The sequence below is a fragment of the Xenopus tropicalis genome, chromosome 9 (assembly GCF_000004195.4).
Source record: "Xenopus tropicalis strain Nigerian chromosome 9, UCB_Xtro_10.0, whole genome shotgun sequence".
Taxonomy (NCBI): Eukaryota; Metazoa; Chordata; class Amphibia; order Anura; family Pipidae; genus Xenopus; species Xenopus tropicalis.
Window position 1 is genome coordinate 49,335,032 of NC_030685.2, and position 144,179 is coordinate 49,479,210.

Genomic DNA, 144,179 nt, shown 5'->3' on the forward strand with positions numbered 1-144,179 from the left:
AATATACACCAGATACCTGATTTTTCCAAGAATGTAACTTCAAATTTATCACATTGTGAACTAGCAATTCTCTAATGCCTTTCATTTTATTTAGATGATGTTTTTATGCCACAGTTTGCCTTTCTTGCAAATTGTTTTTGACTGTTTTCTAAAGGTGAACCTATCTTGCAAGGAATTAGCTGCTTTGAGTTATCCCCACAAATGGGATATACATTATAAGCCCACATGGTTATCTATGTCCCAGCATGGGGCTGTTTTATTAACATGTACAGGTATAGGACCCATTATCCAGAATGCTCGGGACCAAGGGTATTCCGGATAAGGGGTCTTTCCATAATTTGGATCTCCATACCTTAAGTCTACTAAAAAATTAATAAAACATTAATTAAACCCAATAGGATTGTTTTGCATCCAATAAGGATTATTTATATCTTAGTTGGGATCAATTACAAGGTTCTGTTTTATTTCTACATAAAAAAAGGAAATCAGTTTTAAAATTCTGAATTATTTGCTTATAATAGAGTCTATGGGAGATGGGCTTTCCGTAATTCGGAGCTTTCTGGATAATGGATTTCCGGATAAGGGGTCCGATACCTGTACAAGTATTTTCTGAAACCTTGAATAGTTGGATTTTATTAAAGAAAAAATTGCAAAATTTCACCAGGAAAAAACTTAGCAAGTAAAACTGGCGAGTCTCTGTAGGAGTCTATAGAAACTGTTGATTATAACTTACAATTGTCTTTTGCAGTACTGCCTAAAAAACACATGAAAGGATGTATAGTATCTCAGGGGGGCCTGGGCCTCAGGGTCTGCTTCCTCTATAGCCGCTCTTGGAGTTATTTTTATGCTTAATTTTGCAGAGGACACACATAATTTTGGCGTGCCTGTAAGAGCAAGCGGAGAGGGACGGTGGCTAGGTACCCATGTGTGCTGGGCCCCTCCAAAGATATTTTTGCAGGGGGGGGGTACGAGCTTTTCTGTATGTCACTGATGACTCTATATCAAACTACACTGCCCTATGGATCAAACCTTATATAACAAAGTTCTACCCTCATTAAAACTTTGATGGAAAAAAGATTTCTACTGCTGATTGAATCTCGTTTCCTACTGCTGATTGAATCTTGTTTTTTAAACTTTATTTTTTACCAAAGAAAAAAGTTACTTATAAGTCTTTGTGTAAAATGTTTCTTTTGTGTCTTTAGAAAAAATATATTTTAAGTGTAACTACAAATTAATTCAAGCATACTTAGAAAGCTTATGATGGGAAACATTATATTTATAGTTTTTCTAGTTGCCCTCAGGAAATAACCCATAAAGAGTAAGATCACAAAGTGATCAGTGGGCACAGTGACCAACTTACAGTTTTCCCTACAGTCTGTTGAGCGTGAAACCATTTTCATTGAAGCACTTGCATCGAAATGTGCTCCTTGCACTTCCGTATAGTTGCAATCAGCGTCACTCAGTGAGCGCTTACTATTCCTGTTGACACATGGAAACCCTGGAACTACCACCACATCCTGATCAGGCGGTAGCTCCAGGGTTCCCCCAGCTGCATCAATAGGCGTGAAGAGAATATGTCACTCACATGCTGAACACCGGCCATGGTGCAAGTCAGACTTAAAAAATATTCAACACTTCTGATTTGCAAAGTAGTGTGTATGTAGTTATGTATATTTTACTGAATGGCAAAACTGCTGTAGGTGCAGCACAATTGTGTCAAGAGAATCGCCAGATTGCTTCTGCATTGATGCCAGAATTCTGGGACTAAATGCTGCATTGTGGGAAAAATATGGTGATTTTGCACAAAATTGGACTTGAAATTGCACTTTGCACACTACATAAAGGTAAGTCAGTGCACCCTTATGTCTTCCTAGTGGCTGCTACTTCTGCAACCTGGTATTCGGGACTGCAATCAGAAAAGGGGGGGACTGTTGTACTGGACCTGGTGAAATTTTCATCCAAATGGATTTGTAGCACAAAGTTACCTAAACTGCGTATCTTATGTATAAACGTACATTAAAACTTACACAATTAACATAACTTTCATAAAAACTTCTGTGACTTGCTTAGAAACTACAGTAACCTACAAAGGAACTTACATAACTTATATAAATGTATAAAGCAATGACAAGGCAAAGCAGTTTACCAGAGGCAGGTAGCTGGGTTGGTTTGGAGTAAACTCCACTGACCACCAATTAATTAAAGGGGTTGTTCACCTTTAAAATAATTTTTAGTATGGTGTAGACAATGATATGCTGAGACAATTTGTGCTAAAAAGTTCAGTTTGAGGTAAATTTAAAAATACGAATGTTAATAAATCAACCCCTTAGTCTCATTAACAATATAAATAACTAGCGATGAGTGAATTTGTCCCGTTTCGCTTCTCTGAAAAATTTACACAACTGCTGAAAAGTTCAAGAAACAGCAAAAAATTTACAAATATGTGGCCACCACATGATTTTTTTATGTGTACGACTTTGGACGCAACCTCGACTTTTTTTATGCAACCGCATATTTTTCCTCACTCAACAAATTTTGTAAATCCATGCCGGGCAAAAAAATTCACACAATACCTTAAATAATTGCAACCAATTCTTATTTGCATATGTTTGTCTAAATTGCAAAAACTAAAGTACTTCTTTCAATACCTATGCCAAGCCATGAATACACTTAAATAACTGTCCTAAAAAAGACCTGTTGAACTTGTAGTATTTTTTTTCAGGGGGAAGAGGATCCGCTCTCTTCTCCAGCTACGCTGACCTGCACTTAAAAGTATAGCTTCCACTTGCAGGCACACGCAGCAGACTGAAGTGGCGGACAGCCTGAAAACATGAAAGCAGGCATTTTCGGGCCGGCCTCCACTCTGCAACTTTTCTTGTGCCTTCACACAAGCCAAAGCTGTACTTTTAAGTGCAGATCAATGGAGCTGGGGAGAGAAGTGGATCTGCTTCTCTCGGTCTAAATCGCTTTGTTTGTAAAGGGGCAAAATGGAGAATTTGATTTAGAAATGTTAGCTATGTTAGCTAAATGTCAGTTAGCTATGTACAGGGCCAGGCAGCCGGTGGTGCCAAGTCCACCTGCAAAGCCTCTATAAGGCAGTGCATTAGCTGTGCACTTCCTTCTTCAGCTTGATACGATTTTTATGCAAACAGACGCCACTGAATGAACTAGGTGGGCAACCCAACCCTTGCTAGGGTAGATAGAGAGGTAGAAGATGAAACTAACTTATTCTAGCAATGAGTGCTAGACAGGTTAGATAATAAGGACAGCTTGAGTCCCCACAAGGAGTCAGTATTTTGGGTAGGGCCCCAGTGGTGATTATACACAAGATAAGGATTGTGACTGTGTAGGATTAGGGTAATTAGTGTAGTGACCTGGAAAGCTGTAAAGAGACAGCTGTGAGAAGCTTGGGTACTGTAAGGAGACAGGGGCCCTGGAGGCTTCAGGTAAGATACACTGTGACTTACAGAGAAGTTTTCTGATTGGTTTACTCCAGTCTGTTCTGCTCTGCATATTGAGAAGCCTGCAATAAAGTCAACTCTGCTTCAACTCTGTGTGGTCATGACCACTGTTCTCAGCAAAGGCCTAAACTGGTCCCAAAGGGAAAAGGTAACAACTCTGGCAACCAACTTTACACATGTGCCCTGGCCCTTAGGGGTACATAACTGAAATCCACTGTCTGTAGACAATCTGTTTGTCAATTCTATGTCCAAAGTGATTACTGTATCTGATCTTGCAGGAAACCAACAATTAACTGCACAAACACATTCTTTTTGGGCAACCATTGTTAATCCATGTCTTTTTATCATTTATATTCTACATCTGCACTTAGGGATATGTTGTAGAAAATATTGAGAAAAAGAATAGCTGCTTGGGTTTTCATGCTTTTAATTGGTTCACTATACTATAAATATTTTTTACATAAAATTATATTTGTCATATATCCAGATGATTCTGTATTCACTGTATGCAATGAACAGAACAGAATTTTAACAGAACTTTAACATTGCTGACAGAATGGCTAAATGTCCCTATTTCAATGCCATCAAAATCCCTTAATGTACCTATTCAGTGCCATAAAAATCCCTTAAACAATAGTTCTGATCTGTACAAAGAATACATATTACTGTAAAGAATACAAAGGGCTGAATCCCATTTACTGCCATTTAGCACTTTTGTGGATATTTTAAGCTTCTGGTTTTATGGGAGTATATAAGGGACAGCACACAGTAATCGAAATTAGCAAAGTGAATCACCAGCTATGGGAAAGGTATGGTTCTTGACACCTTAATTAAGTCATTTATGAAAGAAAGTGCTTGGAACATATAATTCTAAAAATATAAAGGGAATGCAAATCATTTACTGTGATTTAGTGTAGGGGAATAGTTCTACTTTGATAGTTTTTCATCCAACTTAATTAACAAGTTTTCAAATTCTTTCTTTAGGTTATTTTAAAAGAATTCTAATACCTTACAAATACAATATACTGAGAGGTAAAAATATAAGGACAAAATATTAATATAAAATGTTAAATGAAGATGAAAGGCAAAATCCAGTTGTGGCTGTATCCACAACAAATATCTTAAAGAAACAATGAAATGTAGAAGCTACTGACCCAGTTATATATATTAACAAAAAGATCCATAAATCCTGCTAAAAGTTAATTTAATGCATCATATTACAATAACATTGGGAGAATTGCATGTCAGTTGGTATATAAAAAGTGTGTTGAATTGCAATTGTTATATTAAATTCATTAAATGGATGAGTTGAAATCTTTAATAAGATTTGGAGAACACTTGAGGACTCTAGGTAGTGCAATAGATAAGTGCTCTATTTCAAGTTTTTAACTTCCAGTACTGTGTTTATATTTGGAAAAGTCAATAATTGTATCCAAATGTGACTCGTTATCCAAATTTGACAATTAATAACTCTGCATATTTTTACCATTTAACACTGTATATTAGATCATCTTTTACGAGGACAGGAATTTTGGTGGGCGCTTCTATGAATGCGACACCGATAGCTCCGACTTGATATCCTTCTTTAACCGCTGTGGCTCAATTCGTGTTGAACATGGAAACTGGATCATCTATGAATTCCCCAACTTTGGGGGGTACCAGTATTTTCTGAAAAGAGGGGAGTATCCTGATTTTAACAAGTCAATTTGTTTTGGTGATTCCATCCGTTCTTGCAGGATAATTCCACAGGTATTTGAATAGTTTTTACTGGTCTAGGAATCAAGTATATTTTTGGTATATCCCATTGAAGACTGGTATAAATAGAAATTAGAGTACATAAGAATAATGCTTAAACTAGTGAGCACTGACTGGCCTTTTCTGTCAATTTTAACCAGAATTATCATTCATTGGTCTGTGGAACTAAGGAAGGACCCATGTGCCATTATGTGTATACTTGAGTAACTAAAATTTTATTTTATGACTCTGCAGGGTGAGGGCAGTGAGGTTGTGGAATACCCTGCCAAATGATGTTCTAATGGCAGATTGAAATAATGCCTTTAAAAGTGGCTTAGATGACTTATAATATCCAAAGTTATAGTGATTTAAGATCTACAATATATGTCAAGCTCAAAACAAACAAACAAATAAACAAACATATATATATATGATATAGTTGATTTAAAGAATTATTTTTTTTGTTTTAGCATGGAACATGCAGAATAAGAGTTTATGAGAAAGAAGATTTTAAAGGTCAAATGATGGAGTTCACTGAAGATTGCCCCCAAGTTTATGAAAAATTTAATCACCACAATATCAGTTCCTGCAATGTGGTTGAAGGGCATTGGATCTTTTATGATGAACCCAATTACAAAGGATGTCATTACTACCTGCGACCTGGGGAGTACAAAAGATATAATGACTGGGGAGCTGTAAGCAGCAGGGTTGGTTCCTTTAGAAGAGCATCCGATTTTAATTGATAAAAAAATAAAATATTGTTCATGTATCTAAAGATGTCTTATTGTTCATTTATATTGTTTAGAAGGTATTTTAAATTAAACAAATGCATCTATTTATTAATGGGGACAAACAAATCCCCCAAACCATTTATAATCTATATAACAACGAAGATCAATTTAAACACCACCTAGAATATAGGCTAGTTCCCAAGGCAAAATCAACCAGAATGTTGGGACTCCAGTTGGTAGGGCTCACGGATAGGTGAAATCCCTTGGAGCACACTACAATGATCTTAGTACATTGGAAACAGACTAACGTGGTGTGAGTAATACCCATTGTGAACTTGTACAAAAGAAGAACCTTTTTGATTAATAAGCCTAGTATCTTTAGTGCTACAGAGCTCTCAAATGCAAAAGGAAAAATGCTGCCTTGTATTGATCCACTGAAATGTCATCAGGGATGATTTTTTAGTATTGTGTATCTTACTGTGCATGATAGACACATTTGTAACAAACAGGCATTTATTAGACCCCCAAAAACCCTTCTAAATGTGTGAATTATTTCAGATTACAAGGACACTTAATTTTCTTTAAAAAGAAGACAATCTTGTTAAAACAAATTTTTCAGAATTGGTGTGGTTAATGCAGTAATGCATAATACATGCAAACAGCACAAGAAAGAAGCACATTTAGCCACATAAAAGTCACAGTTTTTGCACTATTCTCAAGGTATTTTTCGTTGGCATACTCCATCATAGATATTACTGCAGTCATTGTCTCTTCACAAGTAGGCTTTATCAGTTCAGCTGGAAGCTGAAAACCATATGTGCCATTGTCTCTCAGTTCAAAGGTGTAAGAGAATTTTATTCCAATATCACCAGCCCAGTCACATGAGGATCCTGAGTTTTCATCTGTTAACAAAAGAAAAGATGTGTTCAAATTTCTGTTGATTAAAGGGCACCTACTATTAAAAAAAAAAAATTGCCCACTGGAGTTGCAGATCCCACACTTCAACAGATGAAAATAATATTTTTTTTCCCCCAAAAATGCTCCTCCCCCTAGCTCACACATTATGTGCATGCACATGGTGTAAGATTGGGGGACTTAGCCGGACGAGTCACTTATTTTGCACATTCAGGTCACATAACATGTCGCCCGCCAGCACTGGGAGCTCCGTACCAGTGCAAAGACTTATTGATTTTACATTTTTGGTCCCCTGTAAAACATAAAACTGTATCATATTTCTATTGTCTGTACCCAAGCTGAGATGTGTTGCTGCAAAAGCCTGCCAGTTAGACTTTACCCATCTTGATATTTGTCTGTTCATGGATTTTAATGCTAGCCACCTCTCCTATGGTTGCGATGCATTCAGACAATTGCTACCTTCCTTGACCTTTGACTTGAATAGGACTATGCCTCTGCAGTGCTGATTAACATCTACAGTGTATACTGGGTCCCACCATGCCAGTACATCCTAACTCTAGGGAACTTTACCTAGGGATTATCTAGGGATGCCACTTCACCAGATCTATGCACAAATCTTATTACTAACTGGTATTAATAATATATTTATATATAAAGCAATGTTTCTGCTTACACAATACGACAGATGATGAGCCCACTGTGTACACGATGTTATGTTTTTCCTTCATTTTAGCAGCAGCGGCTTCTGCAACTTTTGTCTGGAAAAAAAAACTAAGTAAATATTTCACAAGATGATTTTTACAAAAAGCTGATTTAAAATTCTTGCGTAGTTTTCATATATAACATATTTCACTATTATTTTATTTAATATTTATTATTATTTTATAGAAAAGAATTTTGAATTTTGTTATTTCAATGAGATTGGTTCTGCAGCAGGGGCTGAACCATAGAAAGTAAGGGAATTGCAATCTCTGGAAGCACCAACACCTGATTAACACAAACAGGAGTGTGAGAGAAATGCTTTTTCTATTAGTACACATACAGATAAACCCACTTAACTAAACTCATATTAGTCACAGAAAATTGTATTACAGTATCCCATCTAATCAAGATTTTTTTGTGGGGCCTCATGTAAAAAATGGTGGTATTGCACAGTTTCCTTAGTTTATCTCAAGTCATGACACATTCAATACCACAAATCTAACTGGCTTTATTTGTGATAAGCATGCCAGTAATTTGGCAATACATTTCACAATATGTCTATATCATAATATACTCTATTTTAGATGCTGTGGTGGTCATTTATAAACATTGGGCAAAGTTGCACCTAAGCAGTAACCCTGGCCAGCTGCAGGTAAAACAATGAAAAAAACACCTAATTGGTTGCCGTGGGTTACTGCCAGGTGCAAATTTGCCTATTGTTTATAAATGACCACCAGTCAGTATACTGAAAAATGCATATTTATTATTTTATTTAATATTTTATTTTATTATCATATAAATAAGCTTCTGTGTAGCCAAAGTGGTAGCCATTCAGTCTGAAAAAAGGATAAAAGGGCACAGGTTACATAGCACATTACCTCTGTGGAATATAAGGGGATTCAATTTTTTTTGTAAGGGTATTGGCACAACAGTAGATTAGTTGCGGTGATAATTCTTCATTCTCCCAGACTCTGTCCTTACTCTGTTGTTTTGTTGTTCAGTGTAGTGGGCTGTACTATGGTTCTACCTGTCCATTCCTCAGAAGGACTTGTCTCGACACAGATACAGCATTAAACTGTTCTCTTCCAGCTTTAGCATGTGTATTCAAAGGTGGCAATGCTGGGCAACAGTGATAATTTGCCTAGCATCACTTGGACTTTCATTACATGCAATGGAACCACATGCAGTAGCTGTAATGAAATGCTTTGGGGGGCCACATGCTATGTTAGTCATGAAATGCTTTGGCTCCTTTAGCTACTGCTCCCCGTTCCAAACTTATTCCCCTCACCCTCTTGATCCAGTGTTACTGCCCAGTCCTAGCAGCTTCTTACTCTCCCTCTCCTTTAACAATGACTGCCAACTCTGCACCACTTTTGGGACTTCCCATTCTCCTCCTCCCTTAGCACCATGTATATTGTTATATATATTACCCCAGTTATGCATGCATCATTTAGTGTGTGCTTAAAGAATAAGTAAACCTTTTTTTTCTATGAGTAAAATTACTTTAAACAGCCTCCAGAATTACCTACCTTTATCCCAGCATTCTCTCTGACCTGGTTCCTCAGTCAGAAGGTGTTCTTTTTCTTTTCTTCCGTGTGCAGAGTGAAGCCCCACCCCCACTTCCTGTTCAGTTCTGTCTTCAATTTGACAAGGTTGTCGGAGTGGAGAGCCTTCCGCGCATGCCTGGAGGCAGCAGGAGCCAGTCTGTGCATTAGCAGGGTTTTTTTTTTATGAGAGACCTGAACAGGAAGTGGGGGCGGGGCTTCACTCTGCATAAGGAAGCAAAGGAAAGGATTAATGTCTAACTGAGGAACCAGGTCAGACAGAATGCTGGGACAAAGGTAGGTAATTCTGGAGGCTATTTAGAGTAATTTTACTGATAGAAAAAAGGTTTACTTATTCTTTAAAGCTTAGATTACACCAGTGATCCCCAAGCAGTGGCTTGCGAGCAACATGTTGCTTGCCACCCCCTTTGATGTTGCCTTAAACAACATGTAAACCCCCCCACAAAAGATGAATCTGTAAACAGACTCTTTGAAATCTTTAAACACATGGTACTCTGGTTGTTTAAAGGTTAATAGTAAGGCTGCAGCATCCCCATAATCACTTTGGATTCCTTTTCCACCTCTAACCCTCTCGGCCCCCTCTCTCAGAAATGTACTTTGGCTGTTGGCTACTGGGCATGCTCACTTTCAGCTAAGGTAGTGAATCTTCTTATCTTACATTACTAAACACACCAATTCCAGTCTAGCCATCAATGAAGACAAGGCATTGCTGGTTCCCATTGAAACTCTGCTCTAATTGACTACTACTACTACTAGGCTTCTTACCCAGCCTGCCTCTCTGCCCTAAAGGTACATAGCTTAAACATGCAGATACTACACCCACCAAAGTTTAATATATTTAAAACAGATCTATCTGCCTTAGCTACAACTCCCAGAAGCCCCTAAAAGCCCACACACTGAAGGAACAGTTGCACCAGTGGCTGGGATTAGGGACCAAGAGATGCACATGTATGTATGCAACATTATGTTCTGCCACCCTGCTAATAATATCATGCAGAGAGAAGCTGAAGTTTCCACCGACATCCACATCTGTGCCCAACGGTCAGTACATTTGCTAGTATATATATATATATATATATATATATATACACAGTATATATATGGGTTTATGTCTATTAATATCAAATACCTACCATTTCCACATGGTTTACTGAAGGATTTGTTGTGGAACCATAAGGAAGGAGAATATATTGTCCATAGGAGTGAATGGTAAGATAGAAAAGAATTTGAGATTTTGTTCTTTCCATAAGATTGGCAACTGCCTGAGTCTCAGGTTCTGAAGCAGGGGCTGAGCCACAGAAAGTTTGGGAATTGCAATCTCTGGAAGCACCAACACCTGGTTAACACAAACAGAAGAATGAGAAAAATGCATTTTTAAAACTTTATTATCAGTACACATACAGATGAAGCCACTTTGGTTTGTGTGTTTAACACAATAACTTAACTCATTTAAGTCTCACAAAAAATTGCATCACAGCATCCCATCTAATTAAGAAGTTTTTTTCTGGGGCCTCATGTAAATAATGGGGGTATTGCATGCTTTTGGAAAGTCATGACACATTCAATACCACAAATCCAAGTCATTTTATTTGTAATAAGCATGCCAGTAATTTGGCAATACATTTCACAATATGGTGTGGACATAATATTATAATATGCTCTATTTTAGAGACTGTGGTGGTCATTTATAAACACTGGGCAAATTTGCACCTAAGCAGTAACCCATAGCAACCAATCAATCATCAAAAAGCTTGCATTTTACCCCATTTTATGCAACATACCAGCATTCCTAAATATGAATTCCAGGGATTTAATGACCAGTTTGATATCCAATATGATAGATTTACCAAACTGTGTGGCAATCGCATGGATATTTAACATATAAAGTATATATATTTATATATAGATATATAGATATATATACAAGTATGGGACCTGTTATCCAGAATGCTCGGGACCTGGGGTTTTCCGGATAGGGGTCTTTCCGTAATTTAGATCCCCTACCTTAAGTCTGCTAATAAAATTATTTAAACAGTAATTAAACTCAATAGGATTGTTTTGGCTCCAATAAGGATTAATTATATCTTAGTTGGAATCAAGTACAAGGTACTGTTTTAATATTAGAGATAAAAAGCTAACCATTTTTAAAAATATGAATTATTTGATTAAAATGGAGCCTATGACAGATGGCGTTTCCGTAATTTGGAACTTTCTTGATAATGGGTTTTCCGGATAAGGGGTCCGATACTTGTACTTTATATGTTATATATCCATGTGGGTGCCACACAGTTTATTTGAGAAAAATAAAAATGAATAGTGTTAATAATGAACTACAAATTGTATTCTGTTGTCCTGAACTTTATAGTCACATGACTTTAAGGGTTCTGATTCAGTTCAATTCAACACTTAAGGGGTATATTTATCATGCTGTGTAAAAAGTGGAGTGAAGCATTACCGGTGATGTTGCCCAAGACAACCAATCAGCAATTAGATTTTATCAGTTAGAAAATCAAAGCAAAGCATCTGATGTATGATGTAGACATTGATATTCTGAGACAATTTGCAACTGGTCTTTATTTTTTATGGTTTTTAAGTTATTTTTTTATCCAGCAGCTCTTAATTGTACCTTAGGTGTAATCAAGTACAAGGTACTGTTTTATTATTTCAGAGAAAAGGGAAATATAGTTAAAAATGCTGAATTATTTGATTAAAATTGAGTCTATGGGAGATGACCTTCCTGTAACTTGGATAATGGGCAGGCTCGGATTTGTGGAGAGGCCACAAAGGCCCAGGCCTATCATCGCAACAATATTTTTAAATTTTGCTCTCATGCGGAGCAACGGGGACCTCTCCTCACTGCTCCGTATGGGACTTTAAGTGATCAATGGGGGCGGCCTAGGGGCGCCCGGAAGACAAATCTGAATTCTGGATGGGTGCTTCTGCAAACTACATTCAACATCATACAATAGTAACACACTGCTCTGATGAAACCAGGGCCAGATTAGTGCCCTCTCTTTACAATGTCAGTGCCAACCACTACAGGGATAAAATGGATTATGCACTAAAACATTTTTAATTAAAGGACTTTTTTTCTGCCAACACAACTGTGTAAAATAAATGATTATATAACCAACAATCAAGTTATGACTTACTGCACCATGATGAGTTAAAGTTACGATTCAGGTCCACTCCATAGCATGTGGCATTATTATGTGGTGAGCGATTTTTTCTCCACAGGCGCTCCTGTAAATTGGAGGAAGGAATCAAAGAGTATTTTGTGGTGCTGATTTTGAACTAACAAAGTCCTTTTTCAATTATTGGTTTGGTGTGTGAATGAAAATATTAAGAAATTAATAGATAAGTCTATTACTATACTAGGATTTCCTTCTGATTCTATTGAGCTGAGGTGTCTTGTCCTGCTTTCTGATTCTGTTGCAGTTATAGACGCCATTCCTGAATTCTAACAAAATGTCCCTATTAATCTAAAGCTGGCCAAATATGGGTTTTGGAGGAAATGACTTGCCAGCCGACATCTATTTAGGGCTTGGTCAGGTATTATTTGGGAGATATGGAATCTCTTGTCAGTTAAGAACTTTAAAGGTGCTGTCCTCTCCTCATTTGGTTGCAAGGGCTAGTATTATAGATAATTGCCACTGTAATACATGATGCCATCTTCTATATAATATTACATTCACATAGTGAATAGAACGTACTATAGAAAACTACTATAGAACACTTTGTAACAATATATTTAATGCTTGATCAAACACAGTCAGCTACTACAGTTATTTTTGTATCATTACATTTTTTTTTGTAACATTTTTGTAATATTGCAATTAATAAAAACAGTCAGGTACTATAGACACGTTTGCAATATTGTGTGCAATGAACTAGCATGAAAACATACTATAAGACACTATAGACAACAGGACAGGTGTTCATTTATAAATCCAAGTGCAGGTCCAAAATTTTTGGATATCCCTAATTTTTTTTTCAGTATTTAAGTGCCAGCCTTCTCTTATGGCCTTTTCTGATAAATAACATGCAAGTAAATGCACCGACAGAAAGGAATCCTGAAATTACCATCAGCCTGGACAAGGTGGTAATTCCAGGGCTTCTTAAATGACTTGCGCCAAGTGAATGTGATGATGTTACTGAACTGATAATGTAAAAACACAAATACAGGTTTAAAACCTTGTGCATGTGATTTACTATAAACTTTTATGGGACCCAACTTACTAAAAGTTGGCAAGTATGCTGGAACTCTACTTTGCAAGTAAATTCTGCATTTTGCAGATTATACTGTGTTTGTAAAAGACAACGAACAGGTTGTATGTGTTTCCACCACTCACATTTTTCTTCTGACGGAAAATGCATCATGGGCCATTAGCCTTAAGCTTACAATGTCAACTGCAATGTCATAACCCAGGCTCTAAAATATATATCTTTAAAGGGATACTGTCATGATTTTTATGGTATACTTTTTATTTCTAAATACATTGTTTACATAGCAAATAATTCACTCTACCATTTAAAATGTTATTCTTGAACCATTAAATGAATTTTTTTTATTGTAATATCATTGTGTAGGTGCCATTTCAGTTCATTGTGCCTGAGTCTGAGCTTTCAGAAGGAGCCAGCTCTACACATTAGAAGTGCTTTCAGGTAACCTATTGTTACGCCCATATAACTGGAGGAGTCCCAAGTGGGACTTGGATTTCTTACTATTGAGTGTTTTCCCATGACAGTATTCCTTTAACCTGAATTATAACTTATGAATTATAGCAATCATTGACTCTGCAGATTTCAAATATAAAATGGTAATATTGGTGATACTAACCACAGCGCAAAAGTCTTAATTAAAAAGTTTTAAAGAGTCAACCATTTTGATGACTTACTGTTGTCCAGGAGTAAATATATCCATCAATATTAAACACTGGTACTACATAGAAGTCTACTTGTTTGAGAACATTGGTTAGTAATTTGTTGTTACTGTGGCTTGAAAGGATCTGAAAAAAATACATATATTATTTCAGATAGTTAAACTCTTTCAACGAATTCACTATTAAAGTGGTAGTTCACCTTTATATTAACTTTAAGTATGATGCAGGTATTGATATATAAATAGGCAAGAGACTGAATAGAAAGATAAGTGATAAAAAGTAACAATAACAATAAAACTGTAGCCTCACAGAGCAATAGTTTTGGGTGTCGGGGTCAGTGATACAGTAAAGTTTTCGGAGGTTTTGAGCAGACTGCAGACTTAAAAATGCTTTAAGGCCAAATCCAGCCCTTTGGCCTGACGAAGGGGTATGCCCCTGAAACATTGCTGGTTTTGCTTGAAAAAAAGTTCTGTCTACCAAGTGTAAACAGAAAAAAGTGATGGTCCTATGTGTCTGTGTGTATAGAAGAAAACAACTAAAGGAACAGCATTTGCAAACAACTCTCTTTAAGATAGGATAGTATACAAATTACTTTGATTTTGTATGTATCTAGACTTTCATACATATATAAGAGTTAACATAGTTTTGGATGCAAACAATGTACTGTATTAAGAAACAGAGCAATGTAACAGAGTAAACAGACTGTACATTAAATTCCTGGGGTCAAGTTTGTATTGTTACAAACAGGGGTCTAAAAGTAGACATGTTATGCCTCAGGTGTGTCACAGGTGTTTCAAAGACATATAAAGGTCTCTAAGGGGTGCTGATTGAGTATGTTTCCAGATTCATAGCCTTCCCCTTGATTTGGAGGACCAAACAAATCTTATAAGATTTTGCTTTTGGTCCGTCCCTATTTGCATATTTATACCTTTGGTGGCAAGTTTCATTTCTGTTTTATTTACTAATCCACGAATCCGAATCCCAAAAGGGAAAAAAATCGGATTGGAAATGAAAATTTTGCGACTTTTTCGTCGCCACTGCGACTTTATCGTATTTTGCGTGACTTTTTTGTCACCGTTGCGATTTTTTCGTATTGCGCGATTGTAAATGGCGGAAAAACCAATCCGATTTTTTCACGACGGCGATGGAAAAGTAGCGACAAATACGGAAAAATCGCGGCAGCGGCGAAAAAGTCGCAAAAATACAGATCATTACGAAAAAAACGCATTCGGACGCCTTCGGACCGTTCGTGGATTAGTAAATCTCCCCCTAAGTGTTAATATCTGCAATGAATTTTGAACTAGAGTGTGCAAAATGTGTTTGGAATTGGTTCTCCACACAGCTAAACTTTTTGTTTATTAGTCGCTATTCATCTGAATCCAAAAATTAATTTGAGCTTCTCTACAGTTGGAGAAATAGATACCAAAGTCATTATCCCCCAGGAATTAATGGTCAGTGAACTTAGTCAAAGCAGAATTTCCTCTGCTCACATCTCTCAATACTTACAGTTATATGAATAAAACGTTTTATACACAATATAATAATTTTTATTACACATTACATTACAGTTCTTACATATTACTAAAAATTATTTTGTGTATAAAAAACTTTACAAACTGTGTTTTATTTTACTGCTATAAACTCATATGTAACTGTCATTAGAAATCTGTTACCTCTTTCACAAACCATTGACAGTAAGCAACTGCAATCCACTCTCTAGCATGGATTCCACAGTCCATGAAGATTATTTTCTTTGGTTTGTCTGACGGCCATCCAATCTGGAAGGATATGCAACCAATAAGTGCCTTTTTAACTTATATTATTATTCATATTTATTTATAAATGTTATAAATATATAAGTACCTTTTTAACTTATAGTTATAAAGTGTTGGTGCTATAGAGGTTAAACAATATCATTACTGTATTATATATTTTCTTGTAGTGTTTTCACCTGTTAGGGCAATGGAACAAGGGACATTTTCTCACCCAAAGTAAATTCTGCACTATGATGGGAGACAAAATGTCTATAGTTTTCTTCCCACTGGCAGTGATGTGAATCACCAGTAGGAAAATATATGTGACGCATATTTATCCCAAAGTTTCCTTGTGAGGTAACTTCGGACAACTTCAGAAAGCAAAAGCATTGCATATGTTTTCCACTAGCGATTCAAATTACTGCCAATGGGAAAGAAACTAGGGAAGTTTGGTATATATTATACGCAGAAAGTATTTTGGCACCAGTTGTTCTTAAAAGATGGTTTATTAACCCACAGTAACTTGTACTTTCTCAAAAGCTGTGAGGCAGGCCATTGATCGTTTGCTATTTAATTTGTTCAAAATTTGTTCATAAAGGTAAGTACTTTCATTATTTTGCTGATGATTCTAAATTGTGCAGAACTATAAGTTCCATTCAAGATGCTGCCAAAGAGTGATTTGTTGTTAAATGTTTATAAAAGGTTTTGCACTTGGACCAGAATAACATGAATGCTTATTATACACTACATAAAATTATGTTGAGGCTTCCTAAATTAAAAAGTATTTGGGATTTTTATGGACAGTAGATGTGTGTACTGTCTTGCATATAAAAGGGAATTTACTTGATGGGTTAAGACATGATGTTGCTTCATTTGAGATGCCTGGAACGGCTTTACCTCAAGCATGCAGTGTAGGTTTGGGCTTCAGTCCACTGAGGAGCTGGAAAGGATGTAGAGACATGAAACTAAACTTGTTACAGGAATTGAACAATTAAACTTAAGAGGAACGACTATCAAGGTTGAAGTTGTTTTCTTTGGAGAAAGGTGCTTTTTAGAAATACGTTAGAGAACACTATAGACAAATAGCATAACACTGGAATCCTTAACAATGGGACCAATTAGACCTGAGGAACAGAAATTCCACTTAAAGATATATATGTGTGTGTGTATATTATATATATATACATATACAAACTCACTTTAAAGTAATAGATTGGCCGCAGTTCATATGTAGATCCCATAAAATGTTTTGTTACCAGGTCCCTGTGTTTCAGCTGAATTTGTTCCATCCAATCATATATCTGTAAAAAAAAGGTGTAACCAAATTTATACATAGTACTTATGTATCTGTAAATGCAGTCAAAATAATGTCACTTTATTTCCACCATATATTTTTTGATTTGATGCTAAGACCAGTTAGTGTAATATATTTCCTTAATTTGTTTATAGTTTCGAACCACCACTTTGGCAATTCGGTTTTATTGGTGTGTTCTCCACTGTTTATATTATTATGTATAAATATAATATATATGTGTACATCGCAGAGCAAGGAACTTTTGCAAGAATCTTTAGGGTTTGGTGAATCTCTAAAGTTTGGTGAATCTACTGCTTATTTAGCTGACCCAGGATAGACAGAAATGTCAACCTAATACATTTGCGTGTTTCTTTACTTTAAAGTGAGTTACTGTCACTTTATTTCCACCATATACTTTTTGATTTGATGCTAAGACCAGTTAGTGTAATATATTTCCTTAATTTGTTTATAGTTTCTAACCACCACTTTGGCAATTCAGTTTTATTGGTGTGTTCTCCACTGTTTATATTATTATGTATAAATATAATATATATGTGTACATCGTAGAGCAAGGAACTTTTGCAAGAATCTTTAGGGTTACGTGAATCTCTAAAGTTTGGTGAATCTACTGCTTATTTAGCTGACCCAGGATAGACAGAAATGTCAACCTAATACATTTGCGTGTTTCTTTTTCATTAAGACCTATGACTGCTCTTTTTTCTCCTATATCAAACACTTATTTATGGTAACTCCAGCTTTTTTGACACACAACATTTTTGCTGTTTCACAAATCTTTCAGTGAAGGGAAATGGGACATATTTGCTCATCACTACTTTTGAGTGATTTTGGATAAATCACCTCCCCTACTACTCACACTCACTTTCTCAATACCTCCATTTTTGCGTTTTACTTGTGGAATCCTTGAGTGCCTGAATGCCCTTTGCTGATGTCCTTTTTTTCCATCAAATTAAATGATGATGTAATTCCTAAAGCATCCCCTTTTTTAAGAATGTAGCTTGTCCTCATTGGGTGTTAATATGATGTATGAGAGAAAACAGCTTTTAGTATAAATTGCTTTTCTGTATAGTGTACTATTTTTTCCCAACATTTTTTGACAGGGAGGATTTATTTCTTACCTCATCCATTGGATGATATTTAGTATAATCGTAATTGTCCAATGATATTTTTTGCATTTTTGTCTCAATTGGTGTATTCCTGTTGACCAGTTCCTGCACATCACTGATTAGGATTCTTGAAATGTAAGAAGAAAATATTTACATGTATTTTTAACTTTTGTAATTTATAGTTTTATGCTCAAATCAACTTTTTATTCCTCTGTAAAATCAATCCAGATCCTCTACATTAAAACATTAATATCAGAACCATTTTCTCTGATAACACCTGAATGCCATTAAACAAGCTTAAGCATGTACAAGAACATAACTAACTAAAAGTTTCCTATAACATACTAAAAGTTTAAAGGTGAACCACCCCTTTAAGAAACTGATGGGGGTTGTTTTGATGGCAGATTCTATTAATTCCTTTAGGAGTTACTTAGATAATTTCTTGAACAACCATAATGAAAGTATAATGATATTAGGAGCCAAAGTTAGTTTAGTGTTGGTAAGCTCACATCCTCAGGGAAAAGCACAGTTAGTGCTCGAAACGTTGGATTTCTTTGCTTAAATAAACTTACCATTTTTTTGCCAAGTCCTGGTGTGTGCAGCTCACTGTCTTGCTTATATTTTTGCTAGCACCCTGGGCATTTTAACTTTAATAGGGTGTGCTCCGTTTGTTCCTGTATATATATATATATATATATATATATATATATATATATATATACAGGTATGGGATCCCTTATCCGGAAACCCATTATCCAGAAAGCTCCGAATTACGGAAAGCCCGTCTCCCATAGACACCATTTTAATTAAATAATATAGAATTTTAAAACTGATTTCCTTTTTCTCTGTAATAATAAAACAGTACCTTGTAACTGATCCCAACTAAGATATAAATAATTCTTATTGGATGCAAAACAATCCTATGGGGTTTAATTAATGTTTTATTGATTTTTTTAGTAGACTTAAGGTATGGAGATCCAAATTATGGAAAGATCCCTTATCCGGAATACCTTTGGTCCCGAGCATTCTGGATAATGGGTCTTATACCTGTATATATATATATGGGTCATTTGGAGGAGTGATAGACTTTTGCCTTTTTTAAACCCAAATTATGTAACTTAGTAACTTTTTCAAATTGCAGACTTTAATGTAAGTGAAGAAGCACAGGTTTGTACATTTAATTATTGACTTACTGATATGGTAGCATGTTTTGCAAAAGCTTCTCTTTTATTTCTTGCAGATGGGAAAATGGTACCCGGACATGCATCTCTCTTCCTGCTTGGATTTGTTCCACCATAACTGGTTTCCATAAATCAAGCTGATAAATTAAAAATATTTATTCATATTAATATTTCTTGGATAAATTGGTAGCAATTGGTACAAGTTCACAATTGTACTGTATGTATTATATTGTATGAAAAACATGATGCAACTTTGACCCTGAGATATGATCATCTGTTCTAAGAATAATTAACATTGTTACTGAAGGAGATAAGGCTAAAGGGTGTAGTGTGACTTCCCAGGGATCTGAACTGTGACTGCTATGTTGAACTATGAACAGTTATAATAAGAGCGTATTGGTGACACAAGTGACATTAGACCAAGATAGATTATTAGAGGTTGTGCAGCACTTAAATGCATTAATATTTTTTATTCATACCTGATTTGCAGTATATTTAGATTAATATACTTTTGTAATCTACAGTTATTCATAGAGGTAGTAATATAAGCAGAACTATAATGTAAATATCCAATGGATATTGGTCCTAGTAGCTTGCCATTACAGAAAGCTAATAGACATTTTACATTATGATATATTTTTATTTAATCATTGTTTCATTCATTTATCTCAATTATGGAACCATAGAACCATTAAATTCCATGTTTTGTGCTGCTTTGTATAGTTTTTTCCGCATTGTTTAATATACCTGTATTATGGTTACTTTTTGGTAAAAAGTGGCAGAGTTTTTACTATTTACAACATTTTTTCGCCAGGCATGGATTCACAGTAAAATTCTGCATTTCGCCATCGGCTAATTTTTTTGCGAAATAGCCACAATATTTAAGCACAGAAAATTTGAGGTTGCGTCAAAAAAGTCGGGCATGCAAAAAGTCATGTTTCACAAAATATTTACCGTTTCGCAAATTTTTCCAAGTTTCACTAATTTTCCGGCAAAGCAAAATGGGACAGATTCGCTCATAACTAATTCCTTTAAATTCCAGGAATGATCCAGTCAGCAGCAGATCATACAGGATGCCATCATTTGTGTGTGAGAGCACCCCTGCTAAATCTCTGACAGTGCCTGTCAGCATTCCTGTCTCTGTTCACACAGCATGCCCATAGCAGTTCCTATCAGCGTTGCTTAAAGGAATACTGTCATGTTTTTAACACATCAGTTAATAGAGCTTCTCCAGTAAAATCCTGCATTGAAATCCTTTTTTTAAAAACACAAATAGATTTTTTTTATGTTTAATTTTGAAATTTAACATGGGGATAGCCATATTGTTAATTTCACAGGGTGCCACAACCATGTGACCTGTGCTCTGATAAACTTCAGTCACACTTTACTGCTGAGCTGCAAGTAGGAGTGATATCTTCCCCCCCCCCAGAAGCCGATCAGCAGAACAATGGGAAGGTAGCAAGATAGCAGCTTCCAGTAGGTATCAGAATAGCACTCAGTAGTAAGAAATCCAAGTCCCACTTGTGACTCCTCCAGTTACATGGGAGTAGGAGAAACAATAGGTTACCTGAAAGCAGTTCTAGTTTGTTGCACTGGCTTTTTCCGAAAGCTCAAACTCAAGCACAATGCACTGAGATGGCTGCCTACACACTAATATTACTAAAAAAAAATACATTTGTTGGTTCAAGGATACAATTTTAAATGATAGAGTGAATTATTTGCTATGTAAACAGTGTAATTTAGAAATAAAAAGTATACCCCAAAAAAAGACTGTATCCCTTTAAAGATATAAATGGACCTTCCTGACATTGATAAGTTTATAATGCACACTTTGGTGCATGATCAAATGTCAATCTTGTAAATGATATAGTCATGCACTTCCTATTGTAAAATAGGTTATCAGTAGTCACAAGGAATTCCATAACCATAAAAAGGCACAAGACCAAAGGCTTTTTACACAGGTCGTGAAATGTTAAGGTGATTTTTAATATCCTTCTATTTTACAACAAGGGGTACATTATTTATTATAATATACACATTTTTAGCTGTACAGGTATGGGATCCATTATTCATGAACCCATTATCCACAAGGTTCCGAATTACAGGAAGGCAATCTCCCATAGACTCCATTATAATCAAATAATTCTATTTTTTAAAAATGATTTCGTTTTTTTCTGTAATGATAAGGCAGTGCTGTGTACTTGATCCCAACTAAGTCATAATTAATCCTAATGGTTTATTTAATGTTTAAATAATTTACTAGTGCATTTAAGGTATAGAGATCCAAGTTATGGAAAGAACCCCAGGTCCTAAGCATTCTGGATAAAAGGTCCCATACCTGTATGTGTATATGTGTTGATATGTAGTATGTTATATTCACTATGGTGGTTGATTATTGATATTGATTAACTACTGATATTGATTAACTACTGATCAACTAGATTTATTTGAATTTCCAAAATCCTTCCTTTCTAACAATGGTAAGGCATGAATAGAGTGCCTGTTATGTTAAAAATAGTATATTAATTAATTTCTATGAGCAGTCCTATATACTCAACAATACTCATCCTTAGGCACAATTTTGAGAAACTAGCTTTTCAAACCACCGTCCAGTTTAGTTAGGAAAGAGTTTACCTTTTTTAATTATAATGAGGGTTGTTCAGCCTCATTTATTAACGTGAAACTTAAATGTGCTTAGGATGTTCTATTATTCTAACAAGACAGCTTCTAAAAGATACAGAGCATCCTTGTAGACCCTTGCAGGGGCACCCTTGGTTCTCTAGAAACTATAAAAATGTGCCATATAGGTAAATGGCCTGTAAACTGTCAGGGAAGCCACAACCTTTACACGCTGCATACCTTTCTGTCTTCCCATCTGCCAGTCCCCATAAATATATTAAATGCAAGCAGTACTGTATTCATAAGGCTGGTTTCTAGTTTCTGCACTATGAAATGGAGCACAAAGATCTGATGCAATTCATTAAGGCAGTGCTGAATATTGCCTGTGATTGTGCACTGTGGGACTTGTTAGACATTCACAGTGTATAGACAATGCACATAACAATGCAAACAGATGTACAGTACAGATGTACAATGCATGTTTGACCCTTGAAACATATTTATTTTTATATGAGCTCAGATTGTAGTTTATTAGTTATTAACCTGTGTGTATCTTTATTACATTTTACTACAGTTGTTGATAATCTAGAGGCACTATATTTTGATAATCACAATCAGCCTGCATTAGTTTTATTATTTTATTGATTTGTTTATTTTGCTGTGTTGTAAAAGGTTTGTGTGTTGATATGTCTATAGTTTTTGTATGGTCTATGCACATTTGGGGTCAAAATTACACCTCACTTTTGAAAGAATTTGAAAGAACTATGCCAAAATAACAATAAACAAAAGAAACTAGCCATTAAATGGAAGTAGCCAGTGAGTAAAATAATCCAGACTATGACACGTTACTTAAGCCTGAAAACCGTTAAGTAATAGTGAAACTCACCCAATTCTCTGAATGACCCGGGTGTAAAACCCCCCCTAGGCATGTGATCAATTTCAATATGAACTGAAGCAAAAACTTACTTACCAATCCGAACCTGATGTACAGATGTACATACTAAAATATACAGATGTACAGTGCAGATTTACAATGGACTGCATGTTTGACTCTTGATAGAGATTTATTTTTTTTATACCAGCTCAGATTGTGGTTTTACTAATTATTAAGCCACACGTCTTTTTATTGCATCTTATTAGAGTTGCTAATCTATATCAACTATATTTTTGATAATGAAAATCAGCATACATTAGTTTTATTGTTTTATTTTTTTTTTTCTGTAAGTGAAAAAACATTGCAAAGCCTTACAGTGATTACTTTTAATGCTGTGGTTCAACTTATTTCTCAAGTGACACAATTAAGTTGAAGAATCAACTTTAGGATACACATATTGGCAGGGCTGGGCCAAGGTATTTTGGCACCCTAGGCAAGGGCTTTAATCAATGCCCCCCATCTGGCATTACCATTTTCCACCTTACCATTTGCCCCCATCTGTACCTGTGCCAGCAGCTGCCAATCCCTCATATTGCCCCCATCTGTACCTGTGCCACCAGCAGCCAATACCTCAAATTGCCCCCCCATCTGTACCTGTGCCAGCAAAAGCAAAACCCTCATATTGCCCTCCATCTGTACCTGAGCCAGAAAAAGCCAAAGCCTTTTTTGCCCAATTTGCCCCAACCTGTACATATGCCAGCAGGCAGCAGCCAAAAATCTATATTTTATATATTTTTTATATTTTAATATTATATCATATTTTGCCTCCAAACCATATGTACCTGTGCCAGCAGCAGCCAAAAATTGCCCCCTATCTGTACCTTCCTGTGCCAGCAGCCAGCAAGCATCAGACAAGCAGCCAGACTGTTAGGAGTGAGCGACAACTCGGAAGTTCAGAACAGCAAGGTTTTATGGTACGCACTGGCAAAGAGAGGGGTGGGGAGGGCTCCTGGCGGCTACCAAATAGTGAGCACAAGTGACACACCAAGGCTGCCAAGTAAACTACGAAAAAAAATATTCCCCCTTTAAAGTGTGCCTCCCAGTTACTGCACCCTAGGCAGGCACCTGCTCTGCCTACCCCTAGTTCCGGCCCCGCATATTGGTTTGGGATCACTTATGCATTTTGTTTTTATTACTATGTTCTATTGTATGAAGAAATTATTTATGGGGACCACGAAACCAACCCTGAACAGCATAGAATCAATTTTTTGATCCCTAAAGCCTTTAGCATACGCATCAACTACCAGTTGCAGAACATAAAGCTTGGTCATAGAATTTGCCCTTTAATTGTAAATATTCTTTTCAACTTACCATCCATTCCTGAATTAAGCCTTGCATAAACTGGGCATGTTTCAGTGTCTGAGGGATCATTTTTAAAACCTGATCACTGAAAAAAAAAGTAACAAACAGATTTTGGGCATTTTTAGAAAAGTTTCCTGTGGAAAAGCATGAAACATTTGAGAATGTTTCATGATTTTAGGAATGACAGTAGTCACATTTACCTAATAACAAGAAAAATATTTATTTATAGGAATTAAAGAGATGTTGTCAGGAAAAAAACACTGGGCAAATTTACTGATGGACAGTAAACCATAGCAACTAATAAGAAATTTGATTTTATTGCTCTATTTGCATCTGGCTATACAAAGCTAGTCACTAACTGGTTGCTATGGGTAGCTGCCCAGGTGCAGATTTGCTCATTGTTAATAAATTAGTAAAATTTATATTATGTATTTTACTGTAGCTGTGGAAAGATGTTTTAATTAGAAACAGTATAATTTTTTATGCTTGACTGGAAAACATTTTTTCATTCTCTTCAAAATGACTTTAAATTTCATTCTGGCTAACAACTGTAGCAACTGTAACTGTCAACTCAATAAAACATTCCTATTTTTCCGGAAAATGCCCTTTACACTCAAAAGTTTTGATAAATCTTAAAACAGACCAAACTGTTTCTGAATTCCCACGTTCTAAATCAGTAATTGAAATTAATATGATATAAAATAAGTTAAATACAGGTATGGGACCTATTATCCAGAATGCTCAGGACCTAGGGTTTTCCGGATAAGAGATCTTTCTGTAATTTAGATCTCCATAACTTAAGTCTGTTAAAAATAATTTAAATATTGAATAAACCCAATAGGCTTGTTTTGCCTTCAATAAGGATTAATTATATCTTAGTTGGGATTAAGTACAAGGTACTGTTTTATTATTACAGGGGAAAAGGAAATCATTTTATTTGCTTATAATGGAGTCTATGGGAGATGGCCTTTCTGTAATTCGGAACTTTCTGGATAACGGGTTTCCGGATAAGGGATCCCATACCTGTAATAAATTCTAAAAGAGAGCAATTCTGTGATCACTGGATCCTTTAAACGTAACACTGTGATGAACAAAAGTTCTTAGCATCATGCACTATGACCCTTATAATCTACTATCTACTATAAAGGCAATAAAACAACCTCCATTGCAATAATCTCTTTTCCTAAAGTTGTAAAATGCTGCAGTATTGTGTTGTGCTCTTTGACGCTTATGCCCTGTGTAGTACATGAGCCCTGCTGTGTTTATATAATATAATATCCAAAAATACATATAACTCTATTGCAAATATGTTAAAGGGGTAGTTTACCTTTGTTTGCCTAACTTAACTAAATGACTCTATTTGTCCTCTGTGCCCTATTAAAAGTGCTTCAATCCTAAAAAGTAACTCTAAGGGGGAACAAATTTACAAAGGTACAAAATTTTTGAATCACATATTTTATATTACCATAAGTAACTTCTTTCACTGGCTGCCTTCTCCAAAGCAAGCTGAGAGAGGATCTTAATTTACTCCAGGTAAGCGGGAAACATGTTTGGCGATGACATCACTGCCTGTTCATTGCCCTTAAGCTGGCCATACATGCACCAATAATATCATATTATTCAGTGCGTGTATGGCAAGTCAGCCGATATCGCAGGAGGCAGCTGATATCGGTCAACTCGCCGATTGGCCAGGTTAAAAGATTTTGATCGGGTGCCATAGAAGGCGCCTGATCCAAATCTGCCTTCAGGGCTGAATCGGCAGAAGGAGGTAGAAATCCTAAGCCCTGAACAGTTAGTGGCCGATTGTACGATCTTTCGTGCGACCGATGGTCACTAATTTTTTACACTAATGTTTTACAGTTTTAAGCTACTGTTTTAGCTCTAATCCTAAATTAAACTGTAGACAGATCAATGTGTATGATAATGTGTGCCAATAACTCATGTAACACAAGGCCTGCAGAAAGAACAAGTTGCGCTTTTAAATCTGATCACAGGAATGCAAATAAAATGGACATTACGGGCATGCGCAGAACACCCTGACTTTCACTGCTCACACTATACACAATGTAGAATTGCCGCAAACTGTAAAGAGGTCAGAACTCCCTACCGAGTCAGCATGGGTCTGAACTGGAAACCATACAAAACTGCTAGTGCATATATAGTACATTAAAATCTGCTCAGTATTGCATTTTCTTTTATATAAAAACCTTTCAAGGTGAACAACCCCTTGAAACTCCCGATTCTTGAAAGTTTAACTAAAATTAAAAGCACCAAATCATTTTAAGACCTATTCTGACTGGGGGAGGAACAAAACAGCTATCATTTCCCTTTACTATATCTATACATTGCAAAGACTTTCTAAACAAGGTGTTTTACAATTGGGTGTAAACAGGGGCGGCCCAGGCCCAATCCTGTAGCCACTCCCCCGGTCACTGGTGTCCTCCCCTGAGTGCGCATAAGGGAAACGCGTCAGGGGAGGACGTCAAGAGGGGGGCCAGAAGGAGGCGGGGGATGCGGTCAGTGGGGGCACCTTCAAGCACCTGCAGAACTGCCTGCATGTGTAAGGCTAATCCGGAGCCAAAATTTGCACCACTTAACGCTATGATCTCAACTTTGTGCTAGATTTTCTATCACTTTTCTTTGTACAAAGGCTAGGTACTAAGTTTATGGCAATCTAAGTAATGTAATAATATATATTTTCTTATAGTGTATCTGATTTATATTCAGATAATGCTAAGAAAGCTTATTATTAAAAAAATATATATATAAAGAATATAGATGAAGAATAGTTAAAAAAAAAAAAGAATTTTTGCTACTAATTAGCAAAGCAGAATTATTCCTATACTCACCCATCATATTTCACCTTCATACAGAATCCTTCATATACTAGGATTCCCAGCAGACAGAACCACAAGTTGAAAAGCTTCATGGTTTCTTACCAACTGTAAGTTTGCGCAGGTCTCACTGAATCTTTGTGAGAAAAATCACTGATGTTATATATATGTGACCAATGTGAACTTTGGCACACTGATAATATTATCTTTTTCATCTTTATACTAGCAGTATTGCAGTAAGAATTACTTAAATATATACTCGCCGCCCTATAAAATGCACTGCTTCATGTAATATGATCTGAAATATTGCAGTTTACATGTGTAGAGTCTGGAAAAGATTACAAGGAGTAGATGGTTATGTTTAAACCAGGAAGGACTGTTATACAATCAGGTGTCAAGGGACAACTCTAATGCCACCATCCAAGGACATAAGGGCTCTGGCACACGGGGAGATTAGTCGCCCGCGACAAATCTCCCTTGTCACGGGCGACTAATCTTGTCATGCAGACGATTTCGGCAGATCACCGAAAATGCCTCGCGAGGCATTCTTGTCACGCAGGCGATTTCGGCAAATCACCGAAAATGCCTCACGAGGCAACTTCGGCGATTTGCCGAAATCGCCTGCACAGCGAGTGCCATCCCACCGGCGAATTACATTTTCGCTGGTGGGATGGTAGTTCGGGGAGATTAGTCGCCCGTGACAAGGGAGATTTGTCGCGGGCGACTAATCTCCCCGTGTGCCAGAGCCCTAAAAAGAAAAGTTGCGCTTGTGTTTTTTATTACTGCATTTTGAATATGCCACAGTGAGCCCACATTCTGGTAAAAAAATATCTTATCTAGTCTCATGGTAACTGTAAATTACACAGCAATCCATGCAGTAGTCCACATCAAAAAGATGTAAATTGCTGTTTAAACTGGTACAGAAATTCAGAGTTCCCAACCCAGCTGGATCAACCAAAGGATGCCTGGAGCACTTGACTCTATGAGATTTGATATGTGGTACATTTTATCTTGGATTAACTCCCTTGCTTGAGAAAAGATGAATCATCCCAAACTGAGGTGCAGAATTTTTGTTGTTACACAGTTTAGTGTTTCAATAACTAAAATACCCTTTCCAACTGACATAAGGGAATCCATTCAGCTTAGAAGAAAGAATATTACATCTTAATATTCATAAAGGGTGAGAGCCTGCAAGATCTGTGAGATTGTGGAGTGCTCTACCTGAATCAGTTGTACTAGCAGATACATTAGATAGCTTCAAGAATGGGTAGCTCAGAGGTCCCCAACCTTTCTAACTCGTGAGCCACAGTCAAAAGTAAAAAGACTTTGGGGGCACTGAGAGCAACATCCAAGGGTTTGGATGCAAGTAAAAGTAATGGATTATCTTACGCAAGTGTTGTCTAACTTATTACATGTCTCCGGCCGATTATGTTTCATACAGTTTATATAGATTATGTTACATAATGATACATATCAAATCTATGTAGCCCAAAGGCTGACTGGAGTAAAAATCCTTTGGAAATCCACATCTACCCCTCGGGCATCCAGGCGGACAGCACTCATCTACCATACAAATAAAGGCTTCACAAACCCCCTACAAAATAAGAGAACAGAAGGCCTGAATTTATTTCTACTTTGGATAAGCTCACAATTCAAAAAACCAAAAAACACAAATGTTTGCTAATTTATTAAAAAAAATCTGAATATAAAAAAACTTCTTTGAATAAAATTGTGGAAAAAACTTGAATACCTTGAAGTTTAAAGCTAAAAAAAAAAACCCTCAAAAAGCTTGAATTGAATAAACAGTTTAAATTTTGCCTAGGACAGCTCTTGGTGACTTCTACATGACCTTGCATGCTTTTAGAGGCTGAAATTTTACATTTGAGTTCATTGCGTTTTATTAGCTTAATAAATACATGATTTGAAGGAATTCAAGTTTGACCGCAAATAAACTTGTGGTAAAAATTAAAATTCAAACATTGATAAAACAGTCTGTTATAATGTACAACTAAATAATGGTCATTATAAAACTTGTCTAATAAATTTGCTATCTGGGAAAGTCCAAGTGACAAGAGAATATCCAATGAAACTGAAACAAAGTAAAATTCAACATCAGCATAAAATTGATTTCTTTAAAAGCACTCATGATATTGAGATTCCAACATCAATATAAAAAGAGTTTCTTGCAATAAGGGATCTCTTGTAGCCTGGATTGGATACAAGAAATATTTAAATAAGATTTATTAACACATATTAGGGCTCATTTCAATCCGCAAGCACAGTTATACTCCTTTCCTTTCCCCCACAGTGAGTTGCAAGTTTAGCCCCTTTGAGAAAAAATGCAAGCGCACTTTTTTCACACGCATTGCCCTCTGGCAACCTCAATAATGCTGGAATTATGGGAAAAAATGCTGCATTGTAAGATAAAAACTTGACTATTGCACTAAATGTCACTTTGCTCATTGCACTTGCAGGTGTAAATGAGCCTGTATTGTTCCAGGTAGTAGTCTGGTTGCCATTTTTATTTGTCTTCCTGTATGCATAGTATATAGTGTGGTTAGTTTGGAGTGGTAGTCTGATATGGTCTTTTCAATGGAAAAGTTGTTCTGTCTTACACATTCATTTAATAGATGTATTTAGGCTTTCTGTAGAACCTGGAACAGGTGTAGGCTGCAATGGTGTGATTCTCTGATGCCATTATCTTAAGTTAAAGAAGTGGTAGATGGTTTTGGTAATCTGCAAGTTTTCTGGCTCTCATATTCCTGTGCTAGTTTCAGGGCATTCTTCCTAAAATAAGTAGCAATATGTCTATAAAGGTTTTCATTGATCTTGGCAAAACATTTAACAATGCAGGGAGGTGCTGACTGTAAATAGTTATGACCCCCATATGGGGTTTACCTTGACATGGATTGCTTATTTTACATAACTTTGTAACTAAACCACTGTTTTTGAAAATACATGCATTTTATATATATTAAATTCCCTCTCTTTTGTATGCTTGTTACTAATTTGGCCAGATCAGTTGTACTTTCATTGTTCTTGTATATTTTACTTAGCCTTGAAGTACTCCCACAACCCTTTTTGGATTTTTATGTGTTTATGTCTTAATATAAATGGCAGTCTTTGTTTAACGTTAGAAGGAAAAGTGTATGAATATATTATTAATAGAAGTAAGAATATCTGCCCACCATGTCAGTACAATGTGTCAGCCCTGCAAGAACATCTCATATACCAGCAAGCTCTACCAGTTTGTATTTTTACTCTGCTGGGGACATATGACTTGACACATTATTATTATTATTATTTATTTATAAAGCGCCAACATATTCCATGGTGCTGTACAATAAGTGGGCTTCATACATTGGACATACAGAGTAACATATAAGGCAATCAATAACCGATACAAGAGGTGAAGAGGGCCCTGCCCAAAAGAGTTTACAATCTACAAATCAGAAAATGAACAAACCTCCTGCACTCTCATACACATTTTATTATGTAATAGAAAATGAGATTTAGTTTTAAATAATAAATGATGGTACTCATGCAGGTGTATATAATAATATTTTTACAAGATCATTTTAATTGTCATAGAGTTATTTAGCTATGCCATAGTAGATGCAAACTGTAAATGATAGAAAAACATTTAGCCAAAAAGAAGTCGTTGTCACTCCACTATTTTCAAGGTATTCTTCATTTATATATTCAACCATGGACATAACAGCAGTAGTAGTTTCTTCACATGTAGGCTTGATCTGATCAGGAGGGAGCACAAAGCCATAGGTGCCATTATCCCTAAGTTCCAATGTGTATGATAATTGTATTCCAAGTTCAACAGTCCAGTCCCCTGAAGATCCAGAATCATAATCTGTAAGAAATACAAATAGAAATTCTGTGAGATATGTAGAATATAGTGAGCCCCCTTAGGTAAGAGTAAAACCTAATTTTTTTAATCATTTAAAGAAACACAACATATATACTAGGCATTTATACGAAAAAAAAATTGTTATATTTACTGGTTTATCTAATATTACCATGTTTTGATATGCATCTTTTACTGTTTTGCTCTTAAGTGTTAAGAACTCATGGTTTTTTTTCAATATACATTACTTCAACATTTTTACTGTTTTGAAATTATTTGTAATTGTAATTTATAGCAGTGTATCCTGGTTCCCTTTATTTAAATGATGTAGCAGAAGTCACTTCTTCTCCAAGTATTTTAGACAGCTGGCTTCTGCTATATTGTTATAGGTACCTAAACCAGAAGTGCAGAAAATATAAATACACAGATACTGCGTTAATTAAAAATTGCAATTGCAAATAACTTTAAAGCTATTGAAAATGTCTAATCTATAACTGAAAGTTGCATACATATACAATTATACTAGCACCACTTCCTCTGTTTTGGTGGAATTCCAGTTTAAATAAACATCAAAAAATATATATACATATAGTGGCTCGCTGACAATGTCAAAGCAAAGCATCCTTTTCAGCTTGACTTTTTCTAATTTGCTTGCTGTGCTATGGCTCAGAATCAGAATGCACAAGCAGGGGGAAACAAGGTGCTGGCAAACTCCATACTCATTTAGGGTAAGGCCCCAAGAGGTTGATTGTCAGCCTGCTTATAGGCCTTGTATGCTTGAAAAATCTTCTTACTGTGCCTGTATTTAGTGGTGGGCAAATCTTTTTGGCAAACATGGATTTGTGGCAAATTTCCATGTTTTGTCATTGGCAAATTTTTTTGCAAAACGGGCGTCAAATTTCCCAGTGGAAAAATTTGCTACACAACAAAAAATTGCATAGAACTCAAAGGGTTGTCATTTTGCTGCGCTAAATGCTCCTACTGGGGCACTTAACTCATGACTAATGTGTCTACACACTTTTTTGGTGCAAAGGTTAAATCATTGAAAGTGACAAAAAAGTGGAAAAGTAATTTTTTTATTGTTTATATTGTGCAGTAATTGCTTTTGCAGTCACCTCAACTTATTCCAGTAACATGATAATAAAACTGCATATATACAGTAATTTCAAGAATACACAACAGTATAATTATCCACACCAACAGTATTGCTCACGCCGAAGTCTTTCTTGAGAGCACAAGCAATGGCTAGTCAAACTAAAGCTTAATGCTAATAACTGTCCAATAATTGTTCTTTGCTTTAGATATTATATAAAGCCCTATCTGAAATCCATGGAACTAGGTTTGATATGTGAGTGCACTACATTTATGTATTCAGGCACACTTATAGTGAAGCGTCACATTTGTTGAGCTTCAGAACAGTTTTTAAACTAATTGGATGCTCAGAAATAAAAGTAATACTTACACAATATAACAGCTGAAGATTCATATTCATACTCATTGTTATGTTTTTCTTTCATTTTAGCTACTGCATTCTTTGCAACTAACATCTGGAAAGAAATTGTACAGACATTCAATATTTCAAATTTTTTTTTAGATATTTGTTATTTTCCAAATAATTGCATAAATATCCAAAATCCTCATCTGTACATTCAAACCCAAATGCAAGTTCTGAGATATAATCTTGAATTTTGGGAAAAGACCTAACAAAAAACATTTTTTTTATTATACATTATCGATCTATCTATCTCTCTGTCCATCTGTCTATCAAAGGTGTTTGTATATTCGCCTGGGTCTGAGTGGGATGTATAATCTCTGTAAAGCACTGCAGAAATGTGTGAGCTCTATATAAATAACATATATAAATACATTTATTGAGAGGTTTGAGAGAGAGCTGGTCAGCGCTGGTCAACCATTTGTCAGTCACTTCACTAGTTACCACATGCTTACCAGCATAATCCTTTAAACTTCAAAACAGAGACTGTATTAGGGAACCACATGCTGTATTAAGTGTATCTATAAATAATTCTGTGAATATAATAATAATACTGCAGTATCACTCTTCCCTATTGTCCTTAACTTGGCTGACCAGTCCTGAATTTTATCCCTCAATTTAGAGGTCTTAAAGTTCCAGGTAGAAGTTCTTTGGTTGGATTGGGGACAGGGTGTAAATGTGCATGCTCAGCAGCATTCTTGTCTTTAAATTAATTAGATTTTTATTTATAGAAACAACATATCACTTACCATTTCATCATGATTTGGGGAAGGGTCCTTCTTGTAACCGTATGGAAGTAGAATCATCTGCCCGTAGGAATGAATGGTGAGGTAACATAATATGTCAGATTTCGTCTTTTCAATAAGACCAGACAATGCTTTGGTTTCAGGTTCAGATGCTGCCTCCGGACCACAAAATGTATTGCTGTTACAGTCCCTGGAAGCTCCAATAGCTTCAAAACACACATAGAATTTTACAAATGTTTATTTTTATTTACATACATAATGTATATACTTTTTATATTACATACTTTTAACCCTTGGCACTACATTGAAGCAGCAAGGTGTTAAACAAATATATTTATGACCATAATTATATCACTATGTGTGATTGTGATACAAACAAACTTGGTTTTCTTGTCAGAGTTTTGTTTTTGCCTTTTAATAATTGTGGCAGATATACTCAGGCAGTACTAGGTACAAAGAAACGTTTTTGCCTGGTACAATTTTTCAGTAAAGAATCTTGGTGTCAGTTGCTGTTTAACTATAATAATAATCTTTAAAAATATGCTATACACAGTAGAGATTTTATCCTCTATAAAAATTATTTTTGGGCCCCCTTAAACGGAAGGGTTAAGGCATTTTAAATAAAATACATTGAAAATGCTTAACAGTCTGTACCCTTCTGGGCCACCTATAGTTCCTGGACACCCCCTTTCAGCAGTCACAGTTTTTAGTTACACTCCTAACTATAGATATGGAATAAGGAGCAATTATTCAATAAGGTGTAAAAGTCATACAGAGTAATAATACATAGTCAATCACAAGGATATTAAAGAAGCAAACTTAAATGCATATCTTTATGCTTCATAATACAATATTGCTCCTTCCAAATATCATATTGAAATTATATGGAAACTTGTGAAAGAATACATAAAGCGGATGTAGCGGCACTTCCCAACACATGACTTATGGCTTAAGTTTAATAAATAATGTTTTCATAATTACCATTTTTGCTTTAGTCAAGCAACCTAACTTAATCATGTATCTGACTTTACTCAGTCACTTAAAATTAACTATCTGTTATCATATTATGAAATCATGTTGTTATCATGCTTCAGTAAGATAAAGTGATTTTTGTTTGTATAAAAGCAATACAATTAAAAATTCTTCTGCAGTAGTTAAGAAAATAAAGCATGTTAAAAACAGACTGTCTGCCTTTTACGGCCTCCAGTATCCCTACCAAACTAGTGACTACAAATGCTGGTGGAGAAAAGTGGACCCTTCGCAATGTGTGACTTTAGCCTTAGAATGTTCCATTTCATCTTCTTTGGATAAGACAGATATTTATAGTGATACCAATATGCAACTTACAGCACCATTGAGAGTCAAAGTTCCTGTTTAGGTCGACTCCATAGCAAGTCCCATTTTCATGTGGAGACCGATTCTTTCTCCACAAACGGTTCTGTGTTTTGATACATTAAATGAAAAACAATAAGGAATATAGAAAATTCTTGGTGGTCTTTAGAATCAAAAATGTTTTATTTTTTTTAACAGGCTACCGTTATCTATTTGATACATTTTTCACCTGAATTTTAGTTGATTAATAATAAAAGATAGTGAATAAAAGATTATGAATACAGCACATAGTGCAAAGTGCAATTTCAGCTGCAAAACAGTATATTCTTTACCAACAGTGCAACAATTTTCTAAGAATTCCAGTGTAATTGCGAATGCTTAACAAGGCGTGTGCACCAAAACAGATGCAAATTACATTGAGTGCAACCCACCAAAAGTACCTTGGAATTACCACCGTGTCGAGGCTTGCAATAGTTCAATAGTGCAATAGCATCCTTGTGTGCACTTGTAGTAAAGGCTTGATGGGCACATTGCCACTCCACACAAGTAACTGCATGTTATTAGGAGCATATTTAGGCACAAATGCATGGTAAATTTTGAATTCAGACTAGCTATTTGCACTTGTGCTCTAGTTTGTCAATTAATCTTAGTATGTTTTGTCTGATGAATAGTGATGAGCGAATTTTATTCGCCAGGTATGGATTGTTTAGCAAAACCGTGAAAATTTGTGGTCACATAAAAAAAAAGACACGTCAAAACAGGCGTGTCAAAGAAAGAGCAGGATCGTGTAAAAAAGGCACAGTTGCATCAAAATAGGCGTGTCACATAAAAAAGGCGCAGTTGCAAAATACGCGTGGCTGTGTCAAAAAAAGATGCACGCATCAAAGAAGGCGCACATTTTTGACCGTTTTTGCAAATATTCCAGCAAAGCAAAATGGGACAGATTGTCTCATAACTACTGATGAATCATCCATCATGACTTTATTACTATAGGTGTTGCTTTAAGGCATCTTTGCATATATTCAGGTATACTATTATAGAAGAGTCATATTACCAATGGTGTAGCTAACACTGCAGCTTTAGGCACCTCAGGCAAGTACAGTAGGACTAAAGGATAATCATGTGGGCTTTTTTGCAAGGGGACATGATTACTTTTAAAATGTATGTTATAGGACATTATACAGATTATACAGATTTCACGTAGAAAAGAACAAAGAAGAAGAGACCACTTCTTTAGACTTTAGAATGAAGATGTTAACTTTCATTTGAAGCAGGAAAAATGGTTCGAACAATCATAATAAAACCTTGCGTGACTTTGCTAATTCACACTGAGTTTCAGACCAGATTATCTTGGCAAGCTTTTTCTCTGCGTGGGTTTCATTTATTATTAGCCGAGTACAAAGGCTTGAGAAATCATAAAAAGAACCCTGTGACAAAAGATGCATTGAAGGTACACAAATTAGTTTAGCCACTAGGTGGCAGTGTGTTCTAAGGTGAAATTATACAGCTGTGTGAGATAGTAAAGTGAATAAAGGAAAGAGGAACAGGAAACAGAGCGGCCATTTTGGCAGTGAGAAGGTGAAAGAAATAAGTCCTTGTCAGGGAAAGTTTAGGAAGGGGAAGAGTGCCAAAACTGTGTGCTTTATTGAAGTTGCATTTTTTATGCCAGCAGCGAATCCACTAAGTCCCACATTAGCTCTAAGTCAGCCAATGTATGGCCCATATTTAGCCTCCCCAAACAAAAAAGTCACCCCACGCCTGTGCTTGTGTCAGCAGACATACTTGAGCTTGATTTAGAAATGGAGGCAGGAGGAAGCAGCAGCACTAAGTGTGACTATATGGAAGTGCAAGGACCTTTAATAAATGGGATTTTCCACTCAGCTGACTGCAGCCAATTTAGCAGCCTTGCATCTTTTATTTATTTATTTATAAATGATGGTTTGCTGAAATGTCATAGATATAGTTATTTAAAAAATGCGTTGAAGGCATATTATTTTCATTTCAAAAGTCCAAGACCACAGTGATAAATTGATATTCTTGGTCTGTATGTTTTTAGTTGGGAAATATTAGATTGAATGTTTTCCAGGAGCTGCTAAATGATTAGATATTTAATGTAAAGCACTGGGTAATATGTTGGCACTAATCAAAAAGGATATTAAAATGTATACATCAATCAAATGAACCAAATAATTGTCACCTGCTTTGATTTATAATCAATGTAATATTTTATTTATTAATCATGAATTAATAAACACATATTCCTTTACGAATCTTACCGTTGTCCAGGTGTAAACATATCCATCAATATTCATCACTGGTAACACATAAAAGTCTACTTGCTTGAGGACATTGGCCAGTATGGCATCTGTTTTGTAATGTGAAACAATCTATAGTATAAAAAAGACAATAAAAAAAAGTTGTTCAAAATATATTAATACATAATACATTAATACCTGTCTACATAGAATGTTCAATATTTTATCTCTCTAAAGATCTATATTTATCTGTCTAAAGTACAGTTTATGTAACTGTAGGAGCAACAGAGAATTTCCCTTCCTTATGACCTGTTCGTTCTGGCAAAAAAATATTTTAAATAAGAAAAGAAAAAAAATAGATGGGAATTCAAAATGAATATTCTATAAAAAAAACTAAAATAACTTACCTCATTTACAAACCACTGGCAAAATGCCACAGAAATCCATTCTCTTGCATGAAATCCACAGTCTATGAAGAAAATTTTCTTTTGCTTGTCTGATGGCCAACCAATCTATAAAAATGAAATTCAATTAAATGCTCTTATTTTGAAATATATAACTGTACAATGCATATATACTAAAAATACACCATACTTGTGGAGGACAAAATGCATTTGACTGCAGTGACGAAGTAGACAGAAGTAAAGTTCTGATGGACATTTGCAGGTTCTGCAATCTGTGGGGTACAGGGGATTCTGTTGTGAGGGGCCCAGTTAAATTTGGACCCAAGGAGAGGCTACACCAGGGACAGCAAACATAGGTAACTTGTGTAACTTTAGGGGGAACATTGCTAGCAAAGTGTTACATTTTATGTATAAAACTTTATATGCCAAGATAGGATGTTATGTGAACCCACAACTTATGTTTTCATTTTGTTTTTAATGTAAAAGAAAATATATGGCTTATAAGTAATACAAAATGGATTGGTTTGCATTTCAAAAAGCCTATATTAGCATGGGCTTCATACTGACTGTACAAATGTCATGTAAATTATATTCACCAACCAGAAACACTAACTATAATGATTTTATTCTGAACTTACTTTTAAATAGTACATTGGTCGCAGTTCATATGTGCATCCAATATAATGCTGTGATACAATTTCACTGTGTTTTTCTTTCATCAGGTCCATCCAGTTATAAATCTGTGAATAAAGATACATGCCATTACAAGTCTCTTGATGTCACTTTTACAGCCCTGTTAATAAAGCACAACATAGTTTACTGCAAGGGGCATGGCACGCCTTGCCAGTTTCTGCTAATACAGGTAAAGGATCTGTTATTCGGAAATCCATTATCCAGGAAGATTTGAATTACGGAAAGGCCATCTCCCATAGACTCCATTTTAAACAAATTATTCTAATTTTTAGAAATTATTTCCTTTTCCTCTGTAATAATAAAACAGTACCTTGTACTTGATCCCAACTAAGATATAATTAATACTTACTGGAGACAAAACAATCCTATTGGGTTTATTTAATGTTTAAAAGATTTTTAGTAAATTTAAAGCATGGAGATCCAAACTATGGAAAGGTCCCTTATCTGGAAGACCCCAGGTCCTGAGCATTCTGGATAACAAATCCCATACCTGTACAGGTATAGGACCCATTATCCAGAATGCTCGGGACCAAGGGTATTCCGGATAAGGAGTTTTTCCGTAATTTGGATCTCCATACCTTAAGTCTAATAAAAAATCAATAAAACATTAATTAAACCCAATAGGATTGTTTTGCCTCCAATAAGGATTAATTATACCTTAGTTGGGATCAATTACAAGGTACTGTTTTATTATTACAGAGAAAAAGGAAATCAGTTTTAAAATTCGGAAATTATTTGATTAAAATGGAGTCTATGGGAGACAGGCTTTCCGTAATTCGGAGCTTTCTGGATAACGGGTTTCCAGATAAGGGATCCCATACCTGTACTAGAAATATAATGGTAAAGAGGACGGTCTGAGGTGATTATTACAGTATGTTAATGATAATCTTTATGATGTCAGTTTCACTATGGAATATGATGTGCAATACTTTTACTTTTTAAAATTAATGTATGTGGAACAAGATCAAATGTGTTCTAGATTATGCTTAAAAGCAATAGCAGATGGAAACATATTAAAAAAAGACTCTTTCCATTCTGAACATACTGTAAAGTTACTACTGTATGCAAAGTTGGTAAGGATTTATAGAAACTCTAACATTTTGAAGCTATTCCAGGAGCAAGCTACAGAGGAATGTGAAAGATTTATTAAAACAGGATATAAATGTAATGATCTAGCGATAGAATTACAAAAGGTTAAAAGCCTACAAAAAGTATGGCACAAAAAAAAAAAATCTCGGCTAAGATACAGAAATTTGATAATAAAGGAAGAAGGAGAAGGTTAAGTGTATTAGTTAGTCGTACTGTACATTTTAAGCAATTGAGCAGCAGTTTTTCAAGAAATGTAAATATTTTGTTTCCTGATTCAGTTATAACTAGTTATAATAGTTGTAAGTGGAAAAGCAAAACTAAAGTTAAGATAATAGTCCCCAACTGTTTAAAACAAAGAGATAAAACACTTTGGCTAAAAAGAATAATAGTTTTTCCTTGTAAACTGACAAAACATTCAGAAATAGACACAGCGAGAGAAGAGTTTGGCACATTCACATCTGTAGTATAGGCAGTACACTGTGAAAGTACATTAGTCAGGGCATCAGAATGAGCCCTGAGTTAAACAGTGGTAGTATTGATAACCCCCTTAACATTTTCAGAGTGAACATGGGGGGAAAATTGTATCTAGTTGCCAGACAAGATGATACAAAGGGGCCGATTCACTAAAGTACGAAAAAAGAGTGATATTTATATCATGCGTTAAAAATATTATCACTTCTTATATTTTGTGAGTTAATGATCGATTCACTAAAAGGACACTTGTCTGAATTAAGAAGCGATGTTATTGTCGTTATTTATGTTGCAATGACATATTTTTAAGCGATATTTTAAGCCATGCAATATATTTATGCCTTATTTCGTAGCACGCTATATTAATGCATGCTATTATGCATGTAGCAGTTACTTTCTGAAAACTACTGTTCTGAAAATGACCATTTCCCTGAAAACTGCAAACTCCATCTTGTCACCACAAACAGTCACCAGCTGCAATGTTGTTTAGTAACACCTACTCCTGGGAGTTTCACAGTAATTATCGCTACATTTTATGCTTTTAACGCTTCAAATATGTCTGTTAATTATGCGTTAGTATTATTTCTATTCAATAATTACCTCAATGCGATGGAAATAATGCTTTGCGATAATCAGGATTTTTGCGCATGCGATATGAGTAGTAACGCATTCGAAACCGATGAATCGGTACTTAATTATCGAACACTTTTTTACACATAAAACTATGCATGAATCGTTAAAGACCTTTAGTGAATCGGCCCCAAAATGAGGAATAATGTTTATCTATGTTTAAGTCTGTCTGTGACAATAAAAGTAATATAGTGAGACTATATGGAGTTTTGCACTACTATAGACTTTGTACTATGAATGTAGCATGTGCTCACACAAATTATATATGGTAGTGTATTAAGTAGTCATACACATACAAAAATCATCCAGATATCAATTAGACAGGTTTAAAATCCGATCGGGGCAAGGATAGCATTGGCTCATTGAAATGGTCCTTGACTCAATGGCCTGCATTCCCATCGTTTTGATCCAATCGTTTGGCCAAATGATTGATCAGCACAATATCACCCAGCTCAATATGGGCAAATCAGGGAAAGATCCTTACATTAATGGCCAGCTTTACCTAAACATTATACTTTGTGCTGTATTACCATTTGTGCTCCATTATTGTTTAACCCCATGCGCTGTATTGCTGTAATATCCTTTGCCTTGTGAGCCTTGTGCTTTCTTTCTGCCTTGCCTTGATGTGCCTTATATCAGAATGAAACTTTTTGTAACAGCAGAGTCAACATAAACTCTTTCTTACCTCATCCATTGGGTGATATTTAGTATAGTCATAATTTTCTAAGGATGCTTTTTGGATTTTGGGTGCACTCACGGTATTGCTGTCTATAAGTTTCTGAACATCATTTATAAGGACCCTTGAAAGAAAAAAAAACACAATTAGTACAGTTCAAGACTATAGCTCAGATAAATTTTGTAAATGCTTACAAGGTTGTATATATTCACAATTACACTGTCAATGACAAAAAAGAAAGTTAGGTCCATGGCTATTACTCTAGTGGGGGCCTGGGGCAGGCAGGAGGATATTGCACAGAAAATTTAAATCATATGTCTGCACTGCAGCATTGCAGTAGTCAAAATATCCTTGTGCCATAGGCCTAAAATATGCCTCTATAAAAAATAATCAGACCAATGCAGGCGTTTACTTGTTTTATTTCTTCTACGTTTGAAACTCTACTCACAGCAACTTTTTTTCAGTTTGTGAGACATTTTACAGTATTGGCCTGTTTGATTCTGTGATTAATATGTTCTGTAGTAAACAACAGGTAAAAAAATATTCTAGTGCTCACATAGGGGCACATTTCCTAACCCACGAACGGGCCGAATGCGTCCGATTGCGTTTTTTTCGTAATGATCGGTATTTGGCGATTTTTCAGAAAATTATCGCGACTTTTTCGTAGCCATTCTGAAAGTTGCGCAAAACGTTGCGATTTTTTCGTAGCATTCGGATTCATTCAAGCTTCAGTATGGTGAGTTTTCTTGGGCCAGGTTGGAGCTGCAGGGTGCCATTGAGTCCTATGGGAGGCTTCCAAAATCATGCTAAGTCTGAAAGTTTCGCCCGCCGCTTACGAGCGCTCAATACAAAAAAGTCGCGACAAGATACGAGCGAATCGTAATGGCTACGAAAACTCGCGGTTTTTCGCGCAAATCGTATTGGTAACGAAAAACTCGCGACAATTTCCGAAAAGTCGTAAAGGCACCGAAAAAATCACAAAAAATACGAAAAAGTCGCAAAATGTTCGTTTTCCAATCGGAATTTTTCCAATTCGGATTCGAATTCGTGTCTTAGTAAATCAGCCCCATATACTCACAATATATAACTTTTGGCTTAATATCATCTTGAATATACAATACTTACAAAATACAAATACCTCTCTATCTTCCATCTGTATCTCTTTCTTTAGTGTTTCTAAGAATAATGGTACCCCTTTCATTGTGTAGGCCTGATTATTTTCATTTTTTCCCCAACTTAGTAATTAAATGTGTTTTAAATTATATGAGAACCTTACTCATAAGGAATAGAATGCTGAAGAAGTTTTTGCTTCATCTGTTCCATGTAAGCAAATGGGATTTGTACATGAATATCGCTTCCTTCATGGATCTGCTCAACTGTTTGTGGCCTCCAGAGGTCAAGCTTTGCAAAAGATAAAAAGTAAATGGAGATATTTAGATTAAGTTTAATTAATTTAGTGCCCATAAGACACTCAACTACTGAAATGAATATTCCCTAAAACACAATTTATTTACATAATGTACATAACACATACAATATTATTGATGCATAAGTTCAGAAAGTAGTTTATTACATACAGTAATTTAGAGGTGATTCCTTATTTAAAATTTGTGATTTATAAATATATATAAATATATAATATATATAATTTACAATGCTTATCATCCTTTTATGTTCTGTTTATTAAAAGAGGAAATAATTTATGGATAGAAAACAACTCACTAGCTGAGGGCAAGAAACCCAATGTTGGGAAACAACTTGAGACAGTGACAAGCAAAGATAAATGAAAGGGTTAACACAGGATGCTGGCAGACATTGATAGGCACTAGGAAGCACCAACTAATCATATTTATTGCGATGCTGAGCCTTTGTAATGGCGTATTTCTGAGCTAGTGTTTTGACATTTTTACATTTCATTGCACTTCTTCATTTGTGGTCTTCAAGCTTGAGTTGTCCATCTTACCATTATATGGGCAATGCAGGCCAATTAGAAATGTTTAAAGTATTGTGCATGAGACATGTGTCCTCTAGGTGGTATCAAAGGCAACTATAATGCTTATCCCTTGCAAACATTTTTGTGTTTATTCTCACTTACCAGCCATTCATTTGCCAAAGTTTGCAGATATTGTGCATGTTCTGATGTCTCTGGAGTGATTTTAAACACATTATCTCTGTAAGAACACCAAATACTCATCAGATGTAAAACCGTGAAAAATGGAAATATCATTTACTACAGGTATCAACCATTTTATTTATCAGGAAAAGTGATCAATGTTTGACTATTGATGACCAATATTGACATCTCTGCAGACAGAACTGGACTGCCATAGAAACAAAGTCCAGGACACATATATAACGTCTCAGTATGAAAACAGGTCAATTTACCAGTAAAATACAGCACATTCTGAAAACTCTGATGATCTAACAACACTAAAACAATGGAAAATGGTATTGATTAGGGGGCTTATAAAACAGTTTCTTAAATTAGATACAATTAAACTAACATTTAAATGTAAATGTGTTTTTATTTATACTATGCAAGATAAAGAAACATACTAACATTAATACATTTATATTAATAATAATTAATATTAATATACATTAATAAATCCTTACAGTATTTCAGTTTTTTGTTATACTACTACTTTGCTTTAGTTTTTGCTTAAATATGTCTACAAATAATGCAAAGAAACATATGCTGTTGTACAAGTACTTGATTGCATAAATTAATAAAATGTTAGTTACAAAAAAACAAATTACTATGTCATAAGCATGACCATTTTAGAACAGACAGCTAAGCTTAGAAATAGAAACAGAAACATTTTTCTGGAAAATATAGCAAATACACAAATAGTAAAATGATCGAGACAGGAAAAAAAAGTACTTTTTTTCTATCGCCCAGTAAAGATCCACTTAGAATATAAATGAGAAATGACTATTTGTGATATTAGTTCAGGTGAAAGAAGGAAGGGTATACGGTAGTCTGCAAAAAGACAGTTTTATACTGTATCTTTTTGCATCCCAATAAATTGGGTAACAGTCCTACTTAGCACAGTCAGGGGCAGATTTATCAAAATGTGAGTTTGGAGCTTACATAAAAAGTCACCCACGTTTTGTTCATGCCTATGGGATTTTTAGAAACATATTTATCAATGGGTTAAAGTTAGAATTCACCATTTGATAAACCCATAGGAATTAATAGAACATGGGTGACTTTTTATGTATTAAGCTCTAAACTCACATTTTTATAAATCTACCCCTTAAAGTTGTATGCACTACACCAATATAAAACCTCCTGGAAAAAGGTATAGTGGTCAGTTAAATTTCTCTGCTGAGGTCTGAGAACTATAACAATATGCATACAGGGGTGTATGATCATTATCACAACAAATAAAAACACTATAATAATTTTGCAAAAATACCTTTAGGTTTTTTAACCATTATTCCAACACTACAATAAAAGTTCAAAACAGTTTTAGCAGAAAAAAAATATGAACATTAGTAAATGGCCCCCATAGTCAACCCTGATAAAGAATATTGTATTTCCTAGATAAGGTTACTGCATAAACAAAGGAATAGCTGCAAGGTAAAGTGCAGAGTGCAAAGAATTTCTGTAAAAGCATAATCTGTAGATTAGTGTGAAATGCATGGTTCAAGGCTGTTTTATGTTCCCCTGTAACTAAAGAAAAGTTTAAACAATGAAAAAGTGAAAATATCACTAACCATATAACACACCTCTGATGAGTTGCTATGGGTTACTAGATAGCGACAAACAGTTTGTTTGTAGGGATGTGTGAATAGTATTTTTTACAAGTAATAAACATTTTCATTCATCTGTGATAGAATTTATCCATGTATTTTGTGTTTTTTTGCAAGGGTAAAAAATGACCATTGCTGCCAATGCATTTGGTGTAAGCAAAAAGGTAAGAAAAGGTAGAGCGATAGTCAAGTAATTGTTACTTGACGTTCCTAAACCTGACTGTTTTGCCAACCTGACTGTCACTTTTCAACCTGTCAGTTATAGTTTCTAGTGAAGGTGTCCCCAACCTTTCTCACTCGTGAGCCACAGTCAAATGTAAAAAGACTTGGGGAGCAACACAAGCACCATAAAAATTCATGGAGGAGCCAAATAAGGGCTGTGATTGGCTATTAGGCAGCCTCTATGCACCCTATCAGCTTGCAGGGGGCTTTATTTGGTAGGAAATCTTGTTTTTATTCAACCAAAACTTGCCCCCAAGTCAGGGATTCAATAAAAACTACCTGGTTTGGGGGCACTGAGAGCAACATCCAAGGGGTTGGGGAGCAACATGTTGCCCCTGAGCCACTGGTTGGGGATCACTGTTCTAGTGCTAATGGACTCCTGGTGCACAAATATGGCAGCCCCCTCATAGAGGAACCTGTGGGGATCAGATAGGTAATGTAAAAGCATCTGGCAAATACTTTTATGGTCAAATTCCAAGGCTCATGCAAATACAACCTTATGAACATTGTAAAAATATATTAATTTCTGGTGTCAGTATCTCTTCAAAATAGCTTTTAGTATGATGTAGTGAGTGATATTCTGATAGATTTTACTATTGGTCTTCATTTTTTTCCTATGGTTTTTAAATTACTTTGACTCTAACAGCTCTTACCCTACCAAGCAGGCAGTGGTTTTAATAAGAGTGGCTTAAATAGAAGATAAATAAAAATTGACCACAATAAAATTGTCACCCCCAAAGAGCAATCATTTTTTGGTGATGAGGTCAGTGACCCCCATTTGAAAGCTGGAAATAGGCATAAGATGAATGCCTATAATTAAAAAAAACAAGATCTGCTGTTTTTAGCTTTTTAATATGCAATAAATAAAACAGATGGATAATTACTTCTGCTGAATTGATAAAAACCTTCATTGCAGAAGCCTTTATTGGAAAGAGTAAATTAAACCACCATACAAATTAAAAAATTAAGACCAATTGAAACATTTTTAAGAATAGAACATTGTATAACACACTATAAGTTGAACTACTACTTTTATGGAAAATTAATTTACAACTAGTACATAGTATGTATAGGGATTTAAATTTCTTGCATAGTTGCAGGGCGGTACAAATTCATGTTCTACCAGTATATGTTGTATAAAGCTAACAATCCACATGAAAAATCAAGAGCCTTTTCCCCTCACCCTCATTTCTACACTTGTATTTCTACTTTGCCCGGAGATTTGTCTTTTTCAACGCTTACCCATTGTACTGAACTGTTAAACAAGATCCCTCATACACTTGAACTCCAAGAAGGAAGATTGTCCCGAGTAAAAAAATCATCTTTTATGTGAAATATTTTATGTTCTTGTCCTGCTTAGAGCATCAGTTTGAACTCAGAGTATATGAGTTACTTTTATTCACATTATATATATGTCCTTTGTGAACTTTGTAATAAAGATAATGCAATCAGCAACATCTTTTTTTTACATAATAAAAACTCCCAGCTCCTGGGCAGACTTAGTATAGACTTATATAAAACATAACGCCCTAATGGTTTGCAATTTAACTTTATCTCTACATGCTCTGCTTAATGTTTTACAGACAAATTAGGCAAAAGTAGTCTTTAACTGAACTGAACTTTACCCCAGGCAGTTACATCAGTATATATTAAACCAGAAAACATAGTGTTGTAAAATGGTCATTATTATCTATTCTACAATATACTTTAAGATACAAAATTCTACTTTAATTTGTAGTATTTTTCTCATTTATTTTATTTAATGGACCCAAGAGATACAACCGGAATAACAGCATATGGGTTTATTGGACTGATGAGAGTTAAATGTCATAAACTGCTAGTCCATGATTTGTCAATAGCTGCGAAAATAAAATCAACTAGAAAGGGAAGTTTGAGAACAATGAAATCTGATCTGTTGTTGGCTCCACCCATTTTTTCTAACCTTGGATCACAATTATATAGTAAAAACCACTGTGAAAAGTTTTAGGGACCCTGGTTTTAATAGTGTCTGAATGGCAGCAATTTATATTTCCCCATTGAAAGTCAATGAGGGACATCTGATTGGAGGTTGGTGGCTCCGCCCACTTTTACTAACCTGGAACTGCAGTTACCCAGTGACTTACTGCAAAGTTTAGGGACCATAGGATTAATAGTTAAAGAATGGCAGCAGTTTAAATTGAAACCAATAAAAGTCAATAGGTGAATTGTGATTGGTGGTTGTGTCCCCTTTTTCTAGTTGAAGTCACCCAGTGACAAACTGCAAAGTTTGGGCACCCTGGCATAAATAGTGTGTGAATGACAGCATTTTATATTTAAGCCAATGAAATTCAATGGATAAAATCTGATTGGCTGTTAGTGGCCCAACCCACTTTTCCTATTTTTGAACTGCAGTCCCCAGTGACCAACTCTGCAAAGTCTGGGGTGGTTGTGCCCCCTTTTTCTAGTCGAAGTCACCCAGTGACAAACTGCAAAGTTTGGGCACCCTGGCATAAATAGTGTGTGACTGACAGCATTTTACAATTCACCATTGAAAGTAAATAGGTGAAATATGATTGGCTGTTGGTGGTTCAGCCAACTATTTCTAACTTTGAATGGCAAATACCCAGTGCCTAACTTTGCAAAGTTTAACAACATTAGAATTAATACTTAAATAATGGCATCAGTTTAAATATAAACCAGTGAAATTTAATGGATGGAGATGGATTGGCTGTTTGTGGCTCCGCTAACTTTTCCTAACCTTTAACCTTTGTCCCCCAGCGACCAGCTGTGAAAAGTTTGGGGACACTGGCATTAAACGTGTGAGAATGGCAGCAGCTAAAATTTCCCCACTGAAATCAATTAAAGAAATGTGATTGGCTGTTGGTGGCTCCACCAACTTTTTCTAACCCTGAATTCATAGTCAGCCACTGACTGACTGTGCAAAGTTTGGGAACCCTGACATAATATTGTTAGAAAGGCAGCATTTTAAACTTAAACAAAAAAAATTCAATAGGTGAAGTCTGATTGGCTGTTGGTGCCTCCACCCACTTTTTAAAACCTAAAAAATGCAGTCCCCTAGTGACCCTGGTGTTAATACTGTGAAAATGGCAGCAGGTTGAATTTCCCCATTGAAAGTCAATAGTTAAAATCTGATTGGCTGTTGGTGGCTCCATCCACTTTTTCTAACTCTGAACTGTAGTTACCTGGTGACTAGCTCTGCAAAGTTTGGGGACCTTAGTATTAATATTTAAAGAACTTTTAAATTAAATTTTTAATTCAAATTTATGAAGTCTTAGGTGAAATCTGATTGGCTGTTGTTGGTCACACCCACTTTTTAAAACCTAAAAAATGCAGTCCCCTAGTGACCCTGGTGTTAAATACTGTGAAAATGGCAGCAGGTTGAATTTCCTCCATTGAAAGTCAATAGGTAAAATCTGATTTGCTGTTCACAGCCCCACCCATCATCATATTTTCATTCAGGCTGACCCCATGACTATGTGATTCAAGTTTGGGTAGTGAGGCTTCAAAGCTGTAAGATTGGCAGCAGTTTCAATTTCCCTATTAAATTGAAAATTGATTGTCTGTTATTGGCCCCTCCCACTTTGGGGTCATCCAACAAATGTTGCTGTTTCATTCGGCGTGACCCCATGATTATGTTATTCAAGTTTGGGGGTGTATCTTCAAAGCTGTAAGTGCGGCAGCAGTTTGAAAATCTTCCCTGTCAAAGTCAATGGGAAAATTGGGGTGTTCGGAGCAGCGTCACAAAAAGAAGGGGGGGCAGGATCGCTTAGAAAAGCACAAGCAACCTGCTCCGCTATAGGGCGAAGAAGTGTGGGGAGTTTGGGTGTTGTACCTCTAAAACTATAGGATGAGTAGCTTTTAGAAAATGTGGGGTGCTAAGAATAATAATAATAAGAAGAAGAAGCGGAAGAATAAGCTGAAGTTGAAGAACAGTATTTTGGGTTTTTCAACCCAACACAATTAATCAGACTTATCATATTTTGGTTCATAGCTTTTCCACGGAACATCAGCTAAACCTATAATTATTGAAACTTCTTTTTATTCTGTTCTCATTGTTTTCATGTGTTCAGTGTGAATTACATACCTCCCAACTGTCCCGATTTTCATGGGACTGTCCCTCTTTTGACAGCTCAACCCGCAGTCCCGGATTCTTACTGAAAAGTCCCTCATTTCCCTTTGATCTCCTGCACTGAAGCTTAAAAAAAGATACAAATTTAATTAAAGTAGCTTTTGGCAGAGAGCCCAGAAATCTTAACGAGCATCAACTGCATTTAGAAACATTGTTTCTCACATTTAATTAAATAAGTGGGCTTTTTGATAAGCTATTGCTCCTATGTAACTGAAGGAGTTGTGACTTGACTTGGATTTTTACTATTGAGTTCTATTCTCATATCTACCACTAGGTTGGACATGGGAGCATTTTTACACATGACTGGGAGCACCTGTGAAACTAAAAATATGTCTAGCCCCATGTCCAGTTTTAAAATTAAATACAGAAAAATCTGTTTGCTCTTTTTAAAAATGGATTTCAATGGATTTTCTGTTAGATAAGCACTATGATGCATTCTGTTAAAAACATGTTTTCCTGTGATAGTTTAGCTTAAGTATAAATGATTATTGTTTTCATTATTACCTATTCCTATTATGACAAAATGTCTTCCATTGCCACCATACCTATACCACAAAAGATAGACCCCATCAGTCAGCTCCCACTGACTATTTGGGATCATTTGGTGTAACTTTCTCTTAAATGTCCTGGACTGCTGGTAACCAGTAACATACACAAATACTGTGCATGCCTTGTGCCCACAAATAAAGGAGATAGAGGGCAATAACAGTGGTACACATAAGGTAACTTAAGCTCTTCCCAGAAGCTGTTTTTAATTGACATACTGTATGTGTGCCAGACCCGGGAAAAAGCACAGCAGTCCTAGCCCAGATAAAAATAGCACAACATTTTTAACAAATGTAGTTACCTATTTAAAAGTGACTTACTTCGCTCAGTTATATTACACAAGTGTTCCAGGTAAAGTGAAATTTTATTCAGTTTAAGTGAAGTCCTCTTTTATTTATGAGAAACCAATACATTACAGTTATCTGTAAGACTGAGCTATGGATACTGTAGCTTAAAAGAATGTGGAGGTATAATCACTGGAGGGTTCCAAAATGATAGGAACCCTGCAGTGATTTTATTTTTTATTTTTTTTTAAATTGTCTTTTTATTGAGTTTTAATGCAGTTACAGAAAGTCCAACTGGGCATTTGACATATACAAGAGAGTTTTAAATCAAAAACAGATCTCATCAAGCAACAAAAAGACAGGCAGACGTTTTAGTCAGATAGTTATGTTATGAGTCTCTGGAATATATTTCAAGTTAGAATGGTCTGTTGCATAAAACTCTAGTGGTTCACAGCATGGGTCGAACATTTGTCATATGACAGCCGACATCAAACCAAGTTATATAAACAATTTTAGTAAAGATGACAGTAAGGGAGAAAGAGAGCCGGTAGAGAGGGGTGGGGATGAGAGTGGGTATTGGATTCAACACTGGGTAGGGGGTTTGAGAGGACAGGGGGAGAAGAAAAAAAGGTCCTGTCTGAAAGAATTATATAGTTAGCACATGGGACATGTTTAAAACCGTATGCATGGGAAATGGTGTAGTCTTTGGAAAGCTTAGTGAGTTCAAGGAGGTATGGTGAGTATCAATAATAAGTCATTGAGGGTACATACCTGGGGTTGGAAAGTCAGCCGGGTCCCGCACACCGCCTGGTCATCCCAGAGTAGTGTATTTCCATTCTTTGAATGGAGAGGCTTAAGTGGTAAATTCTCTCCAGTAAAACCATTTACTGATAGATAAATATTTAGTGATATTTAGTGATTCTGCTGCAGAATTGGATTTCAACTCCTCAAATCTATGGATCTTCGCCACCTTGTGTAACCAACCTCTTACTGAGAGGCTTTCAGTTGTTCTCCACTTTATCAGAATGAGAGCTTTGGGGGTATCTAACATCAGAACTAGGAGTTTCTATATGCGGGTTGTCCATAACAGCTTTGATGGTATCTCATATCGTGAACCAGAAAGGGGTTAGAACTGGGTAGCTCCAGAATATATGTGTGAGGGTACCTGGGTGCATCCCACACCTCCAGCAGTTCAGGGATACAGTACTATATATTTTATTGAGTTTTGTAGGGTATCTGTACCATTTGGTGAGTAACTTATAGAAACTGGGTTTCATTTATGCTGATATTGAGGTCTTTTTCCTATTTTTCTCTAAAGTGTGGTGAAGGGTGTGGTCTAAGACCCAGGATCTGTTTGTAGAGAAGAGAGATTGCCCTTTAGGGGGCTCTATCACGTGCCCAGATTTGTTCTATGTCTGTTAGCTCTGGTCTTGCCTTATGGGGTGGAAAGGTTGCTTGTATAAAAGGCCTAATTTGGCAATATTTAAATCTGTCTAAGTCGGTAGGGGTAGTGTCACCTAGGAGCACTTCTAAATGTTTTAGTTGGTTACGTTAATGTTTATGTTTAAGATAGAAGCATGACAGGGATGGATTGTCTTTTGCAATAATGCATAATGCTAAATAATCTGTTGGTGTTATCTCTCGCCTCCCTACCCGGAATGAACCAAACTTGCTCTGGGGATACAAGATCTGCTATTACTTAATTAAGCCTGGTGGGAACCCCGCAGTGATTTCAATAACTTACCTGGCCTGGCTGGGCCTTACCTTGGCCTGGGGTACATGTGCGTGAGTGATCCTCTACCTTCTTCTGCATTTGCACCTCTTGTGCATGCTCAGAGGAATGAAAAGACATACTTTAACAAAAAAGCCAGCTTTTCGCTCAACTGCGCATGAGAAAGAAGACAGAAGGAAGAGGATCACTCACATGCAGGTACCCCCGAGCTGGTGCAGTTTTCTGCTGCCAGGGGCACCAACCCAGGGTTTTAGGTAACTGATTACAATCACTGGCACCCCCCAGTGAGTATACCTTTCCTTCTCCTTTAGGACACAAGTGTAGTTTCTTCAGCACAACCTCTGTTAAATACATTGATAACCCTATAAAGTTTATTGTTCTTGGTCATAAATATTGTTCTTTTTCTGAATAGTTAGGGTAAAAGAGTTCTTGTTATCAGACTCTGCTGCTATCACAGATTGCTGTATAAGCAGCTAACAGTAATCTTTGTAATGGCATATAACACTGCAATCTTTCAAAGTACCATTAACCTTTATCTCAGTTTTACATGAAATATTCTTATTCTCAAAGAAGTTTGTTGTCTCTGTCATCTACAGTGTGCATTCCTTTTGTTTTAGCTATAATTTGAGTCAGCAAAGCAAATAATAAGCAAACGTTCTCAATGGTGGCAGGATGACTATCACCCAATGGCCAGGTAAGTGTCCCATCCTAGTAGAGATAGAAATGAAGATTCAGTTTTGTAGGCAACAACACAGATCAATAGGTGTAATGCTGACAGGTACATGTACACATAGATGCATTATGCTTTTATTAAATTGTTAGTGCATAAGATCTTTTTGTAGGCTAAATCCTTTAAAAAAAATATAAGATTGCATTATGCAAAGGGCATATGCCTTAGGGTCATCTAAACTGCAGAGAGATTAGTTTACAGAGTATTCATATTTTTTTTTAATTTACAACTTACAGTTTAAAAATTGTATATTTTAACCTTGCAGGGAAAACTACTGAACATTCGCTTAGCACTAAATGTGTCACTTTCACCCCATAATCTTTTGGCTGCTAATAAAACTGGGCCATAGTGTGTGTGCATGCGAGCAGAGCCATAGACTGTAAGCTAATATATACTAATGTGAATGATCAACAACCTCTATATAGATGCTAGGTCTATATAAATAAAAGATAATAACTGAACACAACATAAAATCAAGTAATAAACCCTAAAGTGCATGACAAACATATGCTTTACTTGGTAATGTGAAGAAAATTGTGACAGAACTGTAATGTTTGCTATCATTAATAAGTTACACTCGGTTTAATGTTTAATAATAAAAGAAAACAACACAATAAAAGGCAACACGGGTAAATAGATGGATGCTTCTCATTTATCCAGTCGAACGAATGCATAACTACATTTATACCATCTAAACCACTCTGGTATTAAAATATTGCATAATAAAGACCAATGATGAGAGACAGACTCACAAGATTGGAAGAGAAAATGCTTATAGCACTGTTAAAGAACTTTGCATCAACATGTTCAACAATGGTCATTACTCCAGCCATGGTTTCTTCACAAGTAGGTCTGATCTGATTCGCAGGAAGTATAAATCCATGTGCACCAGTGTCTCTCAGCTCAAATGTATAGGAAAAATTAATTCCTAGATCTGTGGCCCAGTCTCGAGATGACCCAGAATTGCTATCTGTTAATTAAATAAAAAAGTACTGAATGGTTATGTATTTTCCAATATATGTAGGTTTGTATGCCATTCTGTGAACCTTTCTGCACATATACAGCATCTTCTGAGCTATCTTTTTTTTTCTTGTCATTGTTTTTCTCTATTAACTTTACTTTAACGTTTTGCAAAAATTCCGCAAACTGCATTGGAGCCAATGAACTTTTTTTTATGTATTTTGTCTCAGGCCAGATGCATTGGAGACAATGGGCATTTATTCACCTTGTTTTTTCTCACGCCACATGCATTGGAGTCAATGGATGTATTTTCTCACATCAAATGCATTGAAGGAAATGCTTACATAGCTAGTGTTGTAGTTAATAAAATGCTTACATAGTAAGTGTGATGTAGATCCAACTCTGTACTCGGTGCCATGCTTCTCTTGGAGTTTTGCAGCAGCCTTCTGAGCAACATTTATCTGTAAAATTAGAGTTTGAAGAACATTTTGAAATTTTCTATTTTATGCATTTATGTTCTGCCAATCTATCTATCTATCTTTCTGCCTGACAAAAGACCACCTTTTCACTTTTGCTACATTGTGTTGGTTCATGTATTAGAATTTTTTTTCCTGCCACGTTAGCTAGATGATAAGGATGTAGGTGATTAAAAGCAACAAATGCGTTCCCTAGCTAAAACAGGTACACAGTTAATTGACAGACAATCTTACCATCTCTTCATGATTTATAGAAGGATCCTTTGTATAACCATAGGGCAGAAGAAGAAGTTGACCATAGGAATGAATTGTTAGGAAACACAAAACATCAGATTTAAGACTCCCCAGCAGCTTAGATACAGCATTAACTTCTGGTTCAGATGCAGGTCCAGTTCCGCAGTATGTTTCATCTCTACAATTGTTAGATGCGCCAATACCTAAATGTGAAAGATGCAACTATATATCTAAAAATACATAAAAGAAAGGAATGTACTTAAGGAAATCAAATGAAGATTTAAGAGATGTAACTCAGACATAGCTCAGATGGTTGAGCTACTGCCTAGACAAAGATAAATTCTTTCAACAATGTTTTAATCAAAACATTATGCTCTTGTTTTTATACATTGTAAGCTTGCAAGATCCACAACATTCACTTTCTTGAAATTAAGGCAGTTTATTTAAACACAGGGGTGACCATTTCAGAATGAAAAACAGAAATCATAAAAATAACTCCTGCCCAATTGGTGCTACCTTTAAACATTTAATGAGTTCGCTCACTACGCTGGGTCTCTTGTGGACTACCAGTAAAAACACACAAATATTTGGGGTCACCCTGTTCTCAGGATACTCATTTGGGGGAATTGCTCAGCCTCCAGGCTTTTTCCAGTTCCTCAGAAAATCAGTCCCTCAGATGCTTGGACAAAGGCACCCTCTGGGAGTTACACAGGTAGCCTTCCTGGCCTGTGCTTTGCTCAGAGAGACCTTATACACATTCACACTGCAATTAAATACCTTTCCACAGGACAGTCTTTCTGTGGACAGTGAGCTCCAGAATGTAAACTGGACTACTGTAATGGATTATCTGGCCTGCTGTACCTTTCAGAACCCTATAGCTTCCAGGGCCAGACAGCAAAATCCTTTATACAGAGAAAACATTCTCTGTTTGGCAACATCTTCCTTGAAGCATACATCTCACACTGTGGAGAACTCAAAGGGAAAACTCACCTACAGACACATTTCTTTGGTCATTCTCCTACAATATGTATACTTTTTAAAACTATGTTAAAGGAAGGATTAAACTGAAAGCACTTAATAAAAAAAAAATATAGGTCTTTAAAGCATTCAGTCACAACCAAGTCACAGAACTGGTTGTGTTTATTTACTTCAAACTGAAGACTCCAAGGGGCACATTTACTAACCCACGAACGGGCCGAATGCGTCCGATTGCGTTTTTTTCGTAATGATCGGTAATGACACGAGTTTTTCGGCATCTTTACGAAAGTTGCGCAAAGTCGCAATTTTTTCGTAGCGTTAAAAATTTTGCGCGAAACGTCACGCTTTTAAGTTTTAACGCTACGAAAAAGGCGCGACTTTGCACGCAAGTGTTAACGCTACGAAAAAATCGCGACTTTACGCAACTTTCGTAATGGCTACGAAAAACTCGCGTTTTTACACAAAAATCGTAAAGACGCCGAAAAAAACGCAAAAAATACGAAAAAGTCGCAAAATGTTCGTTTCCAATCGGAATTTTTCCAATTCGGATTCGAAATCGTGTCTTAGTAAATCAGCCCCCAAGTGTGTGTATGGATGTAAGAGAAAGCCACTGAGTGACACCCACACTGATAACAGACATAACTGACTAAACAAAAATTATTTGCACCAATTTTGCTACATTGCTTGCACCAAGTAGTGGAGGGTGTACAATGACTAGAGGTCTATGGGATATGCTATTTTGCAGATAAAAACATATGGTGAACTTTTAAATGTTTGCACATTATGACTCATTTACTAGCAAGTGCCATTGTTAGTTGCAGCCCAACAATTTACATTGGACAGGCTACTAGAAGTTAGAACTACTGTTATAAAGCACTTCTTTTTAGAAATCATCCCCTTTGTCCACACTTAATTGATGCCTTTGTCCATTACAAGGTCACTTACTGCCCCATTTTGAATTAAAATTTCGATTAAGGTCCACCCCGTAGCAGGATCCATTGTTATGAGGAGACCGCGATTTTCGCCAAAGACGATTCTATATTTTTGTAAAAAAATACACAATAGAATTACCTGGTTAAGTAATATAAGTTAAGCCATTTATGTTTGTAGTTAACATAATTATGTACAAACGTTACTGATGGACAATTAAAGGTTTTCGTGTAACATAGCATTGCAATGTTTGCTTACATGGACTTTGTGTTGAGTGCAGTAAATCACTGTGCAACATTCTTCACTAATAAGATATCAACACAGATTTAATAAGTGATCTCTACATGCTCTGGAAAAGATACTTTGTAACTTTGCCTACTTAAAGGAGCAGTAAGTGCATGGGTGGTTTCCATGGAATCCTATGCAAGTAAAGGTGTGCTATCTTACTTTCCCTAACTCACCACATGATACATCCTCTTCATATAGACACATATCAAAACATGTGCATGGATAACTTTAACTCTTGATACTACTCTGCATTATTATTGGCTAATGCATTAGTAACATTACAATTTAGTAACATTCTAAGGTATTTGTTGATGATGTATTTCGCATTTATTTTAATGTTATGCCATTTTTGGTACTTTTCGTTTCATTTTGCCCAAATCTACAGATTGGGGTGATTGTTCCTTTGTAAGTACCTTTGTTTTATCAGTAAGGGGTATATTTATCATGTTGTGTAAAAAGTGGAGTAAAACATTACCGGTGATGTTGCTTATAGCAACCAATCAGATGCTTTGCTTTGGTTTTCTAACTGTTGTAATCTAATTGCTGATTGGTTGCCCTGGACAACACACCGGTAATGCTTCACTCCACTTTTTACACAGCATGATAAATATACCCCTTAGTGTACATATGTGTGCATATAGCAGGTGTGTACTGAATTCACTCTATAACATTGGAAAGTTTGCTTTCCAGACCTGGATTTTAACGTATGCTATAATTAGAGATTAGATCCTGGTCTTTTTTTTCTGCCTTATTACTGCTTTGTCATCTTTCTGGCAAAAACTATTTTCCATTCGCAGCTCTGTAGGTCCTGCCTCAAATTACCATCTATCTGACATGCTCTGATTTCTTTCTGTGCTGATATGCTTGGAACTGTGTACAGTGTGGTCTCCTGCATGCTTATCTGCATACATATACCATGTCATATTTGTTGACACCAGTGCACACAGCTAATTTTCCATTAATATAAACCTCTCAGAGAAAATAATAACATTATTTGTTAGGGTGTTTTTCATTATTTTCCTCCTTACCACATTCCAGGAATAAACAAATCCATCAATATTTAGGACAGGTACAATATAGAAGTCTATGTTATGGAGTACTTTCTGGAGCAAAGGATTTGTCTTGTGAGTTTCAAGAATCTGAATAAAAGACATATAAAAGCTTTAGTACATTGCAGTGTACTAAACAAAATATTCTATATTACTACAGGGCACATAATTGCAACTGCAAAAAAAAATTTCTATACCTCTTTAACAAACCATTGGCAATAGGCAACGGCAATCCATTCACGAGCATGTATCCCACAGTCCATCCAAATGATCTTCTTCTGTTTGTCAGAAGGCCAGCCAATCTGTGAAAAAATTAAAGGACATGCCATCCCCCATAGACTTCATATTAATATAATATTTAAACTTTAAAAAAAAGATTTTCTTTTCTCTTTGTAGAAATAATCCTAACTAAGATATAATTAATTCTTATTGAAGGCAAAACAATCCTGTTAGGTTTATTTAATGTTTAAATACATTTAAATACACTCATGGGGGCGATTTATTAAACTTCAAGTTTGCGTTTTTTTCACAATACAAGAAAAAAAGCAGTGAAAAATGTGAATTTGAATATAATCCAGAATATTCTTAAGAAACAAGAATAGCCTGGCAAGATTCAATAAAATGCAATGAGAAATGTATTTATTTTCCCAGTTATTAAAACATTAGAGTTTTTTTTAGGCTCATTGAAAATGAATGGAACAATGTGATTCTTTCCAGTGTGCACACTTTATAAGCTAGCATTCAAGATGAAAAGTCACACAAGTTTTGTCACAGTTGCATTTGTTGCATTTTTTTTTCACAAATGTAAAAAAAATCTGCCACTTAAGGAATGGTGGTCACAATAAAATTGTCGCAGTGCTGTGACATCACATAAGCCATAAATGTACCAGAGTTCCTGAAACTGGAACTCCCCCTCCCTTAGGAATGTGTGATTTGAGCTTCCGACGGCTATAACTGCAGCAGGAAGCTACCAAGACCAAGCTAAAATGGCAGCTGCTATCAGAGGAAGCTTCTGGGGCTCTTTACTAGTAAAGCTTTCTGCTGAATAAATATAGCATTGTAGGCACTAATGTGGCGAATCTATTGGCAGTAAAATGCCAAAATGACTTTCCTTCTCCTTTAATGGATGTCTTTTCAAATTAAATTACTAAATTAATATCTGTTGGTATAGAATCTCACTATGGGCATATAGCCTCATCTCTTATTGATGCCCCTCCACACTTTATTGGAGGAGTTTTATTAAAATTCTCTCCTGCCTTAGATACACTTGAGGTGGTGACATTAGGGTTGATTCACTAAAGGTCGATAAGTTTTATCGCACGCTTTTTTGTGTTAAAATTGGCGAGAAAAAAACGCACGATTCGCTAAAGTATTAACGCATGCGTTAAGTTGCATATAGCGTGCATTAATTTACGCACTACCACATGCGTTAATTTGTGCGCCAAAATAACACTAATGCATGATTCACAAACACTTAGACGCGCTCAATATCGCATTCTGTGCGAAAATTAACACCTACTTGGGGCAGGCGGTAATTATAGAAAAGTACAGTTAATGAGCTTTTGGCAACACAATATGGACTTTGCAGTGTTATTTATTGAAGTATGTGTTGGCCCTAGAGTGATGCAGCCGCCAGTTTGAAGGGAAATGGTAATTTTCAGTACAGTAATTTTCCGAAAGTAATGGCGTGTATGGCTAATATGGTGTGTGTTTTTTCGCACCTGGAGACTATTTGTATGCGGTGTGTTGATTAGTGCGCGTTCCGTCAAATAGCCCACGAAATTAGTCTTTACGACTAAAATAACGCAAACAGCATCGCACGTAAATTAACGCAAGTATCCTTTTAGTGAATCGTTCGTTAATTCATGAAAAATTAGACACAATATCATTTTTAACACACGCTATAAATAACAAACATTTTATCGACCTTTAGTGAATCAACTCTTTTGTCACCTAAATAATCCCAAACAGCATGTAAAAAACATACTCTAAGCTTGCCTATTATTTTTGAAGAAGCACTCATTCTGCCAGGTAATCTCCTAATCCTTTTACTTCCTTATTAACCAAATGGCTGTGCATTACCAAAATAAGTTTTCATTCTTGTAGCAATATCTTAATTTAGCATATTCCTACTTATATAAGTGCAGTACTATAAAATTTAGCAAATGCCATAACTTGCAAACTTGATTGAAATGAATAATTTAGACAGTCTGTTTATATGTAATAGTTACATACAGGTATGGGATCCCTTATCCGGAAACCCATTAAAACTGATTTCCTTTTTGTCTGTAATAATAAAACAGTACCTTGTACTTGATCCCAGCTAAGATATAAATAATCCTTATTGGATGCAAAGCAATCCTATTGGGTTTAATGAATGTTTTATTCATTTTTTAGTAGACTTAAGGTATGGAGATCCAAATTACGGAAAGACCCCTTATCCGGAATACCCTTGGTCCCGAGCATTCTAGATAATGGGTCCTATACCTGTATTTAAAAAAAAACCTCAATTATAATGTTCCTGTTCAGTTCATACACTTACTTTGAAATAGTAAATAGGCCTTAGCTCATATGTTGATCCTAGGTAATGCATAGAAACCAGGTCACTATATGCCTCTTTAACTTGATCCATCCACTGATAAATCTATAAAACAAATCAAACATGTTATTTTGCCTTTTTGATTTCAAGGCATTCATTAATTAATGCATTTATAATTAGTGCATTGATCAACCCCCTTCTTTTTTGTATGCTTTGGCCTTTAAAAAATGGGTGTTGGTCAATGGACAGTCTTCTCGTTTACAAGCCACAGGAGGGGGAGGATTAAGCCTGTAGAACCAATGATGTGGTCTTGGCAATCTCTCTATAAAGCTAAAGGCAGGCGGGTGGACTTCACCCTGTGACTTAAACCAATGCCCAGCTCATTAGACACTAATACCAAGGGATGCTACCATGCATAGAAGTCCCAGCATTTGAAAAATATGACCAGTAGTGTGAGCAAATCCATGCCTGGCAAAAAGATTCACTCATCACTAATGACTAGAGGTAAATAGTTAGGACCACCATATGGGGTTTACCTTAACGTGGTATGGGGGCTTACAAATTTTATGATCATAATTTTGTAAATAAATACTCTTAGTAGCATAGATACTAAATTACTTACGAAACAGGGGACCAGGAAATGTGCATTGATCAATCCCCATCTCTCTTTTGTATGCTTGTAGCTAATTTGGACAGATCAGTCACACTTCCAGTGTACTTGTATATTTTATTTATTTGGAGTGCTCCCACAACCCCCCTTTTTGTGATTTCGTTAATTAAGATTTATAAATAACAAAGGGGAATAATACTTGCTGTAGTGATAAACATAAAGGTGTCCCTTAGAAAAACACTTGTGTTTAGGTTTAGATTAATTGACAAAATTTGCAAAACACAAAAAATTATGCACATATAAAAAATTGACACGTGCAGCAAAAAAATTTTTTTTCCCGTGGCAGTATTTTGCGGCCATTTCTCACAACAATCCTCTGAAATTCACCGCAAGTCCATGCCTCGCCACTCACCACAATTTAGCTTCACTCTGCACCTAGCACTAGACTGGAAATCAGGCACTAGGTGCAGAGAGCAATGCCAGCGGGTGCAAGTTTTGCCAGCCAGTGCTTTCTAACTTGTACATCTGAATGACAAGACATGCCACCCCACCCATGTCTCATGAATACAGTGCTTGCAGAACTCAAGCAGTGAAACATTCATGGGGCACATCATTTTGGAGGGCAGCGAACTGTAAACTTCAGAAATGTGCAGGAAAGGGCACGTGTGCAAAAAACATGCATGCTTTTTTCACCATGCCCTGCATTTTTTAAATGACACCTAACATGTCTTGTTTTTTGTTGCTGTAAATGTCACTTTATTCCTAATCTGGGTTTTTACAGTGAATTTAACATCATATAAGTATACATTGCAGTTGGACACACGTCTAGCACTTTTTGTAGTTGTTTAGCAAGTGTTTTTTGTTACGACTAGGGTTTTGGACATATTAATAATAAGAAATAACCTGTGTGTGAGATCACAGTGACATCTGTTTTTTCTTTGTGGATTATGAAGTTTTTTAGATCTCATTGACAAAATAATCACTGTTAATATGTAATATCACTAGCACTTAATTAAGTCTTGAGTCAAAACTCATTAAGTGCTCATTATATATAGCACTTAGGGCAATAAAAATGATTCACACTGACATATGCAGAATTAGAATTTATAGATAGATACATTGATAGATATACATACCTCATCCATGGGGTGATATGTGGTATAATCAAATTCAGCCAATATTTTTTTCTGTCTTCTGTAGTCACCCACATTGCTGCTGTCTATAAGTTTTTGTACATCTTTTATCATGACTCTGGAAATAAAACAATATAAGAAAATCCAAGAATGTTGACTTGTTTTTTCACCTATTCTTTTAGGCTTCATGCAAAGTGAAATTTTTACTCTCAAATATTCTGCAACTTTGTCACTGTTGGCATGTTTTGTTGTATAGAATGCAAGTGGTATTCAGTTTCCAAATGATGTAATCTTTTAGCTCACACTTATGAGTAAATGCAATTATGTGCTTTAGCAGAGCCACTATCAGGGGGTACACGGGGTACTGCAGTCAGTAGCCTAGTGGTAAGGGGACCCCAAAATGGAAAGGTGCTGCAGAGAGTGAGTGTTGTGTGGGTAGATGAGGGTTTTAGAGTTTTAGAATACCAGGGAGGATCAGGTGCATGCCAATGTTTGCAAATGGTATTATTTTATTTCATTGATGCAAAATCTTACTTGTTGGCAGGGCACATCACCCATATGGCTCAGCTGGCTACCTGGCCCCTTCTGTCCCTAGAACACTTTAACTAAAAGATGACAGTGCTGGTGCTGGAATATACAGTTTTGCTTCAAACAGGATAGTGATTTGCATTCTAGAATGGAAACTGTGGGGAACATTTACTTATTCCCGAACGCTCCGAGCGTTCGCTCGATCGGTTCAATCGTATTTCCTGTGACTTTTTCGTACCTTGCGTGACTTTTTCGACACTTGCACAACTTTTTTGGTGCTTGCACGACTTTTTCATATGATTAGCGCGAAAAAAATTGGATCGCCAATGCGATATTATCGTGACTAATACAATTTTTTTGGAAGCATTTTCGTGATATTTGCTATTTTCAGAAATTTTCATTTCCAATCCGAATTTTTCCCATTCGAGACTAGAACTCGTGTTTTGATAAATCTACCCCATAGTGTATAGATTTACAAGATTTGACATCTCAAAATAATGTTAATGTATGATTGAAAGGTATTTAACCCAAGATCATGGAGGAACTCTCATACTGCTTGTATCTTAATCGGATGAACCCCAGTAAGCTAAAATATTAAGAATAAGAGTCATGGAGGGATAAGGAATCACCTCTGCTATAGATCCTATAAGAGAAACCTGGAGTGGGTGTCATAATCTAAGCATCTGAACATATGCTGAACCAGAAACTCAACCCTACTGACTGACTATTGAAAATCTTAAAAGGCTAGTATGCATTCATTTTTCCTTTTATTGTGGCACAATTTGAAGGCATAGTAGCCCTCTAACTAAGACCATGCCTCTGTGCCTTTTAGTCAATCTGCCTTCTTTCCAACCTGTTCCTGTGTAGCTTAATTATGTTATTTTGAACATGTTTTTGAAATCAAACTGTAATGTTGATATATCATGTATACATAAATATAATGAGTATTAAATTAACCTTTTTAGCTTAGGAATGCAATCATACTACAAGAGAGCCTTCATAATGTGAAATGTGTATAAACTATATTAGGACATACTCGAATGGAATAGAATATTGATGAAGGTTCTCTTTGAATTTTTGAAGAAGTGGAAAAGGTATTCGAACATGCATTTCTTTCCCAGGTTGAATATCTTCTATTCTGCTTGGCTTCCATAGATCAAGCTATATAAAAAATATTAAAATAATACATTACATTAAATTATGGATTCTGTATATGTAAACTGTGTGTATTTTGTTGCTTTAGATCTTGGGTTCATTGAGTTCACACTTAAATTAGTAAATTGCATATTAATTTGTATAATTGTGTATATTTTAGTTGTTACAATGTTTGTCAGTCTTTGTACTTTGCATACAGTTTATCTTTGCTAAACCCAATTGATATGGGTTAAAGTAATTCATATTCAATTAACATTCATCAATCACACTGCATTATCTTTTGCTAAAGTGGACACCTGTACTACACATGGCTTCCCAAGGCCTTAAAGGAGAAGGAAAGGCTAAGTCACTTGGGGGTGCCAAAATGTTAGTGACTTAGATCGCTTACCTTGTACTCTGGGCTGGTGCCCCTGTTAGGAGAAAAAAGCACCAGCCCAGGGTACTTGTAGTGAGCGCTCCCTTCTTCCTTTTTCTTCTGCCGGCGAAATCCGTGGGCCAGTGCATGCGCAGTAGAGTAAAAAGCCGACTTTCTTGTTTAAGTTCGGCTTTTCACTCTACTGCGCATGCGCGCGCAAGCGAATAGGAAGTAGGAAGCGCTCGCTGCTACCCCGGGCTGGTGCTGTTCTCTCCGTACAGGGGCACCAGCCCGGGGTGCCTAACATTTTGGCACCCCCAAGTGACTTAGCCTTTCCTTCTCCTTTAATACACAGCTTTGGTAACCTACACTTGGGGTAACCAACCTGGTGAACTTTTTATTGTTTGAAAAAACATTCTTGTTTACCATTTTAAATGGCAAACCTTCCTCTTCAGGGGCTGTTAATAATAATGAGTTGGGGCCCAAACCCTAAACCCCGATCTATGTTTCTAGAAAAAAGACATTATAAGACAGAATGCAAAATGGTAAGTATTAAAACGATTATTACTTGCCTGGAGTTGTTTGCAGATATTTTGCATGTGCTCACAGTCATCTGTTGTTTTCAGGGTGAGCTTCAAAACCTGATCTCTGAAAAAATAAAGCTAAAGGTAACCCTAGTTTATCACTAAATGTTTGTAATTATACCTGTGATTTTAACATGTAGGCAATATTATGTTTATTTTTTTCAGTATGATTTGCTATCATTGTTACTTTGTTACTACCTAGATATGTTATACCAAATGTTTTAGCCTTCAGTACCAGTCCATGGCTATGTAGCCCTTTAGCAGTAAAGATCTGGTCTTCCAATAATGATTCTGTACACCGCTGCTGATTTACAGCACATAGTCTGGGCTGCTGTCAGTTATCTCTACTTATTGGCTGACTTACAGTGTATATATACAATGTATAATTAATGGTACAGTGCCGATAAGTAAGTAAATTACTTTACATGGTAGCATAGGAACCAATGTATTCTGCATTACATTAATAATCGGCCCTGTAGTATCAACTACTATGACAGATATAACTGAGCATGTGCAGTGCCACTGGCAGACAAAGGATGGCCTAACAAGATCAAAGAAGGGCAGATGCTTTCAACAACTTTAAAGGCATACATTTTTACTGTTATAGGGCTGTTAAACCTCTGGGCTGATACAATAAGTGCCATATATAAAATACAACATTTCTAGTCATGCAATATTTTAGACTTTTATGTGATGTGTATTGTAGAATTTTTTGAAATCAAAGTTGCCCTTTAGGATATTTTGTGCATCTCAAGTTAAAGGGATTATCTGGTCCACCTATATATCTTATGCCACTTCTGCACTGAATACTGTTTTCACCCTGCTTTCCAACATGTGTCAATAAAACGGCAACTGACAAAAGATGACTCTTAGAATACTGAAATAACCTTTATGATTCCCTGCATATTTAAATGTTGAGGGAGATCTAACCTAGCTTCATTCTTTCATTCATTTAATTTCCACCTCTGGCCGCTAATATCAATACCTCCTGTGCTACATTGATACTATAATAAGTACATTGTAACATTTATTAATTAAAAAGACCCAATTTGTTTTTATCTGCTTACAGTTTAAAGAAGGGTCAGGGGTTTGATTTGTAGTTTGTACACAACTACTTACATACAAGTGAAATAGTCTGCAGTTCTGTTGTTTTTATGGCATTTGAATATATGTACTTTAAGTCAGAAAAATGTAATCTGTATTCATATAACCCTAATTGATTCTAAGAATTGAAATTCTTGAAGCAAATAATGGAACACAGTAACAGGGAGAAGCTGGAAGCAAGGGGCAAAGTGTATAAAGTGTTGAAAGGGTTACTGTGTACTTTGCTTTCATTCCTTTCATTAATAGTAAGAGGTAACAATAGAGGTATTTATTTCTTTTCACCTACATGTTCACTTACAATGTTATTCAATTTTCTATTCAGTCTACCATTAATTATACAGGCCTTTAGAACTGGTTAAACAGACATATTAAAGGTCTTCTCTGCAACTGTTTTGCAAAGACTTAGCAGAATTAGTTCTATTGCTAAATAAAATATTTGATGAGAAAATTCCTAAGCAACTGCTTTTTTCATGACTTTTCACTTGATTTGTGGTTTTTCATAAATATGTGCAAAATAGCAGAACTAAACTTATGAGAAGAGGAAAAGGCTGTGAATAATAAGAAAACTATTTCTGGCAATGGATCCCCAATAAAGAATTTTTTCTTAACTATTATCACTATTTTGCCTGTTGTGTAGATTTCAACATACTGTATGTGAAGTGTGCAAAAGTTTATATTTTTGATTCTTAAAGGAACAGTAACACCAAAAAATGAAAGAGCTTTAAAGTAATAAAAATATAATGCACTGTTGCCCTGCACTGGTAAAACTGGTGTGTTTGCTACAGTAACACTACTATAATTTATATAATAAGCTGCTGTGTAGCCACGGGGGCAGCCATTAAAGCTGGAAAAAAGGAGAAAAGGCACAGGTTACATAGCAGATAACAGATAAGTTCTGTAGAATACAATAGTGTTTTATCTGTTAACTGCTAAGTGCCTGTGCCTTTTCTCCTTTGAATGGCTGCCTCCATGGCTACATAGCAGCTTATTTATATAAATTATAGTAGACTTTCTGAAGTAAACACACAACTTTTACCAATTTTTTGGTGTTACTGTTCCTTTAACTGTAGGCATAAACATATAACACAGATCATTACTCGTGTAACAGTCTGACCAGTTCAGACATACTTTAAAAAAAGCAATGCTAGAGGCAGGATGAGAACATTTAGAGACACTAATTATTTAGCAATCAAAGAACAAACTTGGAGCATTATAGTTTGAAATATTTTTGTCTACCCAGCCAACTCAATGTCTGCATTAAAAATACAATTTCTGATGTAACTTATTTAAATCCCTTAATACCTTTTTTTACTGCCACAAAATACAGTGATAAGTTATTCATAAACTACTGTATAGCATGGGAAAATTCATGTAGTAGTATTGTGCTTACTTACCCATTGTACTGGACCTTTAAGTATGCCCCAACCTGTGTTAGAATGCCTAAAATACAAATGCAGAGAAGTATGCGCTTCATCCTTAAAAAATGAATTAAAAGATGTTTTTTGAAGAACCTGAATGCTAGCTTGCATCAAATTTCTAATGAATTACTGAACTCAGTGGTAAGATCTTAAAGTACTGAGTTATAAAGATAAAACTTAATCTTCATATCCATCTGCCCTTTTGAAATGCCAACCATAACAAGGTAAGTGATGCCATTTTTTTTTAAACACCTTGAATTGCAGGATCAAATTACTTTAAACCCCTTTTTACGACTGCAAACTAAACAATATTGTAACATAGAGACTAAAGTCAATAAATTCCACCTTTTATTATGATGATGATGATGATCCTTTAATTCTATAGTGCTGTCATATTCTGCAGTCCAAAGATTTTACATCATTCACATTAGTCCATGCTTTAAAGGAGCAGTTCAGTGTAAAAATAAAACTGGGTAAAACAGAAAAAATGTTTTCAATATAGTCCACTTCAGCTTTTATAGATTACATTTTTGCCTAACGAACTTATATTGCAAATATTTTTTTATTTCGCGCAGTCTATACATTTTACCCAGTTTCATTTTTACAATGAACTGTTTAATGAAGCTTGAAATCTACAGTATTGGCCCTAAGACATTCACACACAGGTGTCGATTTGTTAGGATTCAGTTAATTCTTCTGTATGTTTTTGGAGTATGGACCCTGAATTCAGTTGAACCTTACCTCAGCCTGAATTCAGTGAACCGGGAACACTAGGCATAAATAATAACTGTTGCATATTTCAGAAAAAGTCGGCACCCTTCCTCAGCATGAGCACCTGTGGGCACAGTGCCTGCATTTGGTAGTGCTGTATTCATGGAAGCAGGCTGAGCAAGGCAACATAGGCACTCCATTTCCATAATCCATAATATCCGTAATATGTGTTTTAAACAGAAATCCACTTACATTCCAACATTGTGTCACTATTTTTTTTTTCAACTTGATGATGTTTGGGGTTATACAATTGAATTTAAAGCCAGTGGGATAATATTTGACAAGGAAAGAGAAACTGGCTCTACAGCAATTAACCAATCTAGAAGGGACAGTAATCATGTCCTTTTGAAGATCAGTACATGAGGGAATACTTGTGACAATCGTTGAATAGCAAACTGTACAGAAAACTGCCATCAGATCCAGTTGAAGTATGTAAGAGACAGCTGGATAGAATTATACAGCATTTGAGAAGGAATCATATATCAGAAAGAGGTCGCATTTCTTTAAAGTATCTAATCCATTAATTCCCACTTTTTATATCTTGCCTAAGATTTACAAGAGGCTGGAGGATCCCCAGACCAGCCCATGGTGAATAAGGAACATGTGTGAGCAGGCGTCAGTTTTCCTTGCCTTTTTCCTCCAGCCTCTTGTGAAGAATCTAAGATCTTTTATTAGGGATTTATCTGGGATTCATTCATTCATTACATAGTAACATAGTAAGTTAGATTGTATTAACCTTATATGCCTATATTTATTTAACCTGGCTAACTGCTTGTTGATCCAAAGGAAGGCAAAAACCCTTCTAAATCCTCTCTAGAAAAAAATCCTTCCTGACTCCAAGATGGCAATTGGACTTGTCCCTGGATCAACTCTCTTGTACTAAGAGCTATCTCCCATAAATAGAGATGTAGCGAACCTCACAAAAAAAGTTCGCGAAACCGTTCGTGAACTTCTGCCAAAAAGTGCGAACTTTTGCGAACTTTGCGAACCCCATAGACTTCAATGAGAAGGCGAACTTTAAAACCTAGAAAAGCCATTTCTGGCCAGAAAACTGATTTTAAAGTTGTTTAAAGGGTGCCACGACCTAGACAGTGACATGCAGGAGGGGGATCAAGAGCAAAAATTTCTCTGAAAAATACGTTGTTGACACAGCGTTGCGTTTTGTGCTGTAAAGGGCACAAATCACACTACATTTCTAAACTTGTGTAATAAACTGCTTTAAAATGTCCGGCGTCTACATGCCAATCAAGTTGTGTAAAGGTTACAGCCGGTTCACATGCAAAGACAAAACGCCACAGTAGAAAATCGTCGCTCAGGTGATTTTATTGCAATGCAATGTCACTACTATGTGTAACGTATTGGGTTACAGCAGATGAGATCAGCAGGACAGCTGTCCCCAGCAGCTACATACAGAGCAGTAGAACGTAGATTACTAGTCAGCAAAGCTACCTAAACTGTCCCTCAAACCCCTGCACAGCTCTCTCCCTATGCTAACTCATCAAGCACACACAGGCAGAATGTAAAATGGCTGCTGGGCTTCGGTTTATACATGGAAGGGAGTGGTCCGGGTGTGGTCCAGGAGGGAGAGCTGCCTGATTGGCTGCCATGTATCTGCTGGCTCTGGGGTGAGAGGTAAAAATTTGGCTCCAGCTAAGGCGAACCCAAAATTGCGAACTTGCGAACTTGCGAACACCCGATTTTCGTGCGAATTAGTTCGCCGGCGAACAGTTCGCTACATCTCTACCCATAAACCTGTATTCCCTCACTTGCTAAAAAGCCATCCAACTCCTTCTTAAAGTTATATAATGTATCAGCCAGTACGACTGATTCAGGGAGAGAATTCCACAAGTTCACAGCTCTCACTGTTAAAAATCCTTTCCGAATTTAAACGGAACCTCCTTTTCTCTAATTAGAATTATCCCCTCTCATACTTATACATAGGTAGCATATCACCCCTTAAGCGCCTCTACTCCAGTGTAAACAGACCCAACTTGGCCAGTCTTTCTTCATAACTGAGATCTTCTTCAATAATGTCCTTTTTGAGCACTGGAGACCAAAACTGCACAGCATATTGGAGATGGGGCCTTACCAGCACTCTGTAAAGCAGAAAAATAACCCCCTCCTCCTGCGAATCTATACCCCTTACCTTGTTTGCCCTTGCAGCTGCTGCCTGGCATTGCTTGCTACAGCCAAGTTTATTATCTACAAGGACTCCCAGGTCCATCTCCATTATGGATTTGCCTAGTGCAGTCCCATTAAGGGTATTGCATAATGTGGTGTATGACCTTACCTTTATCCACATTAAATTGTGGATAATCTGCCACTTAGCTGCTCAGATTAATTCTGATGCAAAGTTTTGTGTCATCTGCAAACACTGATACATTGCTTACAATTCCTTTCCCTAAGTCATTAATGAACAAGTTAAATAAAAGTCGACCCAACACAGAACCCTGTCTTCTACTTACAGTAACAGCAATTAAAACCTGCATGTTATTGGATAATGAATATACTTGCTTCTTAATGGTTCAGTAATTTGACTGACAGTGTTGTTTCACAGAATGGATATTTTATCAATTTTTTATTTTGTTGATAGAATGAATTCTGTGCTATAAAATCTTTCTTTCTGTCACAATCATCTACCGTATTTTTCGCCCTATAAGACGCTCTGGAATAGACCGGAAAGACGCACCCAATTTTAAAGGAGGAAAATCTAGAAAAAAAAGATTCTGAACCAAATACTGTAGTAAAATATTTTATATCAACTGTATAAAGTTAATTGTCTCTGGGCTCGCACATAAGGAGGCTTCCCCCAGGGCCCCCCCCAAGCATCCTTCAGCTTCCCCCAGACGCCCCCCCAAGTATCCTTCAGCTTCCCCCAGGCCCCCCCAAGTATCCTTCAGCTTCCCCCAGAGCCCCCCCAAGTATCCTTCAGCTTCCCCCAGGGCCCCCCAAGTATCCTTCAGCTTCCCCCAGGGCCCCCCCCAAGTATCCTTCAGCTTCCCCCAGGGCCCCCCCAAGTATCCTTCAGCTTCCCCCAGGGCCCCCCCAAGTATCCTTCAGCTTCCCCCAGGGCCCCCCCAAGTATCCTTCAGCTTCCCCCAGGCCCCCCCAAGTATCATTCAGCTTCCCCCAGGGCCCCCCCAAGTATCCTTCAGCTTCCCTCAGGGCCCCCCAAGTATCCTTCAGCGTCCCCCAGGGCCTCCAAGCATCCTCCAGCTCCCTCACGGCACCCCCAGCATTCTTCAGCTTCCCCCAGGGCCCCCAAGCACCTTCCATTTCCCCCCTAACCTACCCCCAGCGGCCTCCGGGTCCCATGATGTCTTCCTCTCTGTGCCGCGGCTCCCAGCTGCTTCTGTGCTTTTATAAGGTTGCGCCCTGTGCGTGTGACGTCAGTACGCACGGGCGCAACCTAATAAAAGCGAGGATGCTGCAGAGAGCCGCAGCACAGAGAGGAAGACAGTTCGCCGTATAAGACGCACCAACTTTTCCCCCCCGGTTTTGGGGAAGAAAAAGTGCGTCTTATACGGCGAAAAATACAGTATTTTGTCATGAAAATCTAGCTTGGAATATGCTAGTCAGTTACACCATAATATATTTTATCAAAGTTTTGTTTTACATAATTCATTCTGTAAATAACTGGTTCTGCCGTATGAATGTTATACATTTGTGAGAAAGAATGCTTGTTAAAGTTTACAGAATGGAGTGAATATAATTATATTCTTCTTTGCACAAAATTGATTTTGTTCTCGGAAATATGTCTTTTGTATATTTTTTACCAGTGTATATGGCCACACATTCATTCTGTGTGCTGGGGAATGTATTTTTAGACAAAATGTACTTGGGACAAACGGCACTCCATAAAAATGCACCCCTCTTTTTGCGAACTTCTTTCTTGGTTGGTGGAAGGTGTTTTCCAGGAAGCCCAGAGAATGTGGTTGTCACATGTGGTGGTGTTACATACATAATTTTTTTTATATAGAATGGTTCGGATGCATTATAACACAAGTTTATAGAACATTTTAATGATGATGAATTGAATAAACGCCTCACCTCCCCCGTGTCACTGATTTCTCTAGACTTCCTGGAAATGACCTCTCTGGAAACCCAAGGTTTGTTACTGTCAGGTTTCTGCCAGCAATGGTGGGGTTAAGTTACAAACTGCTGCTGGCTGATTGGGGAGGTGATAACTAGCTATGTCTGCTCTTAGCGCATTGTCTGAGCTGACAGGTTAATCTGAGGTGTGTGTGTTTCTAGCAAGTCTTGTTACTGAATCAGTATTTAACTCGTATATTTATTTGGATGTTTGGTGTCTGTTAATCTGATTTATTGTGCGTGACCCTGGCCAGCTGACTATCCGATTCAGCTTTCCCCTAAGTAATTCCAAGTGGTTACACCAAAGACACACTCCTTATTGCATTCCAGCTCAGTGGGGCTTATCACAACAGACTGGTGAGCTACATCTCCCAATTTTTCTGCTGCTCTCCTCTGCTAGTCCTGCTTAAAAGGTCTGCATATTAGAAAGCTTTATTACTTTCTCAACTCAGTATCTTGTCTGGGGTCTTAGCGCTCTCCTGCACTGCCATAGTTTCATTACATTCTCTGCATCTAGCTACTTTAATTCATTTCAGCTCTTTCAACTTCTTCTAATTCCCTCTTGAGGTTTGATAGCTGCCACCCTGAGGTCCAGGGGCGGGCCAAGCCGACTGGGCGCCCTAGCCAACTCCGCCCACCTCCACGCCCCCCCTGAACGGCGCATGCGTGCCAAAGCACAGGAGGAGGTGCAGGGGGGCGTGGCAATTAGATCAGTCATTGCCTCCGCCGCTAATGACAAGCGGCGGTGGCAATGACAAAGTAGCACTAGGGGTAGGGAGGAGAGGCTCCTGCCTGGCGCCCCTCAATCGTTGCACCCTAGGCAGCTGCCTCTTCTGCCTACCCCTAGTTCCGGCCCTGCTGAGGCCCTTCGAAAAGGTCATCCCTGTGAGAAGGTCATCCCTGTGAGGACAGCTGTTGTTCATGTGCCTACTATGTGGTAGGTAGACTGTCAGTATGTTATCTGCTAGAGAGATAGACATGTCCCTCTTCTTTATTTGTATATAAATAAAGATCTTTGTTGCTAAAAACTGTGTGTTTATTTTTCCTAGTGGAATTCCCTTGATATGTACTCCTCAGTCCCCACTAGGTGGAGGCACTGAGCTGTAAAACCTAGTTCCCAGTATCTTTCATAGCAAAGAGACTTGGGGGAATATTTATTATGCTGTGTAAAACCAATTCGCCAAAAATACGGCTGTGTAAAATAAACGGAGAAGATCCCTGCCCGAACGCCAGATTTTACTAGAAAAAACGTGTAAAACACAGTGAAGCCTGCCGATGTGTGGCAAATTTACTCACCGTTTTTAACACAGCATAATAAATATGCCCCTTGGTCTACCTCAGGGCTGTCCTACTGGTGGACTCCCCACCAGTCTGGCTGCATTGACTGCTTACTTTTGTGTAAGTTTTAAATGGTATGAGTACTGAGATTAACCGGCCCTCAGTTACAGTAACAGTACTGAAATTAACTGGCTGTACAGTTCCCACCTTTTAATCCCTGCATTGTTCACACCTCAGGCTCAGACTGTAAGCACCCACATTGTTCACCTGTTTATACCTCAGGCAGACTGTAGGAGCAGTTCCAGCATTGTGTCACTGTATGCTGCCTGTGTTACAACAACATAAGAAAATACTATAGCAATATAAGTGACAGGGTTTTCCAGTTTAACAGTCTGCAGGTAACTTTACATTTAACAGTCAAAGCCAAAGGTCACTTCTCTGTGTGAAGAAAGTTCCCATAATGTCTCGCACACCAAGACCAAGACTGGTGTACATGCTCAGTGTGTAAGACTAAGACTCCTGCTGATTGGCTCAGATCCACATTCCTAAGGGGGGGAGAGAGTTCTTAGCATTCTTGAGGGAGGGGGGAGCAGGAGGGGGAGAGAGCTGCATGTCTCTGGCAGAGGAAAACAGACACAACAAATCTTTTGACACAGAAGTCAGTGCAGCATTTCTGTGAGTACTTATGGCTGTATTTACATAGACCTTTCTGATAAAGCTTACTTAGTTTTTACCTTTCCTTCTCCTTTAAAATGGCTTCCATTTTTTTTACATCTGCACCTTACTACATCCCTTCTTTTGTGTCTCCATACATTCCTGTGTCTCCATACATTCATCGATTCCCATGTCATATTCCCACCCACATAATGCACTGTTCCACCCAGTGATGTCACACGCCACCGCTCCTGCCCAACGTTAGTCACCGCAAAAGGTGGCAACCATAGCTTGGTTTCACCCCCCCCACTACTACTGCTGTTTCTTGTCTCAGACCCTTCTGTCTTGCTGCTCCTTATATCTGGAATGCCATCCCTGAGTTCCTCCGGAGAGAATCCTCCCTCTTCAGAACTAAGCTCAAAACTACCTTTTGAAGCACTGTCATAGCACCTGGCCTGGGAACTAGAACTTATAATGCAGTGTAACCCACAGTAACCTGTAGCACTTAATACTTACTTAAACTGTAATGTTACTGCATAATGTTAATACTAATACTAAAATATATCTTGCATTAAAAATGTGTTTTAATGTTCTTATAGACAAAGAAATTCAGTATGCAAGATATTAACTGTATCACACTCAGTATAAAGAAGTTGCATTAATATAAGATTTTTCTATGTTTTGCAGCATTGCCTTCATCATCCTTAATCTAATTTAAAGATAACTGCTAATAAATATAATTTTTATCTCCATGGAACATTCTTTATGAGGACAGGAACTTTAATGGAAAGTTCCTTGAAAGTTTAGGAGATTGTGCTGATCTACAATCCCACTTTGGTCACTGTAACTCCATTTGGGTTGAAAATGGATGCTGGGTGGCTACTAACATGCAGACTACATGGGGCATCAGTACTACAGGTATCGGACCCCTTATCCAGAAACCCGTTATCCAGAAAGCTCTGAATTATGGAAAGCCCGTCTCCCATAGACTCCATTTTAATCAAATAATTCAGAATTTTAAAACTGATTTCCTTTTTCTCTGCAATAATAAAACAGTACCTTGTACTTGATCCCAGCTAATATATAAATAATCCTTATTGATTGCAAAACAATCCTGTTGTGTTTTTTAGTAGACTTAAGGTATGGAGACCCAAATTACGGAAAGACCCCTTATCCGGAATACCCTTGGTCCCGAGCATTCTGAATAACAGGTCCTATACCTGTACCTGAATACTCTAATTATCAAAGCTGGTCCGGTTTTAATGACTCCATTTTATCATGTCACTCAATTCCTCATGTATGTAAGCAATTTGAACCTTGATACAGGTAGACGTTTCCTTACTTCTAGCTCATAATATCTAGTCTGGCTGTTTCCAGGCTTTTCTAACTGCTTGTTTTGTCATGCTGGAATGTGCTTTTCACAGTAGCTGAAAGGTCATAAATGTCATATATTAATTGTCTTTTAGCATACAAGAAATGTACTGTTAGGAGTCGATTTATCAAAATGTGAGTTTAGAGCTTAATATATAAAAACTCACCCATGTTCTATTCATTTCTATGGGATTTTACATGCATATTTTTAATGGGTAAAAGTTAAAAATAAATACACTTCTAAAATCCTATAGGAATGAATAGAACATGGGTGAGTTTTTATGTATTAAGCTCTAAACTTACATTTTGATAAATCTGCCTCTATCTAGTTTCAATTATTCTATTTTTATCTGGTTGCAAACAGCTTATATGTAGGAGTAAACACACACACATAGATACTATAAAATGTATAAGCAATTTCTAAGCACTTTTACATACCTTAGAAGTGTAGAGCATTTTAGTGCACATTCAATGTGTGCTGAAGGGGTCTTATGGGGGAGTAGGTGGGTACATTAAATAAAGGATAATAATAATGTACCTATGCCTTATACACTTAAAGGTTACACAATGCATCCAAGTGCATCAGGACAAACCCTGGTTTGTACCTGAGGAACAGTACCATCTGTGTTCAAAACTTTTGATTTTTTTCAATAAACATATGTCCCTGTGTGTGCAGTTATCTTTCTTTTTCTGATATATATATATAATATGTCCACAGAAAGCACAGGATTGTCGTCAGGGGGATCAAAACATGCTGATGGGCACAAAATAAAGGACTACTTTTTTGAAGTTTGATTTCCGTGAGTGCTTTCTGTGGACATACTGTATTTTGTTGGTTAGCACCTGGCTAATGTCTTTAGAATGGTGAGTGCCGATGTCTGGACATTATATATATATATATAAGCATAAAAGTTCATAATAAACAGTACTCATGATACAGGTAAATCTCAGGCGCCTGGGTGCAGTACTCTTCAGAGTAGATAATGAACAAAACATGAATCGCATCGCTCAGGACTTATAACAAAGTTTGTAGTTTATTACGTGTAGAACAAGAGAACTGACGTTTCAGCCACAATCGCAGCCTTTCTCAACTTTGAGAAAGGCTGCGATTGTGGCCGAAACGTCAGTAAATAGTTTCCTACTATACATATACCATTTTGGATATATTGAGCATTGCCATTTGTCAGAAGCTTTCATATTGTAAGGAGCTGATGCGATACAAATCTAGGACACAACCAGATTTAGTGATATTTTGCTCTCCTGGATTTTTTACTCTCCATTCATTCACATACTGAATCACAGTTATTTTGTACAAATATACATTATAAAGGGCCAATTCCATGAGAAAAACTTAAATCATGGTTTATCTCATGAAAACTCAATAGTTTAAATCATTGAATAAAATCTGGCCCAAAGAATGGCTGAGCTGATCTTGGAGTACCAAGGTGCACCACCAAAAGAAGTATGTAATAGGTTTACATGTATTATCTTAAAGGGGTTGTTCACCTTTAAATTACCTAGTATGAAATAGACAATGATAATCTGAGAAAAAATGCAATTGCTTTTCATTTTTTTATTTTTTTAGTTATTTAGCTTTTGTTCAGAAGTTCTTGCAGTTTGGATTTTCAGCAGCTATTTGGTTGCTAGGATCTTGTTTACCTTAGCAACCAGGCAGTGGTATGAATGAGAGACTAAAATATGAGTGGACTGAATAGACAGAGAGACAGATAAGGTTAACAAAAGTCACAATTATAATAAAATCGCAACCTCACAGAGCAATAGTATTTTGGCTCAGTGGATCAGTGACCCCCATTTGAAAGCAGGGATGATGTAGAAAAGCAAGCAAAACAATTTGAAAACTATAGAAGATAAATAATGAAAACCAATTGCAAAGTTGCTAGCAATAGGACATTCTATAACATACCAAAAACTTAAAAGTGAACCACCCCTTTAATGCCACTACAGCAGAACACTATGAACTTATCCTAGTTATTACAATTGGTATGAAATATACAGACATATATTACTTATACAATTACCCCAAAAAGTACTATTGCTATTAGTGTCCTGACTGCACCACAATTAGACCGGAACAACCATTAATAACCCACATTCTGGTAATCCAATACAAATGAAATACTGGCTAACTTGCATATATAAGTATTTGGTATATTTCATCAAATACCTGTGTGGATTAATTTGTGTTTGCAAGACTATTACCACCCACAGGGAGTTTATAGCTAATTGCAGATGTATGATAAAGGAAAGGGTGACATATTTCATTGCATTGGCAAGTCTTCCTATTCAAGTTTCCTGTTCTGCGCTCTAATAATGCAACTGTTACATTGATACAGTACGTAGTGATGAGCAATCCTGTTTCCCTTTGGCAAAAAAATCAATCATGAAAAAATAAATGAAATAGCAAAATTTTGCCAACTGTGTTTGAGTCAATTGGAATTTTTTCTGCATTTTTTGTTGTCAAATGCACAGGAGCCAGCTTGTATGTCTCTCTGTGTTTTTTTCTCACGATTAATGCATTGGTGTTAATAGATATTTAGGTTATAGGATTTAAGAACACTGGAAACTGATTTTATGCCATGTCAAAATAGTAGTAAACTGTACCCACTCACCAAGATAATCATAAATCATAAAGATACTGAGTAAGGAGGAATGCTCCCTTCACAGTGAACACTAACTAACAAACTCTGTTTAATGAATGCTAAAGAAAGTGTGATATGCTGAATAAAGATGGGCCCAATACAGAACCCTGTGGCACTCAACTAATACCTCTACTCCTAGTAGAGAATGTACAATTTACAACCACCCTCTGTACCTGATCCAGTAGCCAGTTTTCTATCCATGTGCAAACGACTTCACTAACACCAACATATCATAGTTTAGAAAGCAGTTATTTATGCGGCACTGTATCAAATGCTTCGGCAAAATCCAAACAAATCACATCAACTCCAACCCCACTGTCCAACTTCTTACTTACCTTATCATAAAAAACAATCAAATTGTAAATTTAAATTGCCCATAGCACATGTTTATAGAACAATTTGAAGGTGGCATATTTTTCACTATTTGAATATAGTGACTTCTTAAGTAAGAAATTTTATTCCACATAAAGGCTTATTTATATAGAAAGTCTACCTCAATAAAAAATCAGCCTAGAGCTCCCCAAAACCATCTCATCAACATGGAAAGGCCCATTTATACATTCTGGTTTTAGAGTAGTCAGTAAAGGAAGAAAATGCAAAAAAAAATAAAAATACTGTATACCTCTCTACCTATGCTAACAAAACCTCATCTCCAGTTCCTCTTAATGTGGGGGTACCCCAAGGCTCTGTACTTGGGCCGTTGTTGTTCTCCCTTTACACACTGTCTTTGGGAGATCTTATCCGCTCATTCGGCTTTAAATATCATCTGTATGCTGATGGTATTCAAATGTATTTTTCGACCCCTTTGTTAACAGTTGAAACTCAGAGTCAAATCTCTAACTGCCTCCTGGCTATCTCTAACTGGATGAACCAAACCACCTCAAACTGAACCAATTATCTTTCCGTCTAAGCCTGGTCCTACCCCCCCCTTTTCTATCTCTATTGATGGCACCCTCATCAACCCTGTCGATTCGGTGCATTGTTTGGGGGTAATCTTTGACTCCAGTCTCTCCTTCTCTGACCACATTAACACCACTGTCAAAACCTGTCCCTTTTTATTACGCAATATTGCCAATATCCGTCCCTTTCTTTCTACTGCAACAGCTAGGCTGCTCATGCATGCTCTCATCCTATCCCGACTTGACTAATGTAACCTGCTACTAACGGGCCTCCCTAACTCCCATCTTTCCCCCCTACAGTCTATATTAAATACTGCTGCCAGAATTCTCCTCCTCTTATCCAGGAGAGTTCAGGCCCTTCCCCTGCTAAAGTCCTTATCCTGGCTTCCTATTAAACAAAGAATATCTTACAAACTTCTTCTCTTAAACTTCAAAGCCCTCCATTCCTCTGCTCTTCACTACATCTCTTCCCTTGTGTCTCCGTACGTTCCTGGCCGACTCCTTCGTTCCTGGCAGAACAATCGTTTGGTTGCGCCCCCCACTACTACTGCTGTTTCCCGCCTTAAACCCTTCTGCCTTGCTGCCCCTTACATTTGGAATGCCCTCCCTGATTTCCTCCGGAGAGAATCCTCCCTCAGACTTTTTAAAACTAAACTTAAAGACTAATTTTTGGAGCACTCACCCAGCACCTGATATGGGAATCAATATTACAGTATATTGTAACATCACCCACTGTGACCTACAGCACTTATATTTGCCTATTTGTGTCTGTAAGTTACCCTCCCATATAGATTGTAAGCTCTACGGGGCAGGGACCTCCATCCTCTTGTGTCTTTGACTCTTAACTTATTGTAACTGTATTTATCTTGTATTTATCTGTATTTATTGTTATACTTTGAATTTATCTATTAATAATCTATCTATCTATCTTAATAATCCCGTTTGTATTAATGTATTCTACCGTACAGCGCTGCGTACATAAGTAGCGCTTTATAAATAAAGATATACATACATATATATATACTGTATATATACATTTAAATTTTTTTAACTCTTACCTGCAATTAATCAAAAAATGTACAATCTGTGCAGTAAAAGTTTTACAGTTTGCTGCTGTTTCATGCAGGCAATGTGTTCTTTTTGTAGCAGCCATTAAAATGCACAATTTTCAGTTTGGGGTCTCTACATGCCGTGTACTTTGGTAATCATGTGCACACTGAATTGAATTGTTCACCTGTGGTGTAATGTCACATCACAGGTTCTTTCCTCAAAATGTTAACATAGGTGAAAATAACACTTTCATAATAAAGTTCTCTGACATTCTAGTGACAGCCTATAACAACAGGTTCAGGGTTCCTCTGAGGTCAGGATAGTGAATGCATCTGGATAACACCTGACAAAGGTCATATGACATACACAGTGTTGAAGTAATAATTGTCAGTTATTGTCTCTCTTTTACCAAATGCAATATATAAACTATTCTATTTATTTATACCAAGTTAATATTAAAACATAGAACTAAAGGATAAAGGGGTCATTTACCAACCATTGGATTTTTTTTATGATTTTCAGCAATAAAAGTCCCAGAAAAAAAAGTTGAATTTATTTAGAGATTTATTATGTGTCCAAACTGCTAAAAATCCGAATCCCACAATTTGTCAGCTAAAACTTGCCGAGATCATGTAGAAGTCAACAGCAGATGCCCCTCCACCTCTGAAAGATCTTTATTTAGCATTGAAACTTTAGAGGTTTCTGATTTTTACGCTGTTTTTTGTGCAACAATTTGAAAAATTAGAATTCTTGGGGCAACAATTCGAAAGGGTCACGGTTTCTGTAATTTATTCCCGCATGGACTTTTTCAGTTCATATTTTTTTTGTGAATGTCAGACAATTATGGAAATTAGTTCAGTCAAATTTTTTACAATAAAGAAATGAGAAAAGCTTGTTTATTAAATCTGCTCCTATGTGTTGTTTAGCAACAACTGTACAACAGTAATGTCTCCTACAAGCGCAACAAAAGTGGTGCCTTTTCAGGGGTAAAACCGTTCTCTTTTGTCATGGTTATGTATATAAAGGGCTGTCACTTCCTATTCACAGTTAGACTGAATGCTGCCTGTTGTATGCTTCCCCAGAACATCTTTGAAAGGAAAAAGGTAAGAGAACATGGTGATGTGTTTTATGCTAACTAGTTTTTAAATCACATAAAATTAATTTATTTTTAGACACTTAATGAAAAAAAAAGGTGAGGTTTACAGTAGTCATTACAGTGGTATAATTTGTATTATGAAAACATTAAAACTCCATAGAATATATATATTTTTTGTTTTGTTTTTTTTTTTAAATAACTTTCTTCTTAATTTTTTTCAACTATTTTCATCTATTTCAAAGAACTGCTAGTTTTATAATTAATTTTTTGTTTTGTTTTGTTTTTTTATGCCTCCTCCTTTCCCTGTAATAGACACAGGTATCATTGTAATTTGTTTACACAAATTAGGCTAAAAGAACACACATTTCACAGAAGTCCCTTTTCATAAACATAGTATTAGATATATAGAACAAAGCTGACCATAAATAAGAAGATCAGCTTTGCGATTTCTAAGTGAGTTCAAGCATCTGCTTGTTCTGTCTCTACATAGAGAAATATATAAATCGCCAGTACCCACAATACTACTTTAGATCGCTACGAGACCCTTTTTCGAGCAATTTTACAAAGAAAGCATTGGCATTCAAAACTACTGTAAAACCCACTGAGCGGGAAGTCGCTGCGATTTCCCCATTGCAATGAATGTAATTTCTAATTGTGGGCAGGGAATATGACACCTGGATTTGTGGCAAATAGAATCGCTCCATTGTTGCAATCTCAAGGAATCGCTTGTTAGAAAAAAATGAGCGACTTGTCGCTGGAACGCTCTTTTTAAAAATTGCAACAACTAATCTCTCCGTGGGACACTCCCTGCTTTCTCACTAGAGCCTTTGAGCTAAAGGTAGGTGCAACAGGGTCTTACTACTCAGTCACATTGTTTGCTGGGGGACTTATTTTAATTGCATCACAGACTTAATGTTAATAGGCAATGTAGGACTTCCGTACAATGAGGGGCCTTGACGTGGCACGTGAGCTTATATTTTGGCCAAAGTGTGGTACTAACGCTTCATTTTTTGTAAAAATTACCTTTAAAGGCAAACTAAGCGCTGGCACTATTTCTTTCTTTTTGTGTATAAATAATGGCTTTTTATCGTTTCTAACAGCTGATCAACTCCAGAATGTGAGCGCTGGCACAATAGTGTTTCTAGCAGCTGGTCAACACTACAGCGTGGGTTAGACCGAGCGCTGGCGATTTCTTTCTGTGTTTTGTGTACCATGGAAAGTTTTAGCTGTAATGTGCATTACCTCTCCCTGCTGCTGACCTAGTGGTGATGCTTCATGTGACACAGAGTCGCGTACCATGTCAGAGGTTGGGCGAATGTTCTGGCTTTTTACCATGCTATGAAGATGCTGAGTATGAGTATGACTGACAAGTTTACCTTTCTACTCTCTGGATGGATGGGAATCTGGGGCAGATCACAGAACCAAAATATCTAAAGCCTGGCTGTGGCAGGGGAAGAAAGTGATACATACATCCATGCAGTGAAAAAAAACAAGTGGCATTAGTCAGACCCAAGAGAGCAGGGCCTGCTGTGAAATTGTCATAAGGTGTCCCAAAATAGATTCAATTCAATAGAATCAATCCAGATTTAATTTAGTTAGAAAAAGTTATCTAAATATTTATCAAGTGAAAATTCATAGACATTTATTTTACACAGCTTTTTTCATAATTTTTTTAGAATTATGCCCCCTAAACAGGCCCCCTATTGTATGGATTGCACATGCACATTGCTGATCTGCCAACTGAAGTATACTTGGTAGTGATGAGCGAATCTGTCCCATTTCGCTTCGCCAAAAAATTCTCGAATCTTTCAAAAGATTCGCAAAACAGCGAAAAATTCCTGAAACGTTGAAAATGTTGCGCGTCAAAAAATTATTTTGTCGCCCGTGGCTATTCTTTTGTTGCCCGCGGCTATTCTTTTGTCACCCCGCGGCTATTATTTTGTCGCCAGCAGCTATTATTTTGTCGCACGGCTATTATTTTGCAAAATTTTTGGGCGCACGCCGAATTTTTCCACGGCAAATTTTTTCATCCATTTCGCGAAACAATTAGCCAATGGCGAAACGCGGAAATTCGCCGCGAATTCATGCCTGGAAAAACATTTCGCCCATCGCTAATTTCTTGGCAATGGGGCGTACCTTGCCCACTTTTTGACATATGGTTGTGGACGGGGTCAGACTGGGCCGTCAGGACATCAGGAAAAAACCCCAGACCCAATCCCCACTGACCTCCCTTCCCCAATTGTGCCTATCTAAGTATGAGATATGCGCACTCAGGGGAAGAGATGGGGGTGTGTGCAGGCAGCAGGGGCCCTTGGGGTGTGGGGGGGGGCCCTGGGGTGGGGTTAGCCACACTCACCACAGTCCGACCCGGGCTGTAGACCACAATGCGTGGCAATTTAAGGGGGACCCGGATGTGAAAGCAGAATTCAATAAATATTTAGACATATAGAGATCATCAATCTATTACTAAGTCAAGTTGCTGTTGGAGAGTTACAATTTCAGATTAAGTTTTTTAATGAAAATGAATCATTATAGCATTAATATCTATGTTATTATTTCTCTTCTAAATTCCTGTGTTTTGTGGCCAGATGCAGATTATATTCTATGAAGAGCGAAACTTCCAAGGTCCTTATTATGAGTGCAGAAATGATTGCGCCAATCTAAGTTATTACCTTAGTAGGTGCAATTCTCTTCGTGTTCTGAGTGGATGCTGTATGATATATGAGCTTCCTAACTACGAGGGATACCAGTACTTTATAAAACAAGGAGATTATCCAAATTTCCGAAGGTGGATGGGGTATAATACCTCCATCAGATCTTGCTTAGCTATTCCTCAAGTAAGTATATGCTACTATAGTGCTATACAGTCCTTTGGTTACACTGAAACTTCAATTTAACGCTTTAAATTAAAATGCAAATGAAATGAGAAGCCTTATTCCAAAGCCTCAGTCATTTAGGTAAGGGATGATTTCTTCACATCCAGCCAACTCCTTTCAATCTGCCAGAATTTAGTCCTAACTATAACAGACCAATATTGCTGCTGACAATAATAACACTGTGCCCCACTCACAAAGACATATTAGGAGCTACAGCACACCTTAAAGGCATGCCACAATCCTCTATTCCCTTTTAGCCCCTTCGCCTGCCTAATGTTCATTTAAAGTGCTGAAGAATTTGCCTCAGGCATTTGCCCATTTACTTTAGAATTTTAGTATTCCTTGTAGTCAAACCATTTCTGATTAAACTCTTTGACTGGATATGCAATTGTTGATTTGACTGATTAACCTTGGGTGGGATTGCATTATATTTAATTGGCAAATACAGAATACTGATGACCTAATTCAGCATCTGTGGGGTCCTTAATGTACTTTATTGTGCTTCTGCTGGGCTGGTCTGTTCTTCCATGTGTGAAAGTACAGGTCCTAACTAAATCTACAATACATAGATTCATAACAACAGAGGAAAATTGACTTCCCTCATCGCCAAGGGAAAAGCTCATATTTTAATTTCCTTGTTAAGTGGAGACAGACATACAACTAAAGCCCTGAATCCCAAATTGATGAAGCTGTAGAAAATCATCTTTGCTGGTCATTACTGATGTCTGGGATCCCCACGTATAACACAATAGGAAGGATAGGAGAAAAATGTGATACTTCTATGAGACTATCCCAGAAGTACAACAACACAGGCATTCTCCATTAGATGCTTCTTTGTGCAAAAAAATGTATTTCTTTAAGTTGAGAGCTGCTGGATGTAAGAGATTTTGCACAAAGAAGCATCTAATGTCTAGTTGTTAGTGATGAGCGAATCTGTTCCGTTTCACTTCGCCGAAAAATTCGCGAATCGTTGAAAAGATCCGCGAAACGGCGAAAAATTCGCGAAACGGCGAAAATGTCGTGCGACAAAAAAAATTGTCGCCCGCGGCTATTATTTTGTCGCGCGGCTCTTGTTTCGTCGCGCGGCTCTTGTTTCGTCGCCCGCGGCTCTTGTTTCGTCGCGCGGCTCTTGTTTCGTCGCCCGCGGCTCTTGTTTCGTCGCCCGCGGCTCTTGTTTCGTCGCCTACGGCTCTTGTTTCGTCGCCCGCGGCTCTTGTTTCGTCGCCCGCAGCTATTATTTTGTCGCACGGCTATTGTTTCGTCGCGCGCAGCTCTTGTTTCGTCGCGCGGCTCTTGTTTCGTCGCGCGCTATTGTTTCGTCGCCCGCGACTATTCTTTTTTGACGCCGGCGACAATTTTTGGACGTGCGGCGAATTTTTCCGCGGCGAAATTTTTCATCCATTTCGCGAAACAATCCGCCAATGGCGAAACGCAGAAATTCGCCGCGAATCCATGCCTGGCGAAACTTTTCGCCCATCACTACTAGTTGTTTTTCTATGTAAAGTACATTTGCTCATGTTTTGCAGCTGAGCTAATACAGGGCACCTCCACATGGTTCATTCAGAATTCACAGTTTTTCCAGTAAGAAAAGGACTAACAAAGGGAATATCCCAGACGTACACTGTCAGCATTGCACACTCAGTTATCAGGCAGGAGCCAATGTGCTGAGTAACTAAAAAAAGATTTAATAAAGAAATACTGAAAATACAGGAAGAGGCAAAGGTATGGGCTGGCAGTGATCAAACACAGTCCAAGAAACAAACAGAGAGTCAGGGGTGGGCAGCAGAGAAACCAGAATCAGCTAACAGGCCAAGGGCCCCCCAGGAAGCCAGAACCAGAGGGTCAAGAACATGGAAAGGAACAGACTTACAAATCAGGCACAGAAACATGAGACTTGGACAAGGCAGAATGAGCCACTGATCCAGCACAGGCTGTTGTATGGGCAGGGGCAGGCTTAAATAGCCCTTTAATTGGGGGCTTTACCCAGACTGCACTGCCTCCTATGGCTCAACCCAGAGGAGCAGCGTCCAGTAAACACCAGGTCCCTGGAGCTCTCTTATTTTTTAATGCAAGTGCAAAGGGCTAAAATGGTCAGCCTGCTCTGAATAATTATTAACAGGCCTTGACCCAAGGGAAACCTGGAATTACTGTCATCCTCACACTGGTGGTAATTACACAATTTACTTGGAAGGATGTGTCCACAAACCTCTTAAGTGTTAGATAGTGATAGATAGTGTTTCTTCTTAGGGCTCTGGCACACGGGGAGATTATCCCGAGTTGCCATCACCTGCCATCCCGCCACATGCGGCGGCGCGATTTCAGCAAATCGCCGAAAAAGCCTCGTGAAGCAACTTCGGCGATTTGCCAAAATCGCGCCACCGCGTGTGCCATCCCACCGGCGAATTACATTTTCGCCGGTGGGATGGCAGGTGATGGCAACTCGGGGAGATGAGTCGCCCGCGAACAGGGAGTTTTATTGCGGGCGACTAATCTCCCCATGTGCCAGAGCCCTTAGAGTTTGTGTCATCTTTATTATATACAATATGTATATATACATTGTTATTTGTGTTTTGAAGATGCTATGTAAATTCTAGATACCATTAGAATACAACAAATGCAAGTCCTGAACACATCCTGCCGATCAGATAACTGCTAAATCCCCTCCCTGATGACAAAAGGTAGTTGTAAATCCAGTTCTTTTGTCCTTAAGCTTCGTTTCAATTGTCCCATATTCAAGAGAGTGCTTTTGGAATCTGTGCCCAACTCACTTACATAAACCTAAAAGTTACTGACCCATGTGAATCTGAAAGAATATGATCAGTCCTAGGTTAATAGAATGGGTTAAGTTTCGGGGAGGACACAGATGCACAGACTCAATGATAGGATGAGTATAAGGGAAGCAGTGGAATTATATGTAGCATTTCCACATTTGCAATTATCTTTGTAAATATCTGTATATATTTTATTTAGATTTAGTGTTGTTTTTTATTTTACTTGTTTATTATTACTGTAGATATGTGTCAGTTTCTTTTGTTAATAAATGCAAATTTTGATTGAACTATTTCTTTTATTAAAGAAACCTTAGAACCAGGAATATTTATGTACATGTGTATATGAGAATAAATATATATATTTACATAAATATATCCTTGGGCAACAATAGTAATGCCATTAGTGGCTCCATGCACCTGAAGGGCGTCTGATTTCCAAAATGGATGGTCCATTTTAGTTCATGAATTATATTTTACTGTCAACACAACTTAGAGGGGAACCTGCTTTGAATAAGTTCACAATTTTGCACATTGAACTGTATTTGTAAATGAGTCAAAGGGGCCCATTTATCAAAGTACGATCGCTTCCGAATACAAAAAAAATCGTATTTTTTCTAAGTTTTTGTACTGTGCGTATTTTTTGCAACTTTTTTGTGAATTTGCACAACTTTTTCGTACTTTGCAACAAAAAGCGCAACAATTTGTGCGTCAAAATCGTATTTGTTGCGCCGAAAATAAAAGTTTCGGATTCATTCAAGCTTTGGAATCGTGACTTTCCTTGGGCCAGGTTGAAGCTGCAGAGTGCCATTGAGTCCTATGGGAGGCTTCCAAAATCATGCACAGAAGGATCAAAGTCAGAAAGGTTTTCCTGCCATTTACGATTTTTATGGATCAAAACTCTTGTGACTTTCGATCGAAAATACAATATTTTCGTGACTAATACGTTTTTCTGTAAGCATTTTCGGGACATTTCTGATCATCAGAAATTATCCTATCTAATTCGAATTTTACCCATTTTGGGATTCAAACTCGTACTTTGATGAATCAGCCCCTTAGTATAGACAGTGCAAAGGGATGACAAAAAGCAACAGAAGAGCCCATCAATGATTGCAAGGCACAGAGTTCAAGGGCAAATAATGGTGCAAAGTTGCATTAGTTGCAATGCCATTCAGTAAACTAATTTCACCTACTTGTGCTAATCTATGCTGTATATGTTAAGCAAGGAATTTCAGTATTTTACATTTTCCAGAGGAAGGAAATAATTTTAGGGTTTTCTTTGTGTGCTGCACTATTTGTAGTTTCTACTTGTACACCAAATTGACACAAATAAGTGAATTTCTCCTGTCTTTACAGTATTCTGGATCTTACAGACTAAGGTTGTATGAAAGAAATAACTTTGGCGGCAAAATGATGGAAGCTGTGGAGGACTGTCCTTCAGTGTATGATCAGTTTCACCATCAAGATATTCAGTCTTGCAATGTTTTTGATGGTTACTGGATTTTTTACGAGTTGCCCAATTACAGGGGGCATCAATATTATGTAAGACCAGGGGAATATAGAAGATTTACTGACTGGTGATCACAAAGTTCAAGGGTTGGTTCCTTTAGGCAAATTACACAGCTTTTATAAATTTTTGTGTATCTTGTAGTTTTCATGAATAAAGCAATATCTAAGTAAACAATTATTTTATTTATGTGTTTGTTTTATTGGAATAAGGAGAAAAATAGGTACAGGATATCCCAGGCAACAAATGACACATCAGGAATTTGAGTTATAGTTTGTTTACAATAAATTGTTGTTTTAAATCTCTTTTATAATGTAAATAGTCTGTAAGTGGCACAATTTCCATTACAATAAATACTGTATCATATTTTTATATGGTGTCATGTTTTATTATTCTTTGTATTATTCTTTTATTATAATATTGTTACTGATCTAGTGTCAGTTAGATGCTAATTCATTCATTCTGTTGTGCAAAGTCTTTAAGGAACACCAAATTTAAAATTTGCTTTAAGACCAGATGTTACAAAGCAGCTTTCTGTATAAGCTGTGGGCCAGATGTGCAAAGTAATATGCATCTAAACACCTGTAGGGTGCCCCCAGAAATACAGTGGTTCAGAGCAATATGTGGGTCGGGTGCAGCCACAGGTGGGTGGCTGGCAGGTAGGAGCTTATATGCCGTGTAATATGGATAAAGGGGGGTACTGCGCTTGTTGATAGGCAGGAAACAAGTTGTGATGCTGAAACATGATTTATTAAGCTAAGCAATGAGAAATAAGTGATAAGAAATATGAATGTCCTTACAACAGGCCAGTGGTCAGAGGCAGGCAGAAGACAATACAAGTCCGTATAGCAGGCAAAGGGTCTGGACTGGCAGCAAACAAGGAGGGTCCGAAATAACAGGCAGTGGTCAGGGGCAGGCTGAAGACAGGGAAACAGGCCCGGATTTGTGGAGAGGCCACAAAGGCCCGGGCCTAGGGCGGCAGAAATGTAGGGGCGGCATGCCACCCCGCCGCAACGGAATTTTTAACGTTTTCTTCAATACGGAGCAGTGGGATCTTCTCCCCCACTGCTCCGTATGGGACTTTAAATGTATGCGCATGCGCGCTCCCCGGCACGCGAGGGGGGGCGGGGTGGGGGGGCGAGTGGTTGTTCACTTGTTTGCGCATGCGTGTTGGGGGGGTGGGGTGGGTGTGCGAGCGGTTGTTCATGCGTGTTGGGGGGGATCAACGGGGGCGACCTAGGGGCACCTAGAAGACAAATCTGGTCAATACCGGGAGATCCAACAGAGGTCAGGAACAGGAGTCAAAGAACAGGGTATGGCGAATGGAACCAGGCAGGAATCAGGCAGGTACAAGGGCAGGAGTCAGGTAGGAACAGGGCAGGAACAGGCAGGAATCAAGCAGGTAAGGACACTGGATCGCAAAAAGGGCTTAATGATCAAGCAACCAGGGGTTGCTTGTAACAGGCTTATAAAGCTCGTTAATTGTCTGATTGCAACCACCTGGACTAATTAAGGGAGGAGAAGGTGAGCATAAACACAGAAGGGAAGAGGGGTTAACAGAATGTTTAGGGCTGGATGCCCAAGGTCTCCAGTGGCTCAGTGAGGTAGTGCAGAACCTGCCTAACATACAGTCCAGAGTTCCAGTACAGGCAGGTCCTGACAATGTGCTCGCATTGGAACTATAAGTTCTACGCAGGATGTTTTACAGAACAGTTTGTCAAAACTGGAAAATTTAACAGCAAACTGAAAATAAGGTTCAGTGTTGAAAAGTGCAAAATTATGCATTTGGTAGAAATAATATATCAGAGTTACATGCTAAATGGTAGTGTGTTGGGGGTTTCCTTAATTGAGAAGGATCTGGGGATTTTTGTAGATAACAAGTTGTCTAATTCCAGGCAGTGTCATTCCGTGGCTATTAAAGCCAATAAAGGGCAATAACTCAAGGAATAAAAATATAATTTCACCTCTTTATTAGTCTATGGTAAGGCCTCACCTTGAGTATGCAGTGCAGTTTTGGGCTCCAGTCCTAAAGAAGGAGATTATTAAACTGGAGAGAGTGCAGAGACGTGCAACTAAACTGGTAAGAGGGATGAAAGTTTTAACCTATAAGGTTAAACTGTTAAGACTGAGGTTGTTTTCTTTGGAAAACAGTTGCTTGTAAGGGGACCTGATTACTCTGTACAAGTACATTAGAGGGAATTATAGACAAATAGGGGGTGTTTTCCCATAAAAACAGCACACTAGATGCCACCCCTTTTAGATTAGAGAACTTTAATTTGAAGCAGCAAGGTGGTTTTTCACAATGTTAGGGTCATAGTTATCATGCAGCACTCAATTAAAATACAAAGCCTTTATTTTACATCAAGGGCAATGCGCCCACGCATGCGCCGCCTCTGTTCACAAGTCGTCAAGTCTGCGCAGGAGAGAGGCATCATGGGAACTTTATTCACACAGCTCAGCGTTTTTTTGTCCGGTTTGGCTTCAGAACCTGTAAACCATCACTATATGGGGAGACTTAAGGGCACCTTTGAGACAATGGATGGTAAGCCTGCAGCTTGAGATTAACTCTTTCCTTCTCCTTTAAAACACAGTTAAAAATCTATAAAAAACATGTTAAAAAAAACTAGACAAATTATAATCAATATTTAACTCATTAGGATTCAAAGTATCTAATTTCCAAACCAACCAATCTGTTAGAATCACCAAATCAGGCTGCTTGATAGAAGTCCTTGCTGAGAAATAGCTTCCCCTAAGCCTCTCACTGGAACTCAAACCTGGTAATGAGAACAGAAAGAACCCAGATGCAGAGTAGCAGAGGTGCCAGTAGGAAATAGTACTTGGCAGTTGCAGTCACCGGTAACGTCAAAGTGGTCAATTGTAGGCAGAAATCGCCATAGAGGAACAAGCAGAGGTCAGGACGGGCAGCAAACAGGAGAATCAGTAAAACAGGCCAAGGTCACAACAGGAATCAAATCAGAAACAGTGCTCAGTGTCAAACCAGAAAGGATGATCACTTAGCAGTGAGCTGCAGGCCACGGCATCTATTTACGCTCTGTACGTATGCGTCAGGACATGCTCACAACTACGTTAAAGTACACGCACTAGTGCACAAATTTGCATGCTAACCGCCCATTTGCCCTATTCTTTTTATGGAAGATCACTAGTGATCTTTAAAGGAATCCATATGCGCCAAATTAGTTCTCAAAATGCCCCAGTGTTTCTTCAAAGGAAATTATTCTTCACTGTAAGGTTTATTTTTAAAACCAGGGACTCTATTCTTTCAATATTGCTCTGTTTGTACACAACTTTATTGGGATATTAAGATAATATACTTTTCACCAGTTCAAATATCACCAAATTCCACCTTAGACTTAAATTGAGACTTATGAGATATGTATACATTTTATTTAACCTGTTTATTCCAAGAATTAAAAATATGGAACTCCGTAAAGTAATAAAAAGCCATAGTCATCGTTCTTTAGAGCATTAATTTACATATAAGCACAGAGATTTTTTCCAAACAGAAAAGTTGAAAGCCAGGTAATCAGATATTAAACCCTAATGATGTACTTTTTAAGCAAAGAATTCTATAGAGGCACAGAATTTGCTGGCATGAACTAAAAAGTGCACTATTTTGTTTTAAAATATTCAACGTTTCGTTTTTAGCAAACCCATGCATAATAAAAGGAGAACTGATCCGTCATAAACCCCAGGCCCCCTCAACTAGCCTCCCTCTGCATGTCGATGGCAGATTTACAAATAGGAACATGTTTAAATAAAATATATTTTGCGGGGAGGTAGCAAGGAGGAAGGGCACTTGAGAAGAGCTGGGGTTAAGGGTGTGTTTAGTTCTGCTTTAAATACATTTACTAAGTAAGTGCCACCATATTTGCAGTAAATGCAAGCAAGCCTCTTCTAAACAGGACTGGATTCTGTTTTAAAATTCTTCAACTCCTTGTTTTTAACCTTAGGGCTATAGCAGTGGTAAAAGAGCTAGGGTTTCTCTGTCTATTGATAAAAGTATTCTGATGCAGAACCTATAAATCAAAAAGTAAACAATTTCTTAAAGAGAGACACTTATTAAGCAATTAATTGAACTTTTGCAAGCTTAACTAAAACTCACTTGATATTTCTATTGTGGACTAAATGTGGACTCACTAACCCATTTTGACATCACTAAATCAAGACATAAATATAAGACAAGACAAGTGACCTCTCATATAAACACAAAAATCTGAATAATGTGCCCTGTATTCTTTATAAGAAAGTTTCTGTGAGCTTGATTGCAGGGCAGGAACTAGGGGTAGGCAGAATAAACATGGGGGGTGGGGGAAGCCTCTAGGAAAGCCCCTATTCTGACTGCCTACCCATAAATTCGGACCCTGGAGAATCGCACTGCCAATCACAAACTCCCCCCACTCCCGCTCGTCACTCTCGCATGCATGCACATGCCCACATGCTTTAGGGGGTGTGTGTCTGATTGGCGAGCTTCCCTCTTGGCACTGCACTCCAAAAGTGTTCTGAAAGAGAGACGGCACCTACCTATGTTAGCGTACTTCCACATTCGTTCTTGGCTGCCCAGTATCAACTGTGTGACTCTGGTATAAGGAATAAAGAGTAGCACCAGGCTTTGAATTCCGCACTGGTAAGGCACTTCCCAGTTGGTGACCAAATTGCACAGCCCCATCCCTGAGGTGATGTCAATGCAATGGCCCATTGATGTTTGTGCTACAGTGTGACTAATAATAAATCTTGTAAAAATCTTGTAAAAGAGCTAGGTGCAAGTACAGGTATCGGACCCCTTATCCGGAAACCCGTTATCCAGAAAGCTCCGAATTACGGAAAGCCCGTCTCCCATAGACTCCATTATAAGCAAATAATTCAGAATTTTAAAACTGATTTCCTTTTTTTATGTAGAAATAAAACAGAACCTTGTAATTGATCCCAACTAAGATATAAATAATCCTTATTGGATGCAAAACAATCCTATTGGGTTTAATTAATGTTTTATTATTTTTTTAGTAGACTTAAGGTATGGAGATCCAAATTATGGAAAGACCCCTTATCCGGAATACCCTTGGTCCCGAGCATTCTGGATAATGGGTCCTATACCTGTACTTAATATATTGCAATCTCAGGGATGCTTCTATTATGAGGCAGAGAAGCTTGCCTCAGGCAGCAGAGAGCGCAGGTCATTAGGGACAGCAAAAAGCCAACTCTGGGAACTTTTTAAAATTTAAATCTCAGTATTGTAGTGCAGAAAGAGCATTTTTTCTGTCATTTCTAGAGATGCAATCCCCTCCAAACCCTCCCAACACTCCCTTGCAAAAAATATAAGCATGGGGGGATGAGGGAGTAGCATCCAGATTGCTGCCTTAGGTGACAGCAGCACCTGAAGTACTCATTAGCAATCTTAAGAGTCAGGACACTTTAGCACTGGTGCCTAGCCTATAAAAATGAGTTCTGATATGTCAATATTGTTATTGGTATTAGCTTTTATACTAGACTTATATCAGTTGCTACTTTATTGTTTATATTTGTAGCGTTGCAGCCCCCTTTTTAAAACTCTAATGTGTTTTACAATACACAGTGTAATTGAATGTCAGGTAGTCAGGGTCAACTTCTATGGCCTGGGATGAGTATGTTCAAATTTATAACAGGTACAGAAAGGGTCAAAGCAGAACTGGATGTGGTTTTTTTCCTAAATAGTTTGACTGTGCAATCCTTCTATGTGATCTTAAAGTACAATTTTAAGACTCCCTTTATCGACACTATACAGTATTTAGATCTTAAATGTTGATCTCCTAAAACTGGGGCTGCTTTGTGGCAGCTGAGGCAGCTATTTGGCATAACTGGCATAACTAGAAATTACTGGGACCTAAAATAAATGATGAAGACAACTTTGCAAACATATATTGAAACTAAAATTAGTCATCAAGTGGGACCCAAAAAGACCCCTAACGTTTGGACTTTCCTGCAGTCAGGGACAGCTGCCTCTATTATGCCCTGGAAACTTCACCAACAATTCAAAGTCTGATCAAAAGGAATATCTTAATGCCTATTGTGATGGTTTATACTAGAATTTTGACTCATTACGATATACAGTACAGTTTCCCTTACTAAACAGAAAATGTTCTCTATTGTTAGATTTTTGCTTATCAAGCATGGATTGTGGTACATAAATAGCATCAGTTGGCCTTGTAGTAAATGCTAGGAAATAACATCCACTGTCCTGCTAAAATGGGAAAGGTAAAATGTGAATTTGAATTCATTAGACTGTAAGATATGCTGTGTTCTATTGCTGCTCATTTATATTTTTATATAATAATTGTGAAGAGTCAATATTGATAGGCTTAGATTATTTTGCAATTATTTCTTTTTGCAATTTATTTGAATGACAATTCTGAATGAAGCAGCTTTTTTAAATGTACAACATATATTCAAGGTAAAACAACTGAGAAGGCTTTTAACCATTTGATCCAGATTTGTTGTCATTGATTTGGTTATATGCCTGGACATAAGTCAGCTCATGTTTCATGATATTTCATTAGCCTGGTTTATACAGCAAGCTCTTTTTCTCTTTGCATTTATAACATGTATCCTGGTTTGCTGCCATGTCCTATAAATGTTAAGTTATATTTATATAATCTGTACATAAATTTAACTAAGAAAGTGTATTTTCTTTCTTACTGTTTACCAAAATTATTACTTTAAAGCAAGGGCAAATATGAATCATATACAATAATTGAAACCTTCTATTTCAGATTATCTTTTATGAGGACAAAAACTTTCAGGGTCGCTGCTATGAATGCAGCAGTGACTGTGCTGACCTTCACTCCTACTTTAATCGCTGCAATTCCATTCGTGTTAACAGCGGCTGCTGGATGCTGTATGAGCGTCCAAACTACCTGGGTCACCAATATTTCCTGAAGACAGGAGATTATCCTGACTACCAGCAATGGATGGGTTTTAATGACTGCATCAAATCCTGCCGTGCCATTCCACAGGTAGGTGTAATCGTATATGCAACTGAAAAAAAAATGTAATCTTTAATATTGTATGTACATATCAAGTAAAGTGTCAAGCGGCAATGTCAAATATCCATTAGTATAAGAAATGTAGGCAATTACAAAGCTAATAGTAGTAGTTACATTTTTCAAGTAAACAAAATATTTTCTATTAATTCCATGCATAAAGGAATGAACCGCGTGTAACCTCTATAAATTCTATAAATTCTCTAGTAAGATAAATATCTTCATCTGCAGGTTAGCAGTACAACACATCAGTTTAGAAAGGCATATATTAGAAAAATCTATATCATGTCCTTCATTTTCCCTAGGAAAGAAAACATAGGTGTGTGTGTGTTTTAGAAATCTGTATATTACAAAATAAGAAACACTCTCTCCCAAGCATAGCCATATATTCCACACCCTATCGATGTTTCTAACAAAAGCATAAAGATACAGACATTTAGCAAAAGCTAGAATTTTCACACTTTAATAAAAAAGAGTTCTGCTGCTACTACTACAATTTTTATTTTGCTCTACAAAAACCACAGAGCTGGACTCATTGTCAAGAAATCTGCCTGTTATATCTTTTCATTTTTGCATTTTACTGATAATGCAGCAAAGAGGAGCCTACAAAATCAAGATCTATGAGAAAGAAGAATTTAGAGGGCAAATGCTGGATGTGAAGGAAGACTGTCCATCTGTCTTTGACCTTTTCAAATATCATGACATCAACTCCTGCAACGTGCTTGAGGGTCACTGGATTTTTTATGAGCAGCCCAACTACAGGGGAAGGCAGTATTACCTGAAGCCTGGTGAATATAAGAGATTTAGTGACTGGGGCTCTCAGAGTGCCAGAGTAAGCTCATTCCGAAGAGTCCCTGATGTCTGCTAAAATAACCAAGCAATAAATAATCATTTTCTTCACATCATGCCCCAATAAAGAATTTCGTTCAACTCATACAGTGTATTCAGTGTTTTATTTTAACAAAAGGCAAGAAAAAGGACATCTGCTTTACAAAGTTCCTTAACCCATAAAATGATGAGGTCGTTTTCCACTCAAAAGCATTTAAAGATAAAGACGTTGTGTTGGCTATGGTAATTTTTGGTAAACTTTAATGCTAAAAAACTTGCAACTCAGGGGGAACTCAAGGGTTTTGTATTAGATAAAACAAGGTATGCATGAAACATTACCTTTAAATGTGTTATTTGTATGTTTGAAATTAGACTATAGACAAAGAATTGTTATAAAAATCTGTGGACAAAATGATGTAAAGGTGGCCACATATGCATCTTAAATGTTCAGATATTATACAAAATTACTTAAAACATATTTGTTAGTAAATTATTACCTGATTTCATTGGGAAAACCTAACGAAACTAACCAAATAATATGATGACCATTCTGAAAAGGTTTAGAAGATACTATGTTTAACAGGTCAATACAAGTAAATAAGTGACCCAAATATGGATATTATTATATCATACATATATATTAAGTACACTACACATTTGTGTTGTTTGGCATTAGAAAAGTGGTTATAATTTGATTTTGGGTTGTGAATTTGCAGTTTATTTCAGTTTTTAGTTGAGGACCTTTCACTTTTTTATGGGGTACAGCTTCCAAATAAGGAAGGTACTGAACATGAGATACTTAGGGGCTGATTTACTAACCCACGAATCCGACCCGAATTGGAAAAGTTCCGACTTGAAAACGAATATTTTGCGACTTTTTCGTATGTTTTGCGATTTTTTCGGATTCTGTACGAATTTTTCGTTACCAATACGATTTTTGCGTAAAAACGCGAGTTTTTCGTATCCATTACGAAAGTTGCGTAAAAAGTTGCGCATTTTGCGTAGCGTTAAAACTTACGTGAAAAGTTGCGCATTTTTCGTAGCGTTAAAACTTAACGCTACGAAAAATGCGCAACTTTTCGCGTAAGTTTTAACGCTACGCAAAATGCGCAACTTTTTACGCAACTTTCGTAATGGATAGGAAAACTCGCGTTTTTACGCAAAAATCGTATTGGATCCGAAAAATTCGTAAAGAATCCGAAAAAATCGCAAAACATACGAAAAAATCGCAAAGTACCGATCATTACGAAAAAAACGCAATCGGACTCCATTCGACCCGTTCGTGGGTAAGTAAATCAGCCCCTTAGTTTTCTTTCAACAAGGAGTATTACCACAGGTATTTGAGGCTTTTTTGCACTGCTGATATGAAATGTTTGGAATATATTGCTGCAGTCAGGAAAGAGGTCTTATTCTTTATGACATACACGTCCTTGTAAAAGTAAGCACCTGATACATTTACATTTTGCCACTGCAAGACAACTTTACTCATGTAGTCCTCTTTTGTGTTTTAAATAATGACCTCATGTGTATTCCCAACCAAGATAATAACAAAGAAACTTGGTTTTGGAGGCTGAACTGGATAGAAACAACTTAGGTATTCTATATAATAGCATTTATGGATATAAGGGCTAGCCTCAGCACTTCCTCTGATAACCCTGTCCCACTTTTCTTTTTTTATCATGGCACAACCAGCTTAAGAATCGTTGGTTTACAGTGGTGCTTGATAGTTTTTGAACCCTTTAAAATTTTCAAAACACACAAGACATTCTACCAAAGAATGGTTAAAGAAAATAAAGTAAATGTTCTGGAAAAGCCTGACCTTAATTCAACTGAAATGTTGTGGAAAGACCTAAAGCGAGCAGTTCATGTGAGGAAACCCACCAACATAAATTTCTCCCAGTTGATGTACAGGACTTATCAACAGTTACTGCAAATGTTTAGTTGCAGTAATTGCCGCACAAGGGGGTGACACCAAATACTGAAAGCATGCAGATATATTATTGGATCTTTTTTCCCAATTAATACATGACCAAATATAATAATTTTTGCTTCATTTGTTTAAAGGAGAAGGAAAGGCTAAGTCACTTGGGGGTGCCAAAATGTTAGGCACCCCCAAGTGACTTAGAGCGCCTACCTTGTACCCCGGGCTGGTGCCCCTGTACGGAGGGAACAGCACCAGCCCGGGGTAGCTGCCGGCGCTTCCTCCTTCCTCCTCGCTTGCGCGCGCATGCGCAGTAGAGTGAAAAGCCGAACTTAAACATTAAAGTCGGCTTTTCACTCTACTGCGCATGCGCCGGCCGGCGGATTTCGCCGGCAGCGCGCAAAGGAAGGAGGAAGCGGTGTCTACAGGTGCCCCGGGCTGGTGCTGTTCCCTCCGTACAGGGGCACCAGCCCGGGGTACAAGGTAGGCGTTCTAAGTCACTTGGGGGTGCCTAACATTTTGGCACCCCCAAGTGACTTAGCCTTTCCTTCTCCTTTAACTAGGTTTTCTTCATTTCCTTTTAGTACTATTTTGAAAATCAGATGATGTTTTAGGTCACATTCATATAAAAATATAAAGAATTTTAAAGGGTTCACAAACTGTTGAGAACCATTGTACAGGGCTTATTATGCAATGCTAATAGGAGCTGGGCAGGAAGACCAAGGAACTGTGGGCAGTCCTAAATTAGGAGTGCAAGGAGAAATCTTGCCAGAATCACGTATGAAAAAGTCGTGCAAGTGTACAAAAAAGTGGCGCGGGCGACATTTTGGAACTTCTTGGGCAGGAGAAGATAGGAGTTGAAAGAAGGTCCTAAAAAGGGCTTGATTTTTCAGTTGTTATATAGTGTAAAGGAACAGTAGTGTATTGAATGAAGCATGGAGACAGATATTATGATAGAACGAGGACAGTGAAATGGAAGCACAGAAATGAAAGACAGAATTAACAGAGTTGTATGGACATTATTTAGTATATTGCCAAAATTAGTTTTCTCACACAGGCTGCAGGATCCTCTGCTGTAGCTCCCTTGTTGCTCCTTTTGTTGACAGTGGCATAACAAAAGGTTAGCCCCTCCCACAGAGAAGCTTTAGGACCCCACCCCCAACTTATGTTCATGGGCAGCATGTTCCAGTTGGGGGTACCAGGTGAAACAAGAGATGTGGTGTGCATCTGAAATTGCAACATCCACTAAACTCTTTTTGTTTAATGCTCTCTGCTTTACTGTATTGTGAAACTAATGTTTCTGCAAGAAGCGATGAGCAAAAATTTTACTCATCACTATCTGCAAGTTAAATTTATTGCAGTTCGGAGATGCAAGCAGTCTGCAAGTTAAATTTCCTGTATTTGAAGAAAAATGCAGTCTTTCCATTTGCTGTTAAAAAAAAATGCTGTTAAAAAAAAATGCAGTCTTTCCATTTGCTGTTAAAAGTATTCTGTTACATCAGGAACAATAGGGCAGGCCTTCCTCCACAATGCTACTTTAATTCAGTGAGATTCATGAGATTCAGTTTGATATGCAGTTTCTATTCAGAAAAAGTTTATCACATGAAAGCTCTTTGGCACAAAAATTGGTACTGAATTTTGAGATAAACCATGAAATAACTTTTTCTCATTGAATGAATTAAATCTGGCCCAATATGTGATTTTGCTTTAATACTTCCATATGTGTACTGACCCATGCTCCTTTGTGGTTACAAGTAAGTGCCAACATTCACCTTGTCTTTAAAATTATCTCTGAATAGTATAAAGAAAATAATTAGTGGTAAAGAAAATAAGGGGGTACAGAGACCAGACCAGACCAATAAAATCACAAAATAAAAAATATGTACTTGCATTGGCATACAAGTTATTTCTATTATATACATGTTGAAGCAGAAGTCCTAGTTTTTATTGTATTTTGTTGCTAATGCTGGTGAGCAATAACTGTAAAACATCTCTGACATAGAAATAACTGGTTATTGCAGAAAATAACAGAAATCTGTCTATTAAAGACAATGCTTATTTGAGTTAATACATTGTTATCTACAGAACTTCAATCACACAATTTCTGTCAGAAAAAAAACTGCAGATGCCTGACAATTAGATTCACATTGGATTTATCAGCATAAAAAAAGTTCAGTATTACAGTCGCATTTTAATTTATTTTTAAGCTATACCTCATGTTAGACTAGCTCTGCTGTCTGACTCAGTGTGCTGAATACAGGATATTAATCTGTCAGCAAAAGTTTTACTTGACCATTCAAATAGCAGACTATACAGTTTCTTTAATGAACCATAGAAGATCATTCTCATTCAAATTCAGTATGTATGAACTAGAAAATTACTATATAAAGGGAGATAGACTTCCTTTTATTGCACTTTGGCTTGGTACTGTAGCTTGATTTTGTAGCTCACCTATAAACCATAATGGGAAAGGTAAGTATAATAATTAATCATAGCAGGATTGTTCTTTTTGAGCATTCACTAATTCTTATACCAGTAGCCATATTTTTTTTATTATTTATTTTGGTCAGCCAGTGGAACATAACAGATATTTCATTTTGGTATGTACACAAAATAGTAAAGCAATTAAAATGTAAATTAAAAAATTAATTTTATGGTAAACTATCTATGTTTGACCTAACATGCACCTTGTCCGCTGGCAAGCCAGCCAAAGCTTTGAATCTATTGTATCTCATTCTGAGACCCTCAAAACTTCTCTATCAATCATTCAGAGCATTTGGTTTTAATAGACATGCTAAAAACTGCAACAACAATCTCTTTGAATTAATTTAATTAAGTAAATATGAAAAATTGCAAAAACATTAAGCCAAAATGTAATGTTATTTTTTTAATAATAAAGATTCAAACTTATAAATAAAAAGTTCATTTAATGATAGCTTTAATGACCCAGCAATTTCTCATTCTAGATTATTTTCTATGAGGACAAGAACTTTCAAGGTCGCTCCTATGAGTGTAGCTCCGATTGCTCAGAACTAAACTCCTATATCAATCGCTGCAACTCCATCAGAGTGGAAAATGGAAACTGGATGCTGTATGAAAATTCTAACTACAGAGGAAACCAGTACTTTCTAAAAAGGGGAGAATACTCTGATTTTTCCCACTGGACTAGTCGCAGTGACTCCGTAAGATCCTGTCATGTTATTCCACAAGTAAGTTTCCAGACCTAGGAGTTGTGGCTGCTGTAAAGCCTACTGTGAAACATGATGATTTGTGCAGTTTATGCATTCCTTTACTTTCAATCCTGACACCTAGTAATTTCATTTTCTCAGCCCTATCAGCTAGCACTTCCATGCATTCTGTTCTTACAAACACTCTTACAAACATCCCTTTCTACACCATCTGCACACCATGCTGTATTTTCTAGATTGTCAGTTCTAAATTGACCCTTGAAATGATATTTGACCAAAATTGACTGACCAAAACAGAAAAAACAGACAGATCGAAGTCAGCTGGCTATTTGGCCAACATAAATATTTTTAATGCTATCTTCTCTGTGTTACACGTTATTGCATAAAGAATTCAAGAAGATCACGAGTCACAATCATTTAATATGTTTTATTTCAGGGTAAACAAATTCAGTAACATCTGTCAAATCGTGCACAGATACAGACTGAACAGAGACAAAGGAGAAAGAGGCTACATATAAAGATAAATCATCCTACAGTGCTAATGAGTTTCATTCATCCAATCTTAATTTTGGATGTGAATGGGGTTTGTTAGTGTCCTGCCGATTGATTTTCTTGAGCTGACAGGGTATCTAGATCATGTGCAATGTATTTTTAGGATGTGTGGCCCAGGATAAGTAAAAAAATGGGGTGTTTTCACACAAAATTCTATTTGCTTACCACAATTTGTTGTGAACTTCATATGGGTATGTGAAATACAATTATGAGTTCTATACAATAAATGTGTTTATCATAATGCGGTATTATGACTAATCTAATAGTCAATATAATTGACTAATCTAATAATATAAATACAAGTAATGCTTTTTTTTTTTTAGCATTATGGAACATTTAGAATCAGAATCTACGAGAAGGAAGATTTTGGTGGTTCAGTGATGGAATTTACAGAGGATTGCTCAAATGTGCAAGACAAATTCAGATTCCATTATATAAATTCCTGCAATGTTCTGGAAGGCCACTTGATCTTTTATGATGAGCCTGACTACAGGGGGCGCCAGTACTACCTGAGACCTGGTGAATACCGCAGATACACTGAATGGGGAGCTTCTAACTCCAGAACTGGGTCCTTTAGGCATGTCCAAGAATTTTACTAGAATGAAATTGATTGTGCATTTATAATTTAATAAATTATTTAAAAGACTAAGTTGTGCTTATTTTTATCAATTATTGCCTAACACCTCTTTTCTCATAGAATGTTTGCTATAGAGATTTAAAAACAAGCATTGGAAATAATGTGATATATTTGCAAATAAAAAAAAAGTTAAAAAAATGTATTTTAAATTTCACTTGTAAAAAATAATAACTATGAAACCTAATACACATATTAGGATAGGGATTCCATCCTATGGTCCTCCAGTTGTTTTTAAAAAAAAACCTCAGGCGACAAAACAATAGCCGCAGGCGACAAAACAATATCCGCGGGTGACAAAAGAATAGCCGCAGGCGACAAAACAATATCCGCGGGTGACAAAAGAATAGCCGCAGGTGACAAAAGAATAGCTGGGGGACAAAAGAATAGCCACGGGTGACAAAACAATAGCTGCGGGTGACAATTTTTTTTACACACAACATTTTCACCGTTTCGTGAATTTTTCGGGACAGATTCGCCCATCACTAGTGGCCTATGGTGCCCTGATAATTTTTATGGGAAAAAAGAACATCCCTTATCTGTTTATAATCCTCTCTAATATACTTGTTCAGAGGATCATGCCTACCTCCAGGTCATTAATAATCAAATCAAAAAAGTAATGTTGTAGCCGCAATTTGCAATTTTTTCAGCACTTATGCAAATGTTTGTGAAATGGGACAGATTCGCTCATCACTAGTCCTGGACCTTTGCTTACCTTTACATGTTCAAGTCTCTTGAACATGTAATCAGTGCATCAGTAGTTATATTACTAGAACTAAATGAAACCTTTATTAGAATGTCTGCATTTTCCCTGATCTCATCAACCATCTGACCCCCCGTGATAATTTTAGATTCCTTTTACTCCTTGCTGCAATACCCTTTCCATCTCTATTTTAGTTATGATCACTGTTCCCTAAATGGTCTCCCACGCAAATACTAGAGATAAGTTAAGCATTATTGGTTATCACCAGGTCGAAAAGAGAACCATTATTAGTAGGTTCTTCAACTGCCTCAAATAAAAAGTTGGCATTTAGCATATTTACAAACCTACTAGCTTCTTCTGACTTGGCCACCCCATTACTCCAGTCAATGTCTGGATAATAATAACCTAACCTAGTCGTGAGGCCTCCTCCATTTGTAATAGTAGCTGAGCCTCATCCTCCTCACTTATATGGGGTAGTTTATAGCATACACCAATAATTTTCTTTGTAACATTTAGCCCTGCTGAAATCTCTCCTGGTTATTTCTTTAGCACAAGGCATTAATTCTGGATTTACATACAGACAAACTCCTCCACCCTTTCTAATCCCTGTGTCCCTCCTAAATATGGTGTAACCATTTAAATTAACAGCACAGTCACATGCATCATCCCACCAGGTCTCAGTGATACCAGTTATATCATAATTTTCAGCACATGCAAAAAAAACTCCAGCTCTCATAATTTACCTAACAAGCTCCATGCATTTGTCAGCATGCAACTGAGGTTATTGTTTTTACATATGATTTATATTACATAATGGAGAGTTAGTGCTAAGGTTACTTTTAGGCTGATTTCTTTGTAACAGAGGGATCTCCTTATCTGATAAACTATATGCCCTTCACACTCCTCCCCCATGACCCCTTACTAATCCCACTACCAGGTCTACACTATCTTCCCCATAATACTCTAGCTCACCCACCCCCACACAACACATAATGGAACTGATTTTGTATAAGTAAAGTTTAGTCAAGTCTGCCTGTTGTGAGGTTTGGACTTTCATTAATCATTTGGTGTGACTGATATACTGTATATACTCGAGTATAAGCCTAGTTTTTCAGCACCCAAAATGTGCTGAAAATGTCACCCTCAGCTTATACTCAAGTTGGGTGCCATGGGTCCCTCCAGACTCCCTTCAGCACCCTCTGTCCTTTGTGTGCAAATTATGCCACCTGCAACCAGACCCTCCAGCACCCTGGCCCGCTCCAAGTCGCAATACTTATTCCTCACTGATTCCTTAGTACTCATATTGTTTTTGTTGACCCTCTTCTCCACTTACAGAGCTAGTTTACTGTTTTTCTTTTAAATAAATATTTAAAAACATATACCCCACTGATGCCTCAATTTATGTAATTTTACTGGTATTTATTTTGATTATTGAAACTTAGCAGTAGCGGCTGCATTTCCCACCCTAGGCTTATACTCGAGTTAATAAGTTTTTCCAGTTTTCTTAGGTAAAATTAGGTACCTCGGCTTATATTCGGATCGGCTTATACTCGAGTATATACGATAATCAGTATTTGTTTTATAACGGTGCTGTTCAACTGGTGGCCCACGGTCCTTTCTCTCTGGCTGCTTTTACTGCTTACCTTTGTGTAAGCTTTAAATGGTATCAGTACTTTACCTTTGTGTGAGCTTTAAATGATATCAGTACTGAGATTAACTGGCCTCTGTATTTTCAGGCTATAAGCCCCTGCATTATTCACACCGGTAAGCTTCTGCATTGTTCACACCTACGAGGCCCTGTATTTTCACACATGCAAGGCTCTGCATAATTCACACGGGTACACCCCTGCATTGTTCAAACCGTAAGACCTTGCATTGTTCACACCTGTAAGGCCTCAGACTGTAAGTGCTCACATTGTTCACCTATTTCCACCTCAGACAGACTGTAGGAATAGTGTTGACATTGTGTCACTGTTTGTAGTACAGTACAAAATGTTCATCTTGGAATAGTTACTTGCATAGTCATGATAGTTTTCCCTTACGCCTGCCCTACTCTGCTCTACACTGCCTGTGTGTGTCCTACTCTGCCTGCCCTATGCTGCCTGTGTAAGCCATACTATCCCTGTGTGTGCTATACTCTGCCTGCCCTGCTCTACCCTGTCTGTGTGTTACCATCAGCAATTTTTTTTTTCTAAACTGGAAAAAAAAGTGAGAAAAAAACTCTTCAAGAAAAAAAGCCCATTGATGTTAATGTATTTGGAAAAAAAAGTCAAGTGCGCAAAAAAAGTTGATTGTGCAGTTTGCTAATTTTTGGCAATTTTGTAGATTTTTTCAGGAGTTTTGTGAATTTTTTGTCAAAGTAAAAAAAGAACAGAATCACTCACCTCACTTACCCTGAAACCTATTACCCAGAAATCAAACAATTCCTATTTTCTGTATTAATAAAACAGTACTTTTACTTGATAACTTGCTAGTATAAATCCATGTTTCTGGCAATGTTGTTCATATTGGTGCACCAAATTGTAGAAAGACCCCTTGTAAAGCACTAGTGACACAAAATGCATTAGAAAATCTAGCAAGGGTCCGCAGATTATTACTATATATTGTATATTAAACATATTCTTTTAGTAGTTATGTCTGTGAATTGATTAACATTTTTGTTTTTTGATGTTTATATTAAATGCAAAATCCAGTTTGGTGAAGGATATTTTTTTAGATTTTGGTTAGTGATTAACAAAGATAAATAATATTGTTACTCTTTAGTTTTTCAGGTACTCCTTTCCAGTATTATTTTACATTTTATAAAGAATTAGAAAAGAAAGAAAAATAAGTTGATCCAAACTTAAAATAATACAAAATATGTATATATAATGTTGCTGTCAAGAAAACAAAATACTGTTCTCAATTAAAAACGTGCCCAGTTAAACAACATTGTACTTTAATTGATGCACTTATCTGGCCCAAGGGTGACTTTTTTTAGTGCTGCAAATTTCTAGTCTGGTCGAGAGCACAAAGAGAGCAGAAAGGTTTTTATAGAACACTGAGCAGCTGATGGATAACACGCTAATAATTCTGCTGACAACAATACAATATATAGTTAATGTGTTTGCATTCCTCTTTTGAAAAACTTTCCTTACAACTTGAATATATTGCCTGGATAATCAGGTATTTAATCAATGGAAATGCTACTACAGCAAGCACTATAACAATGGTCCATTTAATTTCAAAGCAAAAACAGCCTTTTTGTTTATCTAACCAAAAAGCACTAGGTTATTCAATTTCATTAAAAAATATACAAACCAAGGCATTTTCCTTGCATATAAAACAGCAGCACTAAATTACTTTCAAAGTATTGCTTTCGGCTGCTGAAAACTGCTCATTATGGGAAAGGTATGTGAAAATAGAGGGTCTGTGAAATGGTTAGTTATGCTTCTAATTATTCAAGAGATTGCTCTTTATTAAGTAATAAATATGAGCACCCTTGTAAGCTTTTAGAGACTAATGTTCTATGTTTTAAGTGATGATGATTCTTTTCCTTATTTTAGTTGAATATGACTTTTTGTATCCACAAACAGTATCAGATCTTTATCCCCCAAAGAAAAATACAATTTCTAAAGTTTTGTGTGCCACTAAAAAAGTACACTACGAGGTGCTATCCTGCCAGATCCTTTAATTTAAGAATCCTAAAACACATTAGCCATAATGTATATGCTCTATGCATATTTATGCAGAATGTATGGAATTAAGGAAGAGCCCTACAGACTCTCCTCTCACTTACCTCCTTGTCATAAAGCAGATGTAGGATGTATAAACAGTGGTCTGTTCTTCACTTTAGCAGGGCAGCTGGACATAATTTGGATTTTTGCACTTCTGTGAGTATTGTTTGGCTCAATAGTAAGCACATGCCATGGACACAAGAGGCAGGATCAAAAGAGTTTTCTTTGAGTAGATCTTATGTAGGAAAAGACAAGCCTATGTACTGTAGAGATAAAAAAGCAGGCACAACATTTTGGTGTCCATTTAATAAGCACACATTAAATAAATGAACAGTACATTACACCTTACATTGGTGACCCCAACCAGTGGTTCGCAAGCAACAGGTTGCTCCCCAGCCTTGGTGGCAAGTTTTGGTTGAGTAAAAATAAAATTAGCACCAAACAAAGCCTCCTGTAAGATGATAGTGTGCAAATAAGTTATCAAATAGTCACAGCCCTTATTAGTTACCTCCATACACTTTTATGATGCTTGTGTTGCTCACCAATACTTTTTACATTTAACTGTGGCTCATGAGTAGGAAAGGTTGAGGACCCCTGTCTTGCATTAAAGCCTCAACCTATTTGTTTACTTCCAATAGACGTAATCCTCTATTTTATTTATTATGTTACAAAATGTAAGAAATATAGTTTGAAAACACATTAGTTTAAAGTGAACAATCATTGTAAAAATAATAATGTATCATATTTGCAGAAATCCTCAAATTGAATCACATTTTTATTACAAAATAGATAATCTTTTACGAGGACAAGAACTTTCAAGGTCGGTCATTTGAGTGCAACAGTGACTCCAGTGATCTACACTCTTTCTTCAGTCGCTGCAACTCAATTCGAGTTGATAATGGAACCTGGATGGTGTATGAACACCCCAACTACAAAGGGCACCAGTACTTCCTGAAGAAAGGTGACTATCGAGACATCCTGCAATGGTCAGGACTCAATGATTCCATCAGGTCCTGTCATCTGATACCACAGGTGAGATCTGTTCTTATATCAAAAATATGTGCGTAACATGTTTAATAATCTGTTATTATTATGTTAATGATCAACATGATTGAGCTTATTGTGATTACTGCCATATGAGCAAAAAAGAGTCTTTTAGAATTAAAACACACAAGCTTTTAATAACATATTTTGGAACATAAAAAATATTCTTTGTTTATATTATCTCTATTTCCTAAGGTGATATGCTATTTTACTTGATATTTTATATAGTTCAATTATTAAATATTTTTTGAAGGTTACACATTTACTGTTTCCATGCTGAATGAATGCTTTGCTGATTTTTAAGCATCGTGGCACTTTCCGGATTAGGATTTATGAAAAGGAGGATTTTGGAGGCCAAATGAAGGAATTTACTCAAGACTGCCCTAATGTTCAGGAGCAGTTCAGATTTAATAACATCCACTCATGCAGCATCCCTGAGGGTCAATGGATTTTCTATGAGGAGCCTAACTACAGAGGACATCAGTACTACCTAAGAACTGGAGAATATGCAAGGTTTTCTGAATGGGGTTCTAGCAGCCCCAAAGTGGGTTCTTTCCGAAAAGTGATAGACTTCTGCTAAAATACAAATACAATAAAGTAATAAATGTTTTGGTTGAACAAAATCAATTTTCTCACTATTTTCCTGCTGCCACATAAAAATACTTTGCAAAGGGTATTTCATTTCAGCAGCCATTTTATATGTGTATCACAACTTAGATGTATCCTTCTAAGAGTTAAAATCGAATTGATTTTAGAACATCTAGATTTCCAGGAAAGAAATTTGTTAGTATGAACTAATTTTTTTTTAGATGCTGAAAGATAATAGTATACATGATCTTACACAGAGACAAAAGCATCATGAATAATGCACACTTCTCTCAAGGGGAATTCTAACGTCATTCTAAAAGACTAGCTATGTACACTTTACCGTGTCATGTTAAAGGACATGTAAACCGCACACACATAAAGTAATTCAGTAAACAGCCTCTTTTATATCTTTTACTTGCCACTCTGGTTGTTCAAAGAATAATAGTAAGGTGGCACTCCCTTTAATCACTTAGATTTTCTTCTCTTTTCCCCCCTCCCTGTTGCCAATTGGGCATGCTCAGTTCTTCTCAGCTCATTACTAAATACACTGTCAAGTCTAACAGCCAATCAAGACATGACATTGCTGATTCCCATAGAAACTCTGCTCTAGCTGTCTGCTCTTACTTTTTTCTGCTAACCTCCTCTCCTGAGCTCAGCTTAACAGCTCCAGTGCTCAATCCAAGCAGGACCAAATTAATTTCTTCCTGTGTGAGCCTGCATTCCTGATTAAATTTACACTGAATAAGGGTCTTAGTGCACATACGCTGTTTGAAGATTTAAATGTAACTGATGATGTTTCAAAAGAAAAATTACTGCGGGATAAAAGCTGCTATTTGTTTTAGGAAAAGGCAAATGGAGGGGATATATGCAGTAGAAATGATGCCATTTGGGTGGGGGAGATATGCCCAACTGATATACATTGTAGGCAAATGTAGGCTTTAGATGTCCTTCAGGCAGGCCTACATTATATAAGAGGATATTCTTTTTCTAGTGAGGTGTCAGAAATTGCCTCAGATTATGCAGTAAAACAAGGTATACCCGTGCAGCTAAGATGTAGTAAATATAACTATAGCAATCTATGTTTAATTCTAGATAATTTAGAGACTTTTAAAATGATCTCTGTTTTATCATCTATTTACTATAGTAGATACTAAACAAGTGTGTGAATTTAGGTTAGATTTTGGGTAATTTTACAAGGTAATAAAATCTAAATGTTATAAAACAAAAACAATTTTAAGAATATCTGTTGCACTGGGCTGCCATCTCACAGTACATTAAATTACACTACATTACCTTAAATGGTATGGTGGCTTGCCAGTTTTATGACCATAACTTTGTAACCAAAAATCCCCGTTTTGAAAATATATGCACTTGCACATATATTAAATTACTTGTAAAACAGGGGACCAGGGGATATACATTGATCAATCCCCTCTTTTTTGTATGCCTGTAGATAATTTGACTAGATCAGTTGCACTTCAATTGTACTTGTTTATTTTAAAAACAAACCCCCTTTCTGTGTATTCAATAAAAGGGAAAACCTATCAATAAAGAAGGTAAAGCTGGCTTCTAAAATAGGATAAGAATGACAATAGTTTAGAGAACTGACCTCTAAATCTATCATAATTATGAAAGTGTGAATTGTAAATAGTAAAAGTGATTATACTCTGTTACACCAATAACATAGCAAAATGCAACACCCCCACAAAGCAATTTCATTGCTGCAAATGTAAATATGTAAATATGCACACTCCAAAATAACAATACACAAAAGTTTATTTCATATTAACAAAAAATGTTTGTGGGAGCGAATTCCAGAGAAGGGGGGCCTCCCTTGCAAAGTCTTGAATACGAGCGTGTGAGGAGGGAATGAGAGAGGAGTTGAGGAGCAGGTCAGTAGAGGAGCGTAACAAGCGGGTTGGATAGTACCTAGAGATAGGTTCAGAGATGTAGGGTGGGGCAGATTTATGAACTGCTTTGAATGTATGAGTCATTAGTTTGAATTTTATCCTGGATGGTAGGGGAGCCAGTGCAGGGATTGGCAGAGTGGCATGGCAGAGGAGGAGCGGTTGGAGCGGTGTATGAGCCTGGCAGCAGTATTCATTATGGACTGGAGAGGGGACAGTCTTTGGAGGGGAAGGCCAATTAATAGGGAGTTACAGTAGTCCAGGCGAGATATTATAAGAGAGTGAATAAGAATTTTGGCAGAATCATGGGTGATAAATGTTTGTATTTTGGAGATATTTCTTAGGTGAAAGTGACATGATTTGATAAGTGATTGGATATGGGGAGTGAAGGACAGGGCAGAATCAAGGATAACCCCAAGGCACCGGGCCTGGGAAGATGGGGTGATGGTAGAATTGTTAACCTGTATAGATACCTCAGGAACAATGTGGGCGTTGGATGGGGGAAAGAGAACCAATTCAGTTTTAGAGAGGTTTAATTTAAGGTAACGTTGGGACATCCAAGTGGAGATAGCAGACAGGCAGGAAGAGACGCGAGTTAGAAGCTCTGGGTTGAGATCAGGAGAGAAAAGATAGATCTGAGTATCGTCAGCATAGAGGTGGTACTGAAAGCCAAAAGAATTGATTAGTTTGCCAAGTGAGGAGGTATAGAGAGAAAATAGTAAGGGGCCCAGGACAGAGCCTTGGGGAACTCTACAGAAAGAGGCAGGGGAGAAGATGATTCCCCATTGTAAGAGACACTGAAGGATCGATCTGAGAGATAAGATGAAAACCAGGATAAGGCAGTGTTACGAAGGCCAAGAGAGCGGAGAGTCTGGAGGAGAAGAGGGTGATCCACAGTGTCAAAGGCAGCAGAGAGATCGAGAAGTATTAGTAGCAAGTAGTGTTTTTTGGCTTTAGCCAATAGGAGGTCATTTGTTAGTCGGGTTAGAGCAGTTTCGGTGGAGTGTTGTTGTCTAAAGCCAGATTGTAGGGGATCCAGGAGGTTATTGTAAGAGAGGAATAACATCAGTCGGTTGTAAACTAGGCGTTTAAGCAGTTTGGACATGAATGGGAGCAGAGAGATAGGTCGGAGATTAGTAGGATTGGAGAGATCAAGGGAGGGTTTTTTCAGAATAGGGGTTATAAGTGCATGTTTCAGTTGGGAGGGAAAGATTCCAGTAGAGAGCGAGAGATTGAATAGATGAGTTAAGGCTTTGATAAGACAGGGGTTGGCATTGCGTAGAAGTTTGGTAGGAATGGGATCAAGTGGGCAGGTAGTAAGGTGAGAGGAAGACAACAGTTTTGAGACTTCCTCTTCAGTCACTGGGGAGAAGGAGCCAAGAAGAGACTGGGTAGCATGTAGGGAGGGAGGGGAATGGTTATGGGGATTAAGGTGTGCAATGTCACTTCGGATGGTGTCAATTTTATTTTTAAAGTGCTCAGTGATAGCTTGAGCAGTGACTGAAGCACACGGAGGGGGCGGAGGAGGGGACAGCAGCGAGTTAAAGGTAGAGAAGAGTTGTGCAGGTTTTTTAGAGAGTGAGTTAATAAGTGCAGTGAAGTAGGTCTGTTTAGCTTGGCAGAGGGTGGTGTTGTAGGAGAGCAGAGCAGATTTGTAGCTGCAGAAATCTGACTCTGACCTTGATTTGCGCCAGCGACGCTCAAGTGTACGTGACTGTTTTTGGAGGGATTTGGTATGAGCAGTGTGCCAGGGTTGGAGTGGTTTGGGCCTCATGCATTTAGTCTTGGCAGGAGCAAGCTCATTAAGGGCAGTGGCTAGTGTGCTGTAGTAGACAGAGGTAGTCTGATTAGGACAAGAGACAGTTAGGATGTTAGAATGAAGAGAGTCAAAGGAAGAAGAAAGGTGTGACATGTTTAGGGATTGTAGGTCTCGGTATGTGTATGTTTGGGGGACAGCAGAGGGTGTAGAGGGAGTTAGCGAGATTTGAAATGTGAGCAGATTGTGATCAGAGAGGGGGAAAGGGGAGTTAGTGAAGTTGGAGGTAGAACAACATTTTGTAAACATAAGATCCAGGGAGTTTCCATTAGAGTGAGAGGGGGAGTCAGAGCACAGAGATAACCCAAAGGAGGATGTTAGTGAAAGTTTAGAGGCAGCAGGGCCATTGGGATTTTTAACAGGTATGTTAAATTCACCTAGAACAATGGATGGGGAATCAGAGGAAAGGAAGTAAGGAAGCCAGGCAGAAAAGTTGTGAAGAATTGTGAGGTCGGTCCAGGAGGTCGGTATATGACCGCAATGCGAAGCAAAGCAGGGGAGAAAAGCCTAATAGAGTGAACCTCAAATGAGGAAAATGAAAGAGAAGGAGGAGGTGGAAGGACTTTAAATGAATAGCGGGGGGAGAGAAGGAGCCCTACCCCACCCTCTGCCCTGTTTCCAGGTCTGGGAGTGTGAGTAAGGTGTAGCCCCCCAAAGGACAGAGCGGCAGGTGAGGCAGTGTCAGTAGGGGAAAGCCAGGTCTCAGTTATTGCAAATAAGTTAAGTGATTTAGCGATGAAAAGGTCGTGGATGGAGGTGAGATATCACACATATGTATTAATTATATATATTGTAATTATATATAATTATATATATATATATAAAGAGAGAGAGAGCACATTTATTAAATATCGAAAAAGATCTGGAGACTAGGTTAGAGTAATTAAGAATTTCAAGGAAATTTAAGGAAAAACATTACAAAGAGAGGGGAAATGTATATTTTATTTGAGGTCTCTGACTTAAGAGACTTTTCAGGGGAGAATTGAATAGGGTAGCAAATAAAGCACATATATATTATTTTATTTATTTTATAACTGGGTTTTGTTTTAAATGTGTTTTATTGTTTTATGGTTTCTGACAGATTTACCCAGTATTGGACAGCTTATATGTACTGTACATGGTATAAAAGTAGTTATGTATTATGGAGAATGCACTTATTGTATTTGTTTATTAAAGTTGGGACAAATTGTGACAATGGAATAGTTAATAGATGTGCACCTATTAAAAGTATTTATGTGGGTGCAAAATTTTTTTTGCAAGATTAAATTGTTTGAATATACTGCCTATTAAATTTTTTTACTTCCATATTAACTGCATGAGAATAAATTTATATTATTATTTATATTTATAAAGGCTTATAGACTTGCCTTAACACCCATATAGATTCTGTGTCCAGTTTTTTTTGATTATTTGATTATTAGGATGCCTTGGTTGAGTTTGATCATGTTTGTTGATCAGGGGCTTAAAAGGTGAGGATGGGAGGTAAGGGGTCAGATAGCTTTTTTTGCTTTTGTGTTTTTTCCCACCCTTCCAAACCTCTTTTTTAAGTTATACAGGTTCAGTATTCTTCAACAGGCCAGAGGTCAATAGCAACAGTTACCAAACGTACATCAGAAAAAACTTATAATAGTAATAGTAATTTATTTATAAAACTGTCTGACCTCTGCCCGCCATTTTACTTACCTTTCTAAAAGGGTCCCAGGAAATTCTCTGTGCAAATTTCTGTTCAGGCATGTGCAGTAGAGAATAACATTGAGATTTCCATGGCAGCACAGAGCTCAAACAATTTTTCCACAGGCTGGGACCAGGAGCACCAGCCTCGGGGGATGTAGATTTTACACCTCCTAAAATAGCACTGATTATAAAACAAAATGTTAATCATCTTTGAAATCATCTTTGAAAAAAGTGACTTTTACTCAAGTGCAAAAGGCAACATTTCGGGCTTCAATCCAGCCCTTTATCAAGCCACAATATGTGTTGCATTACACTCTGTTAGCCCGCACCTATGGTGAGGGAATCCTTTTACAGGTATCCTTTAATTGAGAATTTCTTAATGTAGATGCCCTGCAAATCTCTGTGGTTCTAAGGAAACCCAATGTTCTTCAAAACAGCAGGTGAAATGATAATGACCATGCAGACTAAACATAGAAACAGCAGTATTTATTCAATGGGCATAGAGTATATGTAATTCTGGTCAGTTTATTTGGTGTTTTTTATTTATTGTCTAAAGTAGATTATTTATAGTGTTAAACACGTATAAAAGATCCAATTCTTGAATTTGAAGCCCCCCAGTCAGCATATCCCCTGTACTCTCCAGGTTTCAAGTAAAACTGTCGTCCCTGGTAGTTTGGTTCTTCGTAGAAAATCCAATGACCATCAAGCACATTGCAGGAGTTCATATTATTGTAATGAAATTGTTCAAATACATGAGAACAGTCCTCTGTAAATTCCATCATATGACCTTTAAAGTCTTCTCTTTCATAAATCCTCATTTTAAATGGACCTCGATACTCAAAAGAAAATAAAGATATATGTATATATTTAAAAGAAAAAAGTCTAAAACCTAAAAACGTTTAATTTTCAGAGAAAAAAAGCCTCAGTTTATAAAGGGAATTATCATGAGCTATTTTCACAAGCCACAATTTAACTATACTTTGATAAAATAAATATATTTAAAAAATGTTCCTGATTAATTCCATAATTCATAAATCAGATAACATTTCTAAGAATGGGAGTGATACAATTACTTTGGTCAATTTAATATTGTGTGTCCTTTTTGCAGCACTAATGTGCAAGCAATTTGTGTTCCCTGTTCACTGCTACAGTTTTTGTGCCAGCAAGTGCCCCAGAAGCAAGACTACAACAGTGTAACAGAGCATTGATTTTAGGGTGTTTCCATACAAGGCTTTTTTAATTGGAGAACTTCTAACTAAATATAAATATGGCACAATTGATCACTTTTTGGGGGAGCTAAGCTTCCCTTACTCATCTTTTTCTCTACCTATGACTGCCATAGCTGCTTTTACAAGCATTAACTATTGTCAATGTATGTGCTCTGGATTTTTAAATTATCTCTGTCATTTTTTCCTTTTATAGATTTTGCCATGTACCATAGTTACCAATAATCAGCAGAAAAATAAATGTTTCCTCTCTACACACATATGAAATAAAAGTTATTCAAGGGGGAAAATGGGCATTGTGAAGTATTTTACTTAGTATAAATGTAATATAGTGTAGCTTTTGAAAACCCATTTAGTGTATGTAATAGAATAGTTAAAAAAAATACTTTTAATGGAGTTGTTACCTCATCTTGTAGTTTTTAACCTTGCCTATTATTGTTTTGGGCTTTCTGATCAGAGTTTTTCTCCCCAACTCCAGTAGCCTTCCTATTGTAATTTAGTACTCTAGTACTGTTACTAACTGTCTTTGGGCAGTCACACAGGAACCAATAGGCATAACACGATATACAGTATGTAAGTCAGACTGGAAAAAAGCCAAAGATTAAGTCACCAAGTTAAGCATTAAACTGTGATAATCCTGAGATAATTAAGAATTTACTACAAAAAACTTTCGCATATCTAAAAATCCCCATAGGCATAAATAGAAAGTGGGTGAGTTTTTCTGCAGTGAGTTCTAATTTCACACTTTACTAAATCAGCCCCTTAATGTCTGCTTAGCATATATTCTCTAAACCAGTAATCCCCAAGCAGTGGTTCGTGAGCAACATGTTACTCACCAACCCCTTGGATGTTGCTCCCAGTGGCCTCAAAGCAGGTGCTCATTTTTGAATTTCTGGCTTGAAGGCAAGTGTTGATTGCATAAAACACAGTGTAAAGCCAAACAGAGCCTTCTATAGGCTGCCAGTCTACATAGGGGCTAGCAAATAGCCAATTATAGCTCTTATTTGTACCCCCCAGGAACTTTTCCATGCTTGTGTTGCTCCCCAACACATTTTCTATTTGAATATGGCTCACAATTATAAAAGTTTGGGGATCCCTGCTCTATACAGTGCACAGTTCCTTAGGCAAAATGTATTATTGCCCTTTCACTGGGCTTAAGTTGAACGTATTGTAGGTGGGTCAAATATCCTGCTATTTATATGGTAACTTGCAGTCCCAATCACAGTATCTACAGGAACTTAACAATTACTGCAATGACTGTAATGAATGTATTACTGTAATGACATGGTGGGGCATTATAGAATGTTATCTGAGCTAAATTGAAGTTTGTGCCTTTATATGCATACATTTTTTTTTGATAAATCATTTGCATAAACCTTACTTGTGGAGTCAGGTGGCAGGACCTGACAGAATCGCTGAATGCCTTCCATTGCTTAAAATCAGGATACTCCCCCCTTTTCAGATAATACTGATGTCCTTTGTAGTTAGGATGTTCATAGAGTATCCAGTTGCCACTCTCAACCCGAATAGAGTTGCATCGTATAAAGTAAGAGGTCATGTCATTACAGTCTGAATCACACTCATAGGAGTGGCCCTGGAAGTTTTGGTCCTCATAGAAGGTGATCTGCAGACACAGTTGATAACAATAGCAGTTAACTATTGGAAGTAAATACTGTAAGTACAGTAGAGTAACCAATACATGAATACCAGTATTAGGATGAGGTGGTTTTGTTACAAAGAGTAACAAATAGCAGTAGTTTGCTGTTTTGTATTGTGTATGGTGACAGCACTTTGCTTCTTGCAGTACAACTAACAGCATATGGGCATCCTCACAGCAACAAAGGTAATTAAGTGGATGGGAGATTCTGGTAGAGGAACTGATGATACATTGTTGAGAAGATTCAAAGAGATCCAGAAACCTGCAGAATTTGCATCTTAGAGACAGATTTATCATATTTGAGGTTTTTTTTAATTGTAAAAAAAAAGATTGCTAAAACTAAAACCCAAATCTATGTGAGAATATTTTTTTAAAGCCTCAAATATTCATGATTCATCAAAGCAAAAAGAGTTGAAAAGGTGCATGAAAAAACTAAGCAACTGGAATTGAATCAAACCATTTATTTTTTTCCAATTTATTAAAAGATTCGAGATTTTCAGCCTCATTGAAAATCAGTGGAACAATGTAATGTTTGCTTGTGTGCAACTTCTTTTCCATGCAGTTGCATAACAAAATTTGTGCCGTTTGATCGTGTTTTTTTTTTTAAGCTGACTTTTTTTTCTCTCTAACTCAAAATTTGATAAATCTTTTTTTTGATAAAAAAGACAAGCAAAACAAGAACAAGTGGGTGGTTTAATATCTTAGAAACCTTAAGGGTATACAAAGTCAAATATCATTTTTTAATACAATAGTTATTCTTTAATTCAGTTTCCTCCATCCATGCTACTAGTACTTGTCATATGTGTTTATGTGGGTCTCTGATTTAATTTGTGTAATTTATTTAGTATTTTGACAAATAAGGGTCCATTTGCTAAGGCAGTGCAATGTCCCAGAACCCCTAGTTTAACAGTACGCACCACAACTTGTGGTTTAACAATAAATGAGTAAATTACAGGTAATGCTTTAAAATTGCTCCTTGCTGTCTACCTTGAAGATGCTGGAGATACGTAATTTCTGTATAAATTAAACACATTTGGTGTCTGTGCCAAATATACAGCATGCTGTGTTGTGGAAGTGAGTATGAGTTTTATAGTAGAAGAACTAGTGAATAAGCAAAAAGATGCAATGAGAGGAATTATGAGATTTTTGCAAATGAGGGAAAGAAAAAATATATATATGGGATAAAAAGGTAAAACTTAAAAGTATTGGAAAATTGAAACATGATTGGAAGTGAAGGGATGGAGTGATACATTAACAATGATCAAGAAAAGTATGTGAGGGATAGATACAGTATGTGAGTGTAGACATGAGAATTAAATTGCAAATCAAAAAGGTCAAATAAAGAGGAAAAGTGAAATAACATAAAAGAGAGATCTAAAATGGTTTGTCTGCTTTGTTTGTTAATTGCTGGTGATTGATACAAGAACATATTTTTTCAGACAGGTTCACAAAATAGCTTAAGTGCAAAAGGAAGTATTAAGTGAGTAAGGTGATTAATAAATAATAATTTTAACCAAGTAATTGGAAGAAACTGTTAACTTCATTACAGGTCCTTGTTTTTACTAAATGTCTCTTACCTTTCCCATTTTGGTTGCAAATTTTACAGAGGGAGTGAGAGGGAGAGGTGATAGTGGACAAAGTGAAAGTCCTTATATACAGTCTCTGTATACTCAGTTCTTTTTATGTTTGACTCAAATGGTTTGTGTATGACCATTGTTCATGCATGCTTACATGCTCTTTTATGTATGTTTTACCTATGTAAATAACAGAATGCATTGTTTGTAAATCTAATACTTTCTGCCAAGTAAGAGAATGTAAAGTTTCATTGTGCACTATTGTATTGTCCAGATTACAATTGTGTTTGTGTAGAGTAAGGCACGTGCCAAAACAATAAAATGGGAAAGATTTTTCCAGCTGTACAATGCAGGCAGCAAATAGTAATCTGCATAGCTTCTATTGTAAGTTTTATGGGCACACATGAATTTATTTCCCAAGTGCCTGAGAAAAATCCAAACCTATCTTGTGTTTTGCTATAAATATGCTGAATGGAAATGTATTTCCCAACTGCTAAAAAAAGAGACATTAGGGATGGACCTTCCACAAATTATTTGATTTTGTCTTAATCCTTCAAACAGTAGGTCCCGCCTTTAAGATGAGAAAATGTGCAAGTCAAAGGCCAAAAGTTAATGACAATTGTAATTGCTTTTGTCACTCATATGAAAATTATTTGTGTGAGATTAGGTATCTTATTTTATTTTGGTTTTATAAAGAATCTCCTCATTATTAGATGACGGCTTATAAACAGAATTTGTTAAATGTATTAATGCCTGTGCCTGTGAAACAGCGTCTGGAAAAACAGTACATATGTCCCAGAATGCTCTATGACACCCAGCATATGGGAAGGATAACAGAAGCTGGGTGCAATCAGAGCTGCTGTGAGTAATGACTCACCACATGGGGCAGGGAATGCAGGTAAGTGTAAGTGTGTGAGGTACTTTTTGAAGGAGGGAGTTGTGTGGAATACTGTTAAGAAAACTTAATTGCCCTAAGTGGGGCTGAGACTTTGCTGTAAGACTTGTGTGCCCAGTCTGCCAGTGGAACAGGCTGTTCTGGTTAATGAACAAAATCAGTGAATTATTGTTACTTACACTTACACTGTTGTTATACACTGTAACAAGTAACAAGTTACTTCTATACCTGCTGTGAATAAAACAGACTGATTTATGTTTAAAGTAACCCTGGATGTCACTGCCTTTTTACTTTGAGAAGTTATTTCCAAGGCTACCATTTGAGTGAACTCCCACAACATAAATACACATATACAGTATATAGATATGTAAAAGGTGCACTCATTTAAAAATAGGTGCCCAGAACCAAAGAAATTTAATACATACAATGAAAGTCGTCTGCACTCCAAATATCAGTCCTTGGAGTGTCTGCACTCTAATGCAAAAATGTATATATAGCAGAGTGCACAGTCAAATTTGGTATACAAAAAAAATTATGGTAAAACTGGCACACCCTGCAAAAGCAATGATTTTTTTCTTTTATTTATAGCAAAAAAGGAAACACAAGTGATGCACTTGAGGAGATATTATTTCTAATATACAGTGACTCACCTGCTACACCTGCTACCCTTTGCTGCTATAAGGACTTTGGTTTTGCCGGAGTGGAACAGAGGGACTTCAAGAACTTTGACAGCATAGTCTTCTCATACTCAAAGCACCTGTGCCTCAGTTGCACATCTTTATAGTGGCACACCTCAATAATAAAAACTTCTATTAAAAAACTGAAATAACAGAGAAAACAAGCAATTAAAAAAAATAAAAACCTTTAATACCCAACATACTACTCCCAATACCACCTCAAAAATGGGTAAGTGTGGCAAGTCACACAGACCACAACAGACTCCTCTCTCAAAACAGGCTACACGGGGCAAACAAATTGAGGGTTACCTCCACAAGCCCTCAGACTAATGAATTTATGCTTCACTCCAAATTGGACGTGACCTCAGTCAAAATAACTAATGCCTAACTAAGGAAATATGTGAGCTAGGGCAATGAACCAAACAGAAAATGGATGATGCAACCATCAAGAGAACAGGTCCAGTACAGATGATATACGTATATGGAGTCATCCTGAATCATGCAAGAACCAGGAGAAGGACATCACCTCTTTGTTAACCCATCTGGATAGGGTTTATAGATCCCTCAAGAAACCACCACAAACAGGACAGGCCGGGGCATTATAGCAGAGTTCTATTACTTTCAAGCAAAGGTAATAATCACCCAGAACCATTGCCCACCAACACACCTTCAAACCAGCCTAAGCTATACTACAGATCCATAATGTAAAATATCAATGGTTCTTTCGTCTATCTCTTTTTCTCCTTTGAGAGTACTAAATACTCACACTCCATGGTAAGAGAGGCCACAGACACACTTCGATGGCTACACTTAGTTGACCTGGCAAAACCAATCTTTTTGCTCCTCCCAAGAGGAGCTAGGGTTGGATAAGGGTTCAACAACCCCCCAAACACAGAGATAAAGAGAATATTCAACCTTTATGATGACCTCACAGGTACCAGAGACTGATCGCATTTAAAATGAATAAACAGACGGGAAACCTACAGCCCTCATAAGTTTTCATTAACGATTATAAGCCCCAGTGTGTAGACATGGCTGCCCCCACAAGCGTTGGAAGTTCAGCACCATTGCTTTTGACCCTAACAGTAAATTCTAGTTTTACCTTAGGCCATAATCTAAATGTGCTTACTTCTTTGTTCATTAGTGCTATATTTAGTGCCTCCTGCCCCCTCTGCTGCACTGTTCCTCATGGGAACCAGTCTTTCTACTGCACAGTCTACAAAGCTTCTTCTGGTCAACACCCAAACCATATTGAACCATGAGTTATATACCACAAAATTTCTTTACCTTAAATGGCTATGACATGTTCACAGTTGAAATTGATCTCTCACAACATTCAGGGCTTTAATTCCCTTATTTACAACTTCCACCCCTAAGTTTCTTTGTACATAGTTGCCCACATTTCACACAGCAAGTGCTTCAACTAAATTTAACCCTTTCCTTGCCAACGTCGTTGCAGGGAAAGTCTTTATCTGCCAACGACGTACGGCGTTTTTAGTGATGACAGCCCCTTGGGCAACAAGCCAGGGGGGCTGTCATGTCGGCTCTGTGACGCGATCGTCGCAGGGGCCCCCCCCCAAGCAGCAGACGCAATCGCATCGCGTCTGATGCTTGCCCCCGCTTCCTGCCCCCCCCCAAAGAGCCGTCCACTCACCGGGACTAATGCAGGAGGGCCAGCCATGCGATCCAGATCTTCTGGACAGGTAAGTGTGTTTTTATTTATTGTATTTACACACTTACACTCATTTACACACATGTATACCTACATACAGCACATAATTTAGCACTTTTTTTGGTTTATTGTTTTTTTTTTTTCATTTTACACACTAATATACACTTATATACACTCATATACACACTTACATACTGTCACACTACTTTTACATATGTACACACATGTATACACAAACTTTTTTTTTATTTTTTTTTTTCTATTTTACTGCTTGTTTTTAGTTTATTTTCCTTGAAAGCTGTTTATTTTGACAGCGTGACTATTGGATCAGATATTCTGACCACTAATTACACTGTTGTGTGACTTATTTTGTTGTTTCGCTGATTTGCACAATTTTTGTGGTTTTATTTCATTTTTATCCATGTGTTAGTATTCCTGATGTGTTTTTAGCATAGCTTTGCCATGTGTAACTTTAGTGTACAAAATTAACTTTACCTATTTTGAATTCATCAGAATGTGTACTTTACAAAAATATATGGTTTTCTGGGGGTCTCTGTATAGTTAGGGGGGTTACTGCACATAATACGCTGACAGGGGGCTCTGTGTGCAAAAGCTGAGTTGGCAGGCGAGAAATCCATATTCGCTATTTTCATTTTGGGGTCAGTACATACCGCAGACTTTGGTATATCTATGCCTATTGGGCATCAAACTGTTCAGTAGGCCTCTGGTGTTCCTATTTGGGGTGATTTGCCATTGTATGCAAGAAATTGTGTGAGATAAATGCGGCAAACTTCAACATTTTTAGGCGATTTTCTGAAATGTCATAAAAACCAATAACTTTAGGAAAGCTTTGCAGATTGGTACTTTGGTGTAGAAAGGACTCTTTACCCTTGTTGGATTTGTCAGAATGTGTACTTTCCAAAAATATATGGTTTTCTGGATTTTACTGTATAGTTAGGGGGTGTTACGGCACATAATACGCTGTCAGGGGGCTCTGTGTGCAAAAGCTGGGTTTGCAGCCGAGAAATCCATATGCGCTATTTTCATTTTGGGGTCAGTACATACCACAGACTTTGGTATATCTATGCATATTGGGCATCTGTTCAGTAGACCTTAGGTGTTCCTATTTGTGGTGATTTGCCTTTGTACAGAAGAAATTGTGTGAGATAATTGTGGCAAACTTCAACATTTTTAGGCGATTTTCTGAAATATCACAAAAATCGGCAAACTTAGGAAAGCTTTGCGGCTTGGTACTTGGGAGTAGAAAGACACGGGTACCCATTTTAGATTTGGGGGAAAGTGTACTTTCCAAAAATATATGGCTTTCTGGGGTGAGTACTTTTTTGTAGCATTATCCCACATAAAGGATGTAAATGTGTTGATTTTTTGAAATGACACATCATATGGGGGTATGTTCCCATTGGGGCCCCTACATGCCACATATTTGGGTAAACCTATACATATTGGGCATCAAACTGTTCAGTGGACCCCTGGCATTCAAATTCAGGGTGATATCTTGGTACCTAATGCTATGTGGGAGATAAGATGCTGCAAAGTGGAAGCTTTGAGCGGATTTTTGGAAATGTCATCAAAATTGCTAATTTTAGAAATACTTTGCGGCTTGGTACCTTGGAGTAGAAAGACATGGGTACCCATTTTAGATTCAGGGGAATGTGTACTTTCCAAAAATATATGACTTTCTGGGGTGAGCGTACTTTTTACTAGCTTTATCCCACATATAATGATGTAAATGTGTTGATTTTGCAGGAGCTGAAATGAAAGAAATGATACATCATATGGGGGTATGTTCACATTGGGGCCCCTACATACCACATACTTAGGTAAACCTATTCATACCTATTCATCTTATGTAGTATTTATTCTGGCACGTCTGGGTTTATGTTTTGGTGAAACGGGTGTGGGCAAAAAGTTGGTGTAGGTAAAAATAAAAATATTGCCATGCTGCATGCAGCAGGATAATAGGGCCCCACTCTTTGGATTTTGGCCCAGGGCCCACCAAGGCCTTAAAAAGGCCCTGCAGCTTGCTTTCATTGTAGGACTCTTTGGCCCTTAACCTGCTCAGGAGCCAGTGTACCATAATATGCAGCCAACCCCAGACTCTCATTCAATCCACTGCCTGGTTGCTAGGGTAAATAAAACCCTAGCAACTGGATTGCTGTTAAAAACCAAACTGTAGGAATGCAAAGCAGAAACCTAAATAAATGAAAAAAATAAATGAAGACCAACTGCAGGTTGTCTCAGGTGACGAACAACTGCAGATTGTCTCAGATCAAGACCGATTGCAAGTATAGCCTGTACGATCTGCCAAACAGCTAAAGACAGTCTGTACCAACAAAGCAATAAATGGAATAAAACCCCTGGTATTTAACACAAAGCAATAAAAAAGATGACAATTGGCTAAATGACAGGGACACTCAGTTGTGTGTGGCAAATATTTCCTCTGCAGTTGTGTAAGCTGTATTGAGGTTGTGTCATTAGGAGTCCCTGATGGTCAAAGATAGAGCAATGCACCTAAACCAGGCCTCATCAGCAGAATCTAAATGCTATGTAAAAATATCAATATCCAGAATGCTCGGGACCAAGGGTATTCCGGATAAGGGGTCTTTCTGTAATTTGGATCTCCATACCTTAAGTCTACCAAAGAATCATTAAAACTGCAATTAAATCCAATAGGATTGTTTTGCATCCAATAAGGATTATTTGTATTGCCCTGCTGGGGCAATTAACCACCCACCCCTCAGAATAGTCATAGCACCTGATTCCCGAATAAGCTGCACGGTTTGACACCTCATTCATGGGTCTACGACAAACGGATGTTAATTGCCCCCTGCTGGGGCAATTAACCGCCCACCCCTCAGAAAAGTCACAGCACCCCATTCCCGAATAAGCTGCACAGTTTGACACCTCATTCATGGGTCTACGACAAAAGGTGGTTAATTGCCCCCTGCTGGGGCAATTAACCTCCCACCCCTGCTGGGGAAATTAACCACCCGCCCCTAGAAAAGTCATAGAACCCCATTCCCGAATCAGCCGCATGGTTTGACAAGCAGGCACGCTGATGGTGGTACAGGTATGGGATCCATTATCTGGAAACCCATTATCCAGAACGTTCCAAATTACAGAGAGGCCATCTCCCATAGACTCCATTATAAGCAAATAATTCTAATGTTTTAAAATAATTTCCTTTTTCTCTGTATCAATAAAACAGTGAGTTTGTACTTGATCCCCACTAAGATACCATTAATCCATACTGGAGGCAAAATAATCCCATTGGGTTTCATTAGTGTTTAAATTATTTTTAGTTGACTTAAGGTATGGAGATCCAAATTACAGAAAGAAACTCCAGGTCCCGAGCATTCTGGGTAACAGGTCCCATACCTGTATCATAAATCGTGAGCTGCCCTTGAAAGTGCAAAATATAGGATTTGTGGGGAAATGTAGCCATTGAAAAAGTCATAACGACAACCGCATCAGCCCATTTCTGGGCCAAGCGGTCACCGGGACATAGGGAGGTTAAGTGACTTCTGTCCAGGGGTCACAAGGGCGTAACCTGTGGTGAGGCATATTTCTAGCTATGGGGGGATTAGAACTACTGGCTGGCTGGCTGGCTGGCATGCTTAAGGCGGGTGCCTTGACCACTAGGCCACGCTTGCTCCTCCCGCTTGTAGGATGTTTTTTTCGTCCGCTTGTCATCGTCATCTTGGCAGTTGGCCTATCCTAGCCGACTGAATGAAATGAAGGATTTTAGCGCAGAGAGGGAATGTTTTAGAAACGTGAAACTTACCACATTTGAAGAGGTTTGCAACCTGTGTCAGAAGATACCCCGCACAATGGTATAAGTTTTACCCCCGGGGCAAAAGAGGTCCCCAAATTTGCCCCATTGACTAATAATGGGGATTTTGGCGAATAACCAGTTTGTTGTAGACCCATGAATGAGGTGTCAAACGGTGCGGCTTATTCGGGAATGGGGTGCTATGACTTTTCTGAGGGGTGGGCGGTTAATTGCCCCAGCAGCCAACCCCAGACTCTCATTCAATCTACTGCCTGGTTGCTAGGGTAAATAAGACCCTAGCAAACTGGATTGCTGTTCAAAAACAAACTGTAGGAATGCAAAACAGAAACCTAAATAAATGAAAAAATAAATGAAGACCAACTGCAGATTGTCTCATTGGCCATTTTTTGTTGATTGGCCATTTCCACAGTCATTACAATGGCACAGCTGGGGATAACATTTTTAATTTACATTATTAATTATATTGGCATTTCTAAGTAAATTTGCAGAGTATCCATCTTCTGTAGTAATTATTCTGGCACGTCTGGGTTTATGTTTTGGTGAAACGGGTGTGGGCAAAAAGTTGGTGTAGGTAAAAATAAAAATATTGCCATGCTGCATGCAGCAGGATAATAGGTCCCCACTCTTTGGATTTTAGCCCAGGGCCCACCAAGGCCTTAAAAAGGCCCTGCAGCTTGCCTTCATTGTGGGACTCTTTGGCCCTTAACCTGCCCAGGAGCCAGTGTACCATAATATGCAGCCAACCTCAGACTCTCATTCAATCCACTGCCTGGTTGCTAGGGTAAATAAGACCCTAGCAACTGGATTGCTGTTAAAAACCAAACTGTAGGAATGCAAAGCAGAAACCTAAATAAATGAAAAAAATAAATGAAGACCAACTGCAGATTGTCTCAGATCAAGACCGATTGCAAGTATAGCCTGTACGATCTGCCAAACAGCTAAAGACAGTCTGTGCCAACAAAGCAATAAATGGAATAAAACCCCTGGTATTTAACACAAAGCATCAATAAATAAGATAAAGGAAGCTATGCTAGAGACATGACATGCTGGATGTTATTAATAGGAAAAAAGGTAAATATATAGGAAGGCCCATTTTTTTTCCACAAAAGGTGGAAAGCTACACTTGCATCCTGTTTTTATGGTAAAAATCCCTACAAAGTCATACAATCCATAAAGGGCAATGAAAGGTCAATGTATTGGGAATTAAATCACTAAATTTAAGCAGGACCCTCTCTTACTGATAATACCCATGTATGCACAGTATACAAAATTTTAAAAATGTTAGTATAAAGCACATTAAGGCCCGAGGAATAAACTTAGCAACTGCATTTTGCAAGGAGAAGGAACTCTGAATTTTTACTGGGGCATGTTGTCACCTACATGAAATCACCCCTCTTGGAAAGAGAAAAAAAGCTTAAAAATAACTTTGTGTTAGAAATTGAAATAGGCTTATCCCCATCATTCACAAATGGGTATAAATCTTTCCTTTTTTAATTACTGGTTGCCTGTTTTCTTAGAAGTCACCGCCATGCTTTAGTAGCTAACAACACAGACCCCAGAAAACCACATATTTTTGAAAAATACACTTGATAGATTTAAAATGTGTAACTATTATATCTACACACTGTATTGCGTTTTTTAAGAAATGTCTAAAGATGATCTCAAAACATTTTTACAGTATTTTATCTCCCATATGTTCTTAGGTACAAGAAAAACATTAAAAATCTGAATGCCAGGACTTCTGAATAGTTTTCTTCCCAATATGCATAGGATACGCAAATTATGTTTAATGTAGATTATTTTCTTTGCTTACTTTTAACTACTGCAGAAAATAAAATCACTCTGCTTTGTTTTTAATGCATAGTAAAACTGGCCAAAAGCAAGAGAAATACATCTTTTTAAAAGCACAATGTTTGCTAAGAAAAAAAAATTATTTCCCAGAAGTTGTTTCAAAATTGGCACTTTCAAGCATTTTCTCTCTCACCTGCCCCTATTTACAGATATTCCCAGAAAACCATACATATTTAAAAAGTATGTAATCTGATGATTTTAAACAGTATAAACATGCCTTTCTAGTCCAAACTACCAATCTTAAATCTCTGCTAAATATGGCATGTTTCAAAAAAGGTACAAAATAAAAAACAACAGGGTCCTTATGAACAGTCCGATATGCAATATGCATAGGAATACACAACTATGTTGACTTTTGAGACCCCCTACTACTGAATGCACTATCCATATTTTATGTGTGGTCAAAAATTAAACCTAGAATCCTATTTATTTTAGATATCTACACTTTTAGGTGAATTTATACAGGTAAATATGCTTTTCTACTTCAAATTTCCTACCTGCAACTGTTTTCTGCAGTTTTCCTAACTTTTTTGAAAATTGCCTCAGAGCTTACACTCTTCTGCAAAGAGAAAACATCATAAATGCTATTTCCAGGTGTCTTTTGAAGAGTTTGATTCCCAGTATGCACTGGATTACCCAAATATGCATCATGTAAAGACCCCAAACTATAAATAATGCATATGAATATTTAGGGCCAATGTTCCCTCTAATTCCTTCTGTGCTTAAAAGAATTATTTTGTGTGTACATTTTAAACTTGTGTGCACATTTTAAAAACAGCGTGCTTAGGTTAGAATGGATGCAAAATTTGGGTTTTTTTTTTTTACACAAAATATATTCTGACTCAAAAACTCTAAGCCAAAAATCCTGGAACAATAGGTTTACCCCAGGAAACCATATATTTTTATAAAAGCAATGCTTTTCTGAACTTAGCAGTTTCTAAAAATTCTAAAAAATCACTTTAAAGCTTCCATTTCTGAGCATCTTATCTCCCACATAGCATTAGGTACCAAGAGCAAATATCCTAAATATGAAAGCCAAGGGTCCGTTGAACAGGTTAATACCCATTGTGCATAGGATTACTAAAGTATCTGGCATGTAGAGACCCCAAAAGGAAGTTAGTGCATACAAATTGTCCCAGAGATCACTTTAGCTACTGAAAATTCAACACATTTAATCAATTGTGGGTTAAAAACACAAAAAATAGATTGACCCCCTCCCCAAAACCATATGTTTTTGGAAAGTACACATTTGGGTGAATTCAAAATGGGCACCAATGCTTTCCCAAAATTGGTGGTTTTGATGAAATACCTATCTATTCAAATCTTCCAATTTCAAGCACATTATCGCCCACGTAGCTTTAGGTACCAAGCAAAAACATCCTAAATATGAAAGCCAAGGGTCCACTGAACATTTTGATGCCCATTGTGCATAGGATTACCAAAGTATCTGGCATTTAGAGACCTCAAAAGGAACTTAGTGCCTATTTTTTTAGGCTAATGTTAAACCTAAAATTGTGTTGTTATATTTTGCTAGTTTCAACTGAAACAGTTGATAATTGGGAATGCAAAAAAGGTTTAGATGAATGATATTGTAAGGGCAAGGACAGACAAAGCGTTTATTTGCTTCTCTCAGCGGATCAGAGGTCGGTCTGGAAAATGCAAAATCGAACATTTTCCAGGCCGACCTTCGATCTGCTCTGGGTGCCTCACTAGGGCAGTTGCCATAGCCTTTAAAGGAGAAGGAAAGGCAAAGTCACTTGGGGGTGCCAAAATGTTAGGCACCCCCAAGTGACTTGAATCGCATACCTTTTACCCCGGGCTGGTGCCCCTGTACGGAGAGAACATCACCAGCCCGGGGTACCTGCATCGCTTCCTCCTTCCTGTATCGCTCGCGCACGCATGCGCAGTAGAGTGAAAAGCCGAACTTTTACAGAGAAGTCGGCTTTTCGCTCTACTGCGCATGCACCTACTGTGTTAGTCTTAGCGAAACGCAGGCGGAAGGAGGAAGCACATCGCTCCAGGTACCCCGGGCTGGTGCTGTTTTCTCCTAACAGGGGCACCAGCCTGGGGTACGAGGTAAAAAATGGACTACTAAATCTACCTAAATCCTCAAAGAATACACCCAATTCAGTAAAATTTATATATATATAGTGTGCTAACACAGTTTAATTAAACAATTTATAAAAGAGATCAGAGTTAAAGACAAAAATCTTTACCTAAAATAGGTATTGACCTGGGTGTAAATACCCCAGGTCCCTCGCCAAATATTTCAAATGTTAGTACACAAGCAGTGAAGCTGATATACGCTTCGTCTGTCCTTAACCTCAATGTCCTTCAACACACAAATATATTTTCTAATATTAATGATTTCTCGTAAACTGAATTTGTTCGTTATGTGTTAAGTGACTATACAGAATGTTCTGCTTCTAACACCAGCAGTTGCAGTACATGCGTTTCTGACATAATCAAAAGCTCAAAAGCTGACGATAGAGATATACACAGATTGAACATTCTCGACTTCACTATATTATGAATGAGACATACTGTACTATACATTCTCTGTACTAAGCAAAATAGTTTTATTGTGTGACTAATGCAAATACAGCAATAGGCTTTGTATATAAGAGTGGCAGTGCATTTTATTCCACAGCACTGAGGACTCATCAGACATACTGCAGTCATAATGGGCAAGGTAGGAGAGATATTTTCTAGTTTCAAAAATTAAAATAATGTAATAATAATAACATATTATAAGGATTTCTAGTTAATATCATTTAGGTATGCATAAGAATCATGTATATTATTCTATTTATTATGGCTCTCCTTTTAACTTTAGCAGATACATTTTTTATATATTTTTTGTCACTTCAATGAAGCGACAGTAATTCTTGCAAAGGCCATAACAACAGAACCGGAGAAGCAACAGTTATGGCACCCTTGTCATGCAAAGCCGTTACCTAATCTGAGCATTATTTTATCACAGTTTTTTTACTGACACTAATAGATGTTCCTGTACAACAGTAGTGGGTTTATGTGATACAATTGTATACAGAGGTATACAAGTATGGGATCCATTATCTGGAAACCTATTTTCCAGAAAGCTCTGAATTACCAGAAGGCCATCTCCCATAACCTCCATTTTAATCAAATGAATTTTTTTTTTTTTAATTGATCTCCTTTTTTGTAATAATAAAACTGTATACTGTAATTGATCCCAACAAAGATATAATTAATTCTTATTGAAGGCAAACAATCCTGTTGGGTATAATTTATGTTTAAATGGCTTAAGTAGACTTAAGGTATGGAGATCCATATAATTCATGAGGTATGGATGATCCATATAACAGAAAAGCTCTTTATCCGTAAAACCCCAGGTCCTGAACATTCTGGATACCAGGCCGTATACCTGTACTAGGAACTGAAGGGCTGGGCCCCACAGAAGCAAGTTATTCCTCTGCCCTTTTAGTTTGTGGTTGTGTGTGTGTGTCTGTTTGTCCGTGTATGTGTTTGTGCCTAATGCATGGATATATGCTTGAGCTTTCAGTGTAACTTGAAATAGTTGGGGTGGGCAGGTTTTGCAGGAAGAAAAATAAAATATTACTTTATTTTGGACTGAAAATCAAAAAATTGTGTTTTTGTAAATATAAAAGGTTAAGGAAAGAGTCTCCCTATTTGTACATGACATGGAAATGTAAAGGAGAAATGTAACCTAAAAAATATGAATAGAAATACTGCATTTTGTATACAGACCTTACTGTACCAGCTTGGTGATTCAACAGTCCTATAGCAGTAATGGTCCACGTCTTCAAAGATGTCTGCCATTGGAACTGTACATGTTCAGTGTATTCTGGGCTACTATTGAGCTTAGTATTGTCGGAAAGCATCAAAATTTGCAGAAAGTGAGATTTAAGATCATAATTAAATCTTGTGCTACAAATCAGAAAAAAGAAGGGGTGTTTAAAACATAAGGTATGTTCTTGCCTAATTCTTCTGGCACATTTGGAGAGATTTTCACTACTAAAGATTTGGGTGGCTATAGGCTGGTAACAAAGTTTAAAACATAGGTACAACATTTCATACCTAATTCTTTGTTCAGCTTTGTTGACCATTAAAATTTGAATAGAATTTTTTTTTTGTTGATGTTGTTTTATTTTGTTTTTTAAAACCCCACAGTTTCTGCCTTTCTACTGTATATAAAAATGTGTTGTTGCACAATAACTTATTATACTGTCATTAAACTTTACCTGTTCAATATGATATGAACTACCAATCAAAAAGATTCAACAAATCCTGCAATCTTTTACTTATGGGCACAAAAACGAATTAATTATCAATGAAGCAGGACACTATAGATGAACCCCTGTGACTCATTCTAACAAAATCTGCTCAAGTAGATTTTGCTTATGTTATCTTGTACCTGTATTCCTTTATAAAAAGTTTACAGACAGTTTCAGGCCTTAGTTTAACTGAACATATGTATTTTAATTTTCCAGATTATTTTTTACGAGGACAGAAACTTCCAGGGTCGCTCCTATGAGTGCAGCTCTGATTGCTCTGACCTGCTCTCATTCTTCAGCCGCTGCAATTCTATTCGTGTTGAGAATGGGAACTGGATGCTTTATGAACGTCCCAACTACTCCAGTTATCAGTATTACCTAAGGAGAGGAGAATACCCTGATTTTCAGCAGTGGATGGGTTTTAATGATTCCATTAGATCTTGTCGCATTATACCTCAGGTACAAACTAATTTTAACCGTTTAGCTGTATGGCTAGCATGATTAATCAGGATCTTGTTAAGCAGTTAAATATATTTTAAAGAAATCCAAATATTAAGGCTTACTATGCATGACTCTTTGATTAAAGCTATTTCTTAACAGACTTCTCACCAAAGAAACACTATTATCCCCAATGGCAAAGTTATAAACTGATATTAATTGTTGGATGTACACAACTTTAATGTAGTCATAAGCTCAATAAATCATTCATAAATCAGTCAAAATATCATCCTATCACTAACTTACATTTCAGTATGATCAAATGTCTACAATCTAGAAAATAATGTAATAATGCTATGCCAATATTCTAACTCATAAAATGTCTGGTGAATCTTTCCCAGTGATAAAGGCTGCTAAACAAGAACAAAGTAGTTAAAAAATTGAAAACTGGAATACTGAACACATACAGATGCTGTAAGCAGTTGAATAAACAGACACTTTCTGTTTGCAAAGTGGATTATACAGCATTTCAAAAAGCATGCCTTCTGCTTGCATCAGATTACAATTTTGCAATATACTTTAAGAAATTAACACATTTATAGATATATATATGTATATATATAAATGTATACTATATATTTGAGGCTAAGAGAATAACATATATAACATAGAATAACATTATTCACAATTTTTTGACAGCATCATGGATCCTTTAGGCTGAGAATCTATGAGAGGGAAGATTTCAGAGGCCAGATGATGGAGTTCACTGAAGATTGTCCCAATGTGAGCGAGCGCTTTAATTATCAAGAAATCCACTCCTGCAATGTACTTGAGGGACACTGGATCTTCTATGAACAACCTAATTACAGAGGACGTCAGTACTACCTCAGACCTGGAGAGTACAGAAGATACGCTGAGTGGGGAGCTGCCACCCCTAGAGTTAGCTCCTTCAGAAGAGTCCGTTAATTATATTAAAAAATATCTTCATGAAAGTTTAGGTTTATTCTGCCTCCTAACAATACATGCAACAATAAAAGTAATATAAATAAAAAAGAATACTTGTGTCTATTGTAAAATTATTATAAAAAATACTAACCCCATTTTTACTGTACAAGAAGAAAAAAGGTACTCAATTGTCTACAAAATATAAAGCTAGAGAATTTTTTTTCCCGACTGACTGTAAACCAAGTCATCAGTTGTAAGTGAGAAAATTCCAGTTTATAGCCAGAGCAACGGTTCTCAAGTATGAAAGGGTTAAAGGGGTTGTTCACCTTTGAATTAACTTTTAGTTGATGTAGAGAGTCTATTCTGAGAAATTTGTTGTTTATTATTTGTAGTTTTTTTAGTTATTTCATTTTCAGTTCAGCAGCTCTCCAGTTTGGAGTTTCAGCTCCTATTTGGTTGCTAGGGTCCAAATTACCTAAGTAACCAAGGAGTGGTTTGGATGAGAGACTGGTATATGAATAGGAGACGGCCTAAATAGTAAAGAGAGTTACAAAGAGTTAAGAATAACAATAAGAGTTAAGAATAACAATAAAACTGTAGCCTCGCAGAGCAAGAGTTTTTAGCTGCTGGGGTCAGTGACCCCAATTTAAAAACTGCAAAGAGTTTGGGGAAGAAGGTAAATAATTGAAAAACTATAACAAATAAATAATGAAGAACAATTGAAAAGGTGCTTAGAATTGGCCATTTTATAATTTCAAGTTAATAAAATAAAAGGTTTGTCTGTGTGCTCTAAACTCAGCCTATTTGAAGATTTGCCTTAAAGGAACAGATTAGTTCAGATTAAAAATGATCAAATATAATAATGCACCAATGCTTATCTTAAAAAATAATTATTTCAGTCCATTCAAAAATCGTAATACCCCATGCATAACACGTTTCATGCTTACCCAGCACTTAATTATAGGCTCCAAAGGGACAGAATTACTTACACATATAGTATATACTAATCCTAACCCAATTATTTAAAACCAATCCGCATGTAACACATTGCTAATTATGTAACACATTTACACGCTTTAAAACACATTCATGCGTTTACACACATGCACAATACACATTTTACTTAAGTTAGCTTTTTACTTTGCTTTTTTTTCTTTTACACACTTTTGCACATATTTACACACTTCTATACACATATACACACATCTACACACTTTTTAGAGGTGTACATACAAGTATACACAAATAGACAAACATTTACTTTTTTTTGCTCCTTATTTTATCATTTTTGTCTTTTGTTTTCCCCTAAAAATCAGTAAAATAACAAATCGTTTTATTTCATTGATTTTCCTAATTGTATTTCATTTTTGTGATGTTATTGCAGTTTTACACTTGCATTTCTTTAAGCGTAGCTTTGCCATTGGGTAGTTTTGTGTAGAAAGAAATGTATGCCTGTTTTGGATTTTTCAGAATGTTTATTTAAAAAAAAAAAAAAATATACAGTATATATATATATATATATATATATGGGGGTCTCTATACAGTTAGGAGTTAGGGGGCCTTAGGGCACATAATATGCAGTCTGGGGGCTCTGTTTGCAGAAACTGAGTTGGCAGGTTAAAAAAATTTATATGCACAACTCTTATTTGGGGTCCATACATAACCACAAATTAATTAGGTACATTAATTAGGCAAATTAGGTAAATTTATGCATATTGGGCATCAGGGCATCAAACTGTAGACCTCTGACGTTCATATTTAGGGTGATTTGCCATTGTATGTAAACAATTGTGAGAGATAAATTAGGGAACTTACAACATTTTTAGGTGATTTTTTTAGAAATGCCATCAAAACTGCTAAGTTTAGGAAAGCTTTGTTGTTTAGTAGTTTAGTGTAGAAAGATGTCCTTACCCATGTTTGATTTGTCAGAATGTGAACTTTCCAAAAATATATGGTTTTCTGGGGGTCTCTGTACAGTTAGGGGTCCGAACATACCACATACCGTATACCTACGCATATTGGGCATTACACTGTTCAGTAGACCTCTGGTATTCATATTTAGGGTGATTTGCCATTGTATGTAAAAAATCGTGTGAGATAAATGTGGCAAATTACAACGTTTTTAAGTGATTTTCAAAAATAAAATAAAAAAAGCTAACTTTAGGAAAGCTTCGCAGATTGGTACTTTGGTGTAGAAAGGCGTCTTTACTTATGTTGGATTTGTGTGAATGTGTACTTTCCAAAAATATATGGTTTTCAGGGGTCACCCTACATTTTTGCCTCTTTTACCACAGACAAAACTGCCCGTGTGTTTATGAATTAGGTAAATAAAAGTCATGAAATTAGTGCGCACAAGGTATATTTTGAGGTCTGTAAGTGTCATGTCCTTTGATAAACCTATGTACAGTGGGCATCAAACTGTTCAGTAGACCTCTGGTGTTCCCATTTTGGATGTTTTATAGTTTTATCTAATGACCTACCTAAAAGAGGAAAGTGGAAGTTTTGCCAACTTTAGAAAAGCTTTGTGGTTTGGTACTTTGGAGCAGAAGACATGGGTACCCATTTTAGATTCAGGGAAATGTGTACTTTCCAAAAAGATATGGTTTTCTGTGGTAAACTTAGTTTTTTTTGTGGGTTTACCCTCCATAAAATCTCACAGGAGAGATCCTCCTTTCTCACTCTGCTAAAATTACCTGTGCATACTCTGGCAAGGTCATAAAAGTGCATGGAGGTGCCAAATAAGGGCTAAGTTTGGCTATATTTTGATATATATATGTTTATATATTGATATATATATATATATATATATATATATATATACAGGTATAGGACCCGTTATCCAGAATGCTAGGGACCAAGGGTATTCCGGATAAGGGGTCTTTCCGTAATTTGGATCTCCATACCTTAAGTCTACTAAAAAATCAATAAAACATTAATCAAACCCAATAGGATTGTTTTGCATGCAAGGATTATTTATAACTTAGTTTGGATCAATTAAAAGGTACTGTTTTATTACTACTAGAGAAAATGTAAATCAGTTTTAAAATTTTAAGACGGGCTTTCCGTAATTCGGAAATCGATAACAGGTTTCCGGATAAGGGATCCCATACATTTATATATATGTATTGATTATAGGTAGAGGAAGTTTTATTTGGTAGCAACATGCTACTCATTGGCCACTGGTTGGGAATCACTGGCATATAATAAAAAGAAAGGGGAAACAACACTAGGGGGCAGATTCATCAAATTACAAGTTTGAATCCCGAAATGGGTAAAATTCGGAATAGATACAATAATTTCTGATGATCGGAAATGTCCCAAAAATGCTTAAGAAAAAATCGTAATAGTCACGATAATACTGTATTGGCGATCCGAAAGTCGTGAAATTTACGTATTGAAACGATCGTAAACGGCGGCAAAACCTTTCTGACTTTGATCCTTCTGTGCATGATTTTGGAAGCCTCCCATAGGACTCAATGGCACTCTGCAGCTCCAACCTGGCCAAAGGAAAGTCACAATAACAAAGCTTTAATGAATCCGAAACTTTCGCACTCATTGCGACAAATACGATTTTGTTGAGTAAAATTTGTCGCAAAGTACGAAAAAGTTGCGCAAATTAACTAAAAAAACGCAGAAAATTCTATAAATTTGAAAAAAAACTATTTTTTTGTATTCGGAAGCAATCGTACTTTGATAAATGTGCCCCTAAGACTGTATGTGTCTCTTGAAAAGGGCATGCTGTTCAGCTGATCACTTAAAGGGCTAGTAACTGGTAAGTACATAGGATGAGAGGATGTAGGGCATGCGTCTTCTAATTATCAAAGTAAAATATAGAACTTCAGTAGATTAAAAGACAATATTTACATGTATAAAAGAATGTTGTAGCTTCTATGGTAATTAAGCTGATGTTTGTAACCAGGAAAGGGTTTAGAACAAAGTGGCCATGTTATACAGCAAGATTTAGGTGGACAGGGTTCTTATAAAAACTACTTTGTGAAGATAGGAAATAAAACTGTTCTACATGCAGAAAAATTTGGTGATAGGAGAAAGAGTAAACTTAAAAATAAAAGGTGGAACTTTGTGAAATGTGTCAACTTGGGAAAGAGTAAGAAAAGAATAATAGAAAAGTAAACTAAAAAAAAATCAGAAAACAAGGGGAGTGTAAAAATACAGGGGGGGTTAAATAAAGAGAGCAATAAAAAAATAAGCTATGCAAAATTGACTATATAAAAGGCTATGGGTTTAACTAGTTGAGAAGAAAAGCAGAAAGAGTGGTATGGTACAGTCTAGAAGTAAAGAATTTAACTTTTAAAAATGTCTATCATGCAGTAAAAATATACAGTATAAATCTTGGAAACATTACGGAATATTTAAAACACATCTGTACTAATTGTTCACTCTCCAATCAATATTATGTCAATTTTGTGAAAATGTGTTTAATAAAGCAGAAATTATCCTTAGAAATTTTAACCAAAATGGGTGTATTAGTCATTGTCATTCTCTGTGACCAGGGGGCTCAAACTCAATTTACCTGGGGGCCGCAGGAGGCAAAGTCAGGATGAGGCTGGGCCGCATAAGGGATTTCACAAAAAATTGGCTTTCAAGGGATAATGCAAGGCACGGCGGGCGGGAGCTGCTGATTGCGGAAATGACGTTATGCCATCATAACAGTTATTATGGGAAGACGTTCTGTGTGCACAATTAGCTCCTTAGCAGCTAATTGTGCACACAGAACGTCTTCCCATAATAACTGTTATGATGGCATAACGTCATTTCCGCAATCAGCAGCTCCCGCCCGCCGTGCCTTGCATTATCCCTTGAATCGCAATAAAAATCGCGATCCATTCATTGCTTTTGAGAAGGCATTGGTGCGGGCCACAAAATACTGTACCGAGGGCCGCAAATGGCCCGCGGGCCGCGAGTTTGAGACCCCTGTCTGTGACAGTACTGTAGTTACCATAAACCCCTATCTAACATAGTAAGATAGGCTTAAAAAAGGACATGTCCGGGGGGCGTGGCTAACTGCTCAACGGGATGGACGCATAGCTCTGGAGCTCCGCTGCAGACCTGTGGGTTAAGAGACAGAGATCGCATTTAAAATGGGCAAACACAGTAAAACTAAAGACGTAACAAAAGATAACCCTAAAACAAACAAACTTACCGAGTCACAGAAGCTCCTTAAAAAGTTTCTGATGCCGTCCGACGCTGAGGAAGACAGATGCGCCATGAGGCCTAGTGCCGCGGAGGCGGGTGGAGGTGAGCCTGACTCTGATGGCGACTCTTCCATATCTGAAAAAAATACAATAGCTTACCTAAAAACCTTGCCAACCAAACAAGATTTTACAAATCTGGCACAACAAATAAAGGAGATGCTCAAAGAAGAGGTAGCAGACCTCAAAGCCGAGATCGCGTCTCTCCATATTAAAGCTGCAGAAAGTGAAACGTAAAAGTTAGAAGCGAAAAGTTAGAAGCAGTTGAAACTTTGGTAGACTCGCTCCTGACAGTGGCGCAGTTGCAAGGTAAAGCCATACAAGCACTAACTAGACGCGTTGAGGATCTAGACAATAGAGGCAGGAGATGCAGTCTAAGAATACGGGGCCTTCCGGAAACGGTAGAACCCCAACAGCTAAAACAAGCAGTGATGTCTATATTTCACTCTATACTAAACAGGCCTGATGCCAAGGAGATCCATGTGGAACGTATCCATCGTGCTCTACGGCCCAAGGGGCTGGCATCAGAGAAGCCAAGAGATGTAATTTGCTGCCTACTACACTACTCTACCAAAGATGAAATCCTCACCAAGGCCAGACAATTGAAAACTATACAACATGGGAACGCTGAGATTACGATTCTACAGGACCTCTCCTGGTTCACTTTACAACAACGCCGAATGATGAAACCGCTCACAGACATCCTCAAGGAAAAGAAAATTCTATTCCGATGGGGATACCCCTTTAGTATACAAGCCACGATCGCAGGGAAACTACATACAATCGCATATCCAGAGGATATTCAACCATTCTTACAAGCCTGCAATGCACCTGAGGTATCCCTAGCGGAATGGAAAAGATTTGTGCAATTACCGGAGCCGGTCCCTCTCCCAGCGAGAGAGAGTTGGACTGAAGTCTCCACTCCTAAAGCCAAAAGGAAAAGGCCACGACAAAATGCAGACAAAAACGGAGACCATACGGAAACCATGGAACCCGGCTGACTCTGGTAACCCTACCCGGTAACAATACATCATACACTGTTTGCTCACTTCTATGCTAACCTTACTTTAAACTGGAACGACATGTTTATTTTGGCCATTTGGGCGATCCCCTAGTTGGGAACACGGTAAAAACGGTTACCCACTACGGCTTTGCGGAAAACCCGGTAGGGCATACCTCCCCCCCGAGGTTAAGAATGGGCCCACTACAATGCCTGCCGCAGGATAGAAGGCAAAAGGCATTGGTCCCACTCCTATTAATGCTTAATGACAGATACAACTATGCTGTTTATGGTTTAACCGGAACCTATTCGGTTATCTTTCAAAGTTATTTCATAATATTCTGTGTAACTGTAATTGTCGCACTTGTATATAGTTGCTGGCACATATTCCTTTTCTATATATATAAGACCTCTCAAAGTGATATTTTGATTGACATATGGTGGTACAAACTGTTATGGCACTATAATAATTACCTCGAAACACATAATGGCAGGTAACTTGAAAATTGTATCCCTGAATGTGAACGGTTTAAATACTCCTGAAAAAAGAAAGCAGATTGTTAAAATTATGCGGAAACAGAAAGGGGACATAGTTATTTTACAAGAAACCCACTTTAGAAAAGAAGCCCCCCCGATGCATAAGTTAGGGACTTACTCACAATGGTTCTACAGCAACAACTCCCAGCAGAAAACCAGGGGTGTAGCCATTGCCATTAGAAATACAGTAGATTTCAAATTACAGACAACCCTGTCCGATCAAAATGGGAGATACTTAATAATTAAAGGGTTGCTGTACCATTCTAAGTGTACTATAGGAAGTATCTATGCACCCAACATAAAGCAAGGGAAATTCTTCTCACAACTAACCCATAAGATAGCAGAATTTGCGGAAGGGGCTACCATTATGGGAGGAGACCTGAATATAGCCTTAAATCCATCTTTAGATACCTCCAAAGGAGTATCTAGCTCCACCCCACAAACAATAAAAGCTGTACATAAACATCTGCAGACACTCAGACTAATAGACTCCTGGAGGTTTCTAAACCCCACTTCTAAACAATTTACGTTCTACTCTTATGCGCAAAATGGATACTCCCGAATTGACTATATATTTATCTCCCAGCATTATCTCCATTGGCTCCAACAAGCCTCCATTGATAGCATCTCATGGTCAGATCATGCTACCATCTCAGCCACCCTTCAGGTCCCAAATAGACCTAAACGTGAGTGGAACTGGAGGCTGAATGATAATTTGCTCAAGGACTGTGAATGTCAAGCAGAACTCCAGTCCACTATTAAGGATTATAAAGAGAATGTGCTAAATGACCCATCTTCACATCAATCTAAATGGTTAGCCTTAAAATGTGTCATCAGAGGCATATTAATTAAACACCGAGCTAGGTTAAAAAGGGAAAGACAGAACAATCTAAATAGACTACTTACAGAAATTCAACAGTTAGAAGCACAGCACCAAGTGAGCCTAGACAAGGATAGCTTACAAACCCTCACAAACAAACGATTAGAACTAAAGCAATATTTCAATGCCCAAACGACATTTGATATGATCAGACTGAAACAGAAATATTATGAATTTGGGAACAAATCTGGGAAACTCCTAGCTAGAGCATTAAAGGACAGGCAAACTAACCAATACATACACAAAATCAAAAATGCAAAAGGGGAGATACAAGTGCTCCCAGGGAAAATAGCACTAGCATTCAAAAATTTCTATGAAAGCCTCTACAATATCCCCCAAACAACTGAACCAAATAAATTTGCGGGTAAGATAAAGGAATACTTAACAAAATATCAGCTCCCTAAACTTGATTCTCTTTGTTTGCAATCAAACAAACACAGCCTCATAAAGCCCCGGGACCTGATGGGTTCACAAGCCAATTTTACAAACAATTTGCTCTCCCCCTGACGCCATTATTCCTAAATTTTATTAACGAAATAGGACCGACCCATGCATTAAATAAAGAATTTCTCTTGGCCCATATCTCAGTCATCCACAAACAGGGCAAGGACCCCACTGGCTGTGGTAGTTATAGACCGATATCCCTGTTAAATACAGACCTAAAGCTATATACAAAAATCATAGCAATGAGACTTAACCCCCTACTACCTCTACTTATTCATAGGGACCAGGTAGGATTTGTGAAAGGGAGAGAAGGCAAAGAAAACACTATGAAAATTCTGCATTTAATTGCCATAGCCCAGAGGCAACATATACCCTCCCTGCTCTTGTCTACTGACGCAGAAAAGGCTTTCGATAGAGTAAATTGGATTTTTTTGAAACATATGCTAGAGGGTTTAGGCCTTACTACCACTTTCAGGGATAAAATAATGGCTTTATACTCGGACCCGACAGCACAGGTAAAAATCAATGGTATCAGGTCAGAGCCCTTTCATATTAGAAACGGGACTAGGCAGGGCTGTCCGCTATCCCCTTTATTGTATGTCTTATGTATGGAACATCTGCTAATAGCCATTAGAGCAAATAAAGATATTAAAGGTTTGACAGTGGGAGTACATGAATACAAAGCAGCAGTGTTTGCAGACGATCTTATGTTGTGTGTAACGAAACCCCATATCTCTATGCCATGCATCATGAAGGAGTTACAAATTTATGGAGACATTTCTAATTATAAGATCAACATGTCCAAATCAGAAGTGCTACCAATTTACCTACCCAACCAAACGGAAAAGTTGCTAAAAATGAACTTTACGTTTAAATGGCAGAGAGACAGAATTAGATATCTGGGAATACTTCTCCCGCAGAACTTAGCCAATATCTATTTATATAATTTTAAACCCCTGCTTCATACAGTAGAGAAGTTACTCCAGAGCTGGGACCTTCAACACTTCACCTGGACGGGTCGGATCAACATAATTAAAATGTCGATATTACCCAAGATCCTCTATCTTTTCCAGACACTTCCCATTTGCCTACCAAAAAGTTTCTTCCAAACACTGGAAACAACTATCAATAGGTTTATTTGGTGCAAAAAAACGTTCCAGACTCAGGAAATCCATTTTATATATGCCTAAACACTCTGGGGGTCTAAGCCTACCTGACCTTCTTTCCTATCACCAAGCAACCTTACTGACTAAGCTAACTGAACACGCACAGGCTGCTGTAACCAAACAATGGAAAACATTGGAAAATTTTTGGGCAACAATCCCTGTACAAAACATTCTATGGAATAAAGACATTCATTCTAAAGTATACGTGGGCAACAATCCCCAGATTCAAGCCTTAACTACATTTTGGAGACGGTTCAACCCGAAATACAATCTGGTTCCTTATCCCTCTCCAATGATTCCATTAAGCTTAAACCCGGAATACCCTCCTGGCTTAATAGACAACGGCCTCCCATCTGCCTTTGGATTACAAAACCTACAATTGCATCATGTGCTGGACCCCCCAGGCCAATCTTCTATGATAAAAGTTAATACGTCATTATGGAGCAACAGAGACCATTGGAGACATACCCAAATAAAACACTACCTATACAAGAACCCTAACCTACAACAAGCAAACAGAACCCCCACGGATTTCGAAAAATTGTGCGACTCTAAAATACCTAACAATCACTTGATTTCACGGCTCTATAAATTGGTACTATCAAAAAAATATCCCAACTTACCTTACTTCACACGTGCCTGGAACGAAGAGCTCCAACTAGACCTACAGGAGGAAGAATGGAGAAAGATTTTCAGACTTATAGCTAAATGTTCCATTAGTAACAGATATCAGGAAAATGCATATAAGATCCTCTCAAAATGGTATAGGACCCCATCCCAACTCTACCAAATGGGTTTATTACCAAATGATAAATGTTGGAGATGCCACACTGACCAGGGATCTATATCCCATATTTGGTTTACCTGCCCAGTTTTATCCCACTTTTGGAATACTGTACAAATAACATGCCAAGATATCCTGGGTTGCCAGATAACACTTACCCCTCAACTAGTACTCCTACACCGTACTGATATGCCGGAATACATATTTAAACACAGTCTTTTATTACCAATGCTGCTTGCAGCAAAGATTTTAATTCCGAGACATTGGAGGGATATTAACCCACCTACTATAGAAGAATGGCTCACTGCTATAAAAGACATATATACAATGGAGGAGATTACCTCCTCGCTACGAGAGAAACAACAGGAGTTTGTGATGACCTGGCAACCCTGGGTATCCTACCTACAATCCCGTAATGCATTGTGAATTGATATTAACATTACAATTGTACCCCTATGAGACGTCTACCACTTACCATATATGTGCCAGCCAGCTCCAGCCTCAGGCTTCCTTTTTCTCTCAGCTTTCACTTTTTCTTTCTTTTCTTCATCTCTCTCTGTCTGTCCCACACATGGCTTCCCTTCTTTTTCCTCCATAGGCAGTCCATGGCTCGTCCAACCACTTCCTTGTGCTATACAAGATTCTTGCTCTCAGTCTCTCTTCTTCTCTTTTTACCTTCTTTTTATGTACTACTATAATTTGATCTATATTTGCAATTATCCCAGTATGCAAGAATTATTATAACTGTAATTGTAACAATTATTATATAACTTCAATAAAGTCTTGTTGAAATACAAAAAAAAGGACATGTCCATCAAGTACAACCTTATATGTCTATGTGAAATCTGCATAACTGTTAGATGGTCCAGCGGAAGGCAAAAATAACGTTCTGAAGCCTCTCTTATCTGCCTCAGAGGAGGAAAAAATCCTTGCTGACAAGGTTGCAATCGGCCCAGCCCCTGGGTCAAACTGTATTAAGGCTATTTTCAATAGCCCTATATTTTCTCATTTGCTAAAAAGCCATCCATGTAAATATTATATTATTTGGCACCTCCATGAACTTTTATGATGCTTGTGTTGCTCTCCAACTCTTTTTACATTTGACTGTGGCTCACTAGTAAGTGGCTCACAACATTCATGCTGAACACAAAGGCATATATCGGATTTTAAAAATGATGAATACTGCTTTTGATGGTTTTTATGTATTTTAAACACATTTCTTTTAATTGCCAGAAGTTGTCTAATAGTGGAGTTTGGCTAGGGGAATAACTTGAGAAAAAACTGACATCTCAAAAAGAGTGTCTGTGATTTTAACATTCTTAGCTATGCCCATGAGCATAATTTATAAGCTGTACTTCAAAAAACAAAAATCCTATCAACATTTCAAATACGATTTTCCATGCATCAGCTACCAGCAATATATCAGTCTAAACCTGTGCGTATGCCAAATGTACTGTCAAGTTGACTAAACATTTAATGGAACTGACAGTGCCCTGAAAGCAGTGTAAAAGAGAAGAAAGAGTAGTAAATCCATGTTATTAAATAGGAACTGACTGACTGATCTTTGTTTATAAATTTCTGCAGATACAGCACAGGGAAAAGCCGATATAAAGGCTTTCTTTTCAGTCACAGATCCCACAAGTTTCTCCTGACTACAACTGCAAACATGGGAAAGGTAAAATGAACAAAACTACAGCTAGAAAGGAGCAATATTACACACAAGTATATAAAAGAGAGAAACGTGTATTTGTAACACAAATTTAATTGATATTGTGTTTAAGGAACACAAATTATCAAACACTTTTATAATAGACTGACATATATTTTGTTTAATGTGTTGTGTTCTCTCAATAGAGGATTCCAATAGCATCACAGATCTTGTTGATAATATGTTTTAACCCTAAACATGTTTGAATGTATATTTTAATCCTAGATCATTTTCTATGCGGCAAGAAACTTCCAAGGTCACTCCTACGAGGGTACAAGTGACAACCCAGATCTACAGCTTCACTTCAATTCTTGTAACTCTATTAGAGTAGAAAATGGCTGTTGGATGATATATGAGCGCCCTAATTACATGGG

General features: G+C 37.2%; 9 protein-coding genes across 12 annotated transcripts; 5 read left to right on the forward strand and 4 right to left on the reverse strand.

Annotated features, from left to right (window-relative positions):
* Positions 1–3,561: 3,561 nt before the first annotated feature.
* cryga.2 (crystallin gamma a gene 2) lies at positions 3,562–5,970 on the forward strand. Its single transcript, XM_018097277.2, has 3 exons — positions 3,562–3,609; positions 4,968–5,210; positions 5,666–5,970. The coding sequence occupies exons 1-3, from the start codon at positions 3,562–3,564 to the stop codon at positions 5,936–5,938; spliced, it is 564 nt and encodes a 187-aa protein (XP_017952766.1). The 3' UTR covers positions 5,939–5,970.
* A 451-nt stretch (positions 5,971–6,421) lies between these two features.
* Positions 6,422–27,158, reverse strand: LOC100489361 (carboxypeptidase O). Its single transcript, XM_018097354.2, has 11 exons — positions 27,049–27,158; positions 24,209–24,284; positions 19,357–19,481; positions 18,176–18,290; positions 16,945–17,046; positions 15,665–15,769; positions 14,007–14,117; positions 12,261–12,351; positions 10,242–10,444; positions 7,515–7,599; positions 6,422–6,828 (listed from the first exon to the last, which is right to left on the reverse strand). Exons 1-11 carry the CDS (start codon positions 27,126–27,128, stop codon positions 6,557–6,559), a joined length of 1,365 nt encoding a protein of 454 aa, XP_017952843.2. The 5' UTR covers positions 27,129–27,158; the 3' UTR covers positions 6,422–6,556.
* A 3,345-nt stretch (positions 27,159–30,503) lies between these two features.
* Positions 30,504–46,050, reverse strand: cpo.2 (carboxypeptidase O gene 2). Its single transcript, XM_002937111.4, has 11 exons — positions 45,904–46,050; positions 42,776–42,851; positions 41,957–42,081; positions 40,690–40,804; positions 37,760–37,861; positions 37,125–37,229; positions 36,739–36,849; positions 34,478–34,568; positions 33,134–33,336; positions 32,355–32,439; positions 30,504–30,898 (listed from the first exon to the last, which is right to left on the reverse strand). The coding sequence occupies exons 1-11, from the start codon at positions 45,981–45,983 to the stop codon at positions 30,627–30,629; spliced, it is 1,365 nt and encodes a 454-aa protein (XP_002937157.1). The 5' UTR covers positions 45,984–46,050; the 3' UTR covers positions 30,504–30,626.
* Positions 46,051–52,575: 6,525 nt separating this feature from the next.
* Positions 52,576–66,560, reverse strand: cpo.1 (carboxypeptidase O gene 1). Of its 2 annotated transcripts, none has more exons than XM_031892508.1 (11): positions 66,400–66,560; positions 63,890–63,965; positions 62,844–62,968; positions 61,283–61,397; positions 59,540–59,641; positions 57,195–57,299; positions 56,977–57,087; positions 55,676–55,766; positions 53,753–53,955; positions 53,419–53,503; positions 52,576–53,052 (listed from the first exon to the last, which is right to left on the reverse strand). In XM_031892508.1, the coding sequence occupies exons 1-11, from the start codon at positions 66,477–66,479 to the stop codon at positions 52,790–52,792; spliced, it is 1,356 nt and encodes a 451-aa protein (XP_031748368.1). In that variant the 5' UTR covers positions 66,480–66,560; the 3' UTR covers positions 52,576–52,789.
* A 13,702-nt stretch (positions 66,561–80,262) lies between these two features.
* cryga.3 (crystallin gamma a gene 3) lies at positions 80,263–87,813 on the forward strand. Of its 3 annotated transcripts, none has more exons than XM_031892458.1 (4): positions 80,264–80,301; positions 80,957–81,132; positions 82,883–83,131; positions 87,295–87,813. In XM_031892458.1, exons 3-4 carry the CDS (start codon positions 82,883–82,885, stop codon positions 87,517–87,519), a joined length of 474 nt encoding a protein of 157 aa, XP_031748318.1. In that variant the 5' UTR covers positions 80,264–80,301; positions 80,957–81,132; the 3' UTR covers positions 87,520–87,813.
* A 5,850-nt stretch (positions 87,814–93,663) lies between these two features.
* Positions 93,664–95,413, forward strand: cryga.4 (crystallin gamma a gene 4). Its single transcript, XM_002937112.3, has 3 exons — positions 93,664–93,694; positions 94,210–94,452; positions 95,072–95,413. The coding sequence occupies exons 1-3, from the start codon at positions 93,686–93,688 to the stop codon at positions 95,345–95,347; spliced, it is 528 nt and encodes a 175-aa protein (XP_002937158.1). The 5' UTR covers positions 93,664–93,685; the 3' UTR covers positions 95,348–95,413.
* Positions 95,414–99,691: 4,278 nt separating this feature from the next.
* Positions 99,692–101,578, forward strand: LOC100489523 (gamma-crystallin 1-like). The gene is made up of 3 exons (XM_031893854.1): positions 99,692–99,700; positions 100,195–100,437; positions 101,292–101,578. The coding sequence occupies exons 1-3, from the start codon at positions 99,692–99,694 to the stop codon at positions 101,565–101,567; spliced, it is 528 nt and encodes a 175-aa protein (XP_031749714.1). The 3' UTR covers positions 101,568–101,578.
* A 4,069-nt stretch (positions 101,579–105,647) lies between these two features.
* Positions 105,648–107,671, forward strand: cryga.6 (crystallin gamma a gene 6). The gene is made up of 3 exons (XM_002937122.4): positions 105,648–105,695; positions 106,811–107,053; positions 107,370–107,671. Exons 1-3 carry the CDS (start codon positions 105,687–105,689, stop codon positions 107,643–107,645), a joined length of 528 nt encoding a protein of 175 aa, XP_002937168.1. The 5' UTR covers positions 105,648–105,686; the 3' UTR covers positions 107,646–107,671.
* Positions 107,672–113,521: 5,850 nt separating this feature from the next.
* On the reverse strand, positions 113,522–117,519 carry cryga.7 (crystallin gamma a gene 7). The gene is made up of 3 exons (XM_002937113.4): positions 117,511–117,519; positions 115,658–115,900; positions 113,522–113,886 (listed from the first exon to the last, which is right to left on the reverse strand). Exons 1-3 carry the CDS (start codon positions 117,517–117,519, stop codon positions 113,623–113,625), a joined length of 516 nt encoding a protein of 171 aa, XP_002937159.1. The 3' UTR covers positions 113,522–113,622.
* Positions 117,520–144,179: the final 26,660 nt, after the last annotated feature.

Excerpts from the sequence above, each read along its gene's own strand:
- cryga.2 (XM_018097277.2), top strand. The coding sequence starts at position 3,562 with ATGACCACTGTTCTCAGCAAAGGCCTAAACTGGTCCCAAAGGGAAAAG. Across the intron at positions 3,610-4,967 it reads ACTGGTCCCAAAGGGAAAAG|ATCATCTTTTACGAGGACAG; the intron begins GTAACAACTCTG and ends ACTGTATATTAG. Across the intron at positions 5,211-5,665 it reads CTTGCAGGATAATTCCACAG|CATGGAACATGCAGAATAAG; the intron begins GTATTTGAATAG and ends TTTTTGTTTTAG.
- LOC100489361 (XM_018097354.2), bottom strand. The coding sequence starts at position 27,128 with ATGAAGCTTTTCAACTTGTGGTTCTGTCTGCTGGGAATCCTAGTATAT. Across the intron at positions 10,445-12,260 it reads CTTTAACTCATCATGGTGCA|GTGTTGGTGCTTCCAGAGAT; the intron begins GTAAGTCATAAC and ends TGTGTTAACCAG. Across the intron at positions 7,600-10,241 it reads CAGTAAACCATGTGGAAATG|ACAAAAGTTGCAGAAGCCGC; the intron begins GTAGGTATTTGA and ends TTTTTTTTCCAG.
- cpo.2 (XM_002937111.4), bottom strand. The coding sequence starts at position 45,983 with ATGATTTTTTTACTCGGGACAATCTTCCTTCTTGGAGTTCAAGTGTAT. Across the intron at positions 42,852-45,903 it reads TTAACAGTTCAGTACAATGG|AGATAATGTGTTTAAAATCA; the intron begins GTAAGCGTTGAA and ends GTGTTCTTACAG. Across the intron at positions 30,899-32,354 it reads ATCTTCAGCTGTTATATTGT|ATTATGATTCTGGATCTTCA; the intron begins GTAAGTATTACT and ends TATTTCTTACAG.
- cpo.1 (XM_031892508.1), bottom strand. The coding sequence starts at position 66,479 with ATGAAGCGCATACTTCTCTGCATTTGTATTTTAGGCATTCTAACACAG. Across the intron at positions 62,969-63,889 it reads ATATCTGCAAACAACTCCAG|CTTGATCTATGGAAGCCAAG; the intron begins GCAAGTAATAAT and ends TTTTTTATATAG. Across the intron at positions 57,300-59,539 it reads GGCCTATTTACTATTTCAAA|ATTGGCTGGCCTTCTGACAA; the intron begins GTAAGTGTATGA and ends ATTTTTTCACAG.
- cryga.3 (XM_031892457.1), top strand. The coding sequence starts at position 80,269 with ATGCTTCCCCAGAACATCTTTGAAAGGAAAAAG. Across the intron at positions 80,302-82,882 it reads ACATCTTTGAAAGGAAAAAG|ATGCAGATTATATTCTATGA; the intron begins GTAAGAGAACAT and ends TTTTGTGGCCAG. Across the intron at positions 83,132-87,294 it reads CTTGCTTAGCTATTCCTCAA|TATTCTGGATCTTACAGACT; the intron begins GTAAGTATATGC and ends CTGTCTTTACAG.
- cryga.4 (XM_002937112.3), top strand. Across the intron at positions 94,453-95,071 it reads CCTGCCGTGCCATTCCACAG|CAAAGAGGAGCCTACAAAAT; the intron begins GTAGGTGTAATC and ends CTGATAATGCAG.
- LOC100489523 (XM_031893854.1), top strand. Across the intron at positions 100,438-101,291 it reads CCTGTCATGTTATTCCACAA|CATTATGGAACATTTAGAAT; the intron begins GTAAGTTTCCAG and ends TTTTTTTTTTAG.
- cryga.6 (XM_002937122.4), top strand. Across the intron at positions 107,054-107,369 it reads CCTGTCATCTGATACCACAG|CATCGTGGCACTTTCCGGAT; the intron begins GTGAGATCTGTT and ends CTGATTTTTAAG.
- cryga.7 (XM_002937113.4), bottom strand. Across the intron at positions 113,887-115,657 it reads CCTGCCACCTGACTCCACAA|TATCGAGGTCCATTTAAAAT; the intron begins GTAAGGTTTATG and ends TTTTCTTTTGAG.